The sequence below is a fragment of the Podarcis erhardii genome, assembly GCF_964252035.2.
Source record: "Podarcis erhardii genome assembly, chromosome: 1".
Taxonomy (NCBI): Eukaryota; Metazoa; Chordata; class Lepidosauria; order Squamata; family Lacertidae; genus Podarcis; species Podarcis erhardii.
Genome location: NC_138497.1, coordinates 92,641,871 through 92,775,864, shown reverse-complemented (window position 1 = coordinate 92,775,864; position 133,994 = coordinate 92,641,871). Strand labels below are relative to the sequence as shown.

At 42.5% G+C, this 133,994-nt stretch overlaps 4 protein-coding genes across 8 annotated transcripts; 2 read left to right on the top strand and 2 right to left on the bottom strand.

Annotated features, from left to right (window-relative positions):
* Positions 1–17,674: 17,674 nt before the first annotated feature.
* Positions 17,675–30,191, bottom strand: EAF2 (ELL associated factor 2). The gene is made up of 6 exons (XM_081875119.1): positions 29,893–30,191; positions 27,432–27,526; positions 25,666–25,802; positions 24,875–25,023; positions 20,666–20,923; positions 17,675–18,418 (listed from the first exon to the last, which is right to left on the bottom strand). Exons 1-6 carry the CDS (start codon positions 29,993–29,995, stop codon positions 18,372–18,374), a joined length of 789 nt encoding a protein of 262 aa, XP_081731245.1. The 5' UTR covers positions 29,996–30,191; the 3' UTR covers positions 17,675–18,371.
* A 112-nt stretch (positions 30,192–30,303) lies between these two features.
* IQCB1 (IQ motif containing B1) lies at positions 30,304–47,712 on the top strand. Of its 3 annotated transcripts, none has more exons than XM_081875092.1 (14): positions 30,304–30,534; positions 33,809–33,922; positions 35,316–35,478; positions 35,626–35,755; positions 36,702–36,795; positions 36,970–37,069; positions 38,429–38,601; positions 40,385–40,494; positions 42,330–42,439; positions 43,195–43,337; positions 44,108–44,256; positions 45,064–45,192; positions 46,580–46,736; positions 47,333–47,712. In XM_081875092.1, the coding sequence occupies exons 2-14, from the start codon at positions 33,823–33,825 to the stop codon at positions 47,554–47,556; spliced, it is 1,782 nt and encodes a 593-aa protein (XP_081731218.1). In that variant the 5' UTR covers positions 30,304–30,534; positions 33,809–33,822; the 3' UTR covers positions 47,557–47,712. The 3 variants fall into 3 exon arrangements, with proteins under 3 accessions (XP_081731218.1, XP_081731217.1, XP_081731216.1); XM_081875091.1 differs by lacking the exon at positions 30,304–30,534 and adding an exon at positions 30,568–30,737; XM_081875090.1 differs by lacking the exon at positions 30,304–30,534 and adding an exon at positions 31,549–32,691.
* Positions 47,713–57,699: 9,987 nt separating this feature from the next.
* LOC309346809 (uncharacterized protein) lies at positions 57,700–126,845 on the top strand. Of its 3 annotated transcripts, none has more exons than XM_081871024.1 (8): positions 57,700–57,853; positions 107,924–108,017; positions 108,646–110,390; positions 116,095–116,191; positions 117,146–117,350; positions 118,550–119,178; positions 122,525–122,670; positions 123,929–126,845. In XM_081871024.1, the coding sequence occupies exons 3-8, from the start codon at positions 108,838–108,840 to the stop codon at positions 124,722–124,724; spliced, it is 3,426 nt and encodes a 1,141-aa protein (XP_081727150.1). In that variant the 5' UTR covers positions 57,700–57,853; positions 107,924–108,017; positions 108,646–108,837; the 3' UTR covers positions 124,725–126,845. The 3 variants fall into 3 exon arrangements, with proteins under 3 accessions (XP_081727150.1, XP_081727148.1, XP_081727149.1); XM_081871022.1 differs by having other exon boundaries at positions 57,709–57,853; positions 107,870–108,017; XM_081871023.1 differs by having other exon boundaries at positions 57,709–57,853; positions 107,870–108,025.
* A 51-nt stretch (positions 126,846–126,896) lies between these two features.
* TSN (translin) lies at positions 126,897–133,120 on the bottom strand. The gene is made up of 6 exons (XM_081873622.1): positions 132,953–133,120; positions 132,036–132,129; positions 130,523–130,619; positions 130,094–130,209; positions 128,895–128,974; positions 126,897–128,508 (listed from the first exon to the last, which is right to left on the bottom strand). The coding sequence occupies exons 1-6, from the start codon at positions 133,016–133,018 to the stop codon at positions 128,272–128,274; spliced, it is 690 nt and encodes a 229-aa protein (XP_081729748.1). The 5' UTR covers positions 133,019–133,120; the 3' UTR covers positions 126,897–128,271.
* Between the last annotated feature and the right edge of the window lie 874 nt (positions 133,121–133,994).

Genomic DNA, 133,994 nt, shown 5'->3' with positions numbered 1-133,994 from the left:
CCCCTGAGTAATTTGATGTTTGAGTACTTTTCTGGCCCCCCTATGAGTATAAGCACTGGTCACAGATATTTCAAGGAAAACAGAGAGAAACATTCTTGGGTGACTTCCACATGAAGGCTTAATACTGCAAATGGGTTGTTTTGATGTCACAAACAGATTGTTGGCAACAGGTTGTTTTTTTAAAAACTTATCGGATTTTCCACCGAAAGCATAAATCCTGATTAAATGGGGAAATACAGGATGGTATTTTCAATCCTACGGATGTGGATGCTGCAAAAGGGTTTTAAATTATTTATTTATTTCATCAATGAGCAGCAACAAACCCACAATAAACACCTGTCTGGAAGAACCCTAGACTGGAGTCGCCAACTGGCACTCTGCAAACCAGATCCAGCCCTGAAGATATGTGATGCAGCCCAACCTCATTCTAAATCTAACAGGTGGCAAATAAAAGTGTCCCTAGGGAGTATCATACATAAGGAAAACTAACATGAGTATGAGTTATTACAACACATGGATTGTCTGCCGCTTTAGTGTGGCTTAGCTCCTATGCCTTTTGTAGGTAATGCCTCAGTTATACCTGAGCACATGCTTTGCATAGCTGTAAAACCCTGGCTGCTAAGTCGTGGCCATTCAGTTGGTGTTATAAAATAACGTTGCACACTCTCCCAATTTCCTTCAGGAACCAGTGTTGCATACCACCCCACTCTCCAAGCAGTGCAAGATTCTAGGCGTTCCAGCATTTACCCAAGGTTCGTACTTCCTTTTCGAATGAGGCACAGTGGGGACTGTGGTGTCTTTATGATATATGGTTTATTTACACATATATACAACCTGAGCCTATGATGGATTCAAACAGAAATCGAATATTTCTCTCCCTTTCCAGCTTGCTGCTTTATCTGATGCGGGGGGGGGGGTCCCCACCCATCTGGTATATAGCACAATCCCTTTGATCCTTTGTTATTGGTCCATCACCCAGGAGGGTAGCCAGGCTTGATTAGCTTTTAGCACTTGTTGAATCAAGAGATTAGTAGTGCCTAGCATCCAGCTTAACATCCCAAACAGTGATTAAATTCTAACACTGACTGGATCCAGGAATTTAGGGAGGTTAGCACTCCCAAACTCGTAACAATACAGATGTGACAAACTGGGAAGTACTTTCAGGTAGGGATGGGTGAACTTGTCAATTTCAGTTGACAAAGGAATTTCCCCTAACTCAATGCGTTTCTGTATTGTTTTTTGCTAGTAAATGCATCTTAACGCACACATTACCCTATAGATGCATTGCTTGACTGCAGAACGGCTTTGCAAAAATTGGAAATGTGAATGTTGAAGGTTGGCTGTTTTCCAGGTTGCTTATTGTTTCCCTCAGTGTGAATTAGGTAGGTTCATCTTTCAGTGTGCGCTTTAATAATGGGTTGCTACTGCCACCTTCAAGATCTTCTAACTATTGACAATGAAGGACACTCTAATGCTATAGCACAATAAAAGGGGGACACACACACAAAAAAAACCCTGGAACATTTGTGACACGAAAACTTACAAGATTTCAGCAGGACATTATGGGGCATGCAGTGACTGGCAATGTAGCAGTATTTTCACCCCAAAACTGCAGGAAATATGAACGATATTGAAAGTGGGATCACATATAACTGCCCCGACACCATGATGAGCACAAATAATCAAGAATGCACAATAAAAAAGACATATGGAGCAGCTCAGGGTCCTTGGCAGATATAGCGAAAAGTGGGTTGCTGTTATTATTTATTTAATTTATACACTGCCCTTCATCTGAGGATCACAGGGCACTTTAAGTATAAAAACACAAAAATACATAAAATAATAGCAAAAAAAACAACAACCTCCTTTTACACAGTTTGAAAGGCCGTAGAGTATTTAATTAGCCAAAGGTCTGGGAGAAGAGGAATGTTTTGCCTGGCACCTAAACAGGTGTCAGGTGAGCCTTCCTGGGGAGTAAAAGGTAAAGGTAAAAGGACCCCTGACTACTAGGTCCAGTCGTGACCGACTCTGGGGTTGAGGCGCTCATCTCGCTTTATTGGCTGAGGGAGCCGGCGTACAGCTTCCGGGTCATGTGGCCAGCATGACTAAGCCGCTTCTGGTGAACCAGAGCAGCGCACAGAAACGCCGTTTACCTTCCTACCTATTTATCTACTTGCACTTTTACGTTCTTTCGAACTACTAGGTTGACAGGAGCAGGGACTGAGCAACGGGAGCTCAACCCGTCATGGGGATTTGAACCGCCAACCTTCTGATCGGCAAGTCCTAGGCTCTGTGGTTTAACCCACAGCACCACCCGCATCCTTCCTGGGGAGAGCATTCCACAAAGGCAGAGCCACTGCAGAAAAGATATGTTCTTGTGTAACCGCCCTCTAAATGTCTTGCAGAAGAGGCACATGAAGAAGGGCCTCAGATGAGAGATGGCTGTGAGGTATTGTGCTCCCAAGCCGTTTAAGGCTTTGTAAGCTCAAAGGTTTTATAGGGTTGAGGGTTTGGATTCCATTAAAACATATCAGCTTCCCAACCACCGTGGAACAAGCTGAAGTGATCTCCAATAAAATGAAATCTGGATATTACAACAGACAGATAAGGTGTCAGATAGAATTCTATTTAATGCATCACTTGTGTTTGTAACTTCATTACCAGCCATATCTGTGGTTCAGCAAATGTTGCATTGCTCTTTCTTATACAGCTGCAGTTCTTTGTCTCCATGAGCCCCCCTCAGGCCTCAGTAGTAAGCACCATTACCAGGGAATAAATCCCTAAATAAGCATCATGGAATTCAAATCTGTTTAGAAGGATCATGCTGCACATCCAAAGAAAAAAGAAAAAGCTAGCCAAAGTTTCTCCAACTATAACTGGTGATCAGCTGACCCTATTGAACCATTTAGCAATGTCAGTACAAGATTTGTATTACTCCAGATACATTCTTTTACTGCAGAATATTCCAGAAAATGGAATATTCTGTTTTCAGTCCCTGCTGGAAAATAGAGCAATACCTTTGGGCCTTTTGCCATCAGGCCAAACATTTCCTTTACAGAATGCATGTACATTCTGCTCCCACCGCTTGCCAAGTTATTGCTCCTGCGTTTCAGTGCTGGTGCGCACCTCTCTGCCAAAATTTAAATAATCTTCAACAAGCCACTTCAGTTCCCAACTGTTTCTCTCCCCAGCAAGGTTTCTTATACATGGGAACTGGGGTGGGAGGGCTATAGTGACAGCAGGATGCCAAAACTTTTATGACACAGTTGTGATGAATGCCACAGTTACTCCAGTCACAAAACAAAGGGCAAGGGCACAGGGCTCATGAACATCACTATGTGTGTACATCAAACTCACAAGTGCACCTTGTTTGATCTTAACCCTTACAAGGGAAGGTCATGATGGAAATTTTAAAAGCTTTACAAATTTAAAAGGATCCGATTGGAGAGGCACACAGACAAGCTGTCATGATTGTTGGGTTGCCATATTTCAAAAAGTGAAAACAAAACTTGTTGAGCTTTTTAGGCAAAGTTAGTTTTCCAGACATTTAAGCAATTTCCACCCGGACACTGTTTCCAATGGCTGAATCCTGACAATTCTGAACGTATGACAACCCTATGTAAACTGCCCTTTAGAGTTTCATGTACAATGTGATGTGTATGGACAAATATGTGGACACGTATGTCCTATGCTTTGATTCATTATATACATATTTTTAAAAACCTCTTATGGATAAGGCATCACATCAGAACAGGCTACGGTCAGTATCTGTGCCAGTGTGACCCAGTACAGAATTCATACCAAGCATTTTCAGCACTAGCACCTGAGACAGATTAGAATTCATGAGAACTATTGGGTGTTTAAGGAAGAAGCCGAAATGCAATGATTCAGTCCTACAAGCATCCTGCATTTCATGCACAATGTGCATGGATTCTTCAGATCTTTACTAGGCAATTATTGCATAATGTTCTATATCTGTACTCAGTGTGGCTTCCGCATATGCAATACAAAATGATGTTTTATTTATTTATTTATTTTAGATATCTGCATGCGGGAAGAGCTTTTGTGGGTTATATTAATGTCTTTGATTCATATTTCGTATCATATGCAGTAGCCTTGTATTCTAGCAGAATCATCTGAGGCGTCCTCTCCATTATTTTCCAATAACCAAGGCTTATTTGCAAATAGGTGGTGTATTAAAGACACCTCTCTAGAGAAGTGCAAGGAATTCAGCAGATTAAGCTGTGCAGAGACATCCAGCAGGTGGCACCATTTTATTATTTTCAATGTTCTGGTGTGTAGAGTTTGGAAATTAGAATTATAGAATAGTAGAGCTGGAAAGGACCATGAGGGTCACCTAGTCCAACCGCCTGCAATGAAGGAATCTTTTTCCCAATGTGGGGCTTAAACCCACGACCCTGAGATGAAGAGCCTCATGCCCTACCAACTGATGGCTGTATTCTAAGCTAAGTATACAATGCATAGGTCAGGGGTAAATGTTTATATACTGTACTGCAGCAAACAGCCTGCAGACTGTTCACCTTCTGTATAAATGATAACAGGACAGATTGTCTTATGTTAAGTGGCTGCTTAAACAACTGGAAGCATAAGGAAGCAAATATCTAATTAAAGAAATAAGCAGCTAATGTTTCTCAGGGATCATTTAAGGGATTAAAGCTCTCTCCACAAGGCTATTCCCGTCTCCATTTAATAGATGGAAATTAGATAGTGTACCTTTGTCAGTGGAGGGGCAGGGGGAGATATTATCATGTCATTCCTAAAATGCTTTCAGTGTTCATGCAGAGAACACCTATGAGATGTTGAAGCCAACCCTGTCATTATGAGGAAAGAGGTATTCAAGTATTCATTTTCCAAGCAATACAGAGTGTGTGTGTGTGTGTGTGCGCGCGCGCGCGTGCTGGGGGAGCCTAAAGAATGCTATGTGAGAGAGAAGCAAGTTTTTCCTGGTGTTAGTATGAGACCACGGTGGAATCTACACACATATAAAAAACATTCTGAAAATGCTTTTTTTAAAAAACGTGTTTTTAAAAATACATTGAATTTTCCATTAGGCTCACCATCGTCATCTAGTGTCACATTGTTTATTGCACTTAAAACACACTTAAAACGTTTTATTTGCAGCTGTATAGCTGAGTCCCACATTTCTTGAACTAGTGGCAAACACACAGGTTTAATTACAGACTTACGTCTTTTGTTGTGGCATACGATTTCTTGGTGTCACGCATTGATTCACTTCACACCAGATTATATTTCAGATAGATACCTTCCTCCCTTGAAAGCCAGGTAACAAAACAAATGCCTACTTTGCACCATACATTTATGTGCTGTGGTTTTCAGTCAGTCAACTCAAGCCACACTGACTGCCAACCACGTCAGCCTGTGGTGAGGTGGATGGGCTCATTTCACTGGCTCAGACTGAAGTCAGACCATGTCGGCTTTGGGCACACCACCAGAAACCCTGTGCTTCTTGAGTGCTTGTGGTGGGCTGCCAAAAAGCTAAATGGCAGTTAACATGGCTATGAAGTCAGTATTGCCAGCTTAAACAGCTATGTGAACAGGCCCTTAATTTAATTCTTGGCCTGCTACATTTGAAGTAGATTTAGAATCCCCATGCAGGCAGCCCCTTTTGCTTTCCAACCACTGCAGAGGCCCAAACCAAAAGCCAACCCCATGTAGCTCTTCCACCAACACTACCGCAAGGCGATCTGTTTGGGTGTCCCCTTAAGAAACAAGGAGGACTGGTTTCACAAGCTTCTGCTCACTAGGCCTGGCTGGCCAGTCATCAAACCCAGCTCCTGCCAAGTCAGGTGGCAAGGCCAGATGGCATGAACTAGGCCAACCTCAAGAGAAGCTAGGAAACATTAGCACAGTCCCCTTCTGCTCAGGCAGAGGCAGTGGTTTGCTGGTGCACATTTGGAGTAGTAGGGTGGAAGGCAGTAGATGGTGCCAGAGCCAATGATAGGCACAAGCAAATAATTCTAATTTTGTCCGCATCATCTTTCCTGCTGAATTGTACAAGGGCAACACTAAGGAGGAGAAAGCTAACAGGCAGTGGCACTTACTGGACTGGTTGAATGTATGAAGGCAGACAGGTGAGGGCAGGTTGAGGCTGGCAGGGCAGCACACCATTTGCCCTAATAGAACAGCAGAGATCAAGGCTGAACAGGAAGCTTTTATAGTAACACCTAGATCATGGGTAGGCAAACTAAGGCTGGGGGGCCAGATCCAGCCCATTCGCATTCTCAATCCAGCCCATGGATGGTCCGGGAATTAGCATGTTTTTACATGAGTAGAATGTGTCCTTATATTTAAAATGCATCTCTGGGTTATTTGTGGGGTATAGGAATTTGTTCATTTTTTTCCTCCAGAATATACTCCGGCCCCCCACAAGGTCTGAGGGTCAGTGGCCCGGCCTCCTGCTGAAAAAGTTTGCTGACCTCTGATCTAGATCTTTTCAGCAACAGCTGTTTTATTATATCATATTTTATAGTACGTATACTGTACTTTGGTCTCATAGGGATGGGGTGAAATTTGATTCAGTTCATATTTAAAGGGAAACCTTCCTAATTCACACTTTCCGAAACAAATACAAGCTGAAACATGGCCTTCCTTCAAAATTCTCCAAATCTTGCAATGCAGTTCTCCTGCAAAGTTTTATGTACAAAAATACAAATACTGAGGTAAAGTGTGTATAAAAATGTATATATCAGTGAAAAGAACATGCAAAAATGCATTCTGTTGGAGGAAATTGTTTTGCAAAATAGCATACAAAAATGGCACTAAAATGCTGGTGAATTTTCATTACCTTTTTTAAAAAAATCAAACTGAAATGAAATGAAATGTGGAGAACTGAACGTAACACTGAAACCATGAGAAACTGAGAAAAACCAAAATTGACAGATTCACCCATCCTAAGTTGGATGAAGGGTGGTTTAGAAAGCTTTAAAATAACTTTAGGGGGGGGCTCATGATTTACCACAGGACCTGCCATCATCCATTATTGTCCAAATAAGTTATCTGCATACTGTGCTGTACTTCTGCCAAAGCTTGTTGACAGCACGTAGGCCAAATCTCTGCCCAACAATTCTCCAAGTCCCAGATTCAGAAGCAGCTCCTCACACCAAGTTGCATGATATATTTTGGTTCAGGTTGCTCACAAAGACCATGGACATGAAGTAAAATGGCTGCCTCTATACAGACAGTTGCTGACTCACCCATTGTATATCCGTTACACACTATTCTTTTGAGTGCTATGTTTTGAGAGGGAAGCACGTCAGCTGCTTGGGTATCTAAAGCTCTTACAGTCAAGCTGAAAGACTCCGGTGTGGTGTGACAATTATTTTTGTGCCTTGCTCAGCTCCTCAACCCTATAAATAGACCAAAAGCCTTATTAAAAAGTTAACAAGTTTCACTCTCGGGGAGTTCAGTATTCACCTGTGAGTTGGTGTTTCATCATCACCAGCAAGTGAGTCAAAGGAGAAAAGCCAGCACTCAGGGGATAGAGAAATTCAAAGAGTTCAACAAAGCCTTTGTAGAAAAAACAAAATATTCAAATTTTGGGGTGTTTTTTAAAAAAAAAAAATTCCCAGAAGGTTTATGACATCCTGTCCAGATGGTACTCTCTAAATTGAGAACAATCTGGTTAGAAACATTCTATAAACATCTCATTTGCCGAAATGAGGAAGCACACCCTTGTCAATACATGTTCCCTCAACAAATCACTCATATTTTGCTTGGCTGATTAGAGCAGAAGGCAAACAAAATGCAGCCCAGCGCTGACAGTTGGGAAGGGAAGTTGTCTACCCCTCCAAAGTCCCTGTCCAGATGTGCCCTGGTTATAGAAGTAAAGAAATGAAGGGGACTTTGTAGGGCATCTAGTCCAACGCCCTGTTCACAGGAAATCCAGAGCTAGAACATCTGCAAGAAATGGCTGTACAATCTCTGTTTGGGATCCCATCAGCCCCCCCCCCCAACATACTTAGGTAATGAATCTCATTGCCCAGCAGCTCTTACCTCTAATAAGTTTCTCCTAAAGTTCAGCCAACATCTACCCTCCTGTAACCTAAGAACATTCTATATTTCCCTGCCCCTTAGAGTAGCAGAGAACAGGTATTTGCCTTGTTATGTGTGACAGTTCCTCAGGTATTTGAAAATTATTTTGACCACAGTCCCCATTGTCTCTTTTTCAGGCTATGGTAACAACGGCTTTATTAATGCAGTCCAAAATCACACCAGCCTTTTTTGCCGCTGTATCACATCTTGTTCTTCAGCTTATGATCAACAGCAATCCTAAGATCCTTGTCACATGTACTGCTGCCAAACTAGGTATTCCCTACAATACATACGTGCATTTATATTTTACTTTGTCATGCAGAACCTTGCATTTGTCTGTTGAATTTCCTTTTTGTGTGTGTATTGAGACCAGAATTACATGGTCATTTTGAGTTTTATTCCTCACTTCATTGCTACTATCCCTGTCAACTATAGATTGCCTTCAACCCCTCGTCTAAGTAATTGATCAAAAAGGTTAATGGGTATTGAACAGCACCCCACTCAAAATTTCCCTCCACTTTAATTAGAAACCATTGATGAACACTCTGTGACTATGGTTTTCCAACCAACTCCTAATCCACCTGACTCATTTATGCCTGCTTTTCACCACTTTGCTAGCCAAAAACTGTATAACAGGGGACTTTTGTGAAATGGCAAAGTACATCTGCAGCATCCCCACAATCCACTAAACTGGTAACCCAATCACAAAAAGGAATATTATTAATCTAGCAAAATTATTGACAAATCCATGTTGATTTCTACTAAACATTATCCAGATACTTACTGACTGACTCTTATAATATGTTCTAGGGTGTTCCTTGTGGAAGTTGTCAGGAAGGCATGGCAGAAATGTGTTGGTGATTGCATGCTAAGTGGCATGGTCAGCCCCATACATTTTGCTACCTGAGGTGAAGGACAATATGGCACCCTCTCCCAGAGGTCACCCATCCCTGCCCTAAGCTATCCTGCTGCACTCCAGTATGGTGGAGAATCCTGTCAGTGTTCACCTACAGCCTGGTCAGCTTCCAAAGATAGAATGGAGAGTGCCATATTATCCTTCAACTCAGGTGGCCAAAAGTCTCAGGCCACCTTTGAAGGGCTGTGCTATTGGGAAATGAAGAGGGAAGCCAGGTTTGGGGAGATCCATGCCAACAGGGAGGACCCATGCAGATGGGCATCCTCACATGTGAATTAGGAACTTCCTATTAGCAGCAGGTATGCAGCGCCACAAACCCTCCTATTCATTTCAACCAGCTGTGAGGTAGCCCTATAGGAAGACCAGGACAACATCATAGCTGAGTTCAGGGAAACAGAAAGGAGGGTCCAGGACAGCATCAGCAGTGTGGGGCTTCAACAGTTGCCAAATAATGATGCCTGCTGCTACTGGTCAAGAGGGAAACCTGCATTCAAATCTGAATATGTGAATATCTGAGATGGTAGTGGTGGTTGCTGAGTTTTTTAAATTTTGGGTGAGTGTTTTGTTTTTGTTTTTTGCAATGCTAGCTCCTTGGAGGAAGGGTGGAATGCAAAATGTAACAAACAAATCCTTAAGAGGAGAGCAGGTGCAGTTCAGCAGACAGGGTGTTATTACTATACCAGAGAGAGCAGGATTTTAATCACTGCTCAGTTATGGGCTCAGTGGAATTGCCTCTCACAACTCAATGCCCTCCCCCCATTAAAACGGAAGTGATGATGATCTACCTCAGAGGGAAAAGAGTGCTGTGACTTGGGAATGAAATGGCATTCCTGTCCACCATTTCAAGCAGTGCTTAAACCTGTCTGTTCCATATTGCCAACAGAGTTGTGGTGCTATTAACAAGTGCCAATGTCAACTATATCATCCCTGCAAAGCTCACCACAAAATATATTTTTTTAAAAAATTGCATCACCTTTTAGTAGAAATTTGCTGTTTGTTATATAGAAAGAGCACTAGAGTAAGGGTAGAACAAAAATGAAAGAATAGCAGTCCCTGCTCAGTGACTCTCTTCCCTTTTTATGTATGTGTACACACACACACACACACACACACACACACACACACACACAGGAGACAGTGTGAATGCATTCCAAACAGTGGAGGCTGGTTTCTTAGGGCAAATGGACACTGCGCCTCCAACCTAAGTCTGCTCTCAGCCAACCCCACCTGTCTGCCTACTTTCTTACAACCTGTCTAGGGGGTGGCACTGCCTGTGGCAGCTTCCTCCTCCTTAGTCTCAGCATTGCTCCTTGTTGAACTCACAAAACTAGAATTAGTTGACTTTGCCTCTCGTTGGCTCTTGCTTCTACCTACTGTTTGGGGTCCCTATCTTGCCAATCCCAATGGGCATCAGCCTCCACTGGTTCCTAAGCATCTTAAGAGAATAGAGCATGACAGAAGTGAAGGGCCATAGCTCAGTGGCACAGCACCTGCTATTTCACAAATATATGCATTTTCATGCACATTTTACCCCTAGTATATGTCTTTTTGTACACATCACTTGGCTGCAGTACTGCCTTGCAAACTTCAGAGAACTGAGAATTTCAAAGGATGACTGTTTCAATTCATGCACTGTTTTGGAAAGTGGAAATTAGTACCTTTAAATGTGAACTGAATCACATTTCTCCCCCACCCCTAGAAGCCCGTGGGCAGTTAACCCACTTACATGAACAGCTTGCTTCCAAATATTCTAGCTTTTAAGAGTGTCTGCGGTATAACAAAATGAAGTTTAAGTCAACAGTCTGGGCCTTCAAGACACAGTTTTGAAACAAGGATATCCTTTGAAGGGTGTGGTGAAAATGCAATATAATAATGACTGTTCATTTTCTAAACCTCTTTGTGTGCTGAATTCAGCAAGGATCCTGCTCCAGGCTTTGGTCTGCTGAAGATTTCCACTAATTCTAGTGTTCATATATATATATATATATGTTTGGTTTGAAAGCATAATATCAGTGCCCAAAAAAGCTTCCTTTGTTTAGGGGCAGAGCATCTGTGTTTTCCCCTAGGGTTTCAATTACCTATAAGCCTATTTACTTTATCTGAACCTGTTTTTCTTCCATATGCTCTGACACTTGCAAAAGAAACTAAATATAACCAGTGTGATGGAATGGTCAGGCTGTCAGGTTAGTAGTGGGAAGCCATGAAGCTCATAGGGTGAGCTAGGGCCAGTCACTTTTCAACCTAACCTACCTCACAGGGCTGTTTTGAGGGTAACATTGAGGGTGAGGGAGAATCGTGTGTGTTGCTTTGCACTCCTTTGAGGAAAGGTAGGATATAAATGTAATATATGTTACATATGTTTTTGAAAATGGATCTATTTTAAAACGCAAGTGTTCCTGAGGGAATGCAAATTAAACATATTTATGCACTTAAAAATAATAATCTGCCTGTTACCTGAGCTAGTTTTGTGACACAAGAAAGAATCAGTCTTTCCACAAATGGGGAGAATCAGCTGGTTGCCTATCATTCTTTCAAAAGTAGCTTTCTTTTACTGCTAGGGATGGGGGAAGAAATTGCTCCCCAGATTGACCTAGGGAACACATAGGCAGCGCCAGTCTTGAGGCAGTAAGTAGCACAAAGCATCCATATATTAGCTGTGCTGCCTGCTGCCAAGTGTGTGGTTGTGCAACTGCATTTGGAGGATTTTAAAATCTGGTAGAGCAAGCTACTTGGCATATAAAAGTGAAACCAGAGGTTCATAAGAACAATATTTGTTCATGGGATTACCTCTCTACAGCAGAGGAAACTGAGGAGACAATAGAGGTTAGGAGAAAATAACAGAAAGATGTCAAACAAGTCTTTTTCCAAATCCCAAATTAAATATTTGAAATAATGGGGCAGGGACAAGTTAAAACATGAGGCAAATCTCATGTGAAACAGGAGAAAAACAAATACAGGTAGGAAGGGTGGAAAGATGCATTTATTACCCTCTGTCCTCCAGACTAAAACAAAATATATGATTCTAAGTAAAGGCTCTCTGATACGATTTATAATCTGCATAATGAAAGGAATCTCTCTCTTACACTAAAAAATGTTGATGATGTGAGAAATAAACATCACTGAGTGCACTGGGACTCACTCCCAAGCATGCAGAAGACTGCAGGAGAAACACAATTATTTCTATTGAATTAAAGTTACTTTTTTTGTGTAGAGAAAGGTTTCATATAGAGAAATTGAATATCGGTCACTCCATCCGCAAGGCTCATGCTCTGGTGTTTGGAAAAAGCTAACATTGGCAGGAACCAATGTTGTTTTTTATTGCTGCATATGCTTTTGATAACTTCAGCAGCAGCATGCATGGATTCCCTATACAGTGGTACCTCAGGTTACATACACTTCAGGTTACAGACTCCGCTAACCCAGAAATAGTACCTCGGGTTAAGAACGTTGCTTCGGGATGAGAACAGAAATTGGGCGGCGGCGCAGCGGCAGCAGGAGGCACCATTAGCTAAAGTGGTGCTTCAAGTTGAGAACAGTTTCAGGTTAAGAACAGACCTCTGGAACAAATTAAGTACTTAACCCAAGGTACCACTGTATTACACACAGAGAGAAATTGTTAAACAGTGGAGCTAAATGGCAATGCCATCTGATTTTTCTACACTGCAGCCAGATGTATACAGGATAAATATACTGACCATGCAAAATGGTAGAAATTGGCAATGGGGACTTGGTTTCTCTCTCTTGTTCCCAATAAATGTAACATTAGTATAGCGAAGCTAATAAGATCACCAGTTATCATTGTTGTGATCAATTACATGGTCATTTGAACAGTGGCGTAGCGTGGGGGGTGCAGGGGGGGCCGGCCGCACCGGGCGCAACATCTGGGGTTAGGGCAAATCCACGGGTTAGGGGGCGCAAATCCACGGGTTAGGGGGCGCAAATTACTTGCCTTGCCCCGGGTGCTGACAACCCACGCTACGCCACTGCATTTGAAGTAACAGACCATGCGCTTCCAACTATCACTATTCCCAGCTCCCCTCACCACCCAAAATATTGATCTGCATATATTGGCAACCTCAGGATAGCTCTTTCATGCATCTAGTAAAGTGAGCTCTACTTCACAGCTACCAATGCCACAAGTAACTTTGTTAGTGCCACAATATATTTTTCGTGAGGTGGATCGACTGACACTTGTATGGAATGCGGTATTTCCATGCAATGCTGGCACAGGGAGACCTGCTCTGATGCATCAGGCTGCTAGTGTGCCCAGACCAGTCTTCTTCTTCTTCTTCTTCTTCTTCTTCTTCTTCTTCTTCTTCTGTCTATGTTAGGTTATTCATCATCCCATCATAATCAATAGAAGCTTTGTTCATGGCTTTCGTAGGAAAATGCATTCCTTTTATTGGCTCAGCTTGCACAGATAGATACGCAAGGCTTCAAGCATCGCTGAGCTCATCAAAAAGACTTTAAAAGCTGAATGGTGACTAGAATTAGTAAGCAATTGCAGTGGTATAAGGATGCAGTTAGACACTGGCTGGGTGGGGCTACTGCTGAACTCAGTACTTGCCAGCCAAGAATATTGCAACAGGAGGAGGACATTGATGGCAGTGGGAATCGGAATTATTATTTTTTTCCATTCACTGTGCTTTAATTGACTTATTCTCTTCATTTCAAACCTGTGACCTTGAATTTGGAAAGAACTTTGATGTCCCCTTTGATGTTTCCATGCAGATCACTCTCCTTTTTTATAACAAACCAAAACACTGTGATGCTGAGTTTGGAACATTTTATGAGATGCTTGTTCCTACAGATATCTGTGTATTTCACCCACTTGTTAAGTAATTAAGTGGCCAGTCCCTGTCGCTTCAAATGTATGATCAGAAACAGGGATGGGCAACACAGGACCTAGAAACCGTGAGTCACCTTCCCATTTTGGCAGGCTTGTAGGTGGATGCAAATCCTCAGAGACTTACTTTTCCAGACCTTGCTTCTGTCAGCAAAACCCTAAATCATACAACAAGCAGAAATAAGGAAGACAATGAAGTGTGAGACATATTTATTAAGAGAGGGCGGGATAGCTCAGTACTCTTAATCTCAGAGTCATGGGTTCCAGCACCACATTGGGCAAAAGATTCCTGCATTGCAGTGAGGTGATCCTCATGATCCATTCCAACACTACAATTCTGTGATCTAATCTAATCATTTGTGTAACTATTGTGGGTCTGATTTTTTTCTTTTCTTAAGGCAGAATAAATTATAGAATGGTCCAGCAGCCAACATTTACTATACTGAACATCCATATATGCAAAACAGTAATGCCACATACACAATTTCCAGGGAGTTTCCAGGGAGGTCTTCAGAAGCTCAGCAGACTATGTGCCAATCTGACATGAATTGCAAGAGAGGAGGATTAAACAAACAAACACTTAGAATACTTCTTGGCAGTTAAGCAATCCTTCAATAACCAGCCTATTGTTCCCCCCTCCTCCTTTTTAAATATATGCTGTGACTACTGTATTATTCAGAAGCACTAGAGCTAGATGGTGCATTACTAAACAGGATTATCTACTACCGTCAAGAAAGTTTCTTTGGGCAGGCCTAAAGCGGGAACCAGAGTATCTAACATGTTATTATCACACACACCCAGAGCAAAAGCTAATGTTTTTCTGACGGATAACAATTACCTTGTATCTTTTAGGAACTTGATTGAGCAGTTCTTCACTCTAAACAGCTATGCTCTCCCTATAAAAACTTTACATCTTCCACTTAATTCATTTTTATAATATTAGTGGTCATGCAAAAACTCACATTTGTATACCGTTCACTTTGTATAAAGACAGAATCCAGCCATATCTATTGCAACAAGCGGACTGTAACAAGCACAAGAGACAGGCAGTTTTGAATTAAGGAAGAAACAAGTGTATTAGCATGTTCTTTTAATGTATGCAACTATATATAGGATGCTCTTTATTCCAGTTTATGCTGCATCATCCACTTCTCTCTGTAACATGTTCAAATTGACACAGGTAATAGCTCATTTCATTCAGACCACCAGTAGGACATATCAGCAGTCTTGTAAACGTGACAAAGTACTCCTCTATTCCACCATTCTGGACTTGCTTAGGGACGATATTCAATTTCATGGTGCCTCCAGTACTGTCAGCATTTTGGGATTCAAGTACATACTAGAACTTTAGGTTCGTGCAATTAAAGCAAACTAAGTGCTCTTTTGCCCTGGAACAACAAAATCCACTTTTCTAGAAACAAAACAAAACCCAACTTTCTTGCAGTTCTGAAAGTGATGGGGATATTCATGAAAAAGCGTGGGATGAATGAATACCAGGAACACATGTAAACACTCCACAAGCTAATCATGCCAAACACTCACTGTGGTCTAACCACCCTGCCAACAAATCAGAATAAATGCTCAGTGAAGACTGGAGATGGTCTCACCACCACCTAAGCTGTGCACAAACAAATCAGGGTGGAGGGGCTCTTAGACTACTTATCTACCCACATTTAGTATGCTGCCCTGAACATAACTTATATAATCCACCTTCTAAACATTTATAAATTCATTTTTCAAAGGAAAGAAAGAAAGAAAGAAAGAAAGAAAGAAAGAAAGAAAGAAGAGTGTTTAAAAAGCAGTATAACTTCCAATGTTAATGCAGCAGGGCGACAACACTCAGAGCATAGGAGAAAGCAAGCTGTTCAGAGACATTTGGCACATTTTATTTTCTATAGAAAGGCTATTCTGCGGACAGGCAACAGGTGGGGGGCAGTATTGTGCCTGATTGCAGACTCTTTTTTAAGTGAGGAGAAAAAAGGAAGAGGGCAAGGGACACAGTTTCCATATTCTATTATTCTTGGGCTTTCTGTTCTGTGTTGAAGCTAACTTCTCTTGGGCTTCTATAAACAACTAAGAAGTCTTAGATTGCTATGCCTTCCCGTCTATCTGCAGTTGTTCGAGCAGGTAAAAAAGGATTTTTTTCCCCCAGAAAAGTGTCCAATTCCACACCTGCTTTGGCTGTCTCAATCTGCTATGGCTATGCTATCAGAGAAAATAGACATACTGTTCTTTATAATTGTCTGACCTTATCTGCATCCTTAAGCCCCAGCCCTCCTCAGCCTATCTCGGGAGCTTAGCCCACCTAACCCCTGAATAGTGGAAGGGGAGGGTGGGAGAACTGTATCATGTCAATCCAGCATATTCTTGAAGCCAAATAGTCAAGAACATCCCCACCTTCATCTGCTGAGAGGAAAGAGTATTGCATTTTGAGTGCAGCATGGGGGTGCTGGCAATAAGCAGCATCAAGGCATCCCATGGCTGTTTGCAACTGCCTTTGAAAGACACCAGTTAAGAAGACAAATGTCTATTAACTGACATACTATAACCAATTCCATTAAAGCAGCTTAGGAGGTTACTCCCAATTGCCAAATAGAAGCAATGCTATAAATCAACAATACATTATTTACTTAGGTGCCTTTCTTCATCCATAGCCACTTTTGTGTGATATGATCACAAAGCTGTGGGCTGTGTGTAGATGAAGCAAGCAGATAGGTAGAGTGGATCCAATTTCTCGGGATTTTCCTAGGCAATCGACACCTAGTGTGTTAGTTGTAAGGAACATTCCCAAGCAATGTTCACTGTTTGTAAGAAATTCCACCACCAATGAAGTAGATTCCGCATAGATGGATGTGAAGCAAACTTGGAATGACAAGGCCAAAGTGTTCCCACTAATCAGTCTAAAGAGAGAGGCAGCATCTTCAATAATGAGAAATGTGTCAGCTTTTGCTTTAATTTTCCTTATATCATAATGCAACCCTCCGTGTACTGTGCATTCCAAACTCTCCTGCTAAAATGATCAAGAGTTCACAGAATGCATTTTCTCATTTTGCTCATGGTTTTACTTTAGATCAGGTATGGGATACCTCCAGCCTGTGGGAAAAATTAGGCCTGCCAGCAGTCCCAATTTGGCTCACAAGGCCGTTTTCTCCTAGCCATTTTTTCCTAGAGGTAAACAGAAGATAAAATATAAGCGTGTGCAAGATTTACATGTGACAGCTAAAAAGCCATTGTATACCATGGTTAGCAAGTCTGACTTGGTATGCCTCTACCAGAGGTATGCCACATCTAGATTTCTTACAATACTCAAATATAGAACAACAGTTTTCTGGGCTTATTTTAATGTTATGTTCTTCAAGGTCCTAGATGGCAAATTTGCCAAAGTTCTCCTGAACAATAGGTGCTGTCCTTGCAACCCACTCAAGAGATTGAAATGTCTCATGCATTCTTCTACAGTAGATTTTATCAGGGCATTAGAGAATGTATAATTTATCCTCTTATGAGGCAATCCTGGTCCTTGAAGAAACTAATTATTACCAAACAGATGACAACATTCAGATATTTTGACATATTCCTCAGTCTTGCTATGGTAGATAGTTTCAAGCTTAATAATTGGTTCTATTGAGGCAGTGAATTTTGTACTTTATATTTTTAATAGTTTGCCCATAACAAACCCTTGATTGATTAAATTATTGCATGCACATTATTGTGCTGTCAAAGCTCAAATAGCTCATGGTTTTACTGCAATCAGGTAATCAGAATCCTTAGTGTACACTCTGTTAGGTTATAAAGAGGAAAGATCCATAGAAATGTTTCAAATAAAAAACAGTAATCAAAAATGAAATGATAAATATTTTAATATTTCTTGAATTCCTATCAAAACTAATACATTGATCTTAACAGAATTTTAATGAAACATATTTGTGTTGCACAGCATTCTACATTTAGCTAGCAAGATGCTGAAGCTTTCGGTTAAGCCAAGTTTATTATAAAGGGGGGGGGGAATCTCTAGTGTGAGAGACTGCAAACTAGGAAACACAAGGAACTTCAAAATGTGTTGCTGTATTGTTCAAAACATTAGATAGTGCCATGTGGCTGTTTGGCAATTTATTTCACAACATTAGCTGTAAGAAATAAAAATATAATGGGTTTCAACTGTTTGCTTTCTCTTACTTGTACATACACATGCAGACATAGGTTCTCAAATGAAACTTCAATCCAAAATGTATCAGCAAGAACTTCCTCTATGTCTAACTTACACATAGTAGTTAACTATCTGAAACTTCTAAGTACAGGAGGTAGTAAAAGCTAAACTCTGGATTCAGCTAAAAAGAGTAAGTACCAAACCCAAACATTTGGAAGAGCCATATAAAGTTATGGCAAAAAGAATGCTGATGAACTTGAACCACAACATCAGAAAAATTAAGTCAACTTTATTATCAAAGTTGGTAACATTCCTCTGTCTATTATCAGTTCATACGTAGTGCAAAACAAATGCATTTTCATCTTCATCCAGGGAAATGATGTCAACTACCTTCAGTCATCACTGTCACTTCCAGATTCACTCAACTGGAGATCATTCCCTAAAATTTAAAAAAAAGTCATGCTATCAACTCCAGATAACATTATTTTCCATGAAGCAGTGAATATCTCCCAGTACAGTACATTAGTCTCTTTGGTCTAAACATAAAGCTCCCGTCAAACGGTGGATTCAGGTGCAAATTAAAAGCCATATTTAGAAGAAAACTATTAAGATAAAGCAAATAGCACATTGGGGGAGGCAGTTTTCACCAGAAAATCCACACCCAATACCATAGTCCCCATCTGGATCCTACTTTCTATACCACCAGCTGCTTATTTTTGAGATATATTTTTAAATGGAGAGGAGATCCAACCATAGATCTCTAATGCCCCATGGTCCAAATTCTTTATGCATCTTCCATGATCTCTGCATTATGCACATGGGCCACATAAATCTCATCTTTCAACATTATCCAGCTTGGAAAGCTGTATTTTATTTTTTATTGGAAGAGTTAGAACAAAAACGTTGCAGGAAATTTAGTTGAGTGGCAATAGAGATCACAGAAGTTAGGGTGGTTGTATCTGTGAGAGTTCAGAACTTAACTGGTTAAGTGTTCTGAGCTGTGCGTCACTTTCTGACGTCAGCTGTAGAAGCTGGGAGGAGTCTGGGAGGAGTCTGTATTCTTGTTGTTCTCTCTGTGTGTCTTGAGAGAGACGGACATGTTTTAACATGGCTGAAAGGAGCCCTGGTCTTTTATGGGCTGAAATGTTCCAATAAAGTGCTGTAAATAGACGGATCTGTCTGTGTATGCTTGCATGGAGCAAGGGAGAAAAAGACTGTTTTACACCGCTGTATGCTACTCTGCTAAGCCGTGGCCAAAGAGACAGCAGACTTTGGTGCGCAGCTAGAAGGAAGCGTGCCGGACGCTGCAAATGACTGATTGGGATCGTAAAGCTGTCTGAGAACGCGGCTCCATCGATCAAGCCCAGAGATCGATTTCCGCATAGTATCTAGTAAAGTAGTTCTGTTAGCACAAATATTTCCTTTTGCCACATGGAAACTCCCCTCCCCCTAATCCGCGCCAGGGGGTGGGGTGGGGGAACACCAATAACAGTTTTAGGGGGCATTGTGGGGTAGAGAGGGAGCAGAAGTTCCATGAAGAGCCAGAAGTCCTTGCACTAACAGAACTTTTTTTAAAATACTATCCAGTGATACAATGGTAGAAAGAACTGTGTTTCTTCCTCCATCCTTTTCCCCCAGCCACTCTAAACCACCTGCCGCACCCAGTCAACGATCCATGAACATTGGGCATGCCTAGTCCTCAATGGGTTGTTTTAAGATTCCCTAGTAGTTTTGCAAAGCTCAGGGTTCTTCTAAGTCTGATGAAACCATTCCTCCCATGCTTGAGTGGTGCAGCTTTGGCTACACTGAACTAAGATTCAGAGAATGGAATAAAGGTACATGATTCAGGGTTCACCATTTTAGGCTGTGCTTGGATACTAAGCTAGATATTGTGGTAACCTCTAACCTTTCTCCATGCAATGTCACAGATAATACTCTGCTTCCCTACCTAGCTCCAGTTTTAGAACTGGAAAGAGTGGGAGCTTGATGTTTTGGTCCTAGGGTGCTGAGACACTCAGTGCCTTGACAACACTGAAACAAAACCCAAATACAATGCTAGGGAAGCAAATGGGGATTACCATATGGTTGTGATGATAATCCTTACCTCCTCTGCAACTTCATGCTTTACCAGACAGCAATGGCTCACTTTGTCATGAGGAACAAAGGTGCAGAACCACAAATGAAAGAGGTATGGAATCTGTGGCCCTCCAGAAGTTGCTGGACTTCAACTCCCACCAGCCCACCAGCATGGCCAATGGTTAGGGATGATGAGAGTTGTTAGATACCCCTACTGTACATGACACAGTTTTATTAGTGAATCTGGTCTGGCCCTGTTGATTGGGCATTTTATTGCATTGAGAGTTAGGCCATACTGCACTAAACGCTTAAGCAACTCCTTTTGAGATGTCTGAATGTCTCCAGAACAAATTACTGGTTTTTAATCCCACTGTATACAACTCAGCAGCAGTCAGTATCATCTATGACATTGTAAACTGCATAAGCTTTAATTTACCACAATCAGTGGTCAAAACAGCTTTTATCCCAGCTTCTGATCTAAACCTCAGTAGGTCAAACCCTCTCTACCCAGACAAAGCTTAAGTTACATGAGAAAGTTATAAAAGCATGTGGTTTCCTTTTAGATTCCTCAAGTATGAATCTCACAAGCTTCTCTGCTTCATGTACTTACGCAGTGTGTTCATCAAGTGGCCAGTGCCCTCTCGACTTCTGTGATATCCAGCATCTACATCTGGGAAGGCTCGCTGTGAGACAGTCATCATCGAAGGCTGTAGGTGTGGCATTGACAGAGGAAGGGGTGGCTTTGTCTCTTCATCTTCTGAATCACTAGAACTATTTTCACTGCTTGATGAAGAGGATGAACTCTTAGATTCAGATGAGCTATCAGAGCTACTCATCTGCTCTATAACTTTAGCTTCTGCTTTTAGCTCTGAAAATAAGATTTAAGTGGAAGGGGAAAGAATTTAAGAACTAACTTCATTACTTACATGATCACAATATTAAATTTTAAGAAAATAAATAAACTCAGAGTAGTATTTGGGAGTGACATCAAGACAGTGAGCAAAGGAACGGTATTTATCTGTCAGTGTGGTATAATAGTGTTAGAGCCAGGGTGAAATCCCTACTCAAGAAAGAAGAAGCAGAGAGGTCTCAACTGCAGAAATGAGGAAGGAAGAAAATTTCCAGCTGCACAGGAAACATTTATTTGATCTCAGCATGTTTAGAATTTAATTCTTCCTCAGGGGCATTCTTGAACTACAAGTTTAAATCCTGGTTTCCTCTCAGGAGGATTGAAATTGGTTTCAATTGGTTGTTCAACTGAGGAAGTACTCCATTCAAAGCACATTGGGCTCAATAAATAATTGCCTGCACACCTCAAAGTTTCTTTACTTCTTCAACAATCACTGAATGCCTTGATGTCACCATCTCTCAGCCTAACGCCACATAGTAACTTAAACTATAAAATAGGAGCACAATGTATGCCTCCCGGGAAGACAAACAGAATAATCAATTCTGATAATCAATATTCTACTCCTTAGGTATAAAGGTAACCTTCCCAAACTGGGCAGAGGGTAGGGAGGAGAAGAAAGCGATAAATTTAATTGCCAGGCTTCCCAGACTGCTGTATCACAACATCATTAGACAACAGGCGTTATTCTAGCAGCCCTAAAATTTTAATCAAATTAAGGCCACAGCAGCTGCCACTTTTATCAAGGGTGAGTTGCTTATGTGACAGCTGATTTCTGCCACCAGCCACATGTTGATCCTTAGTCAACTTCTCCCACCACCACAACCAGTGTTTTTTCAAGCTGTTACAACAATAGGCAAAAAAAACCATTCTAGGCTCAGAGTCTGCTGGGTGGCTTCCATGTAGCTAGCTCATTCCATGGCATCAAATACGAAAGATAGCATAGCCTCAGAAAAAAATACAGCCAACACAGGCTCACATAGTGGTGGAAATGCACACATAAGATATCTAATGTCTCTCAGTATTTGCTTTGTAAAGCCCTTACATTTTTTTATGGACATAGCTAAAGAAGGTATAATTAGAAATCCTAAAAGAGGGCTTACAGAATATCAGATTTTAACATACGATATTAATGTTTTAAAAAAATTGCCAACACTTGGACATTAATTGTTCTCAGAGCAAAATTCAGCACTGCTAATTTATAGAGATATTGATATTAGAACTTAAAGAAGTAAAGGACCCATGGTAAGACATCATAACAGATCCTGAACCAGCCCCAAATCCAGTGTTGTAGTGCTCCTGTACTGTGTTATAGTCATTCCAAACAGAAGTGCTACAGCACTCCTGTTTGGGGCTTACTGTTTAGCCAGCATAATAATTATTATTTGCAAGTGCATTTTTGCACACAAAGCAACTTGCTCAGTAATGCTACTGTTCCCATGCTTCCGTCATGGGCCCTAGCACAAAAGCAAGTTTCTCGATGGGAAACTATCAGGTAACACAATGCTTTATGCATAATGATGCGGCTGCTAGAATGTGGGAAAACAGCTTTGGGATTTTGTGAGTCACTCAGAACAAGTTTTAAACCAAACTAACCAACCCTTCTAGAAGAGTCTCTCAGATTTCATGTGCCCTTGAACACCCTCCCCTGCAGCACTGGCTACTTTTTAGCAACTGTACAAGGAAAGAAATGACAGAATTTTCTCATTATAGTTACAAAGAAACACCTGCATGAGAAGTTCCATTTTTTTACACTGTGTACTCAAGGATTCAGTCCTAGTTATCAATAAACAGAGCAACCATCTGCCAGCATTAATTCAACATGTAACATCTTCCTTTCCTGCTGCTTGCCCCAACATTTCATCAGGAAGTTTAGCTGGCCAATTGAACACAGTATGACATTCTACTAAGTTACTTTTAAGCCACCAGAAGCATTTAGAGTGACTGCATGCAGAATAAGGTATTACCCATAACCCTTTCCTCATGGTGCACATTAGATTTTAAGGCAGCCATGTATTGCCAGTTATCTGGTCACCCAAGGCTCTGAAAGGTGTACCTAAGCAACCAGGATACTTTTTAAATTTGTAAAGTTTTTAGGTTAATGCTCTAAAAGAATCTTGCCCTCAGGGTTATGAAGAAATCTTATAAAATATATGACTAAGCTTGCCTTAAACAACATATAGCAAAATGATGTAATCGGCAGGTTCACCTTGGGTAAGGAAATGAGACCATTTCAAGCAATTAAGGGAAGAAGACGAGAATGGGGACCTAATGATATATGTAAGCTGTCAGCAATCATTGGACTAAGATGGAAGGAAGACCCAAATGATAGACCAACACTAACAGAACAGTACACTGTTGTCATTAGCATTTTTATGTCATACCATACTACTTTTTCTGGTGGTAGATAGGATGGTAGAGATAAATAAGGTCAGAGCAGGGGATCTGTAGCCAGTTCTATGTGGAACAAACAATGGCTGAACATTTTCAAAATCTTAGGTCTGATGGGCTCATCAGCGATAACACAAAACATTAATATTTGCTCTAGTTACCCATCCCACAAGGACTTCTGTCACACTTCTTTCCACTCATACGTCTTTGTTTTTTTAAGGGATGGGCTCTCCATATATGATTGTGAAACCACTTTTATTTGAATGTATTCATCCATAAAGAGAGCGAAGCCTTATGTAAGCAAGCCTTGATAGTCACTAAAATACAAGACTGCAAATGCTTCTGATACCTCTTCACACAATTTCTTTTAAGTTTAGTTAACAACTATTGAACTGGAAGCAGGTAGTATTAAAACTATTTGTATGCTCTCAATAGATGGCCAGACACTCTATCCAATAGAACCATACAATTGGAAGGGGCCATGAGAGTCATCTAGTCCAACCCCCTGCATTGCAAGAATTTTTGTCTGACATGGGGCTTGAGCCCATGACCCCAAGGTTAAAAGTCTCATGCTCTACTGGCTGAGCTATCCATAATGGTTGTAGAGTAAGTAAACCCCTTTCTTCCCAAGTCAACACAGAAATGAAGCAAGCTGATGGAAGAGGAACAGAGCAATCCATCCTTCACCAGCTCATTGCATTTGGTTGTTGGACACACAGGAAGCAAAACTTCAACCTGGGGATCCATTGACAAACTAGTGGTGAAGAGAAGGAGTGATCCATTTCTTTGCTTCCAGCCTGCTGCACTTCTATGCTGGATGTGGAGGAGGTGAAACCCCTTCCTGTGCTCAGGACAAAAACCAAACAGCTGGAGGAGGAGGTAGGGAGTACTTCATACCTCTTCTGCCAGCCTTCTGCATTTCTAGTCTGCAAATATTTGTACTGGCCTGCTTTTTATTCCTAAGAGAAGCTGGAAAAGGGATGGTCAGTTCTGCCCATCCTCCACCACCTTCTGTGTAAAAAGCAGAAGAGTAAAAACTTTTGAAAGCTACCATATTTAAAGGGCTAATTCAAAAGCTGACTGTGCCACTTTTGTTGTGAAAGAGACATGGCATTGGCTGGTTGGAGCCTGGTATTCATTACTTCAAGACAATATAGGGTTAGAAAAACTGCAACACAAGCATATTTCTCGCTGAGGTGGTAAATCTAAGTATGGGCTGTACCACTTCAGACTACAAAGGATTGGCTCCTGTAGTTGAATCCTCCTCCATAGAAAAAAACGATTCCTTCACATAGAAAACTGGAATGTTAGGGAACAGCTAGGTTAGAACCTTCCCACCATTATGCATTCCTCTACATGCTGGGGCAGGGAGTGAGAGGGAAGAATTCAGTCATGTGAGCTGCAAAGACTAGACAAGCTTACCACATAAATGAAAATTAGGTCATGGACTCCAACCTCAAAACCTTCAAACTACAGAATAATTTAAGACTCTGAACAATATGAGATTCAATTACAACTTACCTCTTTCAATATCATCCATAGGAGAAGGTGGTGGAGACATCTTCTCTTTTGGTGGAGAACATTTAACACTATTTGGAATCTTATTTGCATTTCGAATTAGCTGTTGCTGTTGCCCAATACGAGACTGGACCTTACTGCTTCCTTCACCTCTGTATGAAAGGGTTGAAAAACAAAGTTGTATCTGTGAAGTCTATAAAGCCATTTCTTTTGTTTCCAAGTAGTTTTAGAAGAACTGATTTTTCACCACTTTTGATGGATAATAAGAAAGCTCTTATGTGCAGTACTTAACAAATGTGCAGGTTCCAGTGAAATGTTCTCCAAACACCACCCCAAAAATGCAAACAAATTGAACTGGGTGATGATATCCAATGTTACTTTCTGAGTTGAAATCAATAGGCTTAAAGAACTAGGTCACAAGACAAACCAGGAGTAGTAAATCAAGAACCTTGGTTACAGATTCTGGTTTGTCTGGAGTGAGACAAGCCACAAGCCCTAGTTTCAACTTATTGTCAAATCAAACTACGGCTTAACCCCAGGTAGTATGATAGCAACAGGGCAGGGGGAGGAGTGCAGCAGCCATGAGCTTCATTCTGGGAGCTCACACATATGCATGCTTGTGCAAAGCCATGGTTTGGCTTAGTGTTACATGTGAACTGGGTCATTGCTTCAGTCTCTTTCTTAAAAGAAAGTAGAAGTCAGTTTTTCTTTTTCCTAATTTAGACAAAATTGCTTTTACTATGGAATTTTCATAATGAGTAAGAAAACAAGAGTGTTTCCAATTTTCCACCCACCTGGTTTTCTTCACAGTGATATTGCTACTAAGTTTCTCTAGTCTACATTCTCCAGTGTCATGGTTAATTATCAAGATGCATTCTTTTTGGTATGGCTTCTTGGAACCTTTGAAAACTGTTACTGGTGGAGTAGAACCCTATTTTAAATCAGAAGAAAATTACTCCTACTACAGGCACTTCTAGAACTGCTTTTTTAAAGAGTCTAATTCATGATTTAAAATCCTGCACTTTTCACAACACACTGTGCTAACAGCATGTATTTCATTATTATAAGAAGGCAGAGAATGAAGCCAGTTTTGCTACAGTGATTTTGCAGGACTCCAAGATTTATTACAAAATGCAGTCTCAATATGAAAATGGATTGACTTTTCATTGACCAAGTGGCTTTTTTCCCTTTTTTAGTTCTTTCAAGGTTCCTCTTAAGATGCTGAACTCCATCCAGTTGAAAGCTGACTCATTCTCCTAACCTGTCATATAACCAAATAAAATTTCAACCAACTCCTTTATTAACATATTCTATCAATTATGAAGCGGTAATAAAAAAGCAAGTGCTTGTTGGCACCAGTAACCATCAATCACCACCAACAAAGATTGAACTATACTTCATCTTTTGTTCTTAAAATCTATACCAGAATATGGGAAAAGCGAAACTATCACAGAACACTGTGCTTATTGTTGTCAGGGTTGCATACAGCCTTTTCCCAATCCATTTTGATCACTTTAACACAACCATTTGAGCTTTCTAGCCTGCCAATTATTTACTGAGAATATTTTTGGCATATTTAAAAAAATGAACATTAAGCTATCTCATCATAAGTTTCACAACATAGCCTCAAAAAAGTCACTCCTATCTGAGAAATGCAAACATCTCTCATGAAACAAAGATTATAAACACCACAAAATTGTTTTTGGCCAAATACTAGTGTGAATAAGAGAAATAATTAATGGAAAATGAAGAACAGGTCAGGGAGGTGACAAGGCTTCTTTTCCACATAAATATGAAACATGCAGCTTACAACATAACAGCAAAAATATGTATCAATACATCAGAGGTGGAGAGACTCCAGCCCGCAGAACTAATCAGGCTCTGTATGGGTCCCAATTTGGTCTGTGAAGCTGTTCCTCCCACCTGTCCCATGCCGGGCATCATACTGTCAGAGGCAGTATGCCTCTGAATACCAGTTACTGTACTGGGAATCACAAGTGGGCAGGTATGGATGTGGTTCAAAAGAAACAACAAGGAACTTAAAGTAATCCTCCGATTGTTCCTTTGCAAGCAGGGTTCATCGACAGAGAGCCCCACTGGGATCAGTTGCCCTAGAAAGGTCTCCATCAGGAACTCCCTAGTGCCGTCTGGGAGGCCAAGCATTTTGCAAGAATGGATGTTATTGTGCCATCAGATGATTGGCAGGTGGATGGCTCTACCCATGTGTCAAAGCTACCCAAAGTGTGTGTGGCAGGGTTGAAGGAGATAAGAATCAATAAAGTGAACAGTACAGATATGCCTTCCTCATTGCTGAACTCTGATTGGCTGTGCCTTCCAAATGTATGACCACTGCATTTTAATGAAATGATGATGATGATTTATACCCCACCCAGGTGGATTTCCCCATCCAGCCAGTAAATATGTGAAGTAGAATATATTGGTTTCATACCGGCACAACCATAGCATATGTTATTGCCACATTCTTCATGTATTTACAAAAGAGTGCCACAGTTTAAGAATCAGCTAGACTCCTCCCCTCAAAGGGAACAGCAAATCTCACCTCAATATTTGGCAGAGTTATTGTCACCTGTTCGCCTTTACCAACTTCAAGATCTCCTTCACAAGATGTATCAATGGAGGCTGGTTTGAAATCATCTAAGTAAAAAAGTTAAAGTTACATATATTAGGTCATGTTTTTCACTACAGTGGTACCTCTGGTTACGTACTTAATTCGTTCTTGAGGTCCGTTCTTAACCTGAAACTGTTCTTAACCTGAAGCACCACTTTAGCTAATGGGGCCTCCTGCTGCTGCCTGAGCACGATTTCTGTTCTCATCCTGAAGCAAAGTTCTTAACCTGAGGTACTATTTCTGGATTAGCGGAGTCTGTAACCTGAAGCGTATGTAACCCAAGGTACCACTGTACTCCCTTAAACAGTGATCCTGTCACAAGGCGAAGGTGAGGGTGCTGGATCATTCTGTTCATATCTTTTCTAATGCTAGTTTGTCTGCCACATTCAGTTACAGTATTATCCAAAAGACTGCAAAATGTGCACAGACCAGAAGGTTTTCTTAATACCTATCATAGATTCACCACACGTAGGAGCTGTACAAATTCACCAAGATATGCTGAATGATTTTTAAATAGAGCACTGAAATTCACTTGCACCTAATTTTCAAGAGAAAATAACGGAAAACTAAGGTTCACGAACTTTCAGACCTAAAGACAAATATTGCCCAAGTACAAATGAAATTACTCCAAATTCTTGTAACAAGTAGAACTCTCAATAGTTACATATATAGTGATTTTAATCCTTCTAGTGAAACACAGTAATGCTCTAAAAGATTAAGTTTCAGCTTTATTTCCTATTTTGTAGCCTTCTGCATTCTATTATAGTCCAAAGAAACAGGATCTACCAAAAGTTTCTGACTTACCATAGGCATTAGTAAAATAAAATATTGAATTTGCTGACACCCAGTGAGGTCAGGACAATGTGACACATAACTTTTCTTTCTTTGTTTGTTTGTTTGCTTGCTTGCTTTAATAACTTACTGCTTTCTTGAAATATTTCATAATAGTATACTAAAAATACACTTGTTACTGCCAGTTTGGTCTTGACCCTGTTAACTAAGCCTGTTAATTATTGACACTGTAACAAAGTGTTTAGGTTTTAAATAAATAGATCTCAAACTTCCACATGGCTAGGAACTAGCTTCAACTCCAAATTAACAGGTCTTTTTTAAAGCCAATTCAAACCCATACAGTACTATTTGAATTTCCAAGGGAGTAAACACCATCACCATTGGGCTTACTTCCAAATAAGCATGTAAAAGATTGTAGTGTAAATGCAGCTATGTTTTAATGAGTTGCTAAGATCTCCTTTTAGCATTGTGTTTGTAATACTTATATTATAGGTTGCATGTATTACCCTGAGCTCCATTGGAAGAGTGATACTTAAATTCATTAAAAGCCACAAATGCACGAAATATTTAGATATTTGAAAACTAAATGTTGCCTACATCTAGTGAGCATGGAAGCCATGATTTCGGAGAGTGAGTGCCTGGCTTTTGCTCCTCTGTGAACTTAGAAGAGTTCATGAGCATGAGATACAAATATACATCATCTACAAAAAGAAGTGCATGGCTTTGTTTTATATTCCCTAGCTGCAAGACCTTAAACAGTCTCTTGCCTTAATTTTTTTTTTAATCAAACTCACAATAACCTATAGTTATGCTCATCTTTATATCATTGTTGTGGTAGAGACTGTCGTTGGGCAATATCTAGGCACTCTACTCATCCCGTTTGCCTCCTCTCTCCAAACACACCAAAATACCTCAGATCTCCCCATTTCCATGCAGACCTTCCAATTAGATTTGACAGGTCACCTTTGGTTTTCTTCTTTCCTTTTAAGAATACAATGGGTTTTTAAAGTTCACTGGATGTCACTGGATGCTGAATTTAATATTTCTGATAGGTTTAAAAGTATGGAGCTTTATCATATTGAGCAAATAAAGGCATATTTATTTATTTTTTAAAAAAAGCCTTATTCCTTTCTTGAACTCTTACAATGGTAGACACAGTGACAGCTTCTTTCCCTCAATTTGTTCGTGGTATTTGCGGAAACAATTCCCCCCCCCCCGGCCAAAAAAAATAAATTCCCGCAGCAAGTCCAAAGTGCCCGTCGCTTCCAAAATTTCTGACTTAGCTCTAGATGAAGCACTTTGGTTCCTTTCCAAACAGATGCCAACCTTCCTGCTTCCAACACAATAGCAATGATGACGACGGCGATGAGCAAGTTACCACCCATCGTTATTACATATACACCAGCTGTGAAGTTGTCGGGCGTTCACTTACGAGGGAGCCAGCTCTCCTCACCCAAACTCTTCCCCACCTCGCGACGCCAACCTGGACGGGCTCGAGGCTCCTGCCTCCCTCCCTCCCTCCCTCCCTCCCTCCTTGCCTGGCAGCCCCTGCTGCTTCCCAGCCGGTGGCTCCACTCCCTGGCGCGCTCTCCTCACTCACAGCGCACGGTGTGGAAGGCGCAGCGCGGCTGCCTCTCGAAGCTCTCGCCCAGCAGCAGGGCGCGCTCCTTGCAGTCGAAGATCGGCGGGGCCGCCCCGTTCATGCCCGAGCCGCCCGCTCCTCTCTCTCTCTCACCCACCAGCGCGCAAGGGAGCCGCTCCACTTCTGCCGCTGCCAGGCTAAACCGCCCCTCTTCGCCCTGCCGAGAGGAGGGGGCGGGGCCACCCCGCGCTCTCCTCCCAGAGGCCGCGCCCCCTTTCCCGCGCCCCGCCTCCTCCTCAGTGACTGACCGAGTTTGGTAGCACCAACCCCCCCACCCCCCACCCCGCGCGCGCCTTTCCTCAGAGGGAAGCGGCGACGCGGAGGGAGCTTCAACGCCTCTCTATTGGCTGCAGCTTCGCACCTTAGTCACGCCCACCGTAAGCGTCCGTCACTAGTGACAGTGGGGTGAGGGGATGCTGCCCGCCTGTTGCCGAGCCTCCTGGAGTTCGAGCGAGGCGTTAGGGAGGGAACATATGCAAATAAGGGCGGAGGGACGGTTGGCGAAGCGCGTGCCGGCGGGACAGTCGCCGCTTCCTCGCGCCCTGGTTCGCGTTCCTATTGGGCAGGAGCCCTCGTGACCTCACCCGTGAAACTGGCCGTGTGAGTAAGAGAACCGCATTAGTCCTTCCGGTTGTGGAAGGAGGCGCTTGGATCAGGGGGCTGGTAATGGTCGGGGTGTCCGCGGGGGCGTGAGGTTTGAGGGTAATGGGCGGAGGGTGAGGCTGTTCATTGTGGTAAAGGGCGCAGTGTTTGAGAGGCCTTCTTAACAACCCGTGAAAGGTTTCTGGAGGATCAAACCTCAGGTTTGTGCTTGGGACTCGGGACGGTGCCCTGAACATGCACACTGACTTCTCTTCTGCCATGTGAATCATCCAGGGTGATGCATCTTCACAAGGCCGGTAGTTGAACTATGGCATCTACTACCGCGTCACATAGTGATAGTTGCCAACTCGGACAAGCTACAAAAGCGAATTAGACAAATGCATGGAGGATAAGGCGCTCCGTGGCTGCTGGTCATGACAGCTGTCCACTCTGAGGTGGTATGTCTCTGGATTATAGTTGCTGAGGAACATGGGTGTAGCCAGTATTTGGGGGGGGCAGGACTGATCTGATTGGTCAGTTAATTAAGTATTTCTATTGGTTTACTTGATCTGAGGGGGGCAGCTGCTCCCCCCCCCCCGCCCCTGCTTGGCTACACCCATGCTGGGGAACATGAACAGGAGTGTGTTCCTGACCTGCTTGGGCTTCTCAGAGGTAACCAACTTCAGGCGCAGAGGCCGGCAGTGGCAGAGGAGGCAGCAGTTGGACACCTTCGTCTTGCTTCAGCTGACAGTTCCCTCTCTCTGAAGCTGCCCACGGCTGTCTTCGAAGCTAAGACAAGGAGAAGCAGGATTCTCTCCATTGTGCTTAGATCAAGCTTCATGGCCTTGATTATTGCTTGCTGTAGTGCAGATATGAAGGGCTTTGGATAACAGAAAGTCAAAAGGGGTGGGCTGTTCAACATACAGAATCATTACATTCTTCAAACAAATTCTAGTGGACTGAGACATTGGGATATCCAAGGAGGCAGGTGGAACAAGGGTGAGCGAAGGTGTAAGGGCTGGGAACTACTTTGGTGAATAGGCACAGAGGTGGATTAGAAAAGGAAAGATCATTGGGGGCCTGACTTGGAAGCATTATGAGTGGATTGCTCTATGTCTTCCTGTGTTGCAAGGGGTTGGACTAGCTGACCCTTTGGTCCCTTCTAGCTCTACAATTCCGATTCTGTAGATCATTTGGAAGCATAATGTACCTACTATGCATATGAAATTATCCTTTGTAAGTCCCCTCAGAAGGATGCATTATTTATCTTAAATAAATAAATCCGGTTAGCCACTTTAGGAACAGATGGGCCATTGGTTTTATCCAGCAGCTTCTTCTTAAGTTGTATTTACATGCATAAATTTTCAGGTTCAATCCTGACTCATTTCAAAAAAACCAACAACCCTGAAGGGTTTTTGTCATCAATATACAATGCTGAGCTAAATGCAGTCTGATGCTGAGCTGAGGATCTGACTGCATAAAGCAGCTTCCTACATTTGCCCATTCTTCCCTTTTGGAAATGTGGGGCGGAGGCTGAGCTGAACTTTGTACTTGAAACAGCAGCAAGCTGTGAATGTGTGCATCAGTTTTCATTATGATCCATCAGTCTTTCTGTATCGCAGTGTTTTGTTTCCCTTGGCACTTGTGTCCTGTATGTGTGTTCATTCATGTGATTTATGGTCATGTGCAATGGGACTGTGCCTGCACCTGTTCTCACTCCACTGCTGCTCATGCATAGAAGGGAGAGTGCTCTATGTGTCAAATAAGTTCCCTTGTGATGTGGATTCCTCATTGCACAGAGTTCCATATCATAGGAGAAGCCTATGTGTACAGATCTTGCTCTTCTGTACAGCACTGTTCCCTAGCATGTGGGCTTGGGAACTATCACTATACTCTTGATCATTTGAGGAGGGAAATGCACAAATGTGGAGGGGGGTGACATCAAACTGGGGTTTGTAGTAAAACTAGACTAGAGCCAGTGTGGCATAATGGTTTGAGTGCTGGAGTATGACCTGGGAGACAAGGATTCAAATCCCCACTGAGAAATGAAGCCCAGTGGGTGAACTTGGGCCAGTCACTCCTCCTTAGCCTAACCTACCTCACAGGACTGTTGTAAAGATGAAATGGGGCGAAGGAGAACCATGTACAGCACCTTGAGCTCACTGGAAGAAAAAGGTGGTATATAAATGTAATAAATAAATAGATAGTTTAGTGTGTATTGAAAATGCATGCCAGTTGCCATTCCAGTGCCTCAGCACATTGTGTTGCATTTTTCATTTTCTTTTCCCTTTGAAACAGGTGTGGGAGTTAAGCTGGTACTGAAAGAAGAAACAGAGAGTTGTCCCCTGGGCAATGTATACTACGTTTCATTCTGATACTTTGGTGTTCAACAGTGTTACTTCACTGCAAACAAATTTTCAGAAAGAATACTCAACCAGCTAGTAGTTGTTAAATGAAAAGTCTCACTTCAGTCATCTATGGCCAGAGTAGCAGATATTTTTCAAGCGTCCTAGATATTTTCTCTGCTCACAAATATTTATCCCCAATTGTTTCCCAAGCTATGATTCTCCCCTCTACCAACTCTGGATAGCCATAAAATCATGAAGAGGCCTTTTTTTTTTTTTTTTTTTTTTTTTTTACTTTGTGGGCTTTTAGTTTGCTTTCTTCTGTTTAATAATTTCCAGCTATAGCCCATTAGGAATCAGTCAATGGGACCAACCAAGCTGGTATTTGTAAAGTGAGTAGTTTGCCACCTTCCAGTTTGTCCCAGTTTTGACAAGCACCTCAGTCACCTACTAATAACAGCTCCATATGATGGCTTAATAAAGGTATGAGGAACTGGTTCCTACAGTCAGACCAATGATCCATCTAGGCCAGGTCTGTTTACTGTTATTGGCAACAGCTCTGCAGGGTATCAGGCAAAAGTGTTTCACACAGATTTATTTGAAATCAACTAACTGGCAGTGCCAGGGAGTGGGCCTGGGGCTTTGGGCTAAGATGTCAATTATTAAACTATGTTTTCTAGCTTAGCTGTGGAAAAACACGTGATGTCGTTTAGAGTAGAAGAGGCATATTCTATGAATGTGCTATTAAAATTGGTTTGTCTTTGGAACACATCCTCCTATGGTTACCCAGTGTGGATTTTATCATACATCATCTTTATTAGATGCATCTGTTTTGTTGAACTGTTTTTTATTTATCTGTTCACTTCCTATAAAACATCAGTGCTCTCTTCCATAGCTGAAGTCAAATGTTTTGTCTCTTTTCTTCTTTCTTTCATTTTAAAATATAGTTGGCTTGGATAAAATGAAGCCATTATCAGTGGATTCCAGAATATTGTCCCTGGCTTCCCAGGCTACTGAAAGCCCTGATCAGGATGTCCCTGTGCTGCTGCTGAAGTTAAAAGGTAAATGGGTTGAGTTCTTTCAGACCTGTAATGAAATAGTTTCAAGTGTTGAGATTCTTATACTATAAATGAAATTGTTTTTCACTACTCGTTAAACTCTATCTGAACTATTGAGATTCACTATTCTACAAAGTCTATATATGCATATTTTATATTTTCTGCAAGTCTTTCCAAATATAATTATTGATTTGAGGCCAACAGAGGAAAAAGAACTCATCTATAGGAGATGGTTAGTTTCTTTTCTGTCCTTTTTCAATACGGCAGCTGTATAAATGATGATGCTGTTTGACAGGGGTCATGGACTTCCTCGAGATCTTGTTATAGGGTGATATAACAGAGTATATGTGTTTATAGAAACAATCTCCCTCTCTGTGAATATATAAACTTTTCTCTCCCCACCTTCCACTGACTGTCATTGGAAATGTGTGTACCCAGCGCATAAGAGACTATATGCAAACTAAGCCAATTTTAACGAGTATATCTAATTTGCATTATTTTTAACACTATGCAAAGAATAGAATGTTGAAAGGCAAAAGTAGGGAAATAGAACCAAAGAGGTGCTGTGCCACAAGAATGAGGATTAAGGATGAAGGGAAGAACTGGGAGCTGTATGTATGTTTGTTATGTTTGAGCTAGAATGGGACTTCTGTGCAGGCTTGTGTGGAGCTTGCCTGAGGCCCGGGGTGGGAGTCTTGTTAGAATAAAGGTTTTGGCATGACACTGTAAGTCCAGCAGGCCCCTAGCAGGGTCCCCTGACACCTTGGCCCTTTGAGGCCTGGGACAATTGTACCTGGTTACACCTCCCCCTGCATGGGCCTGTTTCTGTATTCTTAAAATCTCTATGGTAAAAGTTGCTCCTACTTATAAGCAAGTCTTACATACATTCTGGACAGAGACTGCTGATGAACTGCAGCAGCATTATAGCTAGAGGAACTGTCAGTTGCTAGAGGGCTACTTTCTAGTAAAGGAAGTCTTTGTGGCCAGAGTCTAGTAATTCTGCTGGTGCAAAACAAGGAAGTCTTCTATAAGCCACCTTATTTTTCATCATACTTGCATCTCCACCGTTTCTTAATTCTCCTTTGCACCATCCCACTGACTTATTTGCCCATCTTTTTCTATCCATCTATAATGTATTCTGTAAGCGTTCTACGCATGAATCGTCTGGTTTGTTCTATAGATTTCCTAGCTGGCAATTGCCTCTGTATCAGTGTTGCAGTAATGACAAGATGGTAGTTGGGGATCCACATTGTCTCATGCTCACTTAATCTTTCTTGATATTATACTCCCTTTCAGAGTAGAAGGGTACTTGAGTGTCACATGCTGTAATTGAGAAAGTATAATTTTGTCACCCAAGCTCCTGGTCCATCTGTTTAGGTTTATTTTTCTTCCCTAGATATTTTAAATAGTGCACCGCCTGGCAGCAAAGAATTAAAAAAAATTAAACAAGACTTGTACTACTACGATCTGGTTCAATACTGCACATTAGTCCTTAAGCAAGATTATACAAGAGTGTTTGGAGGCTGGACTACTGCTGCCCAAATAGCAGAGATACTAAGGTAAACTCATCCATGGTTACACAGCTTTTATTCCTGAATTGCCTCTAGCCCACCCTTCTTGAAATCATTGTGTGACTGTGTATTAGCCTGGGTGTATTACAGCATTACCTGCAAACTGCTAAAATGTATGTGTGTTTATTTTCTCAGCCAGTGTTGTGTGGGCCTTGAGGTAAAAGAAGAACCAGAGGAGTTTTACAATAAGCTACTTCCTTCTGTAGCAGACAATCTCCTCTTCTTGGGAAGGCGCCTGCAAGCACGATTCATCCAAGCGATCAAGGTATTCAGGCTGAAACGGCTTAAGGTTGTGTAGTGGAACTGTTTTGTAACTTCTTGACATGTTAACATGCTGAATAGTTGATTTATTCAGGCAGTCTTCCCTTGCCCTGCCCCCCAACTCCAGGCGCCTTGCATACCAAATACCAAGGGCCTATCTTCTGTGGAATCAGGACTCAGAACAACTATATTACAGCAGGAAGCTTTGGCCTATTATGATATTGTTTGATGCCATGGTTGACAGCAAGGGATACTGAAATTTTGGATCAGCTCCAGTAAAAGTTAAATCACTAATAATTTATTGAACATGGGGGAAAAAATGCAAGCAAAATTATGACATGCCTCCAGGACAAATATTGTGGTGTAGATGCTTTCTTCTTAAAGCAGCATTTCAACAAAAGTTGAACTAAATGTTGAAAGTTTTAATTCACAGTATTCCAAAAAGGTTGGTGGATTTGATGAATCAGATTATAGTAGTAGCATTACTGACCCATGGAACCAGCTGGTTTTCCAGTAGAAAAAGTGTTTTAAGTTTTTAAAAGATGCATCTGTCCACCAATGGTGATTGGCAAAGGAGTTCCCAGACCTCAGACTGATGAAGTTTGGATGGAGGGAGTTTCAGAATTAACTATCCTGCTCAGCCGTATTTTTTGCTCTATAAGACTCACTTTTCCCCTCCTAAAAAGTAAGGGGAAATGTGTGTGCGTATTATGGAGCGAATGCAGGCTGCGCAGCTATCCCAGAAGCCAGAACAGCAAGAGGGATCTTGCTGTTTTGGCTTCTGGGATTCAGAATATTTTTTTTCTTGTTTTCCTCCTCCAAAAACTAGGTGCGTCTTATGGTCTGGTGCATCTTATAGAGTGCAAAATATGGTATATAACTTCAGAATAAGTTGCTTTCAAAGTAATGTTTCAGGAATTATAATCTTAATTTCTTGCTTTTTTGTGAAGGATGAAGAGAGGAATGAATTTTTACACTGTTTCAGAACAGTCACTGATGCCATCTGCTGGCTGTGTGGCGGATTCATTCAGCTAACAGCAAATGGTAAGGGAAGAAAGATCTGAAAGATCATTACTATAGCTGCATAGCGGTTTCTGGTGAAATATTTCCCCCTTTTGTGATCTGCTTGTAGATAACTGTTGTGTTTTTCCTTGGTAAAACTACAAATTCATGGATATTGCTTCATGGCTTGAGTTTTCTTCCTGTTTTTCACCCTAGTGCTTCAGAATAGACACTTCCAGCAACTGCTGATGACGGACGATGTTGAAACTTCAACCATAATGATGTCTGTGTTGCAGAATATTTTAAGAGTCAATAGGTAACTGATATACCTTAATTTAAACATTTCCCTTAATATATCTTAAAGTTTATCATACAGTGCTAATCACTTCTCTGAATTTATTTACATGAGCAAGAGATACTTCCAGGAGGAGAGAGTTAAAGGCACAGTAAAAGCTCCAGAAGAATGACAGGTGGTTTCCTAGTGGCTGTTTTAGTTCAAGATAACTACATAAATATCATCCGTAGAACTTCATGATCGTTCATAGGTAGCATCCAAGATTCTGAAAGCAAAGGCCTTTTTGAGCAGTTTATTGTGCATTAATTACCCTTTGATGGTAGAGTGTTCTCACATCATCTTCAGGATTATGCTTTTATTATGGGAGTTTCCCATTTCTTTCCCATTCAAGGCAGTCAATCTATTATTCCCTCTAGCTAGCAGGTGACATTGCTGTGCTGAATGCAGGTGTGTGCCAAGGCCCCCTACTGGGTGTTTTTGTAATATGTTAGTGATAAGTGACAAACTCTTCCATTCCATTAACTGCTGCACATATTGCATGACCTCCTGCTATAACAGTATCGTTTTTTGACTTAAGTAGAGATACCATATAGATTCACACACCTTGAGTCCTTTCTGTCTGCACCAAATGGTTACGATTCCAAATTTAGAAGGAATGTTTTATAATGCATTACCTCAAGAGGCAGGCGACTTTTAATAATGTCTAACCAACAGCCATATCCTCTTCTCTCTAGAGGACCATCTATCAGTTCAGCTTGTATTTATTAATTTTATTGTGTGCATTTATTTATTAAATATTGTATCCTGCCTTTCTTGTATAGAGAACCTCTCAGAGTGGTCCACTCTGAGCAGTTTAGAACACTTGAATAAGCAGTGGTATCTTGGTTGTCAAACTTAATCCATTCCAGAAGTCCGTCTAACTCCTGAAACGTTTGAAAACCAAGGCGCGGCTTCTGATTGGCTGCAGGAGTTTCCTGCACTCAAGCGGAAGCCACGTCAGACGTTTGCCTTCCGAAAAAAAAAACGTTCAAAAACTGTAACACTTCAGGTTTTCAGCATTCAGGAGCTGATTTGTTCATCAACTAAGCCGTTCGAGAACCAAGGTTCCGCTGTAGTAGCTTATAATCTCAATATAATGAAAGCCAGTACAACCATAGTCAACCCAAACAAAACTTCTGTGTGATCCATTTTGATTACTTTTCAATACTATTAAGAGAAATCCCTTTTACAACCTTTAAGCAGCACTACAGTTGTATTTTAAAGTTCCTAAAGGGTTTGGTGCAATACTTGCTAGCTACTGTAATCTGCTTACCTTCCCCTCCCCTCTGGCACCATTGAATAGACTCCAGTATCATTCCATCTTTTCTCTTGTTATGTCAGTGCTGTGTTACTTCAAGTTGCTGAAAAGTCCCTGCACTGCATTTTAGATGAGCTTGTTTACAAGCTTTCGTCTTCCATCAATCCTGTCATAGGAAATGCAGCTATAAAGCTGTTACTCTTGATTGCACAGTCTGATGCCCAACTTGTGACAACATTTGCTACCCGCTACAAAGGTTTGTTACTCTGTTTCTCAGACTTGGGAAGAATTTTGTAGTAACGCTGGCACTGATTAGCCCTTCAGGGTCAAGGCCCACTATAATTCCAAAAGCAAAGGTATACTTTGTACAGCCTAGAACTTGTGAATCAATTCTAAAAGGTATTGAATGTGAAAACTTAAAGTTCCATACATGGATGTCAGTGGGACTTGCTCTCAGATTAGCATAAATCCTATTGATTGGATCCAGAATTGAATGGGACCTAGGTTCAAGTAACATAATGTGGATCCAACTCTATGCTTGGTACAAACCTTGGTACAAAATAACTGCATCTGATGTTCACTACTTTTACTGCACAGGAAAGGCAATAGCTACATTTGTCAGTAATGCTAAGTCATACATTGTATGATGTAACATTATAAGCATGAGCCTCCACAAGGCCGAGTAAAGGCTTGAGTTCAACTAGTCTCCCCCTCCCACCTTCTGTAAGGCTAGAAGAATAAAACAGAACTTGGTTTCACTTAATGGCTTGTCATTAACACAAAAACCAGGAGTCCAGGTTTAAAATAAACACTTAAGTTGTTAACAAGCCTGCTTTGTAACTCGTGGTTTTAAGTCGGCTTCTTTTACATTGACTAGAGTTTATTTAACACCAGGATTCCTGGTTTGCACATAAGGACAAGCCAGGAATTGGCTAAAGCGAAACTTAATCATCATTTATTCCTCCTCCCAGCCGTTTAGGGGGATGGTCTAGTGCTTGAGTCTAATGCTTCATGTGGACTCCTCTATGCTCAGATATATAATGCTAAACCAACAGTGGGGAAGCTGGAGTCTAACATCATCTGGATGGCCACAGTGCCCATCATTTTTGACCGTTGATCATGCTGGCTAAACGGGATGAGTGTTGGAACCAAACAATGTCTGGAGGGCCTCAGGCTCCCCATCCCTCTGCTAAACTGGGTTAATGTTACATGTAAACACTGTCAGTGTCTTCTATAAAGTTAAACCAACCTGAAATTGATTAGCCAAGCTAGCCCATGAAACTGACAAGCAACAAAATAAGTTTTTATTCTGCATTGCCATTCAGTTGAGCTGGTACCTGGGCTCCGTAAAATTACAGCATGTATAGATTAATTCCAGGTGCTTCTTGTGACATCTGAGAGCAACTACTTCTTGGTAAACATAGTGCACTCCCTCCAAATTTTCCAAAAGTGAATGCCAAAAGCTGCCATTCCACCACCGATTACCAATGCCAAGTTTGTTCAGTCAATACAATTGTCTTGGTAGGTTCTATATTAAACCAGGACAGCATACTTGAGCTGTCATTATATATGAAATTGGTCTTTTCCTGCATGGTACTAATTGCATTGAGTATTTTGCATGATTTTTCTTCAAACTATATGGCCTAGAAAGTTGTAGCACTATTGCAACCATTTCAATATTGCATTTTAGGGCATGTCTGTACATGTTTTATGTGTACATTTGAAAATACTCTATCCCATTGGGACAAATGCATTTGGCAGTGTGCATTATACTAGTTCATACACCAAAAGGCCCATGGTTAGCTTGTTTTCCAGCTGGAGGGAAATCTGGCTTTCCCCTCACTTTGCAGGTGTAAACACCTTTAGTTGTATCAATACTTTGTTCATTCTTTTCACCATTCATTTTTTTGTGAGAAAAATTCATGCTACTGTCTGCTTTGGCATGTACAGCTATAATTTTCCAGTGTCTGCAGGATAAGCAAACTAACTGTGCTTCTTATAAAGCAGCATATTTATCTTGATGTGTCTCACTGATTAAGGACTACAAAGCCTTCTAAGCAAGCAGTGGAGTGGCAAAGGATTTGACAGGAACCTCAATCAGCTTTTGGACTTGCTGCGCTCAGAAAATTACAAGGCTGTCAAAACACAGGTGTGGTGGAAATCTTACTGAGTTCTGTATGTGGTGGAAGTAGCTTGTATTTAAAGTTTCATCAGTATATTACTGTATATTTCAGTGCCTCCAACCAACATCTATTCACTAGATGTTATAGGTAAAGGTAAAGGTACCCCTGCCTGTACGGGCCAGTCGTGTCCGACTCTAGGGTTGTGCGCCCATCTCACTTAAGAGGCCGGGGGCCAGCGCTGTCCGGAGACACTTCCGGGTCACGTGGCCAGCGTGACGAAACTGCTCTGGCGAGCCAGCACCAGCGCAGCACACGGAAACGGCGTTTACCTTCCCGCTATAAAGCGGTACCTATTTATCTACTTGCACTTAGGGGTGCTTTCGAACTGCTAGGTGGGCAGGAGCTGGGACCAAAAGACAGGAGCTCACCCCGCCGCGGGGATTCGAACCACCGACCATACGATCGGCAAGTCCTAGGCACTGAGGTTTTACCCACAGCGCCACCCGCGTCCCAGATGTTATAGGTACAATAGATCAATTAACACAGAAACACCTCTAAGAGTTTATAAATCTCATACACACACACCCCTCTTTTATTGCAGCTTTCTAATACAAAAATACATTATCAATTAAATCATTAAAACAGTGCATGAAAGAGCATAAGCATTCACTTTAAAGACACATCACCATATAAGTAGGTAAGCACAGTGGAATAAGAGTCTTTGCTACCATTGTTAAACTTGGGAGAAAGGGAGCCAACAGCCATCTATCAGAAATGAGTCCAGGTGCCAGCACTGAGAAGGTCCACTCTGTCTTCCCCACCTCAGAAGCTGGTAATGCACTACTGAAGGTGGGAGAAGATGAAATAGGGCCTCACATGTTGAATACAGGTAACTTCATATGGGAGGAAGCATTACTCCAGATAATCTGGTCCTAAGCTGTTTAGCTCTTTAGAGGTAATAAGCAACATTTTGAATTGTGCTCTCAAATGAATTTGAAGCCAGTGCAAATGGACAAGAGCTGGTGTAATAAGTTCTGAAAAGCAAGCACTAGAAACCACTTGGGCTGCTGACTTTTGTTCCTGTCAGTGTCTAAACACTCTTCCCCACAACCTCTGCAGCAGTGCAGTCTCAATGTGAGCAGGGCATGAGTGACACTTGCCTGATCAGCATGGCCCAGGAAAAGGTGCAGCTGGCACACAAGCTAAAGCTAAGCAAATGGATCTTTCCCAATTCATCAGTGAATATTAAGGTGCTGGGGGATTTTCAGGTTGTCACTTGACAACTCTGAGAATGCGAAATGGACACTGGTGGTTGAGGAGGGGATCAAACTTGAACTGTGGTTTTTGTGGTTTTTAAAGCAGTTGTTAGCTGTTTAAATTGTATGTTGTCTTGAGATGATTGCGTGGATTGTTCCGTTGGGCAGGCTGATAATGCTTGCATATTCAGAACATTTCTAATGGTTGTTAAAAAATGAATTCTTGTTTTCATTTGGATCATGTAAAGTTGAGGTATTGTATTACCTGGAAAGAGGCAGATCAGTTTGAATTCACGCAGGAATTGTTCTGGCAAATAATAGTATGACATTGTCCACCTCACCACCGAGGAATAGTTTAAATTGACATGGGGCAAGGGGGAGATGCAAAGCATTAAAGTTGTATTAATATTGTCACTGTGCTTGATGGGGAAATGAGCATAATCCTCTGACCCAGTGCTTTTTTTCAGGGAGCACTCAAGGGTACGCAGTACCACCTTCTTTTTGTTGTTGTTAAAAAGTGTCGTACTTACTGTAACAACTCCAGGGTGAGTACCGGCACCTGTTTTTCTTAGGTAAAAAGCACTGCTCTGACTTGTTTATTTCAGAGACTACATCAAGCAACTTGCTTAATCCAAGCAGCATGGAGAGGATTTCAAACTCGAAAAAGATTAAAGCAGCTTCCAAAAGCAGTAACAATCTTGCAGAGAAATTTCAGGTAAAGCAAGACCTTTGGTTTATTACAAACCTGTGGATGCAAACAGATGGTTATGTGATGGAGCCCTTCTTCCTCCCACTCCCTTGTCCGTTCTCCCATTCCTTTCCCTTTTCTTCTTCCCTTATAGAAGAAAAAAGAAAGTAGTGGTGAGGTGATTGCAAAGGCAGATCATGGGGCAGCTTTCTCTTCGGGTCTCACCCAGCACCTGCATGTGGCCTCTACAGGACATTGTGACCCTCAGCCCTTAGTGCAGTTTCTCCAATAACATGCTTGCTGATCTGTGTAACTTCTCTACCTGTGCTAGAGATTAGGTTTTTGAAGTTCCCTAATACTTACATTCTTTCCCTCTCATAATATTGTGTTGGCCAGAAATGTTGCTGTGAGAATATATTAAGCAGCATGCAAATTTCTTGGTGCTACATTAGCTAATTGATTGCAGAGGTATAGAGGGGTTTGCTCGATAATAAAATGCATTTTAAAAAGGTATCTTAATGGGCACATGTTTGGAAAATCCAGTAGAGGGCAGACTTCGCATGTAATGGGTTTCCAGATTTTGGCACAATCTTTGGATCCAATCAGAATTTCAGGCTTCACTGCTAAGCATCCAGACCATGATTTAAAGTATGTTTGTGCACACCACTACATGTGCATCTTGAGACTATTGGGGTACATGTTCCCATCTGCATGATAAATGCAGACCTGTTTAAATGTAGAATACTCTGCCCCCTGTAATTTCTAAAACTTTGTTGTTGTAGAGCTAAAAGAAAACAGGAGTTGCAAGGTTTAAAAAAGCAGAAAGAAGAGGAGGAACTCCGCCAACAATTGCAGCTTCGGAGACAGAGAGCAATGAGGCTGTTCCATGAACGACAGCTTACGCTACTCGAAATAGTTCATCCAGGTATGGTTATTATAGTAGCATGAAGGGCGTTTTCCATGCAGAAACAAATTTCCCATATTCTTTCTTGTTAGTTGAAAACTTCTATTCATACTCTGTTTCCTAAGACTTAGTATTTGAGGCACAAGATGCCATTTCCTTAAATGGCCAGGTATTTTTTCAAGGGTATCAGCATCTTTCCCTTGGGCCCCTTTAGGACTTATAGGGAGATAGTGATAATGTATACTTAGAAAAAGTTGATGGGAGATATGAATGTAATTCGATGCTCATTCAGTAAATGTGTGAATCATTTCTTTGCCTTAGGTTTATGTGCTTTCTCCCCCACTCATTCTCTGTTTCCTTCATTTTGGAAGGTAACAACTGTACTGGAACATCCTTAATATCAAAGCCTGGGGCAGGATAGCTATCCACTTCGTTTCCCTGTGCAATTTCTTCTATCTATTTCTTTCAGTATTGACTATTGCGGCCCCTTGTCAGGAATGCAATTCTACGCTTGGATCTGAACTGCTCATTGAATGTGAATAGTTTAATTTCCCCAGAGGATCTCTATATGAATAATTTCCTCTTGGACTTTGGTACAGGGTCTCATCTGTGTAGCAGCTGAACCACAAATCTCCATCCTTACCAAAATGTCCTCAAACATATCTGGATGCTGGTTTAGAAAAAGGTCTGCTTCTGCTGTTTGAACTGAATTTTTTTGAAACCAGCTGGCTTGTCTTGAGTCTCCCATGAAACCCAAGCATATTCAGAAATTTGCCTCCTTTATCTCCTAGGTCAGGTAGATAAGCATATGCATGAAATGGAGGAGAAGTCAGCCATAACTATCCAAAGATACTGGAGAGCATTTAGGGAAAGGAGAAATTTTCATCATCAAAAGAAGTCTCTTAAGCAGTATAAAGCAGCTGTCCTCATTCAGAGAGCGGTGAGTATGCAACCAAGTGCTGCCATGACATAAAATTTACCCAAACAGTTAACATTCATATTTTAATTCAAAGCTTCCAGTATAGTCTACTTTAAGCAGCTGCTTTAAAAATTAAGCTGGAGCATTAGTCTTCAGAGTCTTCATAGCAAACATTTGCAAAAATCTGAACAATCCTTTTAAAAACCTGTTACAAGAAGCTGTCAAAGACTTGAGACCATAGTGCTGAATATTACCCTAGAAAACCATTTCTAGCTTCATCATCACCCCACCCCACCCCACCGCCCCCTGGCCAATCCTTCCTACCAATTTATAAAATTATTCTTTAATTTGATGACATTGTGGAGGCCAAGTTCTTATTTGAAGCTGCACTTGCAGAACCACATTCTCCAGCTAAATTGAGCCTTGCTGAGTTGTATCTGCCTGAAGAAAAAAAATCAAATGGAGAAACATGCATATTTCTCAGTGGTCTGGCTTTCATCGTAACTCAGCAGAAAGGAGGGTGCTGGACTAGATACTCAAGTAACAGATCTAAGCTTAAAGGTTTGTATTCATTTCCATGTTGACAGAGCACTGAATTGAGAGTCACTCTTGTTTTATTGTTTTTTTATTGTATAAAGCAAGAATACTATAATAATGTTTTAGTTTAAATGGAATACAAGATACTATTTGTTCATGAATTATCGTGTGTGTGTGTGTGTGTGTGTGTGTATACCCAAGCTAACCAGAAGGCCATCAAGAAACTATCCTGCTGTAAAAATTCTTCTGCATAAATACATTGTGTTACTTGAATACTTTTTTTTCCCACAGGTGCTTAAGTTCTTGGAAAAGCAAAGGAAAAGGAAAGCTTATTCTCTCTTGAAACAGTCCAAGCACCTCTCCGATGAACAGAGGCTATCATTGCAACAAAAAGTGAATGACTACATCAAACTGCACCCGGTACATCATCATTCCTCCTTTGGCTAGGGAACCTTTTCATATTCGTTTGTTGGCCAAGGAATGCTTACAGACATGCTGGGAAACCCTGCATGTTGCCGGGGAGTCTAGGCACACTTTCAGTTTACACATGGCATGGTCACACATGATATTAGTTTAGCCTTGACAATGTGCAAAGCTCTCATTGGAGCTGTGCATGACAGAAGAAGACAGGTAATGGTGAAGACAGGTAAAAGCTGCCTTTTAGGGAAGCATCAGTGCCACATCTCTGTCTCCTCACTGGACCCTGTAACTTCCAAGGAACCTGGGTAACCTAGGATCACAGTTTGAAAACCACATCCATAGAACAACAGGAATGTTTTGCCCCTAATCACTACTTTGACAGGAGCCACAATACAGCATTGGCAGTTAGATTAAGTCCAATAATTCAGTGGGGAGGGGGAAATCTGTTGCCTCCTATCCTAATTGCAACTGCTTTTTTAATTCCACACAAACTCATGAACTAGGGAGTCTGTTTCGTTTCCATAAATGACAGAACGTTGGTTGCATGGGTGCTCATACATATATGCACGCATCCTTTATGGTACTAATATTAAAGTGTTTAAGGAAAGCTTTTAAAAGTAGGTGTTCCTGATCAGAGAAATATTACCTTCATAGGAGAACCTTAATTGGGGGGCCCTGAGGAAGATAGTTGTCAACAGGAATGCAGTTGGGCTTTTTATTGTTTCACAAGGACTGCCAGTGTTTACAGATTTTTTTTTTTTTAGTATTTGGCTTCTATTGCTTTCATATGTTGCTGGTCAATGGTGCTGCTGCTGCTGCAAGCAACTGCAGCCAGGAGGTGCCTATGAGACCTGTGTGCATACCTGTTGCAGCAGTACCAGTTTTGCTATTAGCTTCCCCCCCAAAACCATTTTTTTAAAGTCTACGAAACTACTTTGACCCTGACTGTAGAGAGAGAAATTGATGGGTAGTAGAGGTAATGATGGCTCTACAGTATCACTTGCCAAATCTTGAAAAGTTAATATCAGTACACAGCCTTTACCTAGAGTTCCATGCTGTTTACCTAACGCAAACTCTGAATATATCAGAAATATACTGGTCCCTCTTTATTTGGTCTGTGAAACAAGGTATTGGGTGTTGCTTGGTGCTTTCCCCCCTCCCTTTCCCCCATTAATATAATAATAGGAATTTGCTTCTTCCTGAATCCTAATTAGGAAACTAAATTTATTCAGTGATAGATCGATGGCTTCAGGGAGGAAACACAGGAAGAAGCACGGTTATTAGATTTACAAGTACCCAAGAAATGCAAATGTTGTGCTGTAGACCATCCACAAAGGTTTGAAGCTGATAACCGCTAACAGTGACAGGCACTATCATTTTTCTCCAGGCTTCTGAAATGTCACAAGAAATGAGCAGGGAACTTCATCATCAAGCTCAGGAAAAGCTGGCCCAGTATTTGTTGAAAAGAAGCCAGGATCGCAAAGCAGAGCAGCATAGAGAGGCATTGCTAGCCCAAGTCCACACTGATGTGGACCAGCTAATGAGTATGTGTCTACCTCATCATCACCATTATTTTAGCCTGGCTCTGATTTTCTTCCCATATTGTGGTAAATGTTGGTGAAAGTGAGTGTAGGGACTGATTAATGCTAATAGTAGACACCACAGCACTCATCCAGAGATAATATTTGGTTGTGTGACTCATGAGCCATGTAGCCTGTTAATTCCATGGCAATTTTGGTCTTGTTCCCCATTAAGATGTTAATGCTGAGAGTATTTGTGTAAAGGTGTTTTGGGAAACTTTACAGAAATCTTCTGCTTGCTGTGTGGGCAGTAACCCTCTTACTGTATCAAAAAACAAAACAAAATGAAGTTCAGTATGCTGGGGTTCTTCTTTTATTTCCCTTTGCCATTGTGGCATGTACTTTCCCAGCATGTTTGAGATTTAGTTTTTAATTGTAGCGTCCAGAAGATTGATCCACTGAATTATAAATAGAAGAATCGGGTTACAAAAATGAAAGGGATAAACCCACTGGATCTGACCCATGAAAGGACTCAAAATAATGGAAAATGGAAGAAATATGATCAACCTTGTATTTTAAGAAAAAAAGTAATTGTGATTCTTTTGCTCCTTTTGTCACAGGTGCTCCAAGTCTAACAGAATCCACTACGAAAGATCTGAATATCTTTATGAGTAGATCAGTTCCTGTGGTAGCCAAAGCCAAACAATCCCACAGCACCATGTTGAAATATACACGGTGGCCATGGTGGAAGAAGCTGGAAGAAGACTTCTTAGAGGAAGAGGCTGTCTCAGAAGATCTGAGTGCTGAAGTGGGAACTTTGTTCATTGGTGGTAGCAAAACATAATCTGGAATGAACAAGGTTATAGTCTGGACTATGTCTTCTGTGAAAAAAGAAAGTATTCCAAGATGGTCTGGCAAGCAGTCCATCCAATGCTGTCCAAATGATTTGATTTTTTCAAAATATTTAGTTAATAAAATGAGTTTGTATTTATGCAATATATATATATATATAGCTGTTATCAAGTTCCTGTTTTACAGATTTTGACCTCTAACCAGAATATCTACATTTTACCATTCAGATGACTTGGAAATCATTACAATTCACATTTTAAATACCGTATTTTTCGCTCTATTGTACGCAGTTTTTCCCCTCCAAAAATTGAGGGGAAATGTGTGTGCGTCCTATGGAGCGAATGCAGGCTTCTGCCATAGCCGCGCGCAACCCCTCCGGCAGGGAGAAGCTGCACGGGGCTATGGCTTCTTTAGCCCTGCGCAGCGTCTCCCGGCAAGGAGAGGCTGCAGGGGGCTAAAGGGGAAGGCAAAGCAGCGAGCAGGATCCATCACGCTCGCTGCCTCGCCTTCTTCCATAGCTGCGCGCAACCTCTCCGGCAAGGAGAGGCTGCACGGGGCTATGGATTCTTTAGCCCCACGCAGCCTCTCCCGGGAGGGAGAGGCTGCAGGGGGCTAAAGGGGAAGGCAAAGCAGCGAGCAGGATGGGGAGAGGTTGTGTGCAGCCTGTACGCTGCTCTTTGGGGCTGGGGGGGGGAAATATTATTTTCCTTGATTTCCCCCCCTAAAAACTGGGTGCGCCCTATGGTCCGGTGCACCCTATGGTGCGAAAAATACGGTATTTGTGAAATTCAGTTGGATTATTAAAAAAAAAAGTGGGATTTTTCATTTAATTTTGTGGGGAGTTAGCTGTGTGTATGTATAGGCTAGGACAGGGGTCTGCAACCCGCGGCTCTTTTACACCTTTGCCGTGGTGTTTTTACACCTTTTACACCTTTGCCGGATACTAGCGAGGGGAGGAGGCTCATTGTGCGCCCCGACACTCCCCACTGTGGCGGGCGCTGTACTGGCTGTGATGTCGCATGGGGGCGGTGCGTGCGTTAGTCACGCACCGTCCCAACGTCACCTTCCCGCCTGCCGGCTACATTGTAAGGGGCATGTACGCTGGTCACTGCATTGAAAGGGGGCATGTACGCTGGTCACTGTTTTGAAGGGGAGTGAAGAACACACACACACACAAAAAGGTAACTTGTTAATTTAATGTTTATTTCTATGAGGAGGAGTAATTCTGAGGGGTCAAAGAAAGAAATAATAAAGTGAGAAAAAAGTTATTTTTATAATGACGAGTTTTGCGGCTCCCAGTTTTTTTTTCTTCAGAAACGGGTCCAAGTGGCTGTTTTTGTCTTAAAGGTTGCAGACCCCTGGGCTAGGAAATAGAACCTCGGAGCTCTGGGAGGAAGCAAGGGTCAACAGAGAGAATCTTCAGTCCCCTTATGACTTAGAGCATTTTTTTCAGCTTGAGGTCCATATTCCTTTTCTAGGTAACCTTCCAAGGGTCAAATGCCAATGGTGTGTGGAACCAGATGCAAAAGTGTGTGAGGCGACCAATGCCAGCTTTAGCACTGCACAGTAAGCTAGCTTTTGCACACATTCAAGCACCCATCTCTATCTTGCATCTAGACAAGCAAAAGCAATCATCAGAGTTCAAGAGGTCATTCCAGCCAGGCAAAAGCATTCAGGTGCAAAGCAGGGCCAGTGTGGGGGGTGTGGCCTGCAGAGAAGGGGGTGTAGCCTAGGGAGAGTGCAAAGAGCCCAATAGAGGGCTGCATTTGGCTTGCCCCCTGGCTGAGGTTCCCCACGCTTGACTTACAATATCATCCCAAACCCATTCTGCTTTGAGTCTTCTGATTAACCAATTTGTACATGTTTTATCTTCTTTAGATGTGCTGTGAAATTTACTTTTCTGTTTTAATGAATTAGCATTATTATTAGGTTAATTTGTCTGAGAGAAGCGGTATTAAATAGTTTGAGAAACTAATGGAGGAAGCCTTATGAGATCCTGCCTCTGACTACATTTTAAATTATAGGCCTAGACTCTCATGACCAGAAGCATTTCTCAAGCATTACAAAAATGGCCAGACTTTCAACTACCAGGCATTTTGCATGGCATAAGCTATATTCTCTTCCCTCATTTAGAACTTTTCTAGGGCTAGCCGATCTACTGAATCTTATTGATGGGTTCCATGTGCTGTTGCTTTATGCAGTGCTCAACATGCTCAGAGTAGACCCACTACTTACTTGAGTAAATGTAGTCTATTGATTTTAGGAGGTCTGTTCTCTGTATTGTATAGTTGGGTAGCTACCCCTGTTAACCTACAGTCTCTCTGGTGCCACTGTAGAATCTTTAAGGAATTTACAGAATAAGCTCATGGAGACAAATTGGATTCTAAACATGATTTCTCACCTCTAACATAGAGTGGCTGAGAAATACACCTCTCTTCCATCAATGTTCTTTTCTTTGTATTATTAAAGGATAGTAAATTGTTACAAATAAGTCCCTTTTTAACAGACTAAGACAAGACCACGGACTCAGCTATACAGCCACAAATAAAAGGTTTTAAGTGCAATGGATACAAACAGGATCCGTTCCGGAGCCCTTTTCGCATCCTGAAGTAAACGTAAGACGTGACTGCGTGTATGCGCAGGTCGCGTTTCGCCGCTTCCGCGCATGCACGTGACGTCATTTTCAGCATCTGCGCATGCGCGAGCAGCGAAACCCAGAAATAATGCACTCCGTTACTTCCAGGTCACCGTGGTGCACAACTCAAACATATTCATCCCAAAGCTACTTCAACCCGAGGTATGACTGTATACAATGTGACAATAGATGGTGAGCCTCATGGAAAATTCAATGTATTTTGAAAATGCTTTTTAAAAAAGCATTTTCAGAACATCTTTTATATGTGTGTAGATTCCACCCAAGTTTAAGATTTGATGCATAACGTTTGTTACTACATTGGGACATCACCGCAGCTAATGTCATGAAACACAGAGGTGTGGCAGTGATATGATGACACTGGCAGTGCAGGGCTAATACATCAGTACAATGAAATATTTCTTTCTAAATTGTATACCTATTGAGAGAGGGTAGCTTTTTATCTCCAGCAAATCCGTAGCTTAGTGGAACTGTGTCAAACTTCGGGCTTTCTCCTATATAATGGACTTATTCCCCACCACTTCATATTCTAGGCACAGAGTGAATCAGCAATGCTCATTAAAAACAGTGCAGCAATGTGTTCCAAGAGCAGCTTGGAAACAGCTTTGAAGAGCCTAGAGTTTTCCTGCTTCTAGCACATGTGAAAACATTTCAGGAGCTGCTCCTGACTTTGCCCTCTAGGCTCTCTCTGTCTCCATACTGTGTGCCATACCTTTTGCACTGGACTTCCTTGCTTTATGAATTTTTACTGCAGTGCAGTGCTCTATACCCACCTCTTCATAATTATCTTCATTATAGCATCTTTTTATCACAGGGAGATGTTCACAAAGGTGTCCTGCATAATGCATTTCCTCTAAAGAAATGAACCCCCTGGCCTGTGTTAAATAGCTGGTGAATTATAGAGCTGTCTCACCAAAAGTCCATTCATTGTCATGCTAATGGCCTCTGCCACTTACCACCATTGAACTAGATTATGAACTCCCCCTTTGTAATATGCAGTTTGCTAGATAATAGGATTTCCATTTTTAACCCCCCTTTTCAATGGCTGATTAAAAATACCTAAGTGTCAGTGGAGTTCACCATACAAGACTATTTATCATCAGCATAAACATGGTTCTACTTCTCTCCAGGGCTGTGTGGTCTCTACTACCATTTTATCTTGGGATTCTGCTCCTGTAAGATACGTACCTCTTTTAATGGCTGAAAACAGCTTTCTGCTACAAGCCAGAGGGCTGGGTCAGGGTTGGTTTACTTACGTTTAAGTACAAACACATTGGCTTTTGAGCTCTACAAACCTCCCAGTACAAAATTCCAACCATATTTCCATCGTTCAATGTATGTATTTTGGGGCTCTATTCATGCACACCATTTAAATATTGAAATTTTTTATAGATTTGAGTGGGATTCTAAATTTAATCTTGAGTGGTCCCCTGTGAGAGAATAAATATCATTGTAAACAATCTATGTACATATCTCTGTCCAAGCAATGTTTCATCTGTTATTTGTTTGCAAGAAAACCACTATTGAGGTTCCATCATATCACAAAACAATTTAGAAGTCACCTCATTTTTCCATTAAATACTGTTTGCTGCTTTAGAAAGACTACTATCTTTTGAGAAAGCCGTATTTAGGCCAGAGACCTATTATTAACATGCAGTTTGTAATACGCAGTTTTTACTATATTGTCAAAGTTACTTTCTTGGTCCTTGCCTTAAAGAAGCAGTGAGGAACCTATGACCCATGGACCAGATTTGGTCTGTAACTTATTTAATCAGATCTGCAGCAATATGCATTTTTTGGGCTGCTTAGTCACCCAGTTTTTGGTTGTATGCTACAGTTGCCTAGCCTTATATGATAGGATGCATTGATGTCATTTTAGTGTATTGATGTTATTTTAGTGACATTATAATGTGACTACTGAAAGTAAGCCTTTTTCTAGCAGGAACTGTGAGAAAGCCACCCAAGTCCAGAAAGAGTGAGGCTATCCAAAGAAGAGTGGAATATAGATGAAAAGAGAAATGAGATTGTGCCCTGTTCTCACTCTGCATTAACTCGAAGTAATAGTTTATCACTTTCCTAGTTCTGAAGTCACAAATCATCAATGTGAATTAAGAATCGTAGATTTGCCTGTAATCTAGTATGAATCATGGAGGGCAGATTTCCTGTTTGGGTTTGGAGTAAAAATAATGCAAGAACGAGTAATTGGCAAATATTACATGATCTGGAGAAGGCCCTGGACCAGTGTCTGGGTGTTGGTTGGCTAGATGAGGTGTAATAAACCATGTTTGCATCCTGGCAAGATGGAGGCTCTGTGAGTGAGAGGTTCCCAGGTCCAATAAATCAGTACAGTGGTACCTCAGGTTACATACGCTTCAGGTTACAGACTCTGCTAACCCAGAAATAGTGCTTCAAGTTAAGAACTTTCCTTCAGGATGAGAACAGAAATTGTTATCTGGCGGCACAGCGGCAGCAGGAGGCCCCATTAGCTAAAGTGGTGCTTCAGGTTAAGAACAGTTTCAGGTTAAGAACGGACCTCCGGAACGAATTAAGTACTTAACCCAAGGTACCACTGTAACTTGTCTGTCCTTTATGGAGTTCCACTCCCTGAAAGATCAGGTACATTGTTTGGAGTTGGTCCTACATCCAGCTTTGCCACTGAACGTACAGATGTCCTTAGTGGCTAGGAGTGCCTTTTATGGTTGCTCCTGGACTGGGATAGCTTCACTACAGCTGCCCATGCAACTGTTGCATTACTGTACAGTAATGTGTTTTATGTGGGGCTACCCTTGAGGTTGGTTCAGAGGCTGCAGCTAATGCAGAAGGTGGTGGCCCCACTGCCTGTGGGGGCAAACTACCACCAGCATATATCACCTTGTTTGCAGGATTTGCATGGGCTGTCAATCAGCTACCAGGCCAAGGGTTCTGGTACTGACATCTAAGGCCTTAAACAGCTCAGGCCCAGACTGCTAGAGAGACCACCTTATCCTTTATACACCCAGTCTTTGGGAGAAAAGGCCTCTGCCATTCATGTTGACTTTGTATTTTGTGTTCAATTATTTTTGTTCTGTTTTCAAAAACCATTTTTAGCTTTTTGTGATGTTTGTAAATAAACTTGGTGCACACGTTAAAAGTTATTCATAAATTATCAACAATAAAAGCAACAATAATAAGGATTTATTTGAGGGTCCTCGTGCAGAGGTCACCCAAGGAGCCCATCAGAGGCCAAGAAAGTTCAGAGCAGAGGCTCTGTCATCTCCGATGCATTCACCTCAGAGTAGCACACATTCTGTGAGGGAAGGGAATAAGCCTGCTGTCCAAACTGGCCCATGAGGCCATTTTAGATTTATTGTACAATTCTGGAGTTTTGATGAATTGAAACAATTTGTTGAATCCATCCCATCCCATCCCACCCTACCTCCCACCTTAAGATAATACTGCTTGGCTGGGGCAATGTTGTTACAGTCGAAGGATACAAATTAGAGAAATAACAAATAACAGCCATTCATCTGCACACAGTGCCTCAAGCGACAAAACGGCCACAGAACACATTTGGAAAATTCATCTCGATAAGTGGGGGAAGCAAAAGAGTCCTATATGTCACAGGTTCCTACAGTGGAGAACCATCACTTTAAACAAACAGGCAGATTATTGTCCCTGAACAAGCAGAATCCTGACATCATCTAGTCATTTGCTCCTGGTACTTCCTTCCTAATAAACCCTGCTTCCCACCTTAATTCAGATCTCCAGTAACTAGAGATCTGTGGTCATAGGCGCCGACTCCATGGGGCCTGAGGGGGCCCGAGCCCCCTCAAAAATTCGTTTGGGGGGGCTCAGCCCCCCCAATAATTTAAAAAAATTATTACCTTAAATTTCGCTCTATAACACGCAGATTTTTTCTCCTAAAAAGTAAGGGGAAATGTCTGTGCGTGTTATTGAGCGAATGTGTGGTCCCTGGAGCTGACTCCGGAGCGCAGGGGCAAAAATAGGCAAAAATCAGGCAAAAATAAGATCGGGCAGTCGGGCGGAGGGAAGGCGGAAGCTGCTGCTTTCCTGCATTCTGCCTCAGGGTCTTACTGCCCACCCGCTTCTGTTGCTGCGTTTGCTCAAACTCAACAAAGAGCAGGGAATCCCCTGCCCTCCTGGCAAGCAGAGGGTTAAGGAAAGGATCGAGTCCTTCCTTCTAATTCTTTCCTAGTCACACTGCGTGCAGACTCCAGCCCACCACCTCCTCCTCTCCGTGCTCTAGGGACTCGCAGGTGGGAGAGAGAGAGAGAGGGCTGGCTTGGGGGGACCGGGACTTTTGCCTTCCTTTCCTCCCCCCCACCCCGTTAAACTCCTTCCCTGCATTCTTAGCCAGCTGCTTCTCCGCACACCCCTCTTGTGCTTCTTGTCCCTTCTGTGTTTTTCCTTCCCTCCCCATTTAAAACGTGGTGACAAAGCACGGATCCACATGGATCCTCAGGATTTTTGCACTGGGTCACCCCAAATTCACCATCAGATCACATTACATGTCCATGGCTACAGTCTGTACCAAAAAAATCACGCACCCACTGTTGCCTGGAGCTGCAATGGTGCAAAAACGTGGTTACAAAGCATGGATCCACAGGATCTTTGCACTGGGTCACCCCAAATTCACCATCAGATCACATAGCATGTCCATGGCTACAGCCTGCACCAAAAAAATCACGCACCCACTGTGGCCTGGGGCCACAATGGTGCAAAAACGTGGTTACAAAGCACGGATCCACATGGATCCTCAGGATTTTTGCATTGGGTCACCCCAAATTCACCATCAGATCACATAGCATGTCCATGGCTACATCTTGCACCAAAAAAATCACGCACCCACTGTTGCCTAGGGTCACAGTGGTGCAAAAACGTGGTTACAAAGCATGGATCCACATGGATCCTCAGGATTTTTGCATTGGGCTACTCCAAACTCACTGTCAGATATTAAAAATCTTTATAAAATAGAGAATTAAATACATACAGAATGTTAAATTTTCAGTTTCGAAATATTAGTACTAGTTTAGTACTGTATTTCTATATTACTATAGTACTGTAATTGTTATTTTCAAATACTTAAATATTTTTAGGATGTAAGACCCAATTAAAGCCCGTTATTTACATACAGTATTACAGTATTTACATACAGTATTAGGCATACTGTATTAACTTTATTAACTGTATTAAAGCATTAACTTTGAGATATTATTTTTATTTAATGAACCCTCAGCCTTATTCAAAGTAAGCTTAAATTAGCTATTTCACTTATTAATCAAAGTGCTATTACTGTGCGACAGCAATATTTTATGTTTTATTCTTTTAATGATAGTTTAGGATTTATTTAAATATCATTTCAATCTTTTCAGAGCTATATATTCACTGCTCTGTAATAGTCTATAAGCATAATTGTTACTGTAAATTAAATTAGCTTTTTACGAAAATACCGTGCGTGTTTATGTTTTGTTTCTTTTTTCAAAGCCAAAAAGTGTTTCAGGCTTGTCGAGTTTCCCGGAGTGTGGAGTTATAGAGAGTCGAGTTTTCGGGGTTCTAATGTTGATCATATGACTCTAAAATACTTTTAAAAAACTTTAAAACTCACTAATTTTCATCTAAAATTTAGAAAACTTCCCGGGGCAGGACCCCGGTATGGGCCCCCCCAATATTTTTAATAAGTCGGCGCCCCTGTCTGTGGTGACAAAGGGCTCCCTGAAAAGCAAAGTTAGCACAGGCAGCAGCTTATTTTAACATATCTCAGTAGGCTGTCAAACTGATGTCAATAGGTTCCAAGCCCAAAAGATCCTTTCTCAGCTATTGTGTGAATAAATGCACAAAGCTTACTGAGAAACTACTGGTGTTTTTCTTCTTCCAGGAAACAGAATTAGGTGTATTTATATATATTCAAAGAAATGAAGGATAGATTAGATGTTGTGATAACTGCCTTTGCACTGACAGCAAACTGGACAAGTCACATTGCTCCATTAAAAAAACACATATATTCTGTTTTCAACAGGTGTTTAACACATGCTGTTCTGACACTAATCCATCTCGAGTCTTGTAAATGGGGTAGAATGGATGCATAAATAAAATATTCTTCTTACTGGGCAACAGTGCCTTGTTTTTGGACAGCCCCGTAGTAAATCAGGCATTATAAAATACAATGTTTTAAAAACACAGTATCATTTTACTCCCGGGGTCAAAGAAAGTATAGCGTTATCAATTGAGAAACAACACGGGTCAGGATCGGTCGGTCAAAAGACTATGCAAAGAGCTGCATGTGCAGATTTTTTGTGGACATGAAGACACTAAGAATCAGAATTGTAGAGTTGGAAGGAACCCCAATGGTCATCTAGTTCAACCCCCTGCAGAAATGACAGCTAAAGAATCTCTGACAGATGGTCATTCAACCACTATTTTAAAACCTCCAATGAAGAAGAGGCTACTACCTTCCAAGGTAGTCCAGGCCACTGTCAAACAGCTTTGTCAGAAACTTAGTCAGAATTTGTACCCTATTTGGGGATTACATTGCTCCCTTTGGTCTATTCTGAACCTGTTGTGAACTGCCCTGTGATCTTTGAAGGGCAGTACACAAACTTAATATAGTAATAATAATTGCACTATATTCAGGTATATTGGTTTTTTTTTTTTGCAGAACTGGAAGCTCAGCTGATATGGAAAATAGGACTAAACCTTGACCTAACTCTAACCTGTTGGCAATTCTCTTCACTAAATGTCAGCTCATTCGGTCCCTCATGAAAACCCCATATGACCTTGGCCCTTTGGGACTCCCAAGTCCCAAAAGCATTTATAAACAGCAGTGGTAGCACCTTAAACTTGGAGAATCATAACAAAGAGTCTTGTGGCACCTTAAAAGACAAATTTATTCTGGCGTTGGCACAAGCTTTTTGTGGAGCATATACAGCCGCTCCATCTGTAACCCATGAATTGCTTATCCTCTTGCCACAGTCAAATTTGTTGAAGTCTCTGAGGTGCCACGAGACTTGTTCCTCGTTCCCCGCTGCAGCAGACCAACACAGCCCCTCCTCTGGAAATATTCAATAATGGCATTCTCTGCGCGAGATAAGATCTCCCTAAATCTTTTGTCTGGCGTTATCTCCGTAGACATAAACCTGCTTCCACGGGGGGGAAATGCGTTGGGAGTGAAACGAGCATCTGGCTCAGCGAAGCCCCTTTCGGGCAACCTTGCCCTCCCCTTGCCTTGGAAGCACCCCTTCCTTCCCCGCCCGCTTCGCCCTCTGGAACAGCAGCTCCGTGGGATCCCAGCAGGTGCATCCCTCACGCTCGCCTACGACACGCCCAGGCGAAGAAGCTCCTTCCCAGGCCCGGCCCCCTTCGCCTCTTTTGCATATACGCCGCAGCTACCCAATCAGCGCGGACGCTGCTCCTCTCGCGCGCGCCTCTCGCCGGGGGTTGCTGTGGCGACGGACTAAACCAGAGGCTGCCCGCCAGCCTGCAACAAGCTCGGCAGGGGAGGAGGAGGAGGGAGGAGAAGAAGGGGAAAGAGGAGGGCTCGCTTATCAGCCGCGCAAGGTGCTGCAGCGGCTGGAGCCGAAGACGGAGAGCGGGCGCAACAAAAGCGGCGAGGCGCAACATCCTAGCCGAAGCGCTCCAGGTAAAGGAACCGGGAGGCTCAGCAGGGGACGGCATGGGAACAAAAGCCGCGTGTGTAGAGCTGGGGGGGGGGATGCAAGGCGAGAAAGGGGTGAGGGGAACTTGCCAAAATGGAAGCGGGGTAGATTGTGGCGTGGATGGGCGCTCCTTCCCCGTTAGGGGTTGTGGTCGTTGCCTTGATTTTGTGTGTGTGTGTGTGTGCGTGCAGCTTCCTTCTTGCCTCTATTGTGCGCGCACTGCACACAATCAATAAGGCGCATCCCGGCTCTTGCGGATTCCCCCCCCCTCCCCACCTCGCTGGTTGGTGCGTGAAGGTTTGCAGATCAAAAAAAGGCATTAAAGTTGGGGACGGAGTTTCTTGCGAAGGGGGGGCGAGGAAGCTGAAGTGGCAGAGGGGTTGGTGGGGCTGGGTTGTGGAGGAAGGCGTGAAGGCGAAGAAACTTCCCACTTGGGCTTGAAGGCTATTCGTCGAGTGCTTTGCAGGGTTAAGTTCTGTATGCAGATACTCACGGTTTTGTGCCCGTTGTGTGAAAGGTGCCGGATTCATTTTAATTTGTAATAATAATAATAATAGGCTACACCAGAGAACTGTGCATGGGGCTCTTTGGAGTTCCGGCTATCCATGGTGGTTTATGGGACTGCGGTGTTCTGGAAAAAAGAACACAACCATTTAAAATAAGGGCCACCGTGTGTAAAAGGAAGGGGTGCCTCAGAACCAAAGCTGCAGCAACCACTTGTCAGTTGGGGATTCCACAATCATGCACCGGTTGTTTCTGCTTGACTCTGCCATGGTTTTAAGAATGATTTCTGGAAAAGAAAAAGCTGCCACCTTGCATAAACCAAACATTTAGTATTCAATTTAAGAGACTGCTTGAGTTACTTCTCAGAACGTTTTTCTTTCTTGTTACAAATTAACATCCATTTCTCCTTTCCATGTGATTGTATCTCCACATTTTATGTACTTATAGCTTTATTATTATTATTATTATTATTATTATTATTATTTAGAAATCCTCATTCTGCCATACCTTGTCTGGTAGGGATTTCATCAGTGGGGCTAGTTGTCATAAGAAGACAGATTTGTGGAAGTTTGGGGGTCATTAAAGGAATAGCTTTGTTCAGAAAGACTGCGTGGAAGGAATTGGTTTCCAAAGCAAACCTGGCTATACTGACCCAAGCTTGCAGGGCTGTTAGCTTAGGCTTTGCTACAAAGGCAAATGGCTGCGTAGAGTGAAAGGGAGAGCTACAAGAGGTTAGTGAGCAGGCAGTGCCTTCTCTTATTTGCCTGTGTTCTGGTCATCCCTCACCCCCTTGAAATAGCAAGTCAAGAACATCATTAAATAAATAGAAACCACATCATACATTATCAGAGTATCTGCTCTGGTACACAGACCCAATCCTTTTGCTACTAGGTCTGTTACCTGCCAAACAGCCAGCCAGAGCTGCATCCATATCGGAATTGTCACATTGCAGAGGCAAGGCATTGCTTCCAAAATGCATTAACTCCTTTCCTGGCCGTGTCTGATGCTCAACAGACTGTTCTTACAGTCTGGGGACGACTCACCATGCCTTTTTGTTGTACCTATTGTCCTCTTATTAATAATGATTTCTAACATTAATGATAGGCTGAATGAAAGTATGAATTAAAAAAAAACCCTAGAGATGAAACGAAGATACTATATAAAGGATGAATTTTCACCTCCCTGTGGAAATTTGCATGCAAGGGTTGTTTAAGTACATGATCATCCATACTGCACTCACCAATGCAAAAAGCACTGTTCCTGTTGGATATATTGAAAAATAGGATTTCCCTTCTTTTATAAAGATTTGAGGGAAATCCAAATACTTTCCAGTCAATTATTGAGATAGCTTAGCATCTGTAGTAGGCAAAAATGCTAAGCGTTCTCAGAGCAGTGGGGCAGAAAATGCGTACATTTCTGGATGATTGTTTCCCCATCTGGGATAGCTGATTTCATACTTCTTGTAACGGGAGTTCAAGTGTTTTTTAATAAAGAAAGAAAAGAGAGCTGCTTAGCATCTCACCCTTTGAATCAGGAGGATGTGACTCATTTTTCCTTTCACCACTCTGATTCATAATATATTCCCCTCTTTCTTTTATACATATGGATTTGAAGCCCCAGAAGGCATTGGCAAGGTCATCTGTTTGAATGCTTGTGGGGAGTTATTTCATTGGATTATTGGAAAATGTCAAGTATAAATAGAATTCCAACGTGAATCTATAAATAACCAGCCAAAGCCAAATCTACACCTCTTCAATTATAATTACACAGCAGAAATTTAATTCACAATTGTTCCTAAAGGCTTGGGTGTTCTTTGCATTTATTTGCTGTGGCACTCATAGAAGAGGGGAACAAAAAGTCGAGGAGAGCCTAAATTCAAATATCACATTAAAAATGGACTTGTGGGGGTGATTTGGAGGCAAGTCCTAGATTCTCACCTTCACTGCATTATTTGTTGCATAGGAATCACTCAGCTTTGCCTACCTCATGGGGTTGTGGTGAGCCCTGTGAAAGACTTGGCATGGTAAAATGCCCTATAAGCAGCCTTAGTAACAACTTCAATAACAATCATGCTTTGTACCAATTGTATCTTTGCTGATACTGCTTTTAGATATAACACAATGCATGGCACAGGGTAGCGAGAGGTTGTTCTCTGGAATGGGCATTGCACTTGCATAGAGCTCAGCTGTTGTTCCCAATGCAGGTACCACAGCTCAGTGACAGCACATGCTTTGCATGCAGAAGGTCCCAAGTTAAATCCTTGGCATCTCCAATTGGAAGAATTTGATAGCAGATGATGTGAAAGACCCTTTCACTTGTGTCAGATGATAGCAATGAGGTCATCCGTGGTAGCTGTGCCTGCCCTTTTTTTTACCAAGAATGAGCACCTTGTAAAGTTAAACTTTAAATGCCCCCCAAATAATTACTACAATGTCCTATGTGCGTTCTAAAGAATGGGGATGCAGCCTGGCAGGTGTTGAGGCTGCAAATCCAAGGCCGACAGGCATTGTGGTATATCTGCATTAGCCTGTGTTATTGCCATTTCCACTACCTCTAAACGGCGGGTGTAGGGAATGTGCACATGAAAATGGCATGGGCAAGCTCATATCATGTCATCCTTCTGAAAGAATTGTATATCTCTCATTTCTGGGTCTGACCTGGGTCTCTGTTTACGTGGCATTCCATATTCTGCACTCTTTGAGAACCTGGAAGCTGAAGCTGTTATTTTTTAGCACAGGCCAGCACAAATACAAGTTTGCATGCCAATTATAAAATGTGAACACAGTTTTCTAATAATACAGTGGTACCCCGGCTTACAAACACCTCGGGTTACAAACACTTTGTGTTGCAGACTCTGCTAACCCAGAAGTAGTACCTCGGGTTAATAACTTTGCCCCAGTATGAGAACAGAAATTATGCAGTGGTGGCAGCGGGAGGCCCCATTAGCTAAAGTGGTACCTCAGGTTAAGAATGGTTTCAGGTTAAGAACGGACCTCTGGGACGAATTAAGTTCATAACCAGAGGTACCACTGTACTTGGTCTGCTGTGGAGCTTTTAGGACCACTGGTTTTAATGTGGCTTGCTGACAGGGGCATCTCACATACAGATGGAAAAGGGAAGTGCAATATGCGTGCTGGAGGAAGCATATGCTGATGTAGGAAAAACATACTAAGATCTTTTCCCCAAAGCAAAGTGATGGGAAACTCAGAAATCAACATATTTACTCAAAGGTGGGAAATGTTAATGTGAACGAGATGCTCAGAATGTTTGAAAGAAGAGTGATTGAGAGTAAGCCAAGCTAAAGAGTTTGCCACCTTATAAAGCATAGCTAACTGGATGACTGATTAATGCAGATAAGAACAGGTGGGTTACCAATTATTGGGGCCATAGACTAAACATTATTCTGTACCCCTCAACTTTTATGCCCAGTTAGATGCAAACCCTGGTTTGCCACCAAGCATATAACCAAAGCCATCGGTGGATACAATGATGCTGAGGACATTTTGCAGGTTTTCATCATTCTTAAAGCTGTACTTTAGAAAAGCGAAAACAAACCCCCAGAAGTATGATCAGCATAGCTACAGCAGATGCATATATTTTGGTCTGAGAGACCTTCACTGTGTCCCACTCCTGAAGAATATCTATCTGATTATGTGTTCATCTACTCTTCTAAAAATGTGGGGGGGGGGCCTGTAGCTTTATTTGGTTGTGTGTGTGAAATTGCCTAGACTATTAATTGCTTGTAATCTGGTTTGAATTTCCTATTGCCTTTTAATTATGCAGCCCAAGAGGAAATGGCTGTAATTAGGAAAACACCGAACAGGCTTCTTACACCCTTCAATGAGGCTTTTGCCTTCCTACTTGTGTTGGTAAAGTTATCAAGCTACTGATGCTAGATCAACTCTTCATACTATCAAGAATTGCAGTAAGGGGGCAATAGGTTTTATTATGCAGCAGAGATGATCATTGATAACACAGTCTCAATGGAAAGCTTTTGATTGCTAGGGTCTGACTACCGTCATATATGGAGTCGGAATGAAATCTTTCTCCAGATCTGTTTCTTTGGAAAACTTGTAATTTTCCTTAATTTCATAACCTTGTAACACCTGTATTAGTTTTTAATTCTCACCTAAATAAAAGCTTCTTTCCCAGGACTAATATCAGCTTTGGGGATAGGGACAGTTTCTGCAGACTGTGGCACACAGGGAAAAGGGTTTGTTTTATTATTAATAATATTAAGGGAAAAACCCTACTTGTGTACGGTGGTATTGATTCTTTCCCCAGCCTAATTTTCAAAGTCTTTAATATTTGCATGCTAAATCTTATATGCATTTAACGTCATATATATTTCGGCCTTGGGATCAGGTTGCTCTACAGGCAGTTTTCTGCAGTAACACACCGTAGTGTGCATTGTAGTGGTTGACTTTTGAGGGACAAGAACTTTCATGGGCCCTTCTTTGGGGGAAACAAATGAATAGCTGACCTCTGTTACATTGTGCAAGCCTATGGTTTTCTATTAATCCTTTAAAAAAAAAAAAAATTCTCATTGATTCCAAAGATCAGGTGACCATTGTCTTAAATATATATGAAATCACTAATGGCAACAGGTCAGCACAAATAGGGGGAAACAAGAAAAAAAGGTACAGAAATATTCGAAACAAGTTTTGTCAGTTCTTTTTTGTGTTCAAGCCTGTGAAAGGTGATTTTAAAAAACACACACAAAATCCTTTAACGACAATTCCATATGCCCATTGTATGTTGGGGGAGGACCTACTTAATCATATTGTTGCACAATTTAAAGCAATAAAGCAAATGATGTGCATCAAAACATTATATATATATATATATATATATATAATGAATATATATATTCATAACTTATATATATAACTGAAAAGGTGTTATTAAGTTGAAAAGGACCTCAAGGGTCACCTGTGATGAAGGGCATTCCACTACTTTTCAAGCCAGCCTGCCCTATGGTTGAAAAACTGATCCTTTGGTGCCCAGAACTGGTGTCCTAGGTGAGAATGGAACAAAGCAGAATAGAGTGATACCGTTACTTCTTACAATCTGGACCCTATAATTATAGTAAAGGAACCTTTGCATGTTTACTGTGAAATAAGTCTCACTGAGTTAAATGATACTTACTTCCTACTTACTTCCTAGTAGGTATTTTATGTAGACAGTTGTGTCAAATCAACAGATGCATGTCAGCTTTCTGATGGAAAGCTAGGCAAATAATTACACAAATTCTAATTAATGCATATGCACGGAACTATACAGAGTTTAAGAAAATATTAATTTCGGTCACGATGAAGTCATTGCAAACCATTCAGTTATTTTGTTACATTAATACATAGGACATGTAAATCTGACATATATTTTAATCTGTAATTTTAGTTTTTTATGTATACTTATAATCTATGCTTTTAACTGTTGATTTTATTCATTCTGCTTTTTAAACTTGTTTTTAATTTTTTTTGGTAACAGTCTTAAAGTGTGTATTTTATATTTGTGAATTGCTGAGAGGTTTTCTTCAGAGCTAAGTTATATTCAAATTTTATTAAACAACTAAATAAAATTAAGTTAATAAAATTCTGTATAATGTAATAGAAATTGCATGCACAGGAACAATAAAATATATTGGCAGCCTTTTCTAGTGCTCAGATTTGTAAACCTTTCCTAGTGTGAATTTCACTAGGTCTTGCCTTCACAATGATCTGGTTCAGATGTAACGTTAGACTTGGCTTAGCCTTACATCAGTGAGCCTTGGGCTTGTGTGCCCCTGCCCCTGCCTCTTCTCTGATGCAGCCACTTGTAAAACATGAAACCACAGTTTAGATTACGTCCGAAAGAGGCCAGCATGTTCTATCAGAATAAATCACCTATGTCCTCATTGAATTTTTTCTGGAGGCAAAGGCACTACCTGATGGTACTTTTTGCCACTCAGGTAGTTTAAAGACTATGGTTTAATATGGAGCCAGCAATATATTTGCCAGCAGAATAACCTGTGGGTAGCAAAGTCAATGTTAAGTGCAAAGTGATGCACGTTGGGGCAAAAATCCCTAACTTCCCATATATGCTCATGAGAACTGACCCGGCTTTGACTGACCAGGAAAGAGATCTTGGGGTTGTGGTGGATGGCACAATGAAAATGTTGACCCAGTGTGTTGTAGCTGTGAAAAAGGCAAGTTTCACATTAGGGATAATTAGAAAAGGGACTGCAAAACTGCCATTATCATATCTATGGCGCAGCTGTGCTTGGTGTACTGTGCTCTGTTCTGCTGGCCACGCCTGAGAAAGAACATTGTAGAGCTGGGAAAAGGTGCAGAAAAAGGCAACCAAAATGATCAAGCAGCTAGAGCAGCCATAGGCAAACTCTGGACCTCCGGATGTTTGGGACTACAATTCCCATCATCCTTAGCCAACAGGACCATTGGTCAGGGATGATGGGAATTGTAGTCCCAAACATCCGGAGGGCCAGAGTTTGCCTATGCCTGAGCTAGAGCAACTACGGTACTCTGCGAGGGAATATTACGGTGTTTGGGACTTTTCAGTGTGGATAAAATGGTGTGTCGCTGGCGAGGGCATAATACAGGTGTATAAAGTTCTGAATAGTGTTGAGAAAGTGGATAGAAGCCAGTTTCTCCCCTCTTTCTTGAGATCACCCATTGAAGCTAAATGTTAGGAGATGCAGAACTGACAGAAGGAAGTGTTTAAACTCTGGAATCCAGTGCCGCAAGATGTAGAGATGGCTATAAAAGTTTACTAGACATGGAGGATAAGGATATGAATGGCTACTAGTCACGATGCCTGTGTACTGCCTCCAGCCTCAGAGTATGCCTCTGAGTACCAGTCGCTGGGGCCACATGTGGGAGAATGCTACTGCACTCAGGTCCTCTTGTGGGCTTCCCATGAGCATCGGATTGGCTGATTTGAGAACAGGATTCTGGGCTGGATGAGCCTTTCGCTTATCCAGCAGAGGCTCTTAGGTTCTTATGAACTCATCATTCTGTAAGCAGTAAACTGCATAATAACATTTTGAAAGACAGAAATGGTGTTCACATCAAGAGCAGGGATTGGAACTGACAAAGTCCAAAAGCCACTTGAGCTCCCCCCCCCGTCAATAAAAGTATTGGCAATCACTTGCGTATGTTAGTTAAGGTCACAATTTTGCAGGCCAGGTTGTTGTTTCATTTAGGGCTGAGTGGCTTTCTGGAAAAGGATACTGCTTGGGGGCCTTCATCAGGGTGCTGCAGTTGCAGCTTCCTGTCACATCCGATTAATTCTGTGCCCTGTTATCACTCACTTAGTCTGTGATGCTAATGCAACATGATGGACTCATATTATTGACTGGATTATTTTATTTACAGTCCCATAATTTAGTTAATTGAAATGGAGTGTCTGATTATGAAACCATGGAGTATTTTCTTTCCTCCTCCTCCTCCTCTTCCTAAAGCATTTGTGCCCTCTGTCCTTGCAAAGCCCAGAAGACTTTACAATGATGGGTTTTGGCAACTGAGGCTACAGTCTTGTACTAACTTACCTGGAAGCAAGCCCTGCTGAATGCAATGGGACATACTTCAGAGCTGACGTACATAGGATTGCACTGTGAGTGAATTTAATTAAAATATTAATGGTGCGCTATAAAACTAGTTTATACACATGTGCCCTTTTTTTCTGAGGGAGGAACTCAGCAGTGGCAGGAGCTCTTCCATGGAAATGGGTTGGGCAGGTGAAATCTTCTGCGCAGAAGTGAAATGTTATCACATTTGTGGGAATTAGAGTCAGCTCTGCCATTAGGCAGAGTGAGGTAGCTGCCTCAGGTGACAGATAGTTTGGGGAAGCAAGGAGTGGTGCCAAATTGTGGAGGGCTGATCTTTGTGTGCAACTGCAAGCTGCTCAGCACCAGCTGAGCTATCCTGGGTGTGGTGTGGAATGCTGTCTCAATGCCAGTGTTGACATAAGAGTCAACCTCTAATGTGTTTGGCCTCAAGTGGCAAACTATCTTGGGCAGCCCCTTAGACTAGATCTAGCTCATTTAGAATGAGTTAGTGCTACACTGGCATTTTATTTTTGTTTGGAAGTGCCCATCAGGACCAGCTCAAAACATATTGCTGCCTGAGGCAAAATACAAGAAGAAAGCTGACTGGGCTGGCAGTTACCTTTTTTTACTTCAGTACTGGCAATAGGCCAGTGTCACACACCACACCAAAGAGAAGCAGACTAGTTTAAAAATGTAGGATAGACTGTGTGCCATATACAACTCTGCTTTCAAACAGAGGAACTTGTGGCTGGGGGCTGCCGCTGGTAAGTTCTCAAGCATCTGCTGCCTGGTGTGATCACCTCACTCTGGCTAATGGTAGGGCTGGCCCTGGTACATTTTCCTGCTAAAAGAGGTTTCTGGTGCCCTTTCCACCTCAGGTTTCTGCCACTGTGTCTTCAGATACTCTGTACTAGGAAAACCCAATTGCTGGGTGTAGTTGTACACAGATGTTGCTAAATTTGGATAATGCCATAAAAATCACACACATAATTTGTAAAATTTATTACAACAACCAAGCAGTCTGAATGCTATTCTGGCTCCCTATAACCTGTAGCAGTACCTGCAAAGATCCCATTGGTCAGCTTGCCTGTGGCAGATGCTGCCAATGCATATTAGTTTCTCTGTGCAAAAACAAAGCTATGTGTTTTCTTTGATAACAAACATATTGAAATTCTTAGGATGCCGAAATCCATGTTCCCTGCCATATTATGTCTTCCTGTAAGTCTTTGGTTGCGTAGTAAGACTTGGGCTATGACAGTGCAATACTCCATCTAAGGATATCATTTCATAACCACAAACTCAGCCACTTCAGAAACAGCACACTGAAATATAAAACCTGAAGTTGAAGACAGTTTGTTAAAGGGTGTGTAAAATGATTTTATCAGGTCCAGAACTTATACAGTTTTCTCCCAGTTTGGCATTTTCCCAAGTTGAGTACCTTTACTGAGTGACAGTTGACTTGTCCAACCTTTGCTTTTTGAAATCAATACAAGACATAATAACAGCCCTCCTAATGAATGCTGATGCCTATAGTACCTTACTTGACTTGTAAAGGATTTTCAGTGAGTAATTTTGGTAAAGCATCATCTTCTGAATGAGCAATTTGTTTACTTAACAGAGCACGCAGATTCTTATGTCTTAGCAATGCTTGGGGCGTATCTCACAAAGAGCTCCTACACTCCTGATTTGCTGTTTTAGTATTGATGTGGAAGTGCCAGGAGAGCAAAAATCCCCCATACACAGGACTGACACATTGTGCTGACTTTGCTCCTCTGTCTGTACAGAGCACCTGCTGTGCAAGCCCTGCGCTGACAGACAGGTGCATGCATGACTGCGGTGCAGATGAGTGGAATATTGGTAAATGCTGAACACAGACATAGCATTGGTGCTGAGGGGTTTGGGTCAATTCCGAGGAGAAACGCACAGAGAGATGCCATTAGATGTGAAATTTATTAACTACTGTATTACTTGAGAATTGTCAGTTGTGTTAATGGTATTGCATGGAAATGATTTACACTTAGAGCAAAGCATCTGAGATCCTGCTAGGATCTCCAGATATGCTAGGATCGTGTCTCGAGGATATTGGTTATAAAAGAGAGAAGATTTCAGGAAAGGTTGTTTGTGGAACGTGATGCCATCATCACATTGGTTGCTAAGTAAGTACCTGGTGATTGGAACACACCCAGGTAGCTGAAAAGCTTCTGGTGTTGTCAAACACTGCTCAACAGCTGGTCAACAGATTAGCACAGTGAATTCATAGCCCTTCGGGACCAAAGGCCTTCCCATACCAAATGCTGGTTGACCTTGAATCCTGTGAAGGGGTGGCCCACATGTTTGTCATGATCATTCCATCCAGTGTCCATGTTCAGCACCAAGACAGGAAAACAGCACCTAAACCATCAAGTCATCAATTCCATGGAGGGTGTGTTGTGAGACACTCTACTTTCTGTGGACATTGGTATAGTGGGGAGTGAAGTGATCTCTTCCATGTCCGTTCATTCTTGTCTGGCGGGGTAGGCATGGCTATTTAGTGTACGATTCATTGTGATGAAACCTCCTCTGCCTGTCGAAGGAACCAACTCTGCATGAAAACGGTGCAAAGCACTGCTGAAATTGTCTCTCTCACTGTGTCTGTTTGCAGTTGGGGAGGTTATAACATTATTAAAATACATTAGCTTTAGCAAAGCTCCTTGCTTGTCTCAGTAGCACTGCATTAATGTTTGTCTTGGCTTTGGGACGTAAGAGGGTTTTTCTTTTTTTAAAAAAAATCGCTCTTATTACCTTTATAGACATTTAATTTTTATCAAGAGCTGGAACCAAAATCCCTAGATTCCAAATGACTCTGTAAGAGAGCCCTCAGGATCCTGTAATTCTTCAAAGAATCCTGCAGAGTTCAGTGGCCTTTCACGCTCACTTTGCATGAATCTGCACTATTTTGGCTTGCAGCTTTGTTAGAGTTCTGGGTAACAGCTCGGTACTGGGTTGTGGGTTTTTTGAAGTTTCTTCAAGCAGCACTAATGCAGAAAGCTGACATTTTCTGTGTGGAAGAAGCTTAAGATTTTGAGCATTGCAGCCCTCAAGCGAAGGCTCCCTGAAGGCACTTTACTATGGTGGTTCTCCACACTGGAAGCATAATAATTAAAAGTCATTTACTTCAATGTATTGGCCCAGATATGGGCAGTGCCTCCATGATAGCAGATGTAGGGGATGTGCAGTGGTGGTACAGATATATTTAAGGACTAGCGCAGTACACTGTAGCTCAGTAGCTTAAGCCTAGCATGCTTACCAGGTTTTTGCCCTTGGGATTGTGAGTTTAACCCCTCTGATCTCCCTTGCTTTCCTTAGGTGCCATAAACCACTGTTATTACACTACGATTAAAAGCACGTTATGTTCCTACATGTAGAAAATGAGTATATCAGGGTAAAGACTGACTTTGACATCTCTAGCAGGGATTTTTAATATGGGAGAGCATTCAGTTGCAATCAGTTTTATCATAATATGATGTATTTGTCTAGGGGACCTCTAAAACATTGTTCTTTGGCCTGTGACTCCATGTTCCAGTCCCTGAAGCTCCGACCCCTTGGGCTCAGGGATGATTCTCAGAAGACCTACACTATACACTTAAAGCAGTGTCATACCACTTTAAAGAGTCATGGCTTTCCCCCAAAGAATCATGGGAAGTGTAGTTTGTTAAGGGTGCTGAGAGCTGCTCGGAGACCCATGTTCCCTTCACAGAGGTACAATTCCCAGAGTAGTTTAGCGATCAGTCCCTTTTCCCAGGGAGCTCTGGAAAAACAGGAGCAATTGGTGCTTCAAAGGGAAGCATCACCTGGTGTCAGGTGACTGACAATGGGTGGTTCTGCCTACCTGCCAGAAAAAAAAGTTCCCTACCCCTGGGTAAGTGGTCATCCGAAAAGGTAAGGGGAAGTGGTCCCTTCTTGTCTTCATGTAATATGAGCACAGTTTTTAAACAGTGGGAAGGAAGCACAGTGAAATATAGGGACATTGCATTGGATGCCAGCACGTTTACACAGTTTCAACCCTTTGGGCAGCATTCAAACAGGGATACTGGAAGGATTAGGAACTATTTCCTAACAACTGCCCATGACTCTTCAGCTTAGCAAATGTCACACATTTGAAAACCATGAGCGTACATGAAGGAGTGACCAAGTAATATTTTGAATATAGGCTGCTCAAAAATCAATGCTTGTTGGACTGTTCTGTCTGTGTGAGGAATACGTATTATCTTTCTCCTAGAGTCCAGACTTTAAAATGACAGAGTAATTTACCCTTCACATTTAAAACAAAGCTTTTGTTTCTAAAATGAAAGGGAGCTATCATGGGCGGGTTTTCAAAATTACTGTTTCCAAATAGTTCTCTTACGGACTTGACTCCCATTTGCACCTGATGCTCTATCAGCGCCAAAGACCAGTTTCTGCTTGGCTTGCTTATATGCACAGCCATCTTTGAAAGCCGTTTTGATCCTTGATACCCTACCAGCATTATTTGACAACTGACAATAAAATCTACATTTTTACACAGGTACATAGCTAATCAGCTTTTTATAAGGGAAATAGCACCTATGGTGTATTGCCGGGATGGGGCCCCTAGATGTTGTTGGACTCCTTACATTTGTCCCTATTGAATTTCATTCTGTTAATTTGGGCCCAGTTCTCCAATCTGTTAAGGCCATCTTGAATCCCCATTCTGTCTTCTGTGGCATTAGCTACCACTCCCAGTTTGGCATAATCTGCAAATTTCATGAGCACCCCCTCACTTCCTTCATCCAAGTCGTCGTATCTAAAGATGTTGAACAGCAACAGGCCCAGACAGAACCCTGCAGCACCCCACTGGACACTTTTTCTAAGGATGATGAGGAACTATTATAGTGAGCACTCTGGGTCTGGTCAGTCAACCAGCTACAAATCCGCCTAACAGTTACCTTGCCCAGCCCACATTTTACCAACTTCTCCGCAAGAATATCTTGGGGGACTTTGTCAAGATACACCGCGTTTGTTCTGTGAAGAAGTTGTTTGGCTGTTGCTTCTGTTCAGTGTAGCTGATCAGCGAAGGAAAAATGCCAGTGTGAACACATTCAGGGAGCTGAATAAAGAGGACAGGCCACAAGCACTGAAGAAAACTTTTGTATGCGCTGTTCTGGCAAATAACTCTTGGCAGGAGAGGAATGAAGGGTTTTTTTAAGTGTCCTTGTATAAGTGCCTGACCATGCAAAAGCAGGCCATTCACTTCTCTGGGTATGTTGAGTAGGGGAGGATAGGAAGAATAAGATCAAAATACGGGAAACTTGTTGCCTAACTGGAAGGTTGCTGGAATTGCTTAATTTTAGCTGTGGCGTCTCAAAGGGAAAGCTGACTCCTTGTATTCATAGGCAATGCTATCCTAAAGCTTTGGAGCAACAGGTGAAGGAAAATAACGATTAAAGTACAATTAAAATAAATAAAATATAAGAAGATCTCACTAGGCCTCACAGTAGGACACAATATTGGTGCTGGAATGGTAGAGAGGAGGGAATAGCTTAGCAAGAGTGAAGGATGAAGCCAGATAAGCTAGTGCTATAAATCAGAGATGGCCAGTTTTTGTATTCTTGGGGACCACAATGATCTGAGAGCCAGAAATGTACTTTGTTACACTTACGCAATTTAACTTTCAGTGATGTGGGGTAATTTCCTGGAAATCTTTTTTTCCATTTCATAAGCTCATTAGTAACAATGAATTGATGCTAATTGATGCTAGAAGAATGGTTGTCAGTTGGGTTTGCGAAAACAAACTTTAGTGTGTCAGTGGTGTTCAATATCTTCCCCACTACCTTAAATTTAAACAATGTAAGGGAAGGGCATGCTATTGTCTTTATTTTTACAAGCATTCCAATGAACAATACTACCCAATATAATATTTAAACCACATTAAGTGTGCTTTAATTCCTCCCCCTTTCAAATATTTTAGGTCAAATACTTGTGTATTGGGGCAAAAAATGAACATGTGGCACTTTTTTTAAAGAAAAAAACATTGTTTATGAAATATAAGTAAAATAGACATGCTAAATTAGCTAACTCTATGGCATCAGAAAAAAAAAAAATCCCAATGCAAATTACCCTGTGCAAATTCAAAACTTTCCAGAAATCTCCTATCACTGCCCTCAACACACAGTCAAAGTCAAACAGCACCACTGGGAACAGGCCCACCCAACATCATACAAAATGGGCTGCAAGAGTACTTTAACATGGAACCCATGGGCTACACATTGCCCTGTTGCATGTGTGGAGGGAGGGGGGGGGAGAGCAAGCTCAAAATTTGACAACTGCTCCCCACCCTTGCCTTCCCTTCCCCAAGCTGGCTAAGCAATGCACTAGGCGTTGGGATGGAGGCGTGAGGCTCTTGGGGGAATGTGCCTTAAAAGTGACATGTTAGTCATGAGAAATGTACCAGGTGGTTCTTTTATTACAGAAAAACTAATTGAGGAAAAAATTAGCACCCCATAGCTGATAAATGTGGTGCTAAATATTAGTAGTGGACAGACAACAAGCTGAAGGAGGAAAAAAAACTGATGAAGTTGACTTTTTATGGTTGCAAATATATGGATTTTTGGATGGCATTAATTCTCAGTGTGTTTGTAAGTTAGATATTATCATTGCATATAATAATAACATATATCATGGTTAATTAGAATGATCAGCCTCTGGAAAAAAAAATCTATATCTCATGTCATGTATTATGCAAAAGCATGCTTTAAAAAATAACGGTAATGAAGTACTTGTATATTGATGCTTATCCCATACAATATTTATTAACAAGTGTTTAGCTGCACTGACGTCAAAGGGGAAACTTTGGAGATAGGAATACAGAACATAGGATAAGAGTTAAGACACGGACCCGCAAAACAGATTAGAGAAGATCACTGTGACCTTTGGAAAGCAAACACAATTCATTTTGGATAGCAGAAAATACTTCATATTAACTCGGATGATAGCAAATGGCAACCTGTTTTTTAAAAATGCAATTATAACCTCACCACAAAAGAACATTACAGTGCCTTTTAAACCAGTTGTTCCCAAATACTTATTAGGAATCACCAGTAAATGACATAATTTTGCTTTCAGTGCACATAAAGGAAGTCCCCCTGGAAGTGATGGGACTTGACAATATTCCACTGTTCCCAGAGAGAACTGTATGGCACAAAATGGCCGTCCTTGGTGTTTATATTGAAAGCAAGGTGGCAGGGAGCCCTGTGCACTAGCTGCATAGACTTTGGTTGGCTGGGTTGTATCCAGATCTTTTTGTGTGTGATGATATTCACTAGTGTGGAGTACTGGCACCTTCATAATCCCCCACCCCCAGCACTGGTTGTATACAACAAAGTCATCCAGAAATTACTTTCAGAATACAGTGGTACCTCGGGTTACATTCGCTTCAGGTTACATACGCTTCAGGTTACAGACTCCGCTAACCCAGAAATAGTACCTCGGGTTAAGAACTTTGCTTCAGGATGAGAACAGTAATCGGGCTCCGGCAGCGCGGCAGCAGCAGGAGGCCACATTAGCTAAAGTGGTGCTTCAGGTTAAGAACAGTTTCAGGTTAAGAACGGACCTCCGGAACGAATTAAGTACTTAACCCGAGGTACCACTGTAGTAGGATACGTAGAATCTTCACATGATATGCATCCCTTCATCACCTGTACCTCAGTTCGGTTATTTTGCAAAACACAACAAACTGCTCTTCCACCGCGAAGCATCCACGTGGTTGCCACCAGGCTGGCCTTCGGTTAGCCCTCATATGCTCTCATTAAGCATCTGCTACTTCCACAGCTGTCCCTTAGCAACACTGTTTCCCCGCTAAGAATTGCCTGATTTGCTAGGCATGGGGTGCCACCCACTGTGAAGGAGGATCTATAGCCCGTGGCCTGCAAGGTGCTACCCCTCGCTGAGTAGGAGGAAGTGCTGAATCCAGCTGAGCTGTTTCAGGGTGTTGCCTGGTGCAGAAGCTGGAGGTTGGGCGATTCACTTCAACAACAAGCAGAGTTTTGAAAAGGCACCCATCTCTTCCACTGTCCATAGAAGGTTGTGCTACAGGAATGGAAACCAGCATGGGCTGATGGGAATTTTAGGCCTAAAATACACTTGATGAGCCACTGCTTTACAACCCTGCCAATCCGTCCCTGTTCTCCATGCATCTTTACTCAGATTTCTGCTTTGTGAGGTGAGCCCATATTCTGGTGCATGGTGCTGCCATTACTTCCCCTGAAATACACATGATGCAAAGACTATCGTTCTCCCCTATCAACCTCTATAGTGTAAGGTCCATGTTATGTCTTATCTGAAGGATATTTAATGAACTGTTGCCATTTCCCTCCCAGGGTCTCCATTGCTACCTGCTGAGATCAGGAAGGGACTATTTTTCACCACCTAAGATCTTGGAAAGTTTTATTTCTCTTTCTAGAACAGATAATGGGGGACCTGTAGCACTCTAGATGTTGCTGGACTACAACTCCCATCATCCCATGATCATTGATCATGTTGGCAGCAGCTGATGAGAATTGGAGTACAACAGCATTTGGAGGGCCACAAGCTCCACCTCCCTGTTCTGCAGCTGTAGGGATTGTCCAAATTGGCAAATGGATGTTGGGTAGTTTTGTAATCTGGTATAACTTCCATTTGGGAGTCTTGGTGTCTACTCTGGAATCTACTGATCAAAAATTAAACGGAAACAAACTAAAGTTTTGAGTTGTATACCCGCCCACCCTGGTGTACAGTGATACCTCTGCTTACGAACTTAATTCGTTCTGGAGGTCTGTTCTTAACTTGAAACCGTTCTTAACCTGAAACCATTCTTAACCTGAGGTACCACTTTAGTTAATGGGACCTTCCGCTGCCACCGTGCCGCCGGCGCGCGATTTCTGTTCTCATCCTGAGGTAAAGTTCTTAACCCAAGGTACTACTTCCAGGTTAGCGGAGTCTATAACCAGAAGTGTTTGTAACCCAAGATACCACTGTATTCTACTTGTTGTTGGACTCCAGCTCCCATCATCCTTGGAAGTTGTAATCTAATGACTTTTGGAAGCTACCACATTAAGGAGGGAATCTTTTCCTTTTTTGAAATTCAGGTGCTTGAAGGAAAAGTAACCATTTTCTTTGCATTCCCTTCCCAGGTCCCACTTGGCTTGCTTGTGGTGGCTCAACAGGCAGCTGTCATTTGTGGCTCATTTTAACAACTTGCGCAGTCTGCTGCCTTGTCCTGAAGTCGCATCTAGGCAGGTATAGGTTTCATCCCAGGTGATGCTGCTGTGGGCACGTTACCATCTCAGAATGCAGCTAGGCTGTTCTTTTTCTCCATTTGGCTCAAAGCTGGTTTGAGGGAAAACATATCAGAATGCAATATTTCATACGAAATGGCAGGATAGCTACAGGATAACGTTGCATGTACACCACTTCCCAAGTGCACTGGGAGTGCACTGGGTACAGAATAAATGGGGGGGGGTGTACACTGCTGTTCTTTCTGGTTCCTCAGCCACAGATCAACGCCAGCTTCAGAGAAAGCAGTAATTCTCCAACACTGCGAGAAGCTTCAACAAAAGTCTGAGGCGCTGACCAGTAGGACAGTTATTAAACAAGAGGGCTTTGTTCTTTAGAACAGTTGCTTATTAACACACTTTCAAGGCCTCAAGCTCCTCTGGGAAGCTGCTCTACAAACCCAAGTAAGTCTCAAGCACTAGGTTCTTCTGTGACCATTTAACAGACATGAAAAACATACAACCAATGCTTACTTGTGAAATATATTTTCAATGCAGGTTCTATAATTATATATTTAAGGAATATTCGGATTGTTCGTTCTTTCCAGGCTGCAGCCAGCTGATTAACAGGAAGTTGTAAGCCTCCTCTTTTACACTGTAAACTCCTTGGGGGCAGGGGCCTGTCCTCCATGCACATCCGTGGCACTTAATAAATAAATAGAGTTGAGATCTGTTGGCTTCTGAGGTCAGCCAACACAGAAATTCTGACATAACATAGGGCCCATCTAGACAGACTGCTGTTTTATTTGTTTATTTATTTCTGCAACATGTTCTTAACACAATAATAGTGCATTGGTGATGCCTTTTTTCTGCTTTAGTTTGTTCTGCAGTACTTCCCCAATGCTACCACATTATTGCTGTCCCAGAGGGGGCTACAGTACAACAAATGCAAGCCAAAAATAAACAAGAATATTTGTGGTATACTGTACAAAGTTAAAGGCTTTCAGCAGGAAGTTACAACGGAATAGGCACTGATTGGGAGTGAAGCAATCTGACTGCCCTCAAAAGTTTGCTGGCACAAACGGTACCGAAAGCAGGACTTCTCTGACTGACTGTGACTCTCTAGTGGGTCTTTTAGACTGCGCTCTCTTCCAAGCCCTTCCTGGAAATGCTGGGGATTGGGACCTTCTGCATGCAGAGCAAATACTCTGCCACTGAACCATGGCCTTTCACACTTTAGGAGCAGAAGAGTTTCTCTCTCGAGACTTTGACCAGTCGTAAATCAATTTATCTCTGTGCTGTTTTCATCTCCCTGTTTTGCTGTTGCTGGATCTGCCATTGCCTTATGTCATTTTTAGACTGAAGTTTGGGTTTTCTTCGATGTTGATTCGAAAGCCAAAGTTTAAGACCTGGTAGAGGGAAGGGTATAATTCCACTCCTACCCCCCAATAATGAGTATATAAATGAGGAGGACGCACAGCTGCATGGGTGGCTGTATAGCACAGGCATAGGCAAACTGGGCCCTCCAGATGTTTTGGGACTACAACTCCCATCATCCCTAGCTAACAGGACCAGTGGTCGGGGATGATGGGAGTTGTAGTCCCAAAACATCTGGAGGGTCGAGTTTGCCTATACCTGGTATAGCAGAAAGAAGCCTAATATTAGGCAAAGGTTTGCACGTCTTTTGCCGAGAGCTGTGAAACAACACTGCAGCCTTTCTGAAATACCAGTGTGGGGAACTCAGCATGTAAATGACCTGAGCTCCTGGAAGATTCTTTCCATGGAATACAAAAGCATCAAGATTGTGGCGGATGGCAGCAGCCACTCTAGTCCATGTGCCTAGCAGGCAGGAGTTAACAACTTTGCTGTTACATAGAGGCTCCCTCGCTCCTCCTCCTTTTGTTGTTGTTGCTACTGCTGCTGCTGCCCTTTTCAGCTACAGCACAATTAACATAACGAGGTGAACTGATCTCTGCTGAACCTCTCCTGGAATCCATAGAGTTATTCTCAGATTGAATTTGGCCTGTGGATTTTAATTATCATCCAATAGAATAATGGCAAGGGGCAAGAGGACTGTGATGATTGCATATTCTTTTTAATTTGCAGCAACGCTCTGGGTGCAGATTAGCTGTCCCTGCTCCATGTTTACTATTGATCTGCTTTTGCTCTGCCTCTCAGGGGGAGCAGCATACAGTGTGATAAATGGATGGCGGCTTTCACTGCAGCTTTGCTTCAGTCTCTTTGTGGGACGAGACAAAAATCCAGATTCTTCCACTTGGACTGGTGTAATTCTCCTAGCACTGCAGTCAATAGGTCTTAAACTTATTATTTGAGTGTATTCATATATTGTGGAATTTTACCATGTTGTGTTCAAACATGCCCCTGTGAAATAATTTTTAACAACAGCACAATTGTTGCACAGTAACTATGCACGTGGCCGGACATGTTTCCCAAATCTGCAAGATGTACAGTGCAATCCTGTTCATGTTTCCTCGGAAGTAAGTCCCACAATGTTCAGTGGAGTGTATTCCCAGCCCAAGACATGCATAGGATTGCACTTGTAAGACTGCTTGATTTTGGGAGACCCTCATCCAGGATAACCATTCTCTTTAGCATCACATATATGCATTTGAGAGAGTGGGCAAGGCAGTTCAGCAAATACTTCTTTTTAGAAATCTGATGATCAGTGCTCTTTAAAAGTGATTTTTATATTGATATGATATATTGGTGTTACTAAGACGCGTTACGGGTTGCATCATGCTAGCTCCTTGTTTTGTTCACACTGATAGTTTAATATAAATAAAACCTATCTAAAGCTCTGCGTGTACACTGAGTATGTGCAGTAAATACATAAATGGAGGAAGTTGTTTCATACCTCCTGGCCCCATCCCTACCCACCCCTACCATGTAGATTCAGAACCACGTTGGCACAGAGCCTACACATGTACAAATTGTACGTTTGTGGGCTTTGTCCACACAACTGTCCTCAAACTGGATTGGGAACTTTCCTTCTCTAGTATTCATTTCATAACTGTTGATCACCAACTCCTATTATGTTTATGCTTCATCTGCCAGAACCAGTATATACATGGCCCATTGTTCCTCCAGATATCATTAAATTTTGTAATTGCACCATGCCACATCAAATGTGGAGGGAACACCAGCTGCCTCGTGTAAGTGGACAATGATGTAACTGTCACACAGAAGGCCACTCGTGTCTTTGTTACTATTATCATTATCACAAAATCTGCAGCTTTGGTTTTTCCCTCTACCCATGGCCATTGGTGCCTTAATTTCTACTATGCACAGAGCAATCACTGCAAATGTAAAATGCTTGTTCTCTCTCTCTTTATAAAATGCATGTGTGCTGCCCATGTTATCAGTCTGATAAGGGAGATAGAGTGTAAATATATTATTGACTTCTGGTGTTTTGGTTGTTGATTCCATCACACAACTGACTTTATAATTCAAGGCTTTCTATCCAATTAAAACAGCCTCAGAACTTACAACATTTAAACACCACTGAGACCATTTTATCGGCTGTGATAAATGGGTTTAGTTGTAGCTTTCCCAAAGCTGTTCTGTTTAACCTAAGCCGTGGAGGCATGCACATAGTTGCACCTGAAGCTTGGCTTTTACTCCCCTGTTGCTAATTAACTCCATTCGCTTCTGTCCTTGCAGTCATTTCTTTCTCAGAAAAAATTATTTCCCGCCCCCTATTTGCTTGGTTATTCTCCATTATCATGTTCTCAAAGGTATGAGTTCAAAATCACATGAACCTTGCTTCCTGCGCTGCATTTTGGGGTTTGTATATCCTGGACTGAAAAAAGCGAAAGGATGGTTGGCATCTGTAGTAGTTATACTCCCCTAGAAATGAGAAATTATACAAACACCAAGCTTTGTAAACTTTTGTGCCCCCAGGACTACACATGTAGGCTGAAACAATGATTTCTCCCTGTCATTTGAGAGATGAAAATTGTTCCTTTGTTTTCCTTTAATAAGCACTGCTCAGAACATGCTTGTTGTCATGAGGCAAAATGCCCCTGCAAATTTTCAGTGGTTGTTTGTTTTTCATTTGATATTCATCTCCTCGTGGTGAAACAGATCCAGACAAAGAAAATTCACTATTAGGGCCTTTCCACACAGTTTGCTGCGAAACAAATGTACAGTGGTACCTCGGGTTACATATGCTTCAGGTTACATACGCTTCAGGTTACAGACTCCGCTAACCCAGAAATAGTGCTTCAAGTTAAGAACTTTGCTTCAGGATGAGAACAGAAATCGTGCTCCGGCGGTGCAGCGGCAGCAGGAGGCCCCATTAGCTAAAGTGGTGCTTCAGGTTAAGAACAGTTTCAGGTTAAGAACAGACCTCCGGAACAAATTAAGTACTTAACCCGAGGTACCACTGTACACAATTCTTTTATTGCTCAAGCCACTCATTTTCCATTAAGCTGTTGTGGAGATATTCCCAGCATTCTGCTGATTTCAGAGCACCCTTAATGCATCTGGCAGTTGGACTCTTGGGTTGGGATGTCTTGGTGAGAAATTGGTGCAATTTGAAAATCTGCTTCAAAACAAAACCAAACTCTGTGACCTTGTGTGTGGCAGCTGTGAAAGAGGTGAATTCCATTCTAGAAGTCGTTAGAAAAGGGGCTGAAGATAAAAGTGCCAGTATCATAATGCCAGTATACATATTTAGGGTGCAGCTGCACTTGGAATATGGTGTACAGTTCTGGTTGACTCACCTCAAAAAGGATATTGCAGAGTTGGGAAATGTGCAGAAAAGAGCAACTGAAATGACCGAGGGTTTGGAGCTGTTCCGCTGTGAGGAAAGGTTGCAACATTTATAATTTTCATTTTAGGAAAAGGGGAATGTAAAGGGTGGGGGAACATGATAGAGGTGTTACAGTTGTGCAGGGTGTGGAGAAAGTGGACAAAGAAATGTTTTCCCTCGTGTGTCATAGAATTTAGGGCCGTGCAAGTAGATAAATAGGTACCGCTCTGGCGGGAAGGTAAACGGCATTTCCGTGTGCTGCTCAGGTTCACCAGAAGCGGCTTAGTCATGCTGGCCACATGACCTGGAAGCTGTACGCCGGCTCCCTCGGCCAGTAAAGTGAGATGAGCACCGCAACCCCAGAGTCGTCCGTGACTGGACCTAATGGTCAGGGGTCCCTTTACCTTTTTTAATGAATCTGAGTGTTGGGAGATTTAAGGATAACTATCTTCTACCTCCACTGTTGGAGACAATAAGCCTCTGAATACCAGTTTCTGGGAATTGCAAGTGAGGGAGGAGAGTGCTGTTGTACTTATATCCTGCTTGTTGTGAGTTTCCCATAGGCATCTCCTTGTCCACTGTGAGAAGTGGATGCTGACTAGTTGGGCATTTGACCTGCATCCATTCTTAGCTTGAAGGTGCTTAATCATTTCCTGGCCAACCATCTTTTCCTGCTGAAGCTTCTCCACCAAGTTGCTTTTACTCTTGCCAGACCCAGGTCTTGTCCCTGCAGTGGTGCGAAAGTGGCTAGGGGGAGGGGAGAAGAACCCCCCCCCAAAAAAATGGCTAACAGAGGGAGGGTTAAGCACCTACTTATTTCATACCTTCTCTGCCTCAAATTATTCCATTTTGAGGGCACTTGGCAATAGGTTGCACCTGCCCTTCCTAAAAATTAAATCATTTTAACTAATTGCTTCTTTTACAAATTTCCTTTCCCCTAAAAATGCTTTAAATTTGGGATGCTATGAACCTGCCTTCTCAAGCGCCGGAGTGCACTTTGCTGACACTTTATTAAACATGGCAAAGAGCAGTAAGGTATCTACCCATCGCAAAGTATTCTTTTCATATTATGTACATAATGGGATACAGGCTGTAAGAGACTTGTGGAGGGAGGCTACCACGTGGAACTGTTGTAATATAACTGGGGCGTATATTTATTGCTTATGAGAGAGAAAGAGAGAGAGAGAAAAATGCTTCAGTGAATAAGTTTACAGTGTTTCCATCCCCCCTTCAGTGCACCACGTGGTGGGATACATTTATAAGGCCATGAAACCATTGGGGAAATTACAGAGATTTTCATCTTGTTTTGACATTTCTCCATAAGACTCAATCACTTATATTACAAGTGAAATAAAATTTTGTACAGTCTTTAGATTTGTTAAAACTGTAGACCCTTCAGTTGCAAAACTTGTCTAATTTTGCTGCTGAAATTTTAGTTTGGGGAATACTTAAAAAAAAAAAATCCTAGCCACTAGCCCTGCATTTCAAGGAGGGTGGGTACCCGATCTTTCAATATGTGTAGATTCTAGGCACATTTGCAAAGGGTTTATAGAAGCCAGCTGTGATATCCATAAGACAACTTTCCATTCCATGTACCATGGCAAACTCCCTTCCTCGCTCATATTAGCTCGTACTAATTTATTTTTGTTGCACTGTAACGTGTTAGCTGAATAACCCTCTGAGAGAATTGCTTTCCTGAACACTCCCCCCAAACAACTCAAGCTGAACTTCCTTTTAACAGTGTCATCATTAGTCCTCAGTACTTGAAGAAAAGTCTTAAGTTACTTTGTGTTGTTGCTTTTCCTTTCATGATCAAAAATGTCTGCCTTTTCCAAACTATAAGCCCCTCTGATCATTCCATTATGCCCAGTTGCTCATGATTTGAGGGATGGCGCCTTATTGCTCAGAGGACATGCTGTAAATTATTGATGACTTCCTCTTAGGGGGAAGAAACACCAATTAAATTGTATAAACAGTAGCATTACGTCATGGTTGTATATGACTGATGGGAAGTTCATTGTCTGGTAAACTGGCACAAACACTATGTAAAAAAGATACACTAAGGGGCTTACATCACTATGGATCACTGAGGAGGAATGTTTTCACTTATTGTGAAAACAGAAAGAGAAGTAGTAGGCATCACTTATTGAATTCCTAATCTTCTCATAGTACTGATTATGAGTCAGGAAGATATGTTTCATTTCTGTACTTTGTAAAAGTATTGAGTCACCAAGTTGCTGACATCATACTTTCCTCCCATCACCTAACAGATGTTGCTGAAATCCAGCTGTCACTGTCTCTAACCATTGGCTGGGGCTGATAGATGCTGACTGCAGGTTCCCCATCCCTGATCTAAACGCTACACTAACCTTTAAATTCAGTTCAAAGTAGGTATCAGGAACCTGGTGCTGTCCAGATGTTCCTGGACTATAGCTCCCATCACTCCTGACTATTGGGATACTGGCTGGGGCTGATGGGAATTGGAGTCCAACATTCAGATGACCACAGATTCCCACCCCTGAGCTAAAGACTTGTTTTTTAATTCCATTTTTAAAATTATAACCTTGATCCATAGCTTTTTCCTGCTTGGAATAGATTAAGATGTTTAGAAAATGCACATGATACACCTTGGTGAGTGTGTCACAAATCTGGATGGTCTCACACATTTTTAAAATGTGCTGCTTATAGACAGTGGACATGTCGGAGGAGCATTGTCCCCAATGTGTTGACTTCCATGCGCAGCGATTTTTTTGTGTTTGTATTTTTAAAATGAGAGCATTCAAATGTTCATTTCCACCAGAAATTGCCTGGAGGTGTGTAATTTTGAAGCAGTTTACCAAAGCTGGGATCCAAAGCAGCAACGATGGTGTATTGGTAGAGGGAATTTGTTGATCTTGGCTCACCGTTTATGGTTTGTTTTGGGGGAATAAACCATAAGCGCTAGTTCCTCTGTAATACTAAGCCACTGCTCTGGCTTATATTCTTCTGGCACAGTATAGGGAGGAAAGGGCAGGTGAGCAATGGTTTGTTTCAGACTATGGCTTACCTTTAATTGTCAACTTGGCCACTGCCAGGTGTGGGAGCTCATCATTCTCTGTTAGGAATCCCTAGCCTCTTTCCATATTATCAGACTACAATTTCCAAGGTTACCTGGGAGAGGGAATGACCGTTAAAGCCAAAATGAATTTTATAGCATAGCTGTATCTAAACCAAATATTCTGTTGGCATATAATAACATATACACTGAAAACCTGGTATTTTATGATGCCTGTTGATACGTTAAAGCAACATCTAATATCTTTGTAGACTTCTTTCTTTTATGTAAGTTGGTTTTGGACATGAGGCAGCCTGGCATAGTTTCTTGAAGTGGTGACTTGCTGAGCTCTTATTACCAAAGCAGCTGATGATGATAAGCAGTGAATTATTTAGGAACCGGTTGAACTCCTCATTAAATTTAATAAGCCCAGAGTTTTCCACAGTGCCCTTTCAGGCAGGCTAGGACCACTAGCCGAGGCACCAAGAGGTTCATTTGCCAAATGCTGTTGTGGGCTTTTCCTGGAAAGGGGTAGGGGATTGTAACTTAGCCATAGATAAACAAGATGCAGACCACACCACCACCACCACCACTACAGAGCTCTAATGAACACTGGTGGTGATCACAATGTGTCTAACTTAGCTTGATCTAAAAATTAGCACAGGGAGTTCTTTTAAATTAATAGCATCATTCTGGGCTAAAATTGCAGATAGCGTAATTGGATACAACTTCCCTGAAGTCAATATAACTTTTATTTATTTATGGCATTTGTATGTTCCCTGGGTGGCTCACAATATATATTGCATTTGTTTTTTACATATTAAATAAAACATACAACCGTTAAAACAAGGTGTGTGTGGGGAGACAGACACTACATAAGTACAACAAAACAGAACTCGTCACACCACCCAAAGTAAAAACAGACTTTGAAAAATGGAAGCCCAGATTATCTAAGTTGGTTAAAAGGTCTGCCCAAACGGAAGGTTCACCAGACCCCAACAGCCTCCTCAGGTGAGCCTCCCAGGGAAGGCTCTTCCATAATAAAGGTGCCGTTCACTGTTATGCTATTTATTTAGATGCTTTGCTTATGCTGGTCTGTGACTGTAATAAGGTAAATTCATTCAAATTCAGGTGCCATTACTGCAAAGGCCAACTCCCTAGGAGTTACTCACCTCACTGTTTGGCAGGGGTATCCAGAATAGGTCCCTGGAAGAGGACTTTAAAGTTCAAGTAGATGCATGAAGAGGAAGGCAAACTTTCAGTTAGCCTGATCCCAAGCTGTTTATGCAGCTGGCAGTCCTACGTAGTTCAGGCACTTCCTCTGGAGCAGGAAGAGCTGCTGTTCCTCACAGGGCAAGTAACGTTCAATTGCATATTATCAGCAAACTGAATCTCTGCTCTTAGCATGACATTCCTCAGGGGCCCCTATATTTATTGTTCACAAAGTGAGCTGCAGATTGCATCTCTGAGGGATGCTACATTTTAAGCATCTCTGGGATGATGAATAGCTATCCATCATCACTGATTGACTCTCTTCTTGTGCCTATGACACTGGCAGTTGTGGTCACACCCTGCAATGTCTCTCATCTGCTGAAACAGCAACCCATGCTCAATAGTATTGAATGTGCTGTGAGGTCTGCTGTAACCACAGTTGCCATCGGTCCTCAGTTCTGAAATCATTAGCAAATAAATCATTTGCTATCCTGACAAGTGCCACATCTATCCCACAGGAGGACTGGAGCCCCAACTGGAAAATGTTTTTGGAATCTGTTTCATTTTTATTTAATTTACATCCCACCCCTTTCGTCAGTTACCGATCCCAGTCCGGGTGCTGGTGCAGAGTATTGCTGCAGCTTTCTCAGCAAGTTCCCCTAAAAATGTGAGGTTAGGCCAGAATAGAGACTGGATGATATTTTGTACGTATTGCAATGTTGTGTTAAGGCGTCTTTCAGAGGAGGCAACCTCCTGCAGAACCACTAAAGCACTCTTAGGGTCCTGAGCAACTTTGGGTGACACAGCAGAAGAACATGGGGAAAAAAGGATAAATGGGCACACACAAAAATGGGGGGCAGGAATGCAAGAATCAAGAGGAGAAGAAGCTCCTGTGCCCCTCTGCATGTACATTTAGCATGGTGCATGCCTGCCTCACTTTGGGAAACACTGTTCTGCAAGAAGCTTTGAATGGATGCAATTGGGCAGTGACCCCCTGCCCCAAACTCTTGAGAATAAAGTTCACATTGCAACTAAGCTGAGACAAACCTTCAGAAAAATAATGTTAAGCATTTAATATGTTACGTTTTGCAAATGCCTTGCAGAATTGCTGCCAAGGATACCTATGCATGTGGGCTCTTATACTGTACAAACATTGCACCCAGCTAGTGGGTGTCAGGCAGGACTGCCATGCCCAGTGGGCAGAGAGGGCACAATTCCGATCCTACACACAATGCATGGGGTCTGTGAGCCTGGAGCCTTGTCTTCCCTTTTCTTTTCGCTGTGTGAAGATAAACTCCTTCAAAGCAGCATGGTAGCTCGAATGACCACCTGAAAGCTGATAGCTAAGAGATGAAACTCTCACATTGATTTTCCCCTTGGGCAGCCTTTGTTCAAATTCACAACTGGATAACACTATTTGACAAAAGAGCAATGTTTGTAGCAAGGTTTCACAATACACTGAGAACAATGCTTGGCGTTCATTGCAAGGGGACAAACAAGGCAAACAATGACTATATTTGGTACCGCCATGGATAGCAGTTCAAAATAAAATATTACATAGTAAGCCATTTTTAAGTCAGAATAGCTGATGATAAGCAGTAGACCAAGGCTGCAAACCTGTGCACAGGGCTCATGCACACTTGCTTGATCAGTATATTGATCATATTGTGTACTGATTAATTCCCCTGAGCCAAACAGCTTTTCTCATTGTTCTGCGTCTGTACCTTGAGAAAATCTGATTTTACCTGCTGAACTGGATCTTACCAGATGTGTGAGAAATCCGAAGAGAGACTTTGCTTAACTGAGCTTCTTTTTAGTTGTTAAGTTCAGATTTTTGACGAAGAAGAAAAGCTCTCAGGCCCAGGGAAATTAATTGGTACACAGTAAGATCAAAATGTGGGCCAAGAGAAAGTTTGGATGAGCCCACAGTCAGTTGAAACCAAGGGGAGTTAAGAAGCCTAAGGTTGCAATCCTAAACACACATTCCAAGGAAGAAATGGGGTTTACTTCTGAGTAAATACATGCCTTGGGTTGCATTGTAATTGTTGGCACCCCAAGGCTGCAAAACTAAGTATGCTTACCAGGAAGTGAGGGCTCATGGACCCATATTTACTGCTGGATTGGAACAAACGTCAGTTGGGTTTTCTGAGGATTGTTGTTTGTTCCAACTCAGCAGTAAACAGCGGATTTTCACAGGGAAAGCAGTGGGACAAAAAAATAACCTCTCAGACCTGTGCCTAGAATTCACGGGACAAATGGGAGGGGCGTATTGGGATGAACGGAAGTGTGGATGAACCCTAAATCCTGTTTAGGTCAAAAATTCCTGCGTAGGAGCAGCTCTTTAATAATAATAATAATAATAATAATAATAATAATAATAATAATAATAATAATAATATCTTTATTGTCCATGCTTTACATACACCATGTGAGCTGTGAAGTGCTGTTGAAGCTATTTATTTATTTATCTGTCCATTACCACCGTATGGGACATGGGTAGCACTGTGGGTTAAACCACAGAGCCTAGGACTTGCCAATCAGAAGGTCAGCGATTCGAATCCCGCGACGAGGTGAGCTCCCGTTGCTCAGTCCCTGCTCCTGCCAACCTAGCAATTCGAAAACATGTCAAAGTGCAAGTAGATAAATAGGTACCACTCCGGCAGAAAGGTAAACAGTGTTTCTGTGCGCTGCTCTGGTTTCACCAGAAGCGGCTTAGTCATGCTGGCCACATGACCCGGAAGCTGTATGTCGGCTCCCTCGGCCAATAAAGCAAGATGAGCGCCGCGACCCCAGAGTCGGTCACGAATGGACCTAATGATCAGGAGTCCCTTTACCTTTACCTTTATCCACCATATGCCATCTGTGCACATAGTTCTTCACAGAGTTTCACAACCAAAGAAAAGACAGGTCCCTGCCTTGAGTAGGTTACATTCTGCATTTTGGCAGGGGGGCAGCCGAGGAGTGGGTAGGAAAGGAGAGGCAAGGTAACAAGAGATGAGTCTTGGCAAATGCAGTTACACCTGCATGTGGTGGCAATCTTTTGCATGCTTACTTGGAGTAAGTGCCATTGTTGCCTTGTGCACACTATACCCCCAAAGCGCTCCCCCCCCTCAAAGAATTCTGGGCACTGGGTAGTTTATGTCTCACAATTGCAACCTGCAGCAAATTACAGTGCCCAGAATTCTTTGAGCGGGAGCCGATTGTTCTTAGCATGAGCTTTGAAGGTATAGTGTTTCTGTAGCCTGTGTTCCGCTGGACTTAATCCCTTGGCTGATGTGTACAGGAGGGAAGCATTAAGCTCTGTTTCAGCTGGAGCGGGATTAAGCAGGGAGCGGTTCTCGGCAGCTCACACTGTTTTCTTGTTTCTCCTTTCGAATCGTGATTTCAAACCATCACATTGCATGTCGGAAAACTGAGATAAATTGGGTCCAACTAGACATGATACTAAATCAGATGGTTAGCCCTGGTGTGTGGTTCTTTATAAAAGCAAAACAAAAATAACTAGCATGGGAGGCATGAGGGTGAGCTAGAAAAGGACCCTAGTCAGGGTCAGGATTTAAGCTTTTCTACCTTCCATGGACCCAGTTGGAATCCCATCCCGTAGCCCTTCCATTCCCCAGGAGGAGAAGCTCTTACTGCCACTTTCCTCCCATTGTGAGTAGCAAGTATGGGGTGTGTGGTCTGGTTCTGATTGTGACCACGGCAGGGGATAGATGGACCCCTGACTTAATCCAGCAAGCTTTTAAGTTCTTTTTAAAAAATATATATATATTTATTTGCTTTTACAGAAGATAAAAAACATCAAGAAAAAAACAAAAAGAAAAAATTAAAAATAGAAATTCCAGCTTTTAGATTGATATTTGCAAAACTTTCTTTCCTGACTTCCTCCCGCCTCCCTTTTTTGTGTTCCTCTTTACTCACTCAGATACAGCAAATCCTTACCCACTTTCAAAGCTCATTTCTGATTATTAAAATCTTTCTATTATGTCTCCAATCCTTCCTCCTTATGTTTAAACACCTTTAACATATTATTTACTTTTGACATAATATAACTTTAGTCTTTCACCTTTTTTCAATTACATTTTTACATAACTTTTAAACCTATATCACCAATGCCGTATTATTTTAAAATCCAACATCGTTTTAACATTCATAAACTGTACAGTATTTCTGTAGATAATCTTTAAACTTCTTCCAGTCCTCTTCCACCGCTTCTTCTCCCAGGTCTCGGATTCTGCCAGTCATTTCTGCCATCTCCATGTAGTCCATTACTTGCATCTGCCATTCTTCCAGGGTGGGCAAATCTTGTGTCTTCCAATACTTTGCGATAAGTATTCTTGCTGCTGTTGTCGCATACATAAAAAACGTTCTATCTGTCTTTAACACCAATTGGCCGACTATACCCAAGAGAAAGGCCTCTGGTTTCTTAAGGAAGGTATATTTAAATACCTTTTTCAATTCATTATATATCATCTCCCAGAAAGCCTTAATCTTCGGGCACGTCCACCAAAGGTGAAAGAAAGTACCCTCAGTTTCTTAACATTTCCAACATTTGTTATCAGGCAGGTGATAAATTTTAGCAAGCTTGACTGGGGTCATGTACCACCTATAAATCATTTTCATAATATTCTCTCTTAGGGCATTACATGCCGTAAATTTCATACCGGTGGTCCACAACTTTTCCCAGTCAGCAAACAAAATGTTATGACCTATGTCCTGCGCCCATTTAATCATGGCTGATTTAACTGTTTCATCCTGAGTGTTCCATTTCAACAGCAAGTTATACATTCTTGAAAGAATCTTAGTTTTAGGTTCTAACAGTTCTGTCTCCAGTTTCGATTTTTCCACCTGGAAGCCCAATTTCTTATCCAAATTATAGGCCTCTCTTATTTGATAATAGTGAAGCCAATCTCGCACTTTGTCTTTTAATTTCTCAAAACTCTGCAAATTCATTTTGTCTCCTTCTTGTTCTAATATCTCCCAATACTTCGGCCATTTGGCCTCCATATTGAGTCTTTTCAGAGCCTTTGCTTCCATGGGTGACAACCACCTTGGGGTCTTATTCTCCAATAAATCTTTGTACCTAATCCAGACATTAAACAATGCTTTCCTGACAATATGGTGTTTGAAGTTTTTGTGCACTTTAACCTTGGCGTACCACAAATATGCATGCCATCCAAAAGCATTATTAAAACCTTCCAAATCCAAAATGTCAGTGTTCTCAAGAAGTAGCCAATCTTTCAACCAGCAGAACAGCAAGCTTTTAAGTTCTTACAGTCACAGCTGCAGCATGATAAGAAGCAGAAAGAGTACAGCACTCTTTTCGGTGCCTACTTAAAAACATTTTTGTTTAGGCTAGCCTATCCAGACACTTAATATGTTGATGTTTTTAAATCTTTTTTGCTGATCATTTTAATTGTTTTTAATGTTTTTAACTGTTTTATTGATAATATTTATTGTAGACCACTTAAGAGGCTTTCTTACAATCAAGCAGTATATAAATCTTGTTAAATAAAATAAATAAAAAGTGCAGAAATCTGTGCTTAAGTCTTGGCAGGCAGGGGGAATGCTGTGGGCTTGAGAGAATTTAAGTATTTGGCACAAAACATTTAGACAAGTAGCCACATTGAGTGTGAGCCTTCAGTACCAATCAGTGATTTCCTCCTGAACACTGTTAGGAGTTTGGGGTGGGGTGGGAAGTTGAGACCCTTCTAACCCTGGACCCACCAAGTGTTAAAATATAAGCCAGGCTAGCTTCCTGATGAGGTGATAGCCTGGGTGATGGGCCAGTAAGAGAACAAAGGAAAGGGGGCTCTGTGCGAGAAACAAGACCCTTTGGGGGTGTGCAACCCTCCATCGTAGGCTCAGACTGCCTATACAGTGGTACCTCAGGTTAAGTACTTAATTCATTCCGGAGGTCCGTTCTTAACCTGAAACTGTTCTTAACCTGAAGCACCACTTTAGCTAATGGGGCCCCCTGCTGCCACCGCGCCGCCAGAGCCCGATTTCTGTTCTCATCCTGAAGCAAAGTTCTTAACCTGAGGTACTATTTCTGGGTTAGCAGAGTCTGTAACCTGAAGCGTATGTAACCCGAGGTACCACTATGTGTAAATAAACCATATGTCCTAAAGACACCACAGTCTCCTCTGTGCCTTATTCTTAAAAGAAACACAAACCCTGGGTTTGTTCCACAAACCTGGAACCCTTGGGATCTTGCACCACTCAGAGATTGGGGTGATGTGCAACAATATTTAACCTACCAGTGGTGTGTTTCTGGCTTCCATTCCAATGGAAATATGTCATCAGGGAGAGTCAAAGTGGAGCAGCTCACCTGCAGACCTGACAATGGGGATCTTTTTGGATGAATTTCTCAAAGACAGACCTTGCAGAAGGGGCTTTGCCATTAGGGGAGTTTTTATAGTCTGGCTTCTGGGAGCAGCCCATGGAAGAAGATTACCACGCAGTGTGAAATATAGTCATGTCTTCAGCAATCAGTGATATCAGTAGATCTTTATAAAGGAAATGCAGGAGGAGGAGGAGGTCGGGTGAAAGGAGATGCTGGCTCATATGGCTGAACCTTTAATTAGAAAAGGCTTGCCTGTTTTATTAGATCTTTGTCATCTGTATGGAGGTATGAGTGAGAGCTGAATGTGTAAGAGCTGGCTCATTTTCTTAAAAAAAAAATCATAGACTTTCATAGAGATTTGAAATGACAAGGACTGTGCTGAAAGGAAAGAGGTTTGGAGATTAAATGGGGATTTTAAGAAAATACAGGGATGGGCAACTTTCAGCCCTCTAGACGCCGAAGGGCTCAGATCAGCTTCAGCCAGTGGGTCGGGACAACATCCCTGGAGGGACCTGTAGTCCAGCAACAACTGTGATATATAAAGTTAACATGACGGGGGGGGCAGTGATGCCCTCCAACCCAGCTTCCACTTTTACCTACCCTCATGATGTCCTTGTGCTTAGGATGTTGGGCATCCTTTTCGTGAGAGAGCATACCTTATTCCGTGGCTGGACACCACAGACATCTCCCCACAAGGTTTTAATTGTCCTGTGGTGAGTTTATAAGCAGCTTACGTATGGCGAGGGATGGCTGTCTGTACCTGTGTTATGTGTGAGATGAGCCTATGCCAGTACCATCTTAGGGTCAGTCAAGTCTCTCCTCCTACATACCTGATCCAAACTCAAGAGCTATGGAAACCTGCCTAGACCTGTGCAAAGCCAGTTGGAACATATTTGCCTTCCAAGATATTTGTTCCAAACATATTTGTTGCCAAGAAGCAATTAGGCATCTTATTTGGTAGCAACATCTAAAGGCCAAATGACGTATTACATGCGGCCATGTGTATCCATTATTTAACTATGTTTTTCTTTTTTAAAAAAAAAATTGAATGTAGTCTTCATGCCAGTAAATCTCAGAATAGGAGTTTAGGGGCAGGAACAGAAGGACTTTGTAAGTCTTTCCCTCCTGGCTGTTTTATTCCAAATTTTCCCCAGCTGCTTTTTACCCCATGGAGGAAAAGATATGCCATAGTTTTCCCTATAAAACAGAAAAAGGAAAAAGAAATCTTGCTTTCAGTTTTGAGTCCAGAAACAACTAGAGCAAAAAAGTTAAGAAACGTCTTGTTCCCTTGCCTAAAACACACAATTTTTGAGGCTAGTTTCAGTTAAAACAGAAGGGAAAAGATACATAGATACATATAATGTATCATTTGATCCCAACATTATGATTTAAAGGTCAACTCATTTGAAATATTTCAAGATAAAAGCAAATGGTTTGTGCCCAATTTTTATATTGTTTGCCAAGAAAAGCCCTAGTGGTCATTATATTGCTTGCCTCCTTAAATTGTGCTTCCTCTTTCGCACGGTTGCTTGTACAATGGTACCTCGGTTTACAAACACCTTGGGTTACAAACACTTCGGGTTACAGACTCCGCTAACCCAGAAATAGTACCTCAGGTTAATAAGTTTACCTAAGGATGAGAACAGAAATCGCGCGGCAGCGGTGCAGTGGCAGTGGGGGGCCCCATTAGCTAAAGTGGTACCTCAGGTTAAGAACAGTTTCAGGTTAAGAACGGACCTCGGAATGAATTAAGTTCATAACCAGAGGTACCACTGTATTGTGCCATAAAGCATATTGTGGTAATCCTCCACATCAGCCAAAGAGCTGCTGTGAAATTCCACGTGCTTTCCCCACGTATGTGAGGAAATAGATGGGCTTGAATGTCACTCTGCTCTGTGGAGGGGAAAGCTGGAAGATGGATTGCGCTGGCTTTCATCCATCCATCTGTTCATCTGGCAGGCCTAATGTTCAGTTCCTCGTTGTCCCAGTTGCCTTAAATAATGCTGACCTACAGGATATGGGATGACAAAGGTCATGCAACTCATTTTCCCCTTGCCTTCCTTAAGTGATCATTAAGTTCTCTGAGACATCGTAACTACACGTAGTGGTGACAGCCGGATGGTATTTACAAACAAGGTAAAATCTCTCTCTGATGTATAAAGGTTAAGTGAGGAGCTGCTTCATACACAGGGTTCATCTGCTCAGTTATTTGCCTGTGGTATCTATGCACAGAGCTGTGCTTTAAAACAAAACCACAGTCTAGTATTTTGCACTAGGGAATGCTGAATTCTCTGACACATTGTGCCAGTTAATATTCATAAGGGTACTTGCCAATTTTGTGTTTGCCAACTGTAGAGGGGAACAAGGATCTATGAAGGACACCGCAATCCTGAGATGTTTGCTTTTATAACTCCTACAGTGGTACTCTGCAACAGCCACTGAGCAGAGGCCAAGCAGGAGGGGGACCCACACAGTAGCAGTCAGTGTGGTGGGACAGAGCCTCCTTCCTGACACAGGTGGTGTATCTGGACAGGGATGGGGTTGGGCAGGGTTACCCACTCTGGTCCCATCCAGATGTAAAAACTGTTTATGGAAGACAATCTTACTCGGCTACAAGTGATCGCCAAAGAAGAAGAAGATCCAGGTGTACTCTAGTGATGCTGGTGCTGAAAAGGCAGCTCTGTTCCACCACACCAATAACTACATTGGTTCCTACATAAAGGATGTAGGAGATGTTGATAAGTGGCAGTGGATTCAGGGAGTGGTTGGTCAGTTGCAATCAGAAGTGGAAGGTGCTGCACCAGCAACATCCTATACCTGACATCTGTATCTTGCTGTGCTGTTACTGGGTGGCCACCTATTCAGCTCAGAGCCAGCCTCTCTCTGTTGCTATTGTTGCGTCTCAGCCCCCACCTGTAAGAACATGCTGCTTCCCTAAATCCCTGTGGCCAAGTACTACTCCCCCCCCTCACCTCACCAGCTGCATCTCCCATTGTATTAGGTAAAGGTAAAAAGTATGTCCAGGTTGCCCATCTGGCAGCTATTACCCAATCCTGACCAGTGATGTAAGAATGCATCAGATTCCATCCCACCCTGTATTCTCGTAACACGCAGCATTGTTTCTGTTCCACTGCAGTTCATCTTCCGACAAAAAACTACATTATTTATCTTGCTGTCCATTATGGTGAAATGTTACATAATTAATTATGCTATTCCTCACCATTCATTTCAATTCAGAAGAAACCCAGTGTAAATTGGGGGGAGGAAAGTCATAAATTATGTAGCATTACATACTGTTTGTGGATTGAAACCAACAACTGCAGTGGAGACCTTTCCAAACATTTTTGAGCTGTTCGCTCTGATGGTTCAGGGATATTTTTTTTAGGAGCCAGACAGTCTATACAATGGTAGATAACGTCAGCAGCCAGCTCCCACAATCTTATTGCTGAATTAAAAGGGTGTCTGAATATGTAACCGCAAACAGTGATATCTCTGGAAAACTGAAGGGCAATTTAACATTGGTTAGCTTTGTGGTCAACTCTGAAAGCAGATTTAGGCCATCTATCTTAAGGTTCCCTACATGAGTAAGTAGCTCATTATGCTTAAGTTTCCAAGTAAGAAAGATCACAAGCCTTCTGCGTTCTGGCTCACATGAGCAATTCTCGCCTTACCCAGCAGTGGAGTCATGGAGTTTTTAATTAAATCATGAAGCTAAATCAAATAATAGGAGAGCCACAGAGCAAAGGGACTCTTGCAATTCCTATTACTCGTTTAGTTCATTGCCTTTGCTCATTCCGAACAATGCCATTCATCACCATTCAGGCAAAAATTACAGTTTGATTGCAGCAGAAGGCAGTTGTTGTTTTGGAGCAAAGGGATCCTGTGTTTAGAACTGCTTCTGACACTGCAAAAAGGAGCAAGTCTGCTTTCTATTCTTTTCTACTAGTTTCCCACCTTTTCGTACAACATGAACTAGGCGCAGAGTTATAAACCTTCAGAAATGTTATTGTAAGTGCTCACAAGTGCCAAGAGGGAAGCTTAGTTCTTGGTTGTACCCCTGTAGGTAGGAGCTCCCATGACTGAGATCGCCTCCAGTTGACTGTCACTATATTTTGCAGGAGAGATTAAAACACAAGCTAGAAATTTAGGTTTGCGCAATTAATGGGGATTAAAGTGCTCTGTCGTCCTGGTGCAACAAACCCATCTTAAAACAACACAAAGACTTTTTGCAGTTCGGAAAGTAAAACTGTGTGATGAATGAAGATTAATGGGAAGATGTGTAACTACCACACAACAAATCAAAAGGATGATGAATGCTCATTGTTGCATAATCTCCCCACTCAAATTGAGAACTCAAATGAAGACAGAGCATATTCTAACTGCTGTGCAAGCTTCATACCATCAAATTGGGATGAACGCCCAATAGACAGGTAGTCTGGAGGAGTGCTGAGTGTTTCCTGCATACAGAAAACTAGATGTTAGAGAGGAGGAGTCTAGCCTGGTGTTTACCCTGACAGACTAGTTTTCAGCATGCAGGAGTTTTATTTATTATTTATTTACAGTGCTGAGGAACATTCTGTCATGGGAGCTCTACTGGCAGTCTAAAGTACAACCCAAACACACAGTTTTTCCTGTCAGAAAAGGACTGTTGAAATTGAAAAAGCAGTACGTTATTGGGGAGTTTTTTTCTTGGAGATTGCACTGAATCAGCCTCACCCCATTGATCAAAATATTTGTTGCTTCATCCTATAGCTGCCAGTAATTTTTTACTCTTTGCTGTGTGATGTAATGGTATCAACAAAGCAGTGGGGGTGTGGTTACTGCAATGCAGCCTCTCATTTATAAGGCAGATGTTTTAATAGGTCCTGATCCAGGAGATCCTTTGCACATAAATCTGCGTGTTAAGGGACTTTTGAATAGCTGCTGCAGAACCCTCACATCTCACAGAAGATTCTGAGGTGCCTCAGACTTCAGCACAGCAGCTCATAGTACAGCAACCAGTGCCAACCTGGCGCCCTCTACTAATTTTGGACTATGACTCCCATTAGCCCTTGACCGCCATAGAAGAAGATACTAGTGGACAAATTTCTTTCCCATTATCGGTGTCAGAGGAACACTTTAATAAGGACCTTTGTTTTGCTTGTGATTGATGAATTTTTCTCCGCTAGTTAATTGCAGATGGTGAGGTTTTGGAGTGTCATACAATAGGGGGGGAAATATTAAAGCAACTCGACTGCACCATGTATCCCAGCAATAAAAGTGCACCCATAGATTTTGGAAATGATATCCTCTGAGGAAAAGCCTTTGATTTTGTAGGATATGAGCAGCTTTGCTAGTGAAGGGATGTTATCAGACAGCTTTCCATCCTCACTAGCCGGCCCTCTTCCTTCCCCATCCCCTGCCAATAAGTGTGTAGAATCTATTCTTTTCCATTCTCTTGCTGGATCTGAAAAGAATAGGCTTTTGCCTCTATTCTCTTTTACCTGCTGTAGGCCTAGCCATTGAATTCAGAGATAACCCGGCTCTGTGCTGTGAATTTGAAAAAGTTTCTTTTGTGGCATGTCTTTATGGAAGGCTACGATAACTGCCCTCTGATGGACGAGCATGGAAAGCAATACTGGCTTAGCATTTGGCAGAATCGAAGCGGATTCCCCTGTCCTCTTCAGATGCAGGGTTTCTCCATCTCTTGGATCTGACTGCTTCTGATTTTGCATTCAGAGAGAGTGCCACTGCTACGAGGGCGACAGCGAAATGGAATATGTGTCCAATATAAATTGCTTCCCTTTCTATTGCTGCTCTTTTTATTAATTTCCATGCTGGCTGATTTTATAGCTTTCTGAGCCTTTTATTTCCTTTTTCTCGAAGGACATTTCTAACTATGGAACCTTGTTTCTGATTTCTTTTAAAGGAGCATTCTAGCATTCTGCTGCCATGGCTGAAAGCACAGGAATAAAACAGCCCCCATATATTGGAAAAGAATATTGCAGAACTAGCTTTGTGCCTGCCAGCATGTGATGCAATTGCATCAAAAACGTGGGGAAGGGTTGTACTGAAGGAGACCTGGCCAGGCCCAAGTATATTTGTGCTCCCCTTTGGCAGGAACCCAACCCACCCTCGAGCTTTTAAAGCATTCATCAATGCACATTTATCTCTCTGCAGCATGAAGGGATGGGCATGCATGGATGGGCCATATCACAAGTTGAATACCATGAGCAGAACTTTTACAAATGCAGTGTGTTAGCTTCTGAGTGACTCTTCTGTGAACAGAAGGGCTCCTATCAATCTCTTGGGACTGAGGTCCAGTGGAGGCTCCTGCTGGAGGAAGGAGAGGAGAAGGCAGAGTGTTCATTGATTCCCATTGCACCAGGTCTCCTCCAACCCTCAACCCTCCACAGCAAATATACAGGAGGCACAATGGGAAGGAGGAACCAGCAAAAATCACCCAATGCCTTTCTTCCAGCAGGTGTGTCCTCAGAGAAGTCTTGTTCGTGAGAACGCTGGATCCAGTGTAATGTTTTACGTTAGAGTGGGTCCACACATTCAGGTGTCAGTTATTAACTAGTACGTATTCAGTAAACAAGTGTAGAGAAATCACGTGCATGTGTGCATGCATGTGTGATGCAGTCCACTCCACTCAGGGCTGTCTTATGCATATGCGGTGCTGGGGTGCAAAGATCTGCCCGGCAGCCCCCCCCCGGCTTCCCAGTCCCAGGCACGCAGGAGGGCAGAGCCGGCTGGCTGCCTCAGTGTCTCACTGGCTTGGTTGCCCCTGAACTCGTGGCGCAGAGCCACCCTCAGCAGAACAACCTGCTGCAGTGCTCCGACCGACGGGCTCTCGGCCTGGTGCCCCTGAGAGCCCGGCGCCTGGGTGCCCTGCACCCCTAGTGCCTAAGGGTAAGATGGCCCTGAATCCACTGTTTGCTTAAGGCTGGGTTCCACACCTCTTTTTGAATCAGACAGTTTGAGTGCTGGGTTCTTTCAGCATTACTGTTGGGCAGCAATGGGGAATCTCTGGCTCACCAGGCCATTTTGTCCAACTTCCCAAGCAATACCCACCACACTACATCTGTGGGCGGGTAAAGATGTGGCTCTCTGTCAAAAGCAGAATTTGAAGGCGCTGCTGATCAGCTCATGAGTGTGTTCAAAGGCACAGCAGAAATTTGCAAGCCCTATGCCTTTTAATCCTCACCATAGACCCCGTGGCATAGGAAGTGACAAGAAAAAAGTTGCAGCTACAGAAGTGGCAACCAGATACCTCTCATCCTGGGACTTGGCTGCTCTTAGGTCGTGTGATACTTGTGTTTTAAGTATCCCTCAAGACTTAGAGCTCGCTCAATCCAAAACCAATATCTGCTGGGATGAGGGAGTTTGAATTCGGCATATCTTGTGCTCAGCCAGTGGAACTTGCGCCGGTTGTCTATCATAAGGGATAAACTGCAAGAGCATTAGAGAAGAGTGGATTAAATAAATCAATAAAATAAGTAATAGCCACTGTGGGGGAACCTTTGGCCCTCCAGATGTTACTGAATGACAGTTACCATCAGCCCCTGCAGGCATGGCCGATAGCCAGCTGTGATGGGAGTTGTAGTTCAGCAATATTTGGAGGGCCATAGATTGCCTCACACCTGTTTTACTAGTATGCGCATGCACCCCCCCCCCATGTGCCTACCTGACTGTTTCCCATGCCCTCTGTCACAATCCCTTTTCTATACCTACATGTTTGGACATTTGCTGATTGATACCCTTTTTTTAAAAATGACAAAAGTAAGCTAAAAGGCAGGGAGTATCATCAAAGGAGTTTAGTTAGTCCTTTCATTCCATCTGTGTGCAAATACTGGCCTTTCCCAAAGGGTCCCTGGCTTTTATGATGGCTTCGCTGGAACTTCCCTCTATCTAAAGTCTGTGGGTCAATACAGTGGTACCTCAGGTTAAAAACTTAATTCGTTCTGGAGGTCTGTTCTTAACCTGAAACTGTTCTTAACCTGAGGTACCACTTTAGCTAATGGGGCCTCCCGCTGCCACCGCACTGCCAGAGCACGATTTCTGTTCTCATCCTGAAGCAAAGTTCTTAACCTGAGGTACTATTTCTGGGTTAGCGGAGTCTGTAACTTGAAGCATCTGTAACCTGAAGCGTCTGTAACCTGAGGTACCACTGTAATGTCATAGCAACAAGAAGTCATTAAGTGGGACACTGCCTATGGGGAAACCCAATTCTGCCAAGTCTCGGGCTCCTGTTTCAGAAATCCTGAGCTCTTCTGCTCCGTGAAAGATCCTAAAGTCCATCAGCTGTCATAAAGTAACCGTGCAGCCCATTTCACAGAGCCATGCTGCTTAACTGAGGGTTGTTTCCCCCCTTTCTCTCTCCTCAGTTCAGGCTCAGGTTTAGGGTGCTCAGTTCCCAAAACAGGCACAGCCACCTTTACACGTAATGCTTGCCAAAGCAGATAAAAAGCTGTAAGTTTTTCGGAACAGTGCAGAGCTGGGCAATGTGCCACAAAATATGGTTCCTCCAGAATAATTTCATTCAAAACGTTTTCATGTTTAAAAGTAAAAGGTTAGGCAGGATGACAGAATAAAATTACAATGCATGTCTTGCTGCTCCATTTAATTTCTTGCTCCTGATCTTAATTAGGGAAGGCTGTTTTCACTGGCCACGTTACTGGGGGTGATTCCTAGGATCTGGCATAGGAGGCTGCCAGCTGGCATGCCCTCCTGCCAGGAACCCCAGATCAGGCAAAGGGCACGTGGCTTTTTTCCTTCCTGCAACATCCTCAGTCACCAGGACAGGAGGCAGAGTTCGCAGTGAGAGTCAAGACTGCATGGTGGTTGCTGTGGGGCATCCTGCTAGCAGCTTCCTTTCCTTATATGGTAAAAATGGCAAAAGAGGAAACAGGGGGAAGGACTCTTCCTCCTCTTTCTCTCTCTCTCTCTCTCTCTCTCTCTCTCTCTCTCTCTCTCTCTCCTCTTCCCTCCCGTTTCTAGACCAATCTTATCAGGCCACACCAGTAACATATAGATTTAAATGAACCAATTGCAACTCTCATTTTTCAACAATAGGTTTCTCCTGCCATCTGTACAGCAGACACGTGGATGGGGAAATACGCGTTGTCAAGAGGCAGTGACTAGCTAGCTAGCAACGCAGTGTTCTAGGAATTGTGCCCCTTGTGCATTTCACAGCTCTGGCCCCACAAAGTCAACCATTTGGCTTCATAGCTAAATGGGGATTTGATCCTTTTCGACCGGTTCCTAGTCCAGCGCTCTAACCACTGCACCATGCTGGCAACCACACTTCTCTCCCCCCCCCCAAAAAAAGAATCTTAATAGTAAACTGAAGGGTGTGTGTGATTTTCATCAGGACTGTAGCATGCATGTGGACGTTTTCCCCATGCCTGGTGTGTGTGGAGGAAGGAGAGTTATTGAGAAGGGAAGAGCAAAACCTCCTCCCAGCACTGCAGTCTTGATAAAAATGTGCTTGCACACTCACTCATACACAAAATTTTACTATTCATTTTCTTTTTTTAAACCACACATGGTTTCTAATAATACCGTTAAAGTAGCATCTAATTTACTCTTTTTAATTTCATGCATCAGCAAAACCCTTAAAAGCTTATCTTCACTGTCATACCAGTGTTTAATAGACTTTGGGAGTGAAGATCAGTAGGGGAAGGGGCTTGCACAATTCTTGATTTGTGTTACCTTGATATTTGTGTGCTGCTTTTTCTAACAACCAAGCTGAGCCCAAAGCAGTTCGAAACAGTAACCAATCCTTAACCAAATAAAAAGCAGCATTTTGATCACAATAATCAAATCAGCATATACGGTAACATATTATAAATAAAGAATAACAATTCAATAAAAGCAAATTTAGTTCTACAAAAATCTGGCACTTGGCTGCATTTCTGTCATTTTTTGTTATGGTCAATTTTACCCACAGATAATGTCCAAAACAGATCTTTTCCCATTTTTAATTTTTTTTCTCCTTCTGAAGAATTTTTATTATTATTATTACATATTTCAACACAATAATTTTAACAAAAATACATCATCAAGCCAGATTTTTTCATAGTTCGTTTTTATATAAGTTTATATTCCTTGATGTTAACCAAATCCCTAGATACTTAACCTTCCTTCTGAAGACTTTGGAGAGCTTGCAGCTTTGAAGTAATAGCAAAATCTATTCCCACCAAAAGCAGTTGGGTGGATGGGGTTAGTCTGGGAAAATCCAAGAAAAGTTTCTTCCAGTAAAATGTTCAGCCTTACTTTTGGGTATTTTTTTTAGGAAAAGGGTTAGGTGGATAGAGAAAGATGCACCCATTTGTGCATTGAGAGGAAGACCTGGGATCTGGCTCTGGAGTCAGTCATAGCATTAAGGTTGTCAGATTTTCTGCCAAGGTTGTGGGGGGGGGGGAGTGTAAACTTAACTGACTCTGTTCCTGCACCCATGCCTGAAATGCCTTTTCTTGAGTCACAGATGCAGAGAGCTTAAGCAGACTTAATTTGTAGGGCAATTCGGATTGTATCAATGATGCTATTGCCAAGGGCACTGATCTGTGGCACATCTCCCAGGTAAACTGCTTAAGAGAGAAAAATACAAGAATGCTGATGAGTTCTTCATTTCATTAAATTAAACAGCAGCATGCTGATAGAGGTAATCAAATTTTGTGATTATTTTACAATATGCCCATTGCAATTTAAACAAATCCATTACCCAACTTGTCAGAAGGTCTTTTTGTGCAAACAAGCTCCCTTGCATGAGAGATGTTTTGGGGATACTCGGAAGGACTAAATTATATGTGACGTAAAGCACTTAATTTGGTGTGGTATGTATATTTTAAAAAAACAAAATAAAACCCAACAGCAACAACTGTAAATCATAGCTACCAAAAAAGGGCAGAATAAGAATCGCAACTGCAGAACCCTCTTCCCCACACCATAGTCCCAATAAAAAAATCACCCCCTGAAGCTGCTATTTGCAGTTGTTAAAAGATATACACCAGAGGTAGCTGAATTGATGCCCTCCAGATGTTGTTGGATGACAACTGTCATCAGCCTTAGACAGCATGGGCAGTGATTAGGAATTATGGAAGCTATAGTCCAACAGCATCAGGAGGACACCACATTGGCTACTCTTTATATGTTCTATGCCAAGCTGTGCTTTTAATGTCACATTTAGTTTGTCCCTAAGGATGGTAGGGTACCACTTTACCTCATATTTCACCACATATCTGCCACTTATCAGTGGTTTTAAAAAAAATCTGTAACAGAATGGTACCATCGGCTGGGTGAGAACTGCAGGGCCTGAGACTCCTTTTATGTTCTCAAATATCTGATTACTGGAAACTATACTGAATAATAGGTGATGGGTGGATTGCTGTTCAGTTGCTGACCGGAAGGTTGGGTGCAAGCTACCATCCACTCATCTTAGGGACTCGGATCTAGATTTCTTTTCTTTTCCTGAAGCTAATCAGTTGTATATGGCACAGTATACATACACATTGCATTGCATCAGCAGGTATGGTAGAATTAGAAGTTATTAATAAATATCCAGTTTGCTTATACCCGTGGATGTTAACTAAAATCCATACATGATGGTAAATAAAATGACATTTTAAAATATTTTATATTTGCTCACTTAGAAATCTGCATGATTGCCATTTTACTGATAGTATATCAGCAGAATCCTGATAAGTCTCAGCTTTAGAATGAAATACTAAAGTCCAGGATGGGGTGAGGGGCTGAATGTGATCGAACTGCTTAATCCAGTGCCCTGCTAGGCACTCAGACTGGCAGTAAGCAGTTTTGCACTCATCAGCCGTTTTCTGTTTTTGTTTTTATTTAAAAAACTTGATTTCTCTCCCACTGTAAACAAGTGGAGAGGATTTAACCATGCCAGCTTGGGGGCATTTGGGGGTCTGTGAAGGTGCTAGTTCCTTCAGATCCAAACCTTACCCTGGTTCACCCCAGCAAACTCCCAAATACTCCCTCCTGGTGCAAGATTGCAACTGTTTTGCAGACTTGTTTTCCCATTCAGTCTTTCTGAGAAGCTATGGGGTCAGGCACAACCAAAGCACAGGCCAAACCTCTGTCCGAAATGGTGCCTCATTCCCAGCAAAGAAACAAGCTGCTCAAGTAAAATTCAGATGGCGTTACAGTGCTTGGATATGGGCGATGCCAGAACCCTGCTGCCTGCTAACCACCCAGGGATGTCTTTGGAGCTGAGACAATGTCCCTCCTACTGATGCTGAGCATGCTGGAGACTTTGCATGTCAACCGAGAAGCAGTGTTTACCAGAAGTGAAGACTTGGAACTACTGGAGAACTTGCTATCCAAATGGCACAGTCATCTTGCCTGCTTTATCTGCAATAAAAAGCTAACAGTATCCCCAAAGTGATGTCTGAGAAATGAAAGTCTCATGATGCTGATCCAAAGGTTACAGCCTCCATATGGAGGCTGCCTGAAACCACTCTTCTGCGATGTTGCTCCACAAGAGGGCTGTGAGCCAGGCTGGTGTTTGGAGCCTGAATGCTTTGGAGGTTATTTTAAGGACTGGTTGCACCCATATAGAACCTGCTCATGCCATAGGATCTGCCTCAGAGGTGCTATTGCTCTGGTTCACCCTTAAAGAAGATCAAGCTGTTGGGTACCATGGACAGGGCCTTTTTAGTGATGCGCCTGCATCTCTGGAATTGCTTTTCTTAAAAATGTTTTGTAGCCCCTCTTAGGTGGTTCTTAAGTGGACTCCAAATGCCTTTTAATTTCATTGAGCATCTTTTGGCTTCTTGCTACTTGCTCTTTACTTATAAAATCCCATTAAAGGTTACATAAGGCTCCTTACAATCCTCTGCCTACCTGCATTGCTGGTGGTCCTGTCTGTCTATCTATTGATTGATCGATCGATCAATCAATCAATCAATCAATCCACCCACCATGAAGCAATGTTTTCACTCACCTTTTGCTGTGATTCACATGGAGTTGTGTTATTCAATGGGTTCAACAGCATGCATTTGCAAATGCACATTGGATCATTGATGTCAACCAGTTCCATGTGTATCATACGATGGCATGACCAAAATTAGTTTGGGGTGGCGGCTGTTGTCTGCCTAGGAGGGGGAGATGCATTAGGAGATATGCTTCACTCTGTATAACTTCTGTTTCTTGATATCAGATCCTTTAAAACATATGTGCTCTCTCTGCTAGATATATAGGTTAAATATCTAGGAGAAGGGCCATAAAATTGAGGGCTCCCTGCTGGATGCTCTTAAGTGATGCTGTCCCACTGCCAATTTACTGCTGAGATTTGAGAAGCATCAATTGTGGGAATTAGAGAGGTACGATACCAGGCACACTTTATCTGCCCGCTGCTAGCCAATGCTGCAGCAAAGCCAGCTGCTCTGGCCTCTGCTCCTTACATTCTGCTCCCCAGAGTCATGTTTGGCATTATGTCACAAGGTGCTTTGTTCTCTACTAATTGGGAGCTATTATTCCAGGAAGTAGATGATAGAGGGAGGTGCAGGGTAATGTGCCGTGGAACTGCTCCCCCCCCCCCCAGTCCCTTGGGCCAGTGCCACATTTAACTATGTGGAATGCAAGAAGGGAGCAGGCAGAGGTGTCAACTGAAGTGGAAAAATGCAAGCAGAGCAGTTTTCTCCCAGGCATGGAGTCAACCATCTCCTCTTTGACAATCTAAGGAACCTGCTCTCCAGAATCAAAACGCTATGTTAGCTAATCCCTACAGGAGCAGAGTGAACAACCTGTGCTGCAGTTTTTTAATTTTTGCCATTGCTTTGAGATGTGCCTATTATCATTGGGCGCCTGACATACCAGTTTAGCTCAGGTCTGTGGTGATTTTGTAGGCTGCCTTGCTCCTTTTATAAGTCCTTTCCAATTTGTGCTGAAATATTTCTCTCCTTTTTTCCCCCCTCTCCCCTCCTACCTCTCTCTTCCTGTCTTGTTTGTCTGTTTTCATCCTCCTGATGTTCCCACTAATTCTAATAAAGCTGGGCCAGGCAGGCAAGCAGGAGGCAGACTTGGGAGGAAATAATTTATTCCAGTGAGGCATAATCCTCTAAATATGTCAGATTCTTTGCTGTGGTGCGGGTGGGGAGGGATTTTGAATAGAATAGAAGATGGGCAGCAGCTTTATGAGCCAGCTAAGTACAGTACAGTGTCACTGGAATGGAAGTCATTTAAACCTGTTTCAGTGATTTTGGTGCTGGTGGTGTCAAATCTGTCCTGTACTAGGTTCAAGGGGAGATGGGGAAGAAATAATGGTCTGTGGGCAGGAGTCCTGTTGCTTGCCGAGTGCTTGTCAAAGAACAGTGCGTTTGTGGTGTGTGTGTGTGTGTGTGTGTTTAAACAATTTTTGAGTCAGGCGAATTAGCAAATGTTATGTAAGCAATGAGATTTGTTTCTCCCAGGAGTCACATGGATTGGTGTAGCAAAAAACTCTGACTAGTGTCCACAGAGGCTTATCAGCTCCGGCTAAGCTATAGGACTCATTCAAACCTTCAGTTTTTTAATATTATTATTCCGTTTATACCCCACCTTTGTTCCAAGGAGCCCAGAGTGAAATACATGGTTCTCATCTTCCCCATTTTACTCTCAGAACAACCCTGTGAGATAAGTTAGGCTGAGAGGCTGTGTCTGGTCCAAGGTCACCCAATGAGCTGGGTAGGGATTTGAACCTCAGTTATCTCAGGCCTTGATACAGTCATCTTGCAAATTAGCCCAGGCACAATTGCATCCCATGTGAGAAGCTTACAGAAGCTGGGACATGATCTGCTGTGAAAGGGTTCTTAAAATCTGAAATCTTGGGAGATGAAGTGACATAAGAGGTCTGCATGCACATATCTACACCACTTGAATTAGCCTCATTTGATGGATCACAGCTAAATGTGCGAACTGATTCAACCAAAAAGAAAATTTAGGTGACCTTTCATCTTCAGTGTTCTGAAAGTTCTCTTGTGTGATGACTCATTCAGGCATGGAGATTGGCTCCAAATGTGGTCCAGTGAGGAACATGAGCTCCAAAGTGCATGGGCAAGAGACGTCTGCAAGGCAGTTTGTAAGAAGCCAGGTAGTATTCTTAAGCTCCTCAACAGTCTGTAAGTTATTAGTGATTAGCCTTGGAACTCTACCACAGCAACAGCAGGTATTCAGCAGCTTTTATAAATTTATTGTCAACTGTCCTTGATATTCAAAGCACAAATCACACAGCAAGCCTTGCCACATCTAAACATATCCAGGCAACCTCTTAGGAAGTGAAGAAGCCCTCATACAGGTGGTTCTTTTCTGGACCTTCTGGTTAGATGGGGGTTCCTAGCTGGTGTCTAAGCTCTCAGCCCCCTTCTGAATTCTATTGTCTATTGCTTGGTTTAGGATGAAGTCCTTTTTTTCTTCGTTTTTCATTTTATACGCACACAAACATAAAACTTACACATTTACAACTAAATGCAACAATGATGAGAAAAAAGGCCTTTCCCTTGCAAGCTCATTATATTATAAACTCTCCAAATGCAATTCATCTGACAGACTGATGCGGTTTTTTGTCAGGTGTATTCTGCAACATGTCACTGACACAGCAATAGTGCATTAGTAGTGGATTTATATTGAACCTTCCACACATCAATCCCCTGTCCAGCTCTATATGCTTCCCCAATGTTATTGCATTATTGCTGCCTGGAGGGGCACTGTAGCACAACAGTCTGGTTTCATGATTAATTTTGATTGATTTTACCTACTGTATGCTTTTTGGAACGTGTATGTATACGGCTTCGAAAGCTTGGTGATTAAGTGGTGTAAAAATAGCGGAAATAAATAAAAGCAGGACAAAGATAAAATAAAATAAACCAGGACATTTTTTGGTATGAAAAGTTGTAGGATTTCAGCAGGAAAGTTATGGGACATGCTGTGACTGGGAACAAAGCAGTATTTCCGCCCCAAATCTTTTTCAGGTGCAAACAATGTTAAAAGTGGGATCGTGTATAATGGCTTGATATCACAACGAGCACACAAATAATCATGAATGCACCATCAACATGACATCTGGAGTAGCCAAGAATCTCAAATTTATATCAGCAACTAAAAGGCTTAAAATAGTTCCAAACTATATTTCTGTTCCATTTGATTGGTAAAGAGCAGGGCTTTTTTTCAACGGAACTGAGTTCCAGCACCTTTCAGGTGGGTGCCAGTGCCATTATAAGAGAAGGAGGGAGGCATTCATGGTGAGTTGCTGTACCTCTTTTTCTAGAAAAATAGCACTGATAAAGAACAACCAAGTTTTCTCAAAGTGTTATTTTCTGATGTCTTCCTTCTTTTAATCATAACATCGCAGTAAGCTCAGTGAGGTAATGTGCCATGTTTATTAAACCACTCTTGTTCAGTTGGCATTATCTGAGTACGCTCACAGTACACTGAGTTGTTGTTAGCTTCTTCCTTTTTTGCTGTACTTAGCAGATTTCTTTTCCAATTACAATGTTCTGGGTGTATAACATTTTTAAGATATCCTAGAAGAATTTGCAACAGACTCACTGCTATATAATATAAAAAATCATATTTTGCATAATATTAACAATTTCCCCTCATAAACTTCTGGTTTTCTTTCCACCTAGGTACACACATATAGCCTGCTTTATGTTTTCAGAATGTCTTGCTGACATTTGGATAGATTTTTGTGAGGTGGTGCAGAGTCAAATGCCATCAGCATGACTTCTTATTAAAAATTACTTTTATATTTACACAAAGTGATATGCCAAATTATTTGAAGACAAAGAACAGCAGGATAAATTGGACATTTATAAAGTTTTTCAGACCTGGTATAAGCTCTGGGGTGGGGGGTGGGGAGTGTAGATTTTCTGTTTGGTTTCAGACTGAATGCTGATAGTGTTGCAGCTGTGTTAAGCATCTATTAGCAAATCACTGTGACAACACCAACATGCCAATTCACATAGTCCGAGGAGCATTATTTTAACGTAGTGGGAAAAATGAGCACACATATGCATAAGTGCAAGTGTGTATCTATTATTATTTTTAAAAATAAATTTAAGTCAGAGAGACCATACGTACTGACTCACTGACATATCTAGCACTTGGCTTGCTGGTGTGTCTATAGTTTGCACAGCAGCAGGTTCACACTGTGGGAGAAGAACTCACAACGACTGCTTCAGTAGCTGCAATTTGCTGGGAGTAATTTCCATTGAATCTATAGAATCGTACTATGAAACTTCTTCACTGGCAGATTCCCACCTCCCTCTATGCCAGTGCTGCTCTGTGGTGAGCCATCTTTGTTCTCTGCTAAACGTTCACCTCTCGTGCTGTCTTTATTCTGTCTTTCCTGGCAGATCAAGTTGTACCCTTTGATCACACAAGAAATGCTTCTTTGCCGTTACCTGCAGCCTTCCCCAGAGAGAACAGCAGAGGAGAAATAATTAAAGCATGAAGAAAATCAGGCATCTCAAAACAAGCCCTCCTAGGCTCGGAGACGACCAGGTGAGGTGGTGAGCGGATAAGAGAAAATAACCTTGGGGAAAACATGGGCATCTTATTCATGCAAACTGGGGATGCTCTGCAAGGCTTTACATTATTATATTATTATTTTTTAGGGGGGGGGGAATCATATGCAGGTGTAAGTACTCTAGTACAAAATCCATATACATCAGAAAGAGCCCGTGTGGGGTAGTAGTTCATGTAGTGGGCTTGTTGTAAGAAATGCACATTCACACGTTTAGCCACAGAGAGAAGTTTTAAGGTAGAAAATGAAATAATACACTGCATGCTTCCATGAGGTTCCTGGGGTGATGCTGAGAGAATAATTTCCCCACTCCTCAATCTACCTTTTCACTAACCATGTGAGGTAGGCTAGGCTGAGAGACAGTGATTGGCCTCAGGTCACCCAGTGAGCTTTATGACCAAGTGGGGATTTGAACCGTGGTCTCCAAGGTCGTAGTCCAACACTCTAACCACTACACCACACCACACAGAGCATGCTGAACAGCTGTAAAGTCAGAGGTAGCGGGTGAGCTTCACTTTGGGTTACTTCTGTGATCGTTGGCTGCCCGTCTTCTCTTTGGATGCTGTGTCTCTTCTGTAAGCTCCCTTTTCTTCTTTGCATCATCAGGTGTTCTCCATCCACACGTGCTCTCACAGTGGAGATGTGCCTGCTCGTTGATGTGAGCACCCAGATAGCACAGCCCTGCTGTCTGTGGCTAGGACTCCTGAACAGCATCTGAGCAGTCCGACAACTCCTTCCTCCTCTTGCCCTCTTCCTTCAAAAAGCATCAGCCTGTTAGATTGTCCGCGTCGATTTGCTATGACATACATCAGCGTTGATGAGAGGCAGGAACACTGTCGGGTAATTTTGAGCTGCCAGAATAATCAGCTGTATGCACAACATGGCTTAAAGGATTTCTCAGTTAGCAGCATGCATCCACTGAAGAACTTGGACGCTCGCATTTTTACTGGGGACTTTAATCCTGTGAGCAAAGCAGACAGCACTGCAGGGGCACATCTGTATCGAAGTGTGGAGAATCTACACTGGGCCACGGGGGCTGAGCCGCATTGCCATCCCCGCTACGGAAATGTAGACAAAGAATTTGTTGTCCGTTACAAAGGCACAGCTCATTGGTCAAAGTGTTCTGCGGAAGGTACTTCATCCCCCAGCTCACCTGAATGCTGCCGACACTTCCCTCTCACGTTGGACAGAATTCCACCTGCAGCGCGAGACGTCACCCTTCCTCCTTGTGCCAAAGTGCCTCCGTGGCTCTTCTCCTCCGTCGACGGGGATGCCAAAAAAACCCTAAAGGAAAAACTTCGAATTCACAGTAGTAAAGCTGCAGAGATCTGCAAGCCTCTCAGACCTCAGGTTTCCTTGAATGACCTGGTTCCAAGGGAATGCTCTGAATGCCGGGCGTGCCAGCAATATAAGAACGGTTGTTCGGTGAACTGTTGCACCATATTTGTGCAGCATGCCACCCTCACTCACGGGCCATGGACAGCTCTGGGGAGTCATCGGCCTTGCTTTTCTCGCCGACTAACAAACCCAGAAGACATCAAGCAAGAAGCTCGGAGAAGGTTGCAGATCAGGAGACAGAACAGCTCACCCAACTTGACTCTCCATTGTGCCAGTGATGGCCAGGACATGGTCAAGTCCCAAACAACTGGATCCTTAAAGGGATATGAGGGGGAAGGAGACACCAAAAGGATTTTGGAGCTGAGCAAAAAAGGGGACTTCAAAGAGAGACTCTACATTCCAACTTTTGAAGAGTTCAAGCGGATGAGAATCAAGGAGACATGTTTTCTCGGTGGCAGCGGTGATGTGACAAAAGATGTGAAGGAAGGAACCCAAAAGTTGGAAGAAAAAAGAAATCAGAACCCTTGTTCAGGTGCCCAGCAAATTCTTGCCAAAGAAACGGTTGCAACGATAGATTATTATGATGATGTGTTTCATGAAAATACCCAGAGCACTTCTGGCCTTGTTGGCTATCAAGATAATTCATCTACATGGGACAGGAGCTTCTGCCTGATGAACATGCCTATGGCTAGGGACAAGCACTATGAAGTGCCAACTTCAGATAGAATCCCGGTCCCCATTTGTTCGAGTCCAATTCCAAGACCACCTCTACAGTCTGCTGCAGCCCTTAGGGAGGAGGGAGGGAAAACTTTTGCTGAAGGGGAGACTCAGGGATTGAATGCAAGACAACTAAGCGAAGTCCTCCACCATGCTGGACAGCCAGTGGTGCCTGAAAACCAGTCTTCTTGCTGCCCATTGCTATTAGAAGCAACAGATATATCCAGCTATGGAGCTAAACTGCAGAAAATGAAGGATGAATTTATAGGCTCTGCACTGGACCTCATTAAGAAGAGGTAACCAACTCTGTTAGAGTTCTTGAGAGCAATTTCAGTTTTTGGGTACTTATAAATGCACTTTCAAATTTAGCTGCATTAAGTAATTTATAGAATTTCCTTGCTGAATCAGTATGCTGCAGAGGTGTAATAATTTGCACAGACACTTACGCCATTAATAGCTTTTCCCCTTTTGACCTGTGGGGAGTTCCTTTCTTTGAGGTATCAGGCAGCTGTAGGGAAAGAGACAGTGTTGGGGCTGTGTTAATTTGTGCAGACATTTTCCCATATGCCACTTTGGGAGAACTGATGAAGCTGGGGTTTTTAACTAACTGCTATATCTGATGTCAGGAAGGAGTTTGCCTAACAATCTAGAAGGGTAGTCTGGGGATTGTGGAGAGGTGGGGGCTCCCTCTGCCCCGTGGGGGGTGTTTGCTCTGTTCCTTGAGGCACTGAAATGACTGGTCCTCCTTGTTCATTGACACACATCTAGATCTTCACAGGGAGGGTTAATTATTGACTCTGGGCAGAAGGTTGGAGGAAATGTCAATCATGTGAATGGAGGTGACACAAAACATAATATTAAAGTCTGTGACCACTTGAAAACTGACTTTCAGGTGACTTGGGCAAATAATTCAAAAAATGCTGCCTTTTCTAAGCTATCAATGGTTATGGAGACCTAATATATTGGTAGATTTCCTGCAGTGTGTATTTGGGGCAACCTACAACATAAATCCTATGAGGGATAGTTTCCATGATGAGTTCAAGGCAGAGACTGAATTCCCTTGTTGGAACCATAAGCTTAGGATTCACTATTCTAGGGTCATACGGGGTGACTGAATGGAACCCTTATTGGTTTATATATAAAGATTTATGCTCTGCTCTATCACATCTACATTCACATATCATGATAAGTCAGATTTTCTGGCAGATTGTGGTTTATTGTAAATGAGCAACATGCTCAATCACTCCCACCTCATTCCCCCCAGGCAGGATGAACAAACCAGGAAGTCTTGGCTTCCCATTACATCTAAGCTAGGAATCATGACTTGTTGCTCCCTAACAAGTCCACATGTCATAGGCCAACAACTATGGCTTAAATGGCTTAAAGTTTGCTTGTAATCATGGTTTGTTTGTTTGTTTGTTTGTTACGGATCAACAAACCATGAACCCTGATTCAGGTATACTAGGAAGCCACAAACCATGAACCCTGATTCAGGTATACTAGGAAGCCACAAACCATGAACCCTGATTCAGGTATACTAGGAAGCCACAAACCATGAACCCTGATTCAGGTATACTAGGAAGCCAAGGCTTCCTAGTTTATCTTTCTGGTGCTAGGAGGGGAAAGAAGCAGTTCACAATAAACCAGAAAATCTGGTTTATCGATGTGCAAACATGAGGCAATACAGAATTTGAAAATTAAAGTAACAAACAAGAATGAGAACAAGAAAACTATAAACTCAACAGAAAATACATAATATACAGCCTGGTGAAACCCATCAGAGCAGCAAAAGTCAATAAAAGGGGTATTCAAACATTAAAAACCACACAGGAGCTTGGAGACTGAGAAAATGCAGCCCTTTGGTCTAAAATAATTGAGGCACTCTTGTCTTATCTACATAGAGATTCCATTGTCCCAAGTGCAGAAAAACGCCTCCTCCTGCTCAGGTGAGCCAGTGTCTGCTCTTGTAAGCCATGGGTTCTGCAAGTATGGGACTGAGATCCATCGCACAGTGTTATTTTCTTTTGTTCACAACATCCCTTTTGCCAGGTAGGGTCATAGTAATAGATGGACTTTATCAAGCTCAGTTTGCTTACATTCAGAGCTTTCTGAAATTAATTCATTGCTATGAAAAGCACAATGGTCATTTCAACCAGTTGCCAAGCTTCTCATGACTTTGAGTCAAAAGCTTATGAGACCAAACAGTTTCCCTTTGAAATTGTAAAACTGAGAGCCATTATTTGCTCAAAACCCAGCTGTCATTTTCTTCCAGAGCTTTAGCAATCTCATGGAGGATCTTGTTTTGACGATGGGAGTTTCTGGCTCAGTGGCAGGGGTGTCACTAGATTTGAAAGGCAACATATTCTCAGGATTTGGCAGTGAAATGACAGGGTTGCAAGCCTTAGGTTCACTTCAGCAACATGTGGCGCTGAGGCTGCTTGAAATTGGGTCCTTGTGGCAGTTGCTCCATGGGGCCAGGTATTCATGTGCCTTGTCTTGCCGTGTGGATTTCCCCCATGCCGCATGATTTGACCCAGTGCTTGTTGTAAGAAAACCTCAGTAATATGAATAACATGGGGAGATCTGGTGTGAGGCCAGTCCGTAAGGTGAGCTGCTGCATACAGTCAATTGTTTACATGGAGCAGCATCCTTTCAGCACATAAAATCATAAGAAGAGCACTGCTGGATCAGACCAAAGGTCCATTTGGTCCAGCATCCTGTTACCACAGTGGCCACCCAGAAGCCCACAAGCAGGACATTTTTGCAATAGCACTTATGCTGTCTAGCAACTGGTAGTGAGAGGCATACTGGAGGTAATATAGCCTTCATAACTACTGGCAATTGATACCCTTTTCATCCATGACAATTTTATCATTTCAGATTAAGTTAGCATTCATTCATGTGAAGTGGAAGACTTCCTGGGTTATTCTTGTCATTGGCTTCTTAAGATTCTGCTGGAATTTTGTGCGTGTGTTTGAATTACATGCAACACATCTGCCCTTTATTTCTGAACTTTCTTCCAAATGTAATTTACTCAACACATTTATAAGCAGCTTAATGTTTTAATTCTGAGCCTCTAATTTGTAGTGTTTTATCTTCATGGAATAATCTAAAACCTGTCATGAATTGTAGAGCATTTTTTTTACTTGAGCAAAAAAGAAATGGTTGAAAGCATGATTGAAAGGTGATTCTGATTTATTACCTGTTTTACCTTTTGATTGTGAATTGTGTTTACCAGGCTTTCTGAGGAATTTGACTTCTGAAGACAGAGAAAGATGAAAACCTAGGGCATTATTAATAGTCAAGTCAGTGAATGGGCAAGAAATCAGATCATCCGGTATATAAGGAATTAAAGACAGGCAAAAATTTTACGATGACAGAGAAAGCAGTTAAGGAAATAAAAGTCCCAAGGTTAAAAAAAATAAAAAATAAAAATATTTGGATTTGAGCATATTAAAGTGCATGAAGTTGCTGGGCAAAATATTGTTTTCTTTCAAGGTCAAAACAGCAGCCAATGTCAAGGATGATATGGGGGAAGTGAGAAGAGGAAAAATTCAGCCATAACAGAAAGGCCCAGCTTGTAGAGTAGATGAAGGAATGCTAGATGACAGGGTGCCTCAAGATTGAAGTATTGCTCAGTTATTTAAGAGGTGGATAAAGATGGTTCCATAATAAAATCAAAGATGATGTTGGACCATTTGGGATCTGCAGCAGTGAGGTACTAAATAGGGTGGAGCCTTGGGAACAATTTTTTTTCAGTGAAGCAGGCAAATGGACTACCCTTCTCCAAAAACTGAAGCCAGTTACCATGTCTAGCAGAAACAAAAACAACACCCACCTCATATACTGATCATCCTAGCTTCATTCAAATTAGCCACATCTCTGATTGAACCACCTCAGCCACAAATAGTTGCAGTACCATTATGTACATTTCCCCCCCATCCAGAAATCTTCCATTACATTAATTCCTTGCTCTAATACCATATGGAAGAACTACTCTCACCTGGGAGAAAGAGATAGAATAGATGCAAAAACAGTCGGCCAAGAGTCAGTTGAGAGGATATATATCATGAGAACTATTGTACAGATAAGAGCACTCCAGTATCCAATAAATATGGAACTGTGTGTATATGATTTCTTGAATATAAAGAGAAATAACTTCCTACAAAGGAAAATTCCCAGTAGTTTTAATATAATTTGCCATTTTGCATATCGCCTGAAATACCTACCGTACTCTCTCTTTCTCTGGAAAACTGAGGTGGTGTTCACAGTTCTGTTTATTCTGCATCCAGTGTACTTCCACAGCTGGTTTGGGAAGCAGGGCACACAGAATATTAGCCACATCTAAATCTTGTAAACACCTTCCCTACCAAGTGCCACCCAAAACATGCCAAACTCCACCACAATCGCTCCCTCCAAACCTCCTTTCTCAAACTCAACTCAAAGGCTCATGAGATTGCAGTTGCAAAGGTTCCTGGGATTGCTAGCCATTTTTTCTGCTCTTTTCACACCATTTTTGTAGTTCTTGTGCTCTTTTAGGACTGCTTTTGCCATTTTCTTGCCTTTTTGAAGTTTAAATCTATTTATTTAATTGTTTCCCTGCACCGAGCATATACATGGCCACGCGAGAGTCGAACATGCGTAAGCGGGGAGATACTTTTACTGCATTTTGATGCCTTTCCTTCCAAACTAGCTTCAGTTGAGAAATAGAACAAGCTAGCTGCATTCTAAGCTGGGAATTCGTCCACAGTGTGTATAATATTGTGGGGCAGAAAGCGCTGTCATCCCAGTTAGGCAGAGCCATAGAGTTGGAGAACACTGAACTGGCATGGACTCCAACCTCCCTTTTCTTCCCCACAAGGCAGGATTATCCATGCACCAGCTCCTTACAGATCAATTCAGAACAATGTGCCACAAGCTGAAAGCAGGAGTGAACAAGTCACACACCCCTGAGCTGTCTTCATATCAGATAATACCAAGCGATTCATGAAAGTGAGCCAAGCCACAGGAATAATATGTATATAGATATTATCCAACGTCACTATCCAGAGTTGGTATAGTTACTCTGTTGTTGTTTTGTTAGATGATGTAATTTTTTTATTTTAAAAATGCTATATGAAGCAGCATAGTAACCAAAGATTCACTGTATATTTGTGAGAAAATGTGTGATGGGCCACACAGGGAATATTTATTTTAAAAGATGTATTTTGTGTTTTTGTATGAAGGGTTGCCTAGAGGGCAACTATCTAGAATGGTATACAGTTCTTTAACACAGGCAGAAGGAAGGATACTGCAGTCTCCTGATGATTCACAAGATCCCCAAATGCAATATATCAAATAAGCAAAGCATTAATTTTTGTGTGTGAGTGACACCTGGAAATCTTAAACCCCTTCACCCATTCATAATTGTGTGCCGAGTGTAGTGAACACTTCAAGTGAGCTACGTAAATGCTAAATGTTATCTCTGTTTCTGCCACCGCTAATCCTGTATATGTGGGTGTGACTAGGTTTTGTCCTCTCTCTTCTGTCCCTTGGGGCTTGGATATACAGTTTCCTCATCATTTATGAATGAGAAATTATTCATGGTATCTGATAATTTAGGGGAGCACTTTCTTTTTGATGACAGAACAGAAAGTTGTCTCCTATCTTAGTGCAAATAAAACAACTAACAGGGACGAGAAGCTTAAAGATTTCATGCACTTTAGATGCTGCTTTTATACAGAAATATTAAGGGGGGGCAACCCTTTAAATTTACAAACATGTTTCATTAAAAAAACCACACACACAACCCTATTATCCACTGCATCATTAGAAGTACATTTATGGAATGGTATATGTAAGAGAAAGACGATATGTGGTGCTTTTGACTTCACAAGGTAGAAAACCTGTAGAATAATACACTGTAGCTTTAAAGATGCATTTTCCTCCCAACCCTTGGAGTTGGCTCTGGACTGCTGTTTGTGCAGGACATTAATTGGGGTGGTGTCCCTTTTTTCACAGCTGCAGTGGCGAAGCTACCCCTGAGCCCCCCTCCAAAGGATTCTGTGAACTTAAGAAGGATGACCTCACTTTTGTGGAGGACTCGCAACAACCCACCGTGAGTTGCGTGGCCTGAAGCAGAAAGGGGTCTCAGAAGTGTTGGGTCAGGGAGCTGTAACTTTACTTGCTATGACAGCTCTCAGCTATTTTGCACCCCTGTCACTAATACTCTTCTGGCTCTCCTCCCTCCCTTCTTCTACCTCTCTCCCCTCTCTCTCTTTCCTGTTTTCCCGCACCCCATCTCACCCTTCCTGCTTCTGGGTGGCTGCGAGGAACAAGCTATTGAATGAAGATACCTAAGGCACATCAACACTACCGTGCAAATCCAGCTAAAGTTACATGTGACTAAGGGCCCCTCCAGACTGGTGCATTTTGGAGGTGTATTCCATAGTGTGTCATTCATGCAGTAATAGTGCGATCATGTTGGATTGACGCTGGACTGTCCACACATTATTCTCATAGCTGTCAACGTTTCCTTTTTTTAAAGGGAAATGCCCTTATTCCGAATAGGATTCCTCGCAAGAAAAGGGAAAAGTTGACAGTGGGTGCTGGGTGTCAGATTTGGCCATGTATATTTAAGTATCTTCAAGGGATGCAGGTGGCACTGGGGGTTAAACCACAGAGCCTAGGACTTGCCGTTCAGAAGGTTGGCAGTTCGAATCCCCACGACGGGGTGAGCTCTTGTTGCTTGCTCCCTGCTCCTGCCAACCTAGCAGTTTGAAAGCACGTCAAAGTGCAAGTAGATAAATAGGTACCGCTCCGGTGGGAAGGTAAACGGTGTTTCCATGCACTGCTCTGATTCACCAGAAGCGGCTTAGTCATGCTGGCCACATGACCGGGAAGCTGTACACCAGCTCCCTCGGCCAATAAAGCAAGACGAGCACCGCAACCCCAGAGTCGGTCACGACTGGACCTAATGGTCAGGGGTCCCTTTACCTTTACCTTATTTAAGTATCTCATATATTGTTTAGTAGAAACCTCTCCCCACAACCACCCCTTGCTTTCCTTCCAGAGCTCCAGCCCCAACTGCCGCCGATCAAGTTCTGACATCTCCTACGAAACTTCGGACTGCACCAAAGCTCAACGGGAGTGTCGGCTGCGGCCTCATTTCAGTGATCCGATGCCAACAGATGCTGTGAAGAGGAAACAACTGGAGCTGAAGATCGCTGCAGCAGCACGGCAGCATGCCCAGAAGCGCCGGCAAGAGAGAGACTCCAGTAGGCTCCCCTTGCCTCTTGCTTTGTGTGTGATTTGCAGGGTGTGTCCATGTCACTCATAGTTCCGGGTGTGTTTTGACATTAGGTTAGCAGTCATCATTCAGAGAGATAGCCTCCAAACATCTCACACTCAACAGCCGTGGATTATGTTTGCAGCCGGCTGTAGCCTCTTATTCCAGGGTCCCTCCAGAGGAGAGGGAATACAGTAGCAGCTCCTCCTCCAGTGTACTCTCTGTCTGTACAATTCATAGCAACAGCCAATAGCCTGGACTGGGCCCATACAGGACCAAACTGGCTCCTGGCAAATGCAGGAAAGGGGGTATGCAAAGGTAAGGCAGTGTCATGAGCTAAGCTTCAATCTAGTGCTTTCTTTGACTTCATGCATGATATAGCAAAAGGTGAGTAGAACCTGGAACAATTGTTCTGCAAGTATACTGAGCAGATGGAGCCATCAATATGTGGCTTCCACTTGTTGTTTGCATAGTTCATTAGGACAGGCTTGTTTCTTCCAACACACCTGAGCCAAATTCCAAATGAGAGCGTCCTTCCCTAGCTGTTGAATTAAAGAGAGAAATGTAGCTCAGAAGCGGAATATGTTCTTTGCATACTGTCAAGTAGACCTGCTAGCTTGTGGCCCACGAGACTAAACACAGTTGTGCATTGTGGCCCACCAGGAGTTTGATAAACCTCTACTTTTGGGGGGCTGCAAATATATAGAAGCACCCAGCAAGCAATGTAGCCAGTGGGATATATTGGTGGGTCAAAAGTTGTCTAGGTCTATTTAAAGGATCTCAGCAGGCAAGGCTAAGGAAACCTTGACCAAGGCTTTGAGGTAACATTAGGCTAGATGGACAATTTAACCAGTACAATACAAGGAGGGTTTCTGTCTATTTTTTTTTTTTAATGACCTGCTACTGTACCTTTAAGAGCATGCTTAGCGATCAGGTCAAGCTTTTCTTAGCATGAAGAAAAAGAAAATCTTTATGTATGTATGAAAATGCCAGAATGTAGCAACATATCATTAAGAACTAGATTCTCCCTGTCTCTGTATTCAGGTACTTTGCAGAATCCTTCCTGGTCACAAGGGGAAAAACAAAACAAAACAGGACAAGTTTTTTACTGTTGGATGAACAGGGCTGAGGAACAAAACAATGGGAAGGTTCTACAAATAGATTTATTTTATTTTCCTCCCCGCTCAGGCCCAGTGCTGACGAAAGCCAACCTCAACTACAGCAGCAACGTTGATGAGAACCACGGCATTCTGGGCGGCTCCTTTCGTTCCAAACACCGCTGGAGCAACGTCAGCAGTCTCAGCGCCGACAGCGGCATTGTGGGCGGGAGTGACGAGAGGGACAGTGCCGATGCCAGCAGTGGAGGGGTGCCAAGGATGAGGCCGGCTGAGATGGAGCGGGCGGACAGCGGCATCAGCCAAGTGCTGAGTAGGAAGTGGAGGAGCAAGGCGTCGGAGACGCTGGCATCTCTGCAGGCGTGGGAGGCCCACCAGCCTTGCACCGACTGTGGGGGGAGACACTTCCCGCTGGAGACGGATGTCCAGAACCAGAACAAGAGGCGGGCCGTCCTCTGCGAGAAGTGCCTGAAGTGCCGGACGGAGCGGAAGGAGTCGGTGCTGGAGTTTGTCAACACTGAAACCAGCTACGGGGAGGACCTGCGCATCATCAAGGAAGAGTTCTACCTCCCCATGCAAGCTGCTGGCCTGCTAACACAGGACCAGCTGCTGGTGGTTTTCGGCAACATACAGGAGCTCATTGACCTCAACGAAAACTTCCTGGAGTACCTTCAGGAAGAGATTGAGCAGGCCTTTGAGCAGGTAGTGTGTGGTCTCAGATTTCTTCTCCGTTTCCCTGTGCAGTTATAATGAGCTACTTTTCCCACTGCAGCTTTGTTACTATGGCACTCAAAGGTTGTGCCACTCATTAGAAAGGCACAATGCCTAATGAGCAGGTAAGGGAATTGAGAATGGGTATGCCTCTGTCTGACTCATTTTAGCTGCTGAAAGAGGGAAGGGGCCATTGCTGAGTGTAAGAGCACCTGCATTGCGTGTAGGAGGTCCCAGGTTCCATCCCCACCATCTCCAGGTAGGGCTGGGAGAGATGCTACCAGTCAAAGAAGACAGTATTGAGCTAGTTGATCTGGCTTGGTATAAGGCAGCTTCCCTGTGCTCTTGTTCCAAAGGGTACCAACTTTTTATTTATTTTTTGTCATTTCAATTGTGTGAGTAAACATCTGCCTCTAGCTCTGATTGGATGCCCCCAGTCTACCATAGGTCGCCTGTGTTTCTTTGTGATTGTCAACAAGATACGTCAATTCAAGACCACTTGGTGAATAAGCAACTCAAAAATCCTTTGTGCCTTGTAGAATCATAGAATCACCTAAGAAAGCCCCCTGCAATGCATGAATCCCTATGCCAACCTCCCCCAGCCTGGTGCCCTCTAGGTGTTGTTAGACTACAGCTCCCATCAGCCCCAGCCAGCATGTCCAATGGTAAGGGGTGGGAGTTGTAGTCCAAAACATCTGGCAGGCACCAGGCTGGGGAAGGCCCCATGTGCTCCTGAACAGACCAGTCTGGGGCTAGCTTTATGACATGTGGAATTGCCCCTTTAGCACTTTCAATTTGCTGCGCAGCGAAGCCTACCATCAGTTCCAAATATTGCCGCATTTCCATTGGCTGAAGGAAAACAATGCCGGCAGGCAGACGGTTGCGCTAGCACCTCAGCAAAGAGAATGGCTTTTACACGCCGCTGTGTATTTATATTATGCCCTGTGCTTTATTAAGGGCTCTGAAAGAAACAAAACACCCTTTTACCATGAAATTAATTTTTACAGCAGCATTCAAAGAACCCCATCTTGCCCACAGGAGAGCAATTAAAAGCAGCCTTGCCTGCCAACAATTGCCGGTGGCCAAGAACAGACGCAAGGCTAGTTAAATCCTTTAAGTGTTATTTGAGCCACGCTCCAAACTGGCTCTCTTTCTTGAACGTACTCAAGGTTACTTATAATTTGCTGGAACAGCAGTTCTTGATGGTTCATTATTACAGACTAGCACCCTGTGTACGGCACACGGCTCTGCGCCCTGTTGCTGAACTTTGCAAGTCAAATGCAGGAGAGAGTATTATTTTGAAGGCCGGATAATCGCCTTGGGGAAGGGCCAGAGCTCAGCAGGAGAACACATGCTTTTCATGCAGAAAGTTCCAGGTTCAGTCTCTGACTTAGCCATTTTTAAAAGGGAGGGAAGGGGAAGGATCATGTAGCAGGTGCAGTGAAGACCCTCTGCCTTAGAGGGCCATCAGAGAAGACAGTACTGGGTATATGGACAAGTAGGCAGGACAGGGATTCTTCTTGGTGTCAGAGGTCATGTTTTATATACAAAGGTTCAAGGTTTGATCTCTGGCATCTCCCAGGTAGGGTTGGAAAAGGGTCTTGTGTGAAACCCTTGGGGGTCACTCCCAGCCAGTTTGGACGAGGGTCAAGGAACCTTTTTCAGTTCAAGTGTTGTATTTCCTCATAGCTGACCTTCCAGGGACTGCATGCTGGTGGTGCAAGCGGGCAAAAGGTTTGTGTCTTTTAAAGCCAAGATATAATCATCCAAAATGGGGAAATGTGATAATGCTATCCACTGCGTCAGAGATGTAGTTGAACTTTTTAAGATGCTGGGGAGCCAAGGAGGGAAATCAAGGATAATAGAGGAGCTGGGGGATAAGACCAAAGGCGTAAAAGAGATCCTGTGAGCCATTTCCAGCTCTGCCAGTCACAATTTTAAAAATTAATTTAGAACTCAAAATCATATATGCAAAATTTGCATTGCAATACTTTGTGGGAATCTGTGTGCATGCACATTTTAATGCAGTTACAGATGGGTAGCCGTGTTGGTCTGCCATAGTCAAAACAAAATAAAAAAATTCCTTCCAGTAGCACCTTAAAGACCAACTAAGTTAGTTCTAGGTATGAGCTTTCGTGTGCATGCACACTTCTTCAGATTTTAATGCAGTAAGTTTAAAGGGTTCAGATGTTGAGCATTCTATTTTGACATATATGGGGTTGAAATTTTGGGGGGGAATAGAGTGGTACAGTCTCCAGTTTCAAAACCTCAAAAGTGAAGATTTAATCCATGGAATTCAACTGAAATCCAGTTTAACTTGCAAGGATGCTGTCTGCTGATGGATTTCAGCAAACCATTTAAGTTGGGTGGCATGTTTCCTTAATTATGAATGTTTGTTTTTGTTTCAGCAATAGTGTAGTACTCTCTGTCATAATTGAACCTCTGTGCTACAGCACCTCATGCTGGCAAAAAAGGGGAATGGTCTTGCAATAGTCTTTTGTGAAATACTTTTATCTTTTTTTAATTAGGAATCAAAATGTAACAGATTCTAAAAATATACATCAGTAGAGTAAATCATTAAAAGACATGGAAGGGAATAACAACATGGTTGTCAAGCTGAGATTAATCACTTTTGCATTGTGTTTGCATACACTTTTAATGTTCTACCAGAGTCAGTAGAAAACCATAAGAAGATCCCACTAGATCAGGCCAAAGGCCCATCTCACCTACCATCTTGTCCTCACAGTGGCCAATGAGATGCCTATGGGAAGCTCACAAACAGAAGCTGAGTATAACAGCATTTCCCCCTCTTGTGATTCCTAGTGACTGGGCTTGGGCCACTGTTTGGAGAATAGATTGCAGTTCAAGGAAAAAACGTGTAGCACTTTTCCTTGTTTTCAGTGCGGAAAGAGCTTAATTATTCAGAATGCATTCAAGCTGTAGTTCATGGCCAAAAGAAACTCACTGTTGAAACAGCTATCATGAGGTGTGTTGCTAACGTGTAGTCCAAGATCAGCTTTCAATTATATTAGCAGTTGCAGTCAAGGTGGTAGGTCTGGGCTGCATATTACCTGGATAGGGCTGGGACGGGGCAGGGCGGTGATGCGGTCAGGGCTGTGTGGACACCAATCTGTTCCTCCTGCTGGTATGTCCACACAGCCTTGCCTTTGCTGCTGCCCTGCCCCACCTCAGCTCCGTAAACTGCGGAGACACCAATGTCACCAGCTCCACTCCAGCACATTCGCCACAACTGAATATTAGGCCGGTGGCTTTTAATGGCCTCTAGTACCTCCACGTCTCTGGGTGATGTATTGCCTTGTGTGTTGTGTGTCCGCAGGGCGATGATGACCTCATGACTGTGTGCATCGGTGAGATATTCCTGGAATTTGTCAATATGCTGCCTGCCTTCCAGACGTACTGCCTCCAGCAGTCATCTTCAGTGAACATGCTCAATGCACTGGAAAAAGAGAAGGAGTTACTCAGGTGAGGAGACCTCTTAATCTTGGGTTGGTAGCAGGACCATTCAGAGCTTGTATGAAGCCCAGCATGGAAGTCTTGTTCTTGACATGACACCGTAAGTCCTGCAGGCCCCTGGTGGAGCCCCCCAGTCACCCTAGCCCTCCAAGGCCCAGGGCAAGTGTACCCAGCTGTCCCCGCCCCCTTGCACAGGCCTGGTAGGGAGTATATGCCTTGGGGCACAGACCCCGTATCTTTTCCTAAATGTATTGAGCGTTTCTGGGTAGGTAATGTATTCAAGAGATTAACTGGGTGTGTGTCAGAGGGGTGTGTGATCTGGGTTAGTAAGATATAAATTTGTGGAAATAAATGAATTTGAAATGATCGTACCTAGAGATAATAATGAATGGGGGCAATTGTAAGGGGATTAAATGGATTTGGAGAAGGATCTGTTGGGAAAACGAGAGTAAATTAATTGAAGAGGGGACAGATCTGGAGTGGGGTGCAATATAATTGAACATATTTGGGGTGTCCGATGGGTTTATTGTCTGTAATATTAAAATTCTGAATTTGCATCTGTACATATTAATTCAGATATGCAAAAGTTTGTCTATGAGCCCATACTTTGAAGCAAGTATGCTTTGGGCAGAGGGGGTTCTTCAATGACCAGGCACTTACACCAGGATACATGGCATCAACTAGAGCTGAGGAGTTTACCAATAAAGGCACATCACCAACTGGGGCTTTATCAGAACGATAGAAAGGCCGTGCCCATCCACCTGTGACATTCCCAGTACAGTGTCTGAGTGCTCCCTGCACCTCCAACCTCCTCCCCAAATCCGTTTTAGAGGGCTGGGGGAACCCCCAGAACAGATTTAGGGGGTGCACAGAGGACACATAGGACAAGGAGAGGGTGAAAACATTCCCTGCACTATTGCAACTAATATGCTAGATACTGTCCTGTGTCTACATTTGCATAAATTGAGTAATATTTAACAGCTAAGATATCAACAGCAAGTCTATTGAACCTTACCTTAGTGATGCATTAAACAAAGCCTGAGAACAGGGAAAAAATAAAAAACGTTCCTGAGTCTAGCAAATCAAGTAAATGGTTTTGCAGGAAAGCAGTATATATATGGGATCTTAAGTCATAATTACTTTGTAAATGTTAATCAATTAAAGATAACAAGGCCTCATGTGTATGTAAGAACAAGACCCTCGGTGTAAGCTTTTCTGTTTTCCTGTACCTGTTTACAAAATACGTTTTTTTTTTACCTCCCTGCAGGATTTTCCTCAATGTTTCCCAGAACGACAACACAGCTCTTCGCCGCATGAATCTGCGGTCCTTCCTCATGGCTCCACTGCAGAGAGTCACCAAGTACCCACTTCTGCTGAGCCGCATCATCAAAGCCACCACTGAGTACCACCCAGATCACAGCAGCCTGAGGGAGGCCAAAAGCCGCATTGAGTCCCACCTGGAGCACATAAACATGAAGACCAAGCAGGAAGGAAACTCGTGGACTTTGCGTTCCTTCCGCCAGGACAGCAAGAAGAACAGGGAGGTCATTAACATTGAAATGAGGGAAACCGCTATCAAGACTGTGGGCTGGCTGCGGGAAGAAACCCGCTTTGTGATGGAAGGGCCCTTGCAGTTGGCCCAGCCTCCTGATGGACAGTGGGTCAAAAAGGGCAGCAAGACCTTAAAATTCCAGAACATGCAAGTGCTCCTCATGGTCAACATCAGACGCGCCTCTGAGTCTAGCTTTGAACCCGGAGAGCCAGGACCTGTGAAAGATGCAGTACTGGTACTGATTAGGGACAAAAACAATGGGAAGTTCAGCTTGCTCAGGGAGCCCTTGAGACTCAGCAACTGTGTGGTCTCTGTGGATCCCGACTGCGACGACACGTTTGAACTCCTTGAGATCAGGCGGGAGTCTTTTGTGTTCCGAGATGGAGACAAGGCACGAACTCACCACTGGTTCAGGCAGATACGGAGGTACTCTCGGGAGCTGGGCTCCTGGAAGAAGCGGCGCAACGCCTTGCCCAACATCATGATAAGCGCATCGCACAATAGGTCATGAAAGGATTGCTGACTGTGAAATGACTTGGCTAAGTAAGCTCAGAAATTTCCTCACAACCTGCTTTGGGTTGAAGATCTCCTTTTCAACAAAAATTGCACCAAGGATGAACTTCACCTGGCCAGTTAGCATTGGAGCTATCCGTAACGATGTCATTTTCTACTGAGAATTCATTTGTGACGAGTACCACTTAAATGAGTGTTTCTCAAATTGAAGGAAAAAATGTGCCCCGTTTTTAAGCTTGTTAGATCTTCCATACAACCCAACTTAGAAACCTCATTAGGTGTAGCTACCTGGCTCCTACAACCTTTATGTCTGCTTTGCTCCCAACTGAGTGGTTCCTACACACACAGTTGCTCCCTTACCTCCGCTACTCCTCTTCTCAGCTGCTCCACAGCCCATGGTCTCTAGCTTCAGGTAACCCACAGCAGTCTGTGACTGACCATTCCACCCTTCCCTGTCAGCAAATCCACGAGGTAGACACTCAGATTGTGGGAAATCTTGAGCCTCTTTATAGACCTACTTATCAATAAGACTTACAAAATGCTGCCCCCTCTCTTGTAGGTGCCCCACAAACCCTTCTGGAGGCCACATTCCCCAATTTTAGGGGCATTGCCTGATGAGGTGATAAAGTGAGGGCCCCATTGAACAAGAACTGTCAAAAAGAGGCTGTCATCTTGAGAGGAGGTTGGTGGCCGACCCTCTGCTTAGTGTAACTGACTGAGCTGGTAGCGAAAAGGTAGAGTGTTGTTAGTTTGAAGACTGCCTGTTAAGTGTGGAGTGAAAGTTGAGAATGAGCTGTAGGAACATAAGGAGTTATTCTGGCTAGCCAAAATAATCACTTCAGCACAACTTGGCCTGAGGAGAAATCAGAGGAGGCTCTTAAGTGGTAAGAGGAGTGAGATCTAGATTCTGGGTAATGGGAATCTTTTGCACATTTTGTAAATAGGTATAACAGTGAAGACAACAAAATGTGTGTTGTCTGTCTGAGGGCAAATAGGCTTTACCCTGTGAAGACTTGCTCAAGGGGGGCAGGGCGGGCCCTTCAGATTTGTGGCCTACTTGGGATGTCTTCCTCTATGGTAATTAGGGGTTATTGGCACCAGATCATGAGGAGCAGGTCTCTAGAGAGAAAATATTGAGCTAATATTGTTAATAATGTGGGGATCAGATAGGAGTGTGAGATGTCTGACACTGCATGATTGTGCTGGGAAAAAGGAATTTTGACCATATATGATAGACTGGTTTCATTGTGCATATATTATAACAGCATTAGGCAACATCCAGTCAAATTTAGAGCAGTATTAACACAATAAAGGAGAATGTTTAGACAGTATAATTAGCCTCATTTCAGCTTGCTCTCCCAGGAAACATTTAATTCATCCATCTTTTGTTAGCTTATCAGTTTTCTACTTCTACCCTCATGCCCATGTAGGAACCAGTTTACCGAGTTTTACTTTGCACTGAATGCATGTAACACGTAAATGGAAAAGGAAGCCGAAATATATTCAGAGTTCACTCACAAACATTCCAGAATACCTGTATAATCCTGTGGATAAGCAATACTCTCTCCCTTTACGGATCACTGGATTTGTTTGTAAATGGTTAAAAACCCATTGTAGAAATCCAAGGAATGTCTTAACATCAGAAATCGTTCTGAAATACGCTTCTGTTAACAAGGCTCAATTACCTCTTCTAGTTTGTGATTATTTAAATGATGTAATCTAGTGTATTTCAAAATTTTAATTAAAAAGGAATCCGTTACATTATTGTAGATTAACATAAAATGTTTTAATAATTATGTTTCCTTGCACTTTAATTAACTTCTCTTTTTGTTTTCCATACCAGATCACTCCTATCCTAGTGACACATGAGAATAATAATAAAAAAGAACTCTGTAGAATATTAGAGAACAAAATATGTGGCAGCACTTTTCTATTCTATAGCCGACAGGAAAAAACCTGTAAGAATATCATTTAGCAAGATTTTCTGCACCAGTTGTGAACCCTTTATCATAGCCTTCCTCCCAAAATGGGCGCTGTAGAATTGCAGTGTCTTGAAAGAAGGGGTTTTCGTTAAAATGAAGAAAATATGATACCTGTACACTTAACAAGTTATTGTGAATTACAGGGTGCAAGCTTGTAAGAAACATAACAAAATCATAGACACACAGTATTAAAGAACAGTGTCTTTTATTTACCCACATTAACAAAGGAAGAATTTGCTTTTCAATGAACTTTCCCCCACCCATCCCAAAAAGTAACCAGAAAAAGGCAAAGATTTACAAACAAAAGATACTTACAGCCACTAATATTGTAAAGTACAAATATTTTTCTTATCTTTTGGAGGTGATATTTGTCAAAGGAAAAACTTTAGGGCAGGGGGAAAACAGATCCTATACAGCACACAATATGAAAAATGCTCAGACAAAACAACACAGTATATTGCAGAAACAAATTTTGCACATATAAATGAGATTCAGAAGATGGATGTTAAATACTAATACAGTGGAGGTGAAAGAAGAGTGATTTGCACCTGCACCCTACATACAAAAGCTGTGCTCCTATGCACAAAGCAACTCGCCTCCATGTACATGTATTTAGGATCAAGGTAAGTGTCACCGTTTTTTGTTAAGGCCAAACACATTCTTTGCTGCATGATGGACCAAGAATGTTATATAAAAAAGATACGATACAAAATGAAGGAAATGTGAAACAGGTCACTTAGAATTCAAAGGAACACAAACACCTTTGCCCTGTTACGTAACTACTTACCTCCTTGAAATCTGTGCTCCTCCCCCCACAAAAAAATCACCTAAAACATGTTCCAGGATTTGCTTTTTAAAACTTATATATATATACTTGGAACATGCCCACAAGCAACTGTTCAGCTTCAATGACTATTTCACGTCTCTTCCCAAATGTAAAAATCAGCATGTTTAAGGATACAAATATATGTGTACTATATAATGGTGACTATTTGAAAACATATATTCCCAACAATATTTCTACTGAACTGATCATCCTAGTTCTGAACTCTTGATTTTATGCAGCAATCTATCTGGTTTACACAGATGAGCAGAAAATGAATGCTTTTTGACAAGCTGTTTACACATCAGCTGCAGCCAAGTACTGAACTTTTATTTATTACAAAGGAGCCCAGGGCAGCAGTGTGCATAAACTGTGCTACATGTAAATGACGTGGAGATCCAAAAAGGATGAGGCTTGAACAAAGGCTGTGACGCAGGGGGAAAATAATCCCCATGCTTGGTTCTGCAGGGATAATGGGATAGCAACAGCTGTAATTCAGAGATGACAGTTTGCTTACACCAGTGTGACTTAGGACTCCAAGCAGCGCCTGCTAGAGGGGCTTGGGGGGTGGGGAATGAGTGCTTCTGCTTGGACATACTAAACATTCCTTTAGGAAAAAACAACAGTGGTATGCAGCTTTGTGGTTCCTCTAAACTACTGCTGGAGAGCTCAGGTTAAAGCTTCTCCTTCATTGGCAGCAAGACTGAGGTAATGATTGCTTCAGTTCAACAAGCCCCCCTCTATTTCTCCCCACCAGCATTAGCAATTGAGTCCTTGTTGAGTCCTCTGATTGACAGGTCATAAACCACCTCCTCTATCTTCTTGACATCGTACTTGAGGCCATCGTAGCGCTTCCTCAGGGAGTCATTCTTCAGGTTGAGAAGGCGGAATCCGGAATCCAACTCGTTGATAAAAGCAGAGATGCGGAGGGGACGGGCGTAGTCTCCAGCTGTGACACTGTTCACTGCCAACCTAGCCTATGGAAGAAAGCAGAATGGTGCAAGATAAGCAGAGGTGCAGAGACCAAATCGGGCTAGGTAGGCCTTACTGGAGTCCCACAACAGTATTAACATCTGAACAGGGTATTCAGCACTTTGTCTTCCTTCCAGAGGATAAATTATACTGGCTTTTAGAGCATATTTGATGAAGAAGCCTCAATCTTGTGAACTTTTACTATTAGTAGAGTAATATGCAACCATAAGCCTCCCTTTGCAGAAAAAGAGCAACTAGCAACTTCATTAAAGAAAGAGCCATGGTATGTAACCTCTAGTTTTGTCCACACAAGGCCCTGGATATTACTTTCAGTCCAACTAGGTAAGTCATGCTGCATTAGTTCTAAAACTTCTCAATACTCTTTACTTACCAGCTCACTAGCCAGAGTCAACACCCCAGAGAGGTAATCCTCAATGTCCAGGTGAAAGCCTTTCTCTCTTTCAGATTCAACTGCAAAAAGAATGAATGGATTTGGATTCAACTCTGCTAATACAAATCATCTGGGCTAGAAGACTGCAAAATGAAAGGAGTGCCAATTCAAGTTAGGCCTTCCTTTTAGGTTAATGGTTAGTTAATTACACTGATCAATTCAAATATAAAATACTAAAAGTGTTCATCCAAAGAAAAAGTAATCTGAAACAGCACAAAGCATCCACGCCCTTCACACAGGATGTATACCCTGGTAGCCACCAAAAGTTCCAATATCAGTGCTGCTGTCCAAATGCCTGGAAGAATAAAAATGTCTTCACCTATTGGCTGAAAGAGGACAAAGCCAGTGTCAGGTGAGTTTCCCTGGGGAGAGTATCCTATAACTGAGGTTACCACTGAAAAGGCCCATTCCCTCATTGCCACACTCCGACATCTCTCGGTGGGTGCACACAGAGAAGTACCTCGGATGTTAATCTCAGACTCTAGAAAGGATTGTAGGGTTACATATCTGAGCCCCAAATCCCAAGCACCAAAGCTCAGTGGCTGACCACATTATTTACATGCAGAAGGCCCCAGGTTCAGTCCCTAGCATCTCTAGTTAAAAGGATTTTCAGGTAGCAGGGCTCATGGGGAAAACCTCTGCCCAAGATCCTCATGAGTAGCTGCCATTTAGAGTCCACACTGCTGGAGTAGAGCTGCAATCCTAAACATTTAGTAAGCCTCACTGAATACAAGTGTGGCTTCTTCAAAGTAAATAAGAATGTATAGAAGCTTCATATAATTAATGTGTATACCTAATCTTCCCACATTCCCCTGTCTTTCACTGTGGACTTTCTACCTTTCCAGGGAGCCTGCAACTCTGCTAACTCATAGCTCTCGAGCAGTGCATATATGGACTCCTTTTTTTACTAACAATTACTAATTTTTTCAGTTAAAAAGGGAACCTTGGCAGAGCTGAAGCAGAGGTCTAGTCTTTATTTCACTGTCAAACTATGTCAAAAGGTTTTAGAAGGAAGGCTAAGTGACATGTAAAAGCTTTCTGACATGCCAATTTAGGTTAACATTTTACTGAATTTCTTAGACAGGGAGCCTTGCTAAAGCCAAATGTCATTGCGTTTAAGTGGAAAAACATTTCCTTACTTCCAAGTATTTCTGTAGCAGCTTCCCGAGTCACTAAGGTTTCTGTCTCCAAGTAGACAACAAATGCTGCTAAGAACACCAAACGTTGTAACACAAATCTCCAATGTTCATTAAATCTGCATGGGGGGGAAAGAGAAAGTGATTCCTGGCACTTTAAACAGAAGACTCCTGCTGGATCTGACAAAATGCCCATCTAGTCCTAAATCCTATCCTTGTGGTGGTACAATAGCATCCTCCCCACTTGTGATTCCTAGTAACTGGTATGCTGAAGCATGCTGCCTCCAACAGTGGAAATAAATCATAGCCACCCATATTAAAATGATTGGTTTGAAATTGCTCAGTAACAAATGTAACTTTCTATATGGAAAAAAGATTAAAATATTATAAAAAAGACCACAAAAGGCAGGAGGAAAGTGGACATTTACTAACCTGTAATATTGATCTGCAGGGAACTTGTTTTTCAGAGAGGCCAACTGTGTCCTAACAGTACCAAAGTGTTCACGAGCCTTCTGACACTTCTTTGGTACTGAAATTAAAAACAAACACCACTTAACCTCGAAAACAAAGGCTAGTTATTTGTTTTTGAGTTTCTTTAAAGAAAACACCCTTTAGGCATAGAACCATGAGCAAAGACAATACTGTGATACTTAAAAGAAACAGGTTTCTTATTTATTTGCTATCTGTACCTCCCTCTGAAGAACACTGGGTTGTTTACAACATAAAAACACAAATGTATGCACTATAATAATGAACAACAACCCCAACAGCATTTATATATTTATTAATTTTCTATTAAGTTTGATTCACTGGATCCATCCATAGGACACCACAATCCTATGCATCAAAACTAAGTTCCATTAAGTTCAATGGGGCTTATTCCTAGCTAAGTGGATACAGGACTGAAACCTAAGTTAGTCATGGTTTAGTCCCACTGAAATAAGTTCATAATGACAGGAGTGGTTCAGCTGCAGCAATAGGTGCCTGGAAACAGTCACTGTCATTTACAGGGAAAGACTAGGTGGGTGGGTGAGTTAGGGTTCTGTGGATGCACTGGAAGAGGCAATCCAGGGCTCCTGCTAGCTAGCTCGTCTGTACAGCCCTGACCTTCACACCACCTACCCCTTCCTACCCTCAAAGTAAATGGCAATGACTCTGCTGTGGGAATGTTATTGCAGCCACTCTGCTCTACTGGGAGATTCACTCCTGCAACTGGGTAAGCTGGCAGATGAGTAGAGGTGTGGAAGCAAATGTGCTAGCACTACCCACCCCTAATCCCCATGAATTGGAGGGTGGCAGTTTGAAGCAGGAAGCCTGCTTCTACTTGTTTAGGCTCCCCACACCTGGAGTGAACAGAAGGTAAACTGTGACTGAATAGTAATTCTCTGGGTGATCTGAAGCAGATCAGCAAGGATTTCTTACTCAGATGTGTTTAACACTTGCAACAACAAAATGACCCACTAAATTGTACTGCTGAAATGGGGAGGGAGTGGATTATTGTGTGGAAAGACTGTGTGCTTTGCTCAGTTCTGGCCCTTAAAAAATTTCCAGGTTCTGAATTCTTTCATTCTAATAGTATGTCTTTTGTACCAGGCTCTGCTCAAGCAGAGTAGAACCCACAAGCTGCCCTGCCCTGTCTGATAGGATATAGAAACCAGACTTGTTTTAAGATTTCACAGCTGAATAAGTCTTTGTTGACTAGTTAAGTGCCCAATAATGAAACAGTCAAATTTAGTGTTATAATCTATTGTACATGATTCACTTTCCTGCATTTCCAATTCACAAAGAAACTGAAGTAGAAAAATGTTTTTCACAAAACACATAACCATTTCACTTTTACGTTACTGAGTAGCATCTTTTATCCTCATCTTCTGTAACCATCCTTTATGCATGTAAACATGTTTGTGACTTTTTTTTCTCAATAGGCAAACAAAGCATGACCTACTGTCCTGAAATCCAGACCCCTGGTGGACTCCTTGTAGCACTGTAAGAATTTCCCGGGCTGTTTGCTCCAGAGTTTGAACAACTTTCCTGATCTCCTGTAAACAACAATAAAATACTCAGAATATGATGGTACAGAAAAACATGCAATGTGTTAGCACAAAGCTGCTGTTCAATTTTGCCCGTCTTTCTCTCTAGTAAATTTCTAGACCTCTGGTTCCTAATTGGGGGCCCATGGACCCCAGGGAGTCCCAGTAATCCACCCGGGAGATCTGTGGCACCATTCATGTAACAAAAACTACCATAGGGATATCAAACTTTTTTAAAGTAGTGGGTCCATAGCTTGGCTTTTGAAAAACGGGGTCTGCACTACTTAGCTAACTAATGGTTATCTATGAGGCAATTAGGTTGTTACTATGATTCTGTTCATCATATTGCTACTTGTGATGGGTCAGTACCCCATAGAGGATCACACCTTGACCCAAGATGGGTGGCAGTGCTTGCAACCATCACTGGTTGTTGTTGTTGTTTCTTTGTTCAGCTTTGACAAAGAATAGGCGCAAAGGAGAATAAGATCTTTAACGGTGGTGGTGCAGGGCAGAAGATTTCAGCCTATGCAATTTCTCTCACACTTAGCGTAACAAGCAGCAACAACTAAATTTCCCTCTCCTGGGCCGTTATGTAAATGTCACAGGAGCCACAACAGAGGCACATAGGGCGGTTTTGGGTTTACGTGATAGAAATGGGTCCCATGTTTCAGGCATGCAGTTGTTAAAAGGTTGGCTCCCTCGGTTTGGAAGGTAGGAAAACCAGGGCTCTAATCCCCGTGATCCGAGGAGCAGCGAAAGGGAAGGCAGGGATCCCCCTTCCGAGCTCTGGCGAAGCGTCCGTGGTCCTCGCCCCGGCGCGACCCTCTCTCACCTCGCGGATATCCTGGTCGGCCGTGAGCACCCCTTGCAAAGCGATGAACATCTCGCTGACGGACATGGCGACGCCGCCGAGGAGAAGCTGCGAGTCGGACGGGCTGCAGGGACAACGCTCTGGGCACTCCCACCACTCTCCGTGCCGCCAAAGGGACGGGTCCTTCCACACTGCCGTCGCGGGGCTGCCCCGCTCGCTGCCTGACAGGAAAACGCACCGCTCTCGTGCGTGTCCCAGCCCCAGCCCCTAGGCGTCGTTCTTCGCAGGGCAGTCAGCCCCCCGTTGGCTTCCATGGGGGCAAGTAGACGTGGGCAGAGGCAGCTGCACAGCCTAAGTGGAGAGATTAAACGGCTCCAAGGTGCTTACTCGTCGTCTTGGCAACATTTTACATATCGCTTTCTACCTGGGGGAGCTCTATAAACAGGGCAGGTCTACGGTGGGCTTAAGGCTTAAGATGCTGCCTTAAGTCAAGTCAGGCTCTTGGCCCACCCATCCAGGATTTCAGGCAGGAGTGCTTTAAAAAAAAAAAAAAAAAAAGGCCTCCTGGGAGATGCCGGGAATTGAACGTGGGACCATGCGCGCGCAAGGTGGGTGGCTCTAGCAACGAAGCCGCAGCTGGACAGCTGAGCCTCTGCTTTACACAGAAGTCGGTCCCACAGTGTTGGGTGGTGCTTGCAATATTCCCCATTGCAAAGCAAAAGGATGCAAGGGTGGGTGGCTTTTGAGGTCAGCCCCTTCAGGCTGCAATTCCTATCCATGTCGACCTGGTATTATATAGCTCCGTGGGAGTAACTTTGCTGTTTAAACTGCCGCTTGAGCCTCCGTTATTAGTGGTAATATATCGCCTTTGCCACGAAAAGAACCAGAAGCTAAATGACCACGTTAGGACACGCTGTTTTAAGACAAACCAAACCTGGACTGCAGAACAACAAACCAGGCTGGGTCCCCGCTCCCCACCCTCTAAGCAGCTCTAACCCTTTTGTGGGGTATTTGCCTCTCGGGCTGCACGTGAGTTTATTGCTGCCTCGAGATGGCGGCTCCT

Excerpts from the sequence above, each read along its gene's own strand:
- TSN (XM_081873622.1), bottom strand. The coding sequence starts at position 133,018 with ATGTCCGTCAGCGAGATGTTCATCGCTTTGCAAGGGGTGCTCACGGCC. Across the intron at positions 130,620-132,035 it reads GGGGTCTGGATTTCAGGACA|TACCAAAGAAGTGTCAGAAG; the intron begins GTAGGTCATGCT and ends TTTTAATTTCAG. Across the intron at positions 130,210-130,522 it reads CCTGCAGATCAATATTACAG|ATTTAATGAACATTGGAGAT; the intron begins GTTAGTAAATGT and ends CCCCCCATGCAG.
- LOC309346809 (XM_081871024.1), top strand. The coding sequence starts at position 108,838 with ATGACATACATCAGCGTTGATGAGAGGCAGGAACACTGTCGGGTAATT. Across the intron at positions 119,179-122,524 it reads TTGAGCAGGCCTTTGAGCAG|GGCGATGATGACCTCATGAC; the intron begins GTAGTGTGTGGT and ends GTGTGTCCGCAG. Across the intron at positions 122,671-123,928 it reads AAAGAGAAGGAGTTACTCAG|GATTTTCCTCAATGTTTCCC; the intron begins GTGAGGAGACCT and ends ACCTCCCTGCAG.
- EAF2 (XM_081875119.1), bottom strand. The coding sequence starts at position 29,995 with ATGAACGGGGCGGCCCCGCCGATCTTCGACTGCAAGGAGCGCGCCCTG. Across the intron at positions 25,024-25,665 it reads ATCACTGTGAAGAAAACCAG|AGGTGAAGGAAGCAGTAAGG; the intron begins GTGGGTGGAAAA and ends CCTTTCATACAG. Across the intron at positions 18,419-20,665 it reads CCACTTGATGAACACACTGC|GGAATGATCTCCAGTTGAGT; the intron begins GTAAGTACATGA and ends TTTAAATTTTAG.
- IQCB1 (XM_081875090.1), top strand. The coding sequence starts at position 32,640 with ATGGGGCGAAGGAGAACCATGTACAGCACCTTGAGCTCACTGGAAGAA. Across the intron at positions 37,070-38,428 it reads AATATTTTAAGAGTCAATAG|TGCTGTGTTACTTCAAGTTG; the intron begins GTAACTGATATA and ends TTGTTATGTCAG. Across the intron at positions 46,737-47,332 it reads TGATGTGGACCAGCTAATGA|GTGCTCCAAGTCTAACAGAA; the intron begins GTATGTGTCTAC and ends CTTTTGTCACAG.